At 42.3% G+C, this 112,982-nt stretch overlaps 1 protein-coding gene across 3 annotated transcripts; it reads right to left on the bottom strand.

The window, feature by feature from the left end:
- Positions 1-990: 990 nt before the first annotated feature.
- Positions 991-92,763, bottom strand: LOC129858455 (inactive phospholipase D5-like). Of its 3 annotated transcripts, none has more exons than XM_055927706.1 (10): positions 92,363-92,763; positions 33,886-34,022; positions 19,537-19,729; positions 9,354-9,462; positions 8,189-8,313; positions 7,072-7,269; positions 6,016-6,152; positions 5,664-5,829; positions 5,357-5,447; positions 991-5,157 (listed from the first exon to the last, which is right to left on the bottom strand). In XM_055927706.1, the coding sequence occupies exons 1-10, from the start codon at positions 92,519-92,521 to the stop codon at positions 4,883-4,885; spliced, it is 1,590 nt and encodes a 529-aa protein (XP_055783681.1). In that variant the 5' UTR covers positions 92,522-92,763; the 3' UTR covers positions 991-4,882. The 3 variants fall into 3 exon arrangements, with proteins under 3 accessions (XP_055783681.1, XP_055783698.1, XP_055783688.1); XM_055927723.1 differs by lacking the exon at positions 92,363-92,763 and adding an exon at positions 64,789-65,175; XM_055927713.1 differs by lacking the exon at positions 92,363-92,763 and adding an exon at positions 46,092-46,271.
- Between the last annotated feature and the right edge of the window lie 20,219 nt (positions 92,764-112,982).

Below are 112,982 nucleotides of genomic sequence, written 5' to 3'. Positions count from 1 at the left end.
GTCGCTGGGACACTTTCTTCAGCTATGAACCCAGCATGAACCGGCATAGTTCGCCCATTGGTTGTTGCGTGACGTCGCTTCACCTGAGCAGAGGGAGCGCCCCTAGCCTTGCAAGCCGCCTGAGCTCACTGAACTTACATGGATATCAGTGTAGCTCTAACAGAGATAGGGTGTGTTCCTCTGCCCAGGCATTGCTGACGCATGCCAGATCTTACAACACCTGGATAGACATTTTAAGTATCAGCTAGCCACATCATGTTATATGCCGTGTTCGCCTGCTAGTCAGAACTAGGAAACAATGGGAGTTGTTGTTGCAAAGGCGGAAAAGGCAGGTGGGAGGAGGTGGGAACATTCTAGCCAATGAGAGGCCAGATATGCATGTGAACCAACAACTCCGATATAAATTGTTTTTCTTGAAAAAAAGAAGGAAAAGTTGCCGAGATGCCATGTGCGTCTAACCTGGGTACCCGTCTCTTTACCTAATCCACTCCCTGTACTCCATGTCATGTGCCAAAGCAATAACAGGACTGGTATTCAGACTAACATGCATCCACTTATATCAGTATATTTGTAACAACCTAAACATTACGAAACTTCTATTTGATCAAATAACCCTCACTCAGCAAATTAGCAATACAAATTTCAGTTGACCAAATCCGGCACTCTCTCATAGACCTCCGTCCCCACTTGTTCTGCATAGGCAGATTTTGACGGGAGTGCAGCCTCTCACTTTGCCTCTTCCTCTCTGGCGGTAATCAGTCTGCTAATTACGAGGCTACTGAGCTCCCTCTATGCCTGAATAGGGTGATTGAGTCAGTATACTTAGCCTAGTTTCAGGATTGAGAGCCCTCACCATCCCCACTCTTGAGATAGGGTTAATTAGTGCATAGGTTAAACCCCCACAGTTTAAATCACAAGTAATCTGAAATGGATAGTCACTGAGGTTGGACTGAACAGTGACATGTACAGGCTCTGAATAAAACCACAATACAATGTCAGAACACTTTTTATTAAGAGTACAAATTAAAAGTATCAATTAGATACAGGCATCAACAAGGTTATACAATAAATATACATTCCTTTTGTATTTTGAAATTCTATCATTTTAAAAGAATGCTCTGTCTATTGTACTATACAGTTCATAAAGGCAGGGCATACAAGGAGTGAGTATGCCGAAATTGAGCAAATTAGATGCAAAACAGAAATAGCATAATGTACACTGATTGGACAAAATATTATGAACACCCGCTCTTTCCATGACAGACTGACTAGGTTAATCCAGGTGAAAGCTATGATCCCTTATTGATGTCACTTGTTAAATCCACTTCAATCGGTGTAGATGAAGGGGAGGAGACAGGTTAAAGAAGGATTTTTAAACCTTGAGACAATTGAGACAGGGATTGTGTATGTGTGCCATTCAGAGGCTGAATGGGCAAGATAAAATATTTAAGTGCATTTGAATGGGGTATGGTAGTAGGTGCCAGGCTCACCAGTTTGTGTCGAGAACTGCTACGCTGCTGGGTATTTCACGCACAACAGTTTCCCGTGTGTATCAAGAATGGTTCACCACCCAAAGGACATCCAGCCAACTTGACACAACTGTGGGAAGCATTGGAGTCAAAATGGCCCAGCATCCCTGCGGAACGCTTCGTGGGGCCGAGGTGTGCAAGTCAATATTAGGAAGGAGTTCTTAATATTTTGTACACTCAGTGTATAATCAATTGGTGGGACATATTGTCCTCCAGAGGGCAGTAATTGTACTTTAATAGACGGTAGTGAAATTAACGCCTTCAATGTTGTGATGTGATGCAATGTGCTTTTGAATGAACTGTGTGGTCACCTTGACCACAGTGGTATCCTTCCAATTATTAATTTAATATTACAATCATACCTTTAATGAACAGATTTACCATTCAGTAGTAGCCTATGACATGTTGGCCTACTGTGGATTTACCAATCTAATGTAACATCTTGAGAAAACAACACAGGAGACAAGTCTAATCAAATGTAGGATATCTGTCTAATCCACAATTGATTATTTCAGACATCTTTTGTGCCTGTTTGCAGGTAAGAGGAATAGCCTTTCCTCAAACTAACTCTAGGTGGCAACAGTTAGTCAGGGACAGTTTATAGATTGTATCTAGGACTCGCCCCAAATTTGGTTTGCTCTGATCTGTTCTTAATGGGTTCGATGTATAGGTTAGTAAATGTAAGTCACTGTGGATAAGGGCGTCTGTTAAATGACAAAATATGTAAATGTTAATCCCAGCATTGCTACATCAAGAGTAATACAGTGACTGAAGATTTGTCAGCAATAAGTGATAAAAAGTGACAAAGAGCACCCTAAACAGAGTCAATATTGAGGTACTCTTTAAACAATATTCAAAATAGCCCACTCTGTACTGTTGCACCAAAAGCAGCCAGATGCCTTTGACTCCCTCTTTTTGATAAGAGGACATAGTTAAAGGGTAAATTGTTGTACAGATATTTACTCTCAGATTAAACTATTTTAAGAACATTGTCTGGCACAAGTGCAGTGTACATCATAGACGTTTGTTAATGCTACATTTATGTTCTGGTTAACACTGACAAAATATTTTCAGGAAGTGCATTGTTATTTTGTCAGTCTACTATTAATATTTTTCCTGTATCAAAATAGGTACAGATATAAAAGAACCCCAATGAAAACAGAATATGTGCAAAGAGAACCATCTGTAACCATAGAGAAAGTGTTGTCCCATTATATTACTGTAAAAAGACAATGAAAATACAGATATAAGACATTACAATTAATATAAGTATAATGCCCATAAACCACCACAGATAGGCTATTACATACAGAATTTATTAATTGGCGTGACATAATCATAAAAAGATGTTAACAACTCCTGTAGTTGACCATCTTTGATGATCAGGTGCAAAGCTTGTATCATGCGGGTGATGTAAAGAGATGCTGTGGTTATTTTCTCTCAGTGTTAAGTTAAGCAATGCATGCTGTCTTATTTCAAAACATGTCCTTAGGGGAAACTGGAAATGGTGTCTAGCAGTCTTTAAAAATTCATGCTATTGATCTTACTGACTGAAATCCCCTCCAACAACTGTTTTTTCAATATCTGGTAAATAAGTCAACATCTGCTTCCAAAGAGAGCTACAGTTGTATCACTGGTTAGACACCTTTTTTTCCAGCTGAGTTATACCAGAAAGAAACCCAATTATCCATGAAGACCGTGGGAATCAATTTCCAATATTCCATTAGGTAAAATCATTGTCTAGTCTTGTAACTTGACCAAACGAATACCTTAGACCTTAAATGGCAGCTCAGCACCTTCCAACGTTAGTGTGCTATCGACCTCTGTTGCTGCATCTCTGTTTATCATATGACAGCATATGACAGTGGTATGGTAGCATATCCATTTACAAACTAAGTAAAGCCCAGGGAAGTTTTGTTTCTGTAGTGATGGTTTTCAATACTTTCCAATATAATCAAGGAAGCAAGACACCTTTTTCCAGAAATTTAAATTTCATGAAAAATTCAGTAATAGATCAATTTCTTGATCATGTTAAAACAACACAAGAGGCCTAAAGCTCTATTTAAAGTTGAATACATATCTAGTTCTACCCTTTTGAGTGTTTCCAACAAAGACAATATACAGAATAGAATAAAATATGCAATGTTTTTTTTAATCTTAAAATTGGTTAATGTATCATAATCCTGGAAATTTAGTTAAGATTAAGATTCCAAGATCAACCCCTGGCATGGTGATATTAAACATAATCAAGTATACATTCTAGTTGATACCAAAACAGGATTTTAGATGCAATACCAAAATATATTGATGCCAATTGAGCACAATTGTCTGTACTCTGCAACAATAAACACCCGAAAGATGTCAGTAGCTTATGAGTCAGATGAGATCAAGACATGCTTCTGGTAGTCTGTTATTTTCCCATTCGGTTCATTTGATCAGCTGTTGTCCAACTGACAAATGGCACCTGTTCATTTGGTCGAGGCTGAAGGAATTCTGCACTTTAAAACTGCTGGTCCAGTTTCAACTGTTCTGCCTGCGGCTATGGAACCCTGACCTGTCCACCGGACGTGCTACCTGTCCCAGACCTGCTGTTTTCAACTCTAGAGACCGCAGGAGCGGTAGAGATACTCTTAATGATCGGCTATGAAAAGCCAACTGACATTTACTCCTGATTATTATTTGACCATGCTGGTCATTTATGAACATTTGAACATCTTGGCCATGTTCTGTTATAATCTCCACCCGGCACAGCCAGAAGCGGACTGGCCACCCCTCATAGCCTGGTTCCTCTCTAGGTTTCTTCCTAGGTTTTGGCCTTTCTAGGGAGTTGTTCCTAGCCACCGTGCTTCTACACCTGCATTGCTTGCTGTTTGGGGTTTTAGGCTGGGTTTCTGTACAGCACTTCGAGATATTAGCTGATGTACGAAGGGCTATATAAAATAAACTTGATTTGATTTGAATATTGAAGACACAAGGTAAACATCCTTGGAGTATAGATTTGTATAGGATATACAGTATCTCCACACTACTGTCCATGCTGCTGCAACTGTGTTTTGGTCAGAGAGGGTTTTAAAGGGTTGTGATAAATTATGACATTATTGGTCAAATGGATTAAACAATTAACTATATTTAGGTTTGGCAATCAATAGAAAATATATTAATTTCATCAGTTCCCTGCCCATGTCTTATGTAAGAAACAGTCATAGAGGATGAAATAAACAGCAGACTTGATAGAAAAACAAATATGACCTAAAAACAATTTGTAAATTGTATCCGATTTCAGCATTCAAACAGTTATTTTTCTCTTAAAGCCTGCATAAAACAGTCTTGTAACACACCACATGTCTTTGGATTCAGAAGGAGCCATTGGGACTCTCCTGACTCCCACTGCTCTCTGGTGGTTGAGTGATTTTGAGATGTGCCAGTTGGTTGAGCTGGTGCTTGTTGCAGACTGGGATCTTGTTAGCCTGCAGGCTCATGGTGTGGCGTGAATACCAGTCCCGCTGGAACGCAGCCCTCACCTGTTCCACCAACGTTGAGTTCCTCTCCTTCAGCCCCTCTGTCTGACTGATCACCATGCCTGCTCCAGCGTTGAACATAAACTCATTCCCCACCCAGTCAAAGTTCCCTATGGGACAACAGACACCCGCCAAAGCATTAATCAGAAATATAGATGAAAAAATACTAGCCAAAGAGTTAACCCACCTCACAAGCAAACTAATCAACCCACCAACCAGTGACACACCAATAATTGAATAAACAAATCAATCATTCGTTCATTCGAAAAATACATATTAGTCATCTGAAATTCATGGAAGTAAACTCGCCTATGTACACAGCACTGTCTGTCACTATGAATCTGTTATGGTTGATTCCCTGTAGCGTGCCATCTCTCTGCTCCCTGGTGCTGAAGAACTTCTGCACAAAACACACAGAAGGACTGGCTTAGCAGTAGTGATGAATATGTTTTACATGATATACAGTACATAAGGTTTGCAGGTACTGTAGAGATTATAATATAGGTATGATGTGCCTGAAAACATATGCATGATGAGTGATGTTATACAATTTGTATCCAGTTAATGAGGATGTAGGTGTGTGGTGTCCAATAATGTATTGTAGGTGCACACTCACCGCCTCCAGTGAACAGTTAGGGAGCTCCATACACAAGGTCTTCAGGGACCACACAAAGTTAAAGGTCAGGGGGTGTGTCTGCTCCCAGCAGCTTACTAACAGACGCACTTTGATGTTTCTCAGGATCAAGGCCTCCCGAAGCATCCCATCTATACCTGACCAGTATCTGTCCCGGTAACAAAGAGTTACAAACACTTATCTGCTTGGTAATGACTGGTAATTATACACACAGTTACACAGTTTCATCCTATCAGTTTCATTCTATCAGTTATCATTGTGTTGTATAAATGGGCATGTGATACAATGCTAACAATAAGATTATCAGGTGCTGTCAGTATTAAAGATTGCTCACCTGTGAGAATTCCTGTTAGTGAGAGGCAGGTAGTCTGTAATGGATATATAGATGAACCTCTTGGCCTTTTGGATCACATAGGATATGGCGTCGAGGTCTCTGGTCCTGTCTTTAGGGCAGAAGACATCTGGAGAGCTCTGCCACAAAATGATAACAGACACTTATTAAAATCAGTGGAGAGTAGAGAACTGAAGCCCTCATGTCAATGCCAGGGCTATATACTGTAGATGCAATCAATCATTGTCATTGTCGTAATCATCATCACCACACCTCTTGGAGTATATCTTTGTCACAGCCTCTCTAAGAGTAAAATGATGATTTCTAAAGAGGTCATTAGTATTCGAACAGCAGCGTTACCTTCTCTCTACTTGTATCTCCCTAGAACTGATCCTGTCACGATTTTATTTATTTATTGATATGTCTCACCCCCCTCTCTGCGTGTAAGCAGAATGTGGGTGTGTGTGATGAGAACAATGACAGATCACGGTTCACATGGATTGCTATCAATAGCTCCAATGATTAACGCTTCCTCTGCATTTCAGAAATGTTAATCGACATGAAGGGATGGGCAAGCCTCATTTATAGCGAGCCAACCACATGTTTTCTGTTGGAAGCAATGCCATCTTTCATCCAGTCAGCATACATAAAAAATCGAACTGATGAGTTATAGCGAGCTGTATAAGAAATAACTTTTTTCACTTAACCGTCACCTCTCTTGAAAGTTATTACAACTGTGGGAGGACGTTGCAAATATTTACATCATATCAGGACTAATGAAAAGGTTGGAGCCAAGAAAAGTCTTCGCTAGGCATATAGTATCCATAAATATTGGCAATTTCTTATCCTAATCTCAGAACGGTATTAATTAATCGAATATAAAGATGAGCTTGTCTCTCAGAGTGATAAAAAAAAACATTGATACATTAGTAACGGCATGAGTTTTTCCCTGACTATATAACCAGACATGGAAAAACTCAAGGCCCTTGTTATAAGGTCACATCGTCAGGACAAACTCCTGGCCTTAAGTATAAAGCCATGGGTGAGAATGTCACTCACAGAGAGAAAGACCTCAGCCTTGGTGTTGTTGAAGAGAAGTGGGAGGTTTTCATCTTTGTTCCACAGGGCACTCAGCCTCTTGGACCAGATGGACGGTACAAAGTCCTTATACTGCAGCTGCCAGTAGAGGTTGAATACCCTGTGCAGGTCCAGTGCCAGACAACTACAGTTGTAGATGATGATCCCCAGTTCTTTCATCTAAGAGACAACAAAGCAACAACATAGATGTTGTAAGATGTTAGCACGTGCCCCCAGGAATTTCACCCACACCCAACTTTACCCTTTCTCCACCCATCTCCTCTTCTTCTTCCTTCCCCCTTCCTCCTTTACTTCCATTCCCACCTTGTCCTCTCCTTCCATCTCCTACTCCCCACACTTCCATTTACCCTTCTCCCTTGTTCTTGTCTACCCTCCACAGCTCAGTGCTTCTAGCCTCTTCAGCTCTGCCCACCCCCCCCCCCCCCCCCCCACCCCCCCATCCTCTCCTGCCCTCTTCTGGCCCTGGACAAGGCAAATAGTCCTCCAGGCACTTCCAATCACCAGGCCTCTCCTATCCCCTCTCACAGCTGGGTTTTTCAAGTGATGCCCTTTTCAAGCAAGGGTTTATTTCAGAGAAGTGCTAAAGATAGGCAGGCTAGGTACAGTGAATGGGGTCACACTTTAATGAACTGTTGTACTTTTCCAGCTTTGAGCAGCACATGAAAGAATGTCCACATTTCCTTTTTGTCCCTACTCAATTAATTCAGTTTTCTGCCAACTATAAGGTTGCATTTGTTTCCTATTCAGTATGTTTGTGCAAAATGAGCCAATTAATGTATGCTGTTCTCCTAGGGTAAATAGCAGTGTTTGAATAAATATTTATTGCTGACTCATTGGACAAATCACCAGAGAAGATGGCTGTACACAGTCGCCTCATCATACCTGTCAAATATCAGAACTAAAAATCTAACAGATTCTGTGTAGACAATTGGTTGGTAAAAGGGTTTACGTAATCAAGGTATGGAACGTAGTCAAGATGAGGTGACCTCACAGGTGGTCTCATTGAATTGGGTAAAAATGTTACAGAAATATACACAGGTACAGTAGGTGAAATAATGTAGTGAATATACTAAGATACCGTAGACAGTGATCGCCAGTCCATGGTGGCACTGCCGATGTAGATGTGCTTCCTGTCCACCACCCAGAAAGAAGAGTGCAGGAAGCCTTTGGTCAGGGCAGTCATGTTAATGTAGTGCACCTCACCTACACAGGTGGGAAAAGACACAGAAAACGACAGAGATAGAAATCTCAACATTTGATGTATGTTAGTATTGTGTGTAAGATGGGAGTCATGATGTAATGTCCCTCCTCGAGGGTAAGTGTCAAGACTATATGAATGCGCTGCAATAAAAGTAATTTCCACTACCAATAGTAATGATATACAGAGTATTTTCTATAAAAAGTGGCAATATACAGTACCAGTTAAAAGTTTGGACACACCTACTCATTCAAGTGTTTTTCTTTATTTTTTACTATTTTCTACATTGTAGAATAATAGTGAAGACATCAAAACTATGAAATAACACATTTGAATCATGCAGTAACCAAAAAAGTGTAAAACAAATCCAAATATATTGTAGCCACCATGTAGCCACCCTTTGCCTTGATAACAGCTTTGCACACTCTTGGGAATCTCTCAACCAGCTTCACATGGAATGCTTTTCCAACAGTCTTGAAGGAGTTCCCACATATGCTGAGCACTTGTTGGCTGCTTTTCCTTCATGCTGCGGTCCAACTCATCCAAAACCATCTCAATTGAGTTGAGGTTGGGTGATTGTGGAGGCCAGGTCATCTGATGCAGCACTCCATCACTCTCCTTCTTGGTCGAAAAGCCTTTACACAGCCTGAAACATTTATTTGGGCTGCACTTTCTGAGGTTGGTAACTCTAATGAACTTATCCTCTGCAGTAGAGGTAACTCTGGGTCTTCCTTTCCTGTGGCGGGCCTCATGAGTGCAAGTTTCATCATAGCGCTTGATGGTTTTTGCGACTGCACATTTATCTTTGCTTATTTGAGCTGTTCTTGCCATAATATGGACTTGGTCTCTTACCAAATAGGGCTATCTTCTGGATACCACCCCTACCTTGTCACAACACAACTGATTGGCTCAAACGAATTAAGAAAATAGTAAAAATAAAGAAAAATCCTGGAATGAGTTGGTTTGTCCAAACTTTTGACTGGTACTGTATATGGAAAGTAAATGTAGCTGTAACTCTGTTGTTGTGGGTTACAACATGACTCACTCAGACGAGAGAGGCTCTTGAGCTCTACAGAGTCGATCATTCCACTAGCTATCTTCAAATTGACTCCCTTCTTCTTCAGCCCCTGCAGTCTTTGCAGCAAAGCCTGACCCTGTAAGCAAGAACACAATCAATAGCATCACCATAGGTCAACACATTCTGGTGTGTACTGGATGTGTTTTATAGGGGATGTTTCGAAAATTCCTAACATGGTGGGAAAATTACATACGAGCAGTGTCCAATTCTCCGAATCATCATTCATGGATATACCCCTACACATGAGTATACACATTCAGGGATATAGCCCTCCACATGAGTATACACATTCAGGGATATACCCCTACACATGAGGATACACATTCAGGGATATACCCCTAAACATGAGGATACACATTCAGGGATATACCCCTAAACATGAGGATACACATTCAGGGATATACCCCTACACATGAGGATACACATTCAGGGATATACCGCTACACATGAGGATACACATTCAGGGATATACCCCTACACATGAGGATACACATTCAGGGATATACCCCTACACATGAGGATACACATTCAGGGATATACCCCTACACATGAGGATACACATTCAGGGATATACCCCTACACATGAGGATACACATTCAGGGATATACCCCTACACATGAGGATACACATTCAGGGATATACCCCTACACATGAGGATACACATTCAGGGATATACCACTACACATGAGGATACACATTCAGGGATATACCCCTACACATGAGGATACACATTCAGGGATATACCCCTACACATGAGGATACACATTCAGGGATATACCCCTACACATGAGGATACACATTCAGGGATATACCCCTACACATGAGGATACACATTCAGGGATATACCCCTACACATGAGGATACACATTCAGGGATATACCCCTACACATGAGGATACACATTCAGGGATATACCCCTACACATGAGGATACACATTCAGGGATATACCCCTACACATGAGGATACACATTCAGGGATATACCCCTACACATGAGGATACACATTCAGGGATATACCCCTACACATGAGTATACACATTCAGGGAGCATAAAGCATAGCCATGCTCTGAAATAACATGTTACACATTCAGGTCCCCTGTCCATTTTTAAACTGAGGTTTCATTTCAGTGGAGCACAGGAAACAATTGCTGCAGGCTAAAGCGATTCGTTTTGCATAGCCTGGAGGCACCTTTTCGGGTCAAACTGCCAAGGCGAGCAATTAGGCATGACACTAATTACACTGAACAAAAAATAAAAACGTAAAGTGTTGTTTCATGAGCTAAAGTAAAAGATCCCAGAAATGTTCTCTATGCACATAAAGCTTATTTCTTTCAAATGTTGTGCACAAATTTGTTTACATCCCTGTTAGTGAGCATTTCTCCTTTGCACCGATAATCCATTCTCCTGACAGGTGTGTCATATCAAGAAACTGATTAAAAGGCATAATCATTACACAGGTTAACTGTGTGCTGGGGACAATAAAAGGCCACTCTAAAATGTAGTTTCGTCACACAACACAATACCACAGGGAGCATGCAATTGACATGCTGACTGCAGGAATGTCCAGCAGAGCTGTTGACAGAGAATTGAATGTTCATTTGTCTACCATGAACTGCCTCCAACGTCGTTTCAGAGAATTTGGCAGTAAGTCCAACCGGCCTCACAACTGCAGACCACATGTAACTTCGCCAGCCCAGGACCTCCATAACCGGCTTCTACACCTGCGGGATTGTTTGAGACCAGCCACCCGGACAGCTGATGAAACTGTGAGTTTGCACAACTGAAGAATTTCAGCACAAACTGTCAGAAACTGTCTCAGGGAAGCTCATGTGTGTGCTCGTCGTCCTCACCAGGGTCTTGACTTGACTGCAGTTCGGAGTCGTAACCGACTTCAGTGGGCAAATGCTCACCTTCGATGGCCACTGGCACGCTGGAGAAGAGTGCTCTTCACAGAGGAATCTCGGTTTCAACTGTACCGGGCAGATGGCAGACAGCGTGTATGGGGTCGTGTGGGCCAGCGGTTTGCTGATGTCAATGTTGTGAGCAGATTGCCCCATGGTGGCGGTGGGGTTATGGTATGGGCAAGCTGAAGCTACAGACAAAAAAACACAATTACATTTTATCTATGGCAATTTGAATGCACAAAGATACAGTGGCGAGATCCTGAGGCCCATTGTCATACATCATAATGCATGGCCCCATGTCACAAGGATCTGTACACAATTCCTGGAAGCTGAAAATGTCCCATTTCTTCCATGGCATGCATACTCACCAGACATGTCATCCATTTAGCCTGTTTGGGATGCTCTGGATCGACATGTACAACAGCGTGTTCCAGTTTCCGCCAATATCCAACAACTTCACACAGCCATTGAAGAGGAGTGGGACAACTTTCCACAGGCCACAATCAACAGCGTGATCAACTCTATGCAAAGGAGATTTGTTGCGCTGCATGAGGCAAATTGTGGTTACACCAGATACTGACTGGATTTCTGATCCACGCTCCTACCTTTTTTAAAAGACATTGGTGACGAACAGATGCATATTCCCAATCATGTAAAATCCATAGATTAGGGCCTAATGCATTTATTTCAATTGACAGATGTCCTTCTATGAACTGTAACTCAGTAAAATCTTTGAAATTGTTGCATGTTGCATTTATATTTTTGTTCAGTTTAACTAAACACCAGTGGGTAGATACAAGGGGCTGTCCAAAACTCAAGGCTGCCATTTTAGCCAAACCCAAGTGTACGTTTAACCTCAGTATAAGCAGGGCTGTTTGGGTGCTAATGGCTGTCAGCTGTTTTGGAGTCTGCCTGTGTGCCAACACAGTGGATGGGCTCAGCTTTGCCTGCAACCTAGGACTACTAATGGCACATTCTGGCAGAAAGAGGACATACCTAGCCTGCATATGTCTATAAATACAATGTGTGAGGTATGGATAAGACTGGGCTTAAAGTAACTGTCCAGTGTTTCCAGATTTCTATGAAATAGAACCTCTACTTATTTACAATATGAGTGAAAATGTTTTCTTTCCCAATGTTTTTAATTAAGCATGTTAAAAATCAGTTTTCTGTGTTGGAATGGTGCTGCGTACCCCAAACAACAGAATGGTGTGGGCGTATACCGGTCATAAAAAATATTCACACGTGTAGACCGCTGATTGGCCAGCTTATCCTCCTCTAGACTGCTGATTGGCCAGTTCATCCCCCTCAGGAGGATGACATCATACAGCAAGCATTTTTTAAACAGTCTGTTTGAGATAAAAGATTGAGGTGGGGATATTTTAGAGTTTTTTTCTCCAATGTATGCATTGGCCACAAATACAGGTATAGGATGAGTCAACAACATTATTTGGGTATTAGTTAACAGAATATGAACGTTTATGTTAAGGCTGTCGCTTTCCTCATCCTCAGATGAGGTGAGGAGAGAAGGATCTTCTAACCAAAATGCGGGTTCAGGGAAATATGCCATCTTTATTATATATTTGACAGCAACACGAAACAAAACAAAACACTTTCAAAACTACAAAATAACAAAACGACGTAGAACGGAACCTGAACATAAACTCACATCACAAACGTAAACTCACGAACAGGAACGTTACATCAAAACACACGAACAGCCAAACAGCTCCGAAAGTGAATAACATCGACAACGACGAAGACATCACAGGAGACAATCACCCACAAACAAACAGTGAGAATGCCCTACCTAAATATGACTCTTGATTAGAGGAAAACGCAAACCACCTGCCTCTAATCAAGAGCCATACCAGGCAAACCAAAAACAACATAGAAACAGATAACATAGACTGCCCACCCAAAACTAACGCCCTGACCATAAACACATAAAAACTAACATAAATAGGTCAGGACTGTTACAGTACCCCCCCCTCAAGGTGCGAACGCCGGGCGCACCAGCACAAAGTCCAGGGGAGGGTCCGGGTGGGCAGTTGACCACGGTGGTGGTTCCGGCTCAGGACGCTGTCCCCACACCACCATAGTCACTCCCCTCTTCTGTCTACCCCCTCCACTGACCACCCTAAAACTACTTTCCCCAAAATAAACAGCCAGCACCGGGACAAGGGGCAGCACCGGGACAAGGGGTAGCACCGGGACAAGGGGCAGCACCGGAACAAGGGGCAGCACCGGGACAAGGGGCAGCACCGGGACAAGGGGCAGCACCGGGACAAGGGGCAACACCGGGACAAGGGGCAGCACCGGGACAAGGGGCAGCACCGGGACAAGGGGCAACACCGGGACAAGGGGCAGATCCCGGCTGAAGGACTCTGGCAGGTCCTGTTTGGACGGCTCTGGCAGGTCCTGGCTGGACGGCTCTGGCAGGTCCATGCAGGCTGACGGCTCTCGACACTCATGGCAGACTGACGGCTCTCTACGCTCATGGCAGGCTGACGGCTCTCGACGCTCATGGCAGGCTGACGGCTCTCGACGCTCATGGCAGGCTGACGGCTCTCGACGCTCATGGCAGGCTGACGGCTCTCGACGCTCATGGCAGGCTGACGGCTCTCGACGCTCATGGCAGGCTGACGGCTCTGGCTGCTCATGGCTCTCTGACGGCTCTGGCTGCTCATGGCTCTCTGACGGCTCTGGCTGCTCATGGCTCTCTGACGGCTCTGGCTGCTCATGGCTCTCTGACGGCTCTGGCTGCTCATGGCTCTCTGACGGCTCTGGCTGCTCATGGCTCTCTGACGGCTCTGGCTGCTCATGGCTCTCTGACGGCTCTGGCAGATCCTGTCTGGTTGGCGGCTCTGGCAGATCCTGTCTGGTTGGCGGCTCTGGCAGATCCTGTCTGGTTGGCGCCTCTGGCAGATCCTGTCTGGTTGGCGGCTCTGGCAGATCCTGTCTGGTTGGCGGCTCTAGCGGCTCCTGTCTGGCTGACGGCTCTAGCGGCTCCTGTCTGGCGGATGGCTCTGTAGGCTCATGGCAGACGGGCGGCTTTGCAGGCTCATGGCAGACGGGCGGCTTTGCAGGCTCATGGCAGACGGATGGCTCAGACGGCGCTGGAGAGACGGATGGCTCAGATGGCGCTGGGGAGACGGATGGCTCAGATGGCGCTGGGGAGACGGATGGCTCAGATGGCGCTGGGGAGACGGATGGCTCAGATGGCGCTGGGGAGACAGATAGCTCTGTAGGGAGGAGAAGGAGAGACAGCCTGGTGCGTGGTCTAGGCACCGGCTGCGCTGGAGAGGAGGAAACAGCAGGAGAGAGAACCCGGAGAGACAGCCTGGTACGGGGGGCTGCCACCGGAGGACTGGTACATGGAGGTGGCACCGGGTCTACCGGACCGTGAAGGAGGACACGTGCTCTTGAGCACCGAGCCTCCCCAACCCTACCAGGTTGAATGAACCCCGTAGCCCTGCCAGTGCGGCGAGGTGGAATAGCCCGCACTGGGCTATGCAGGCGAACCGGGGACACCACCTGTAAGGCTGGTGCCATGTACACCGGCCCGAGGAGACGTACTGGAGACCAGCTACGTTGGGCCGGCTTCATGGCACCCGGCTCGATGCCCAACCTAGCCCTCCCAGTGCGGCAAGGTGGAATAGCCCGCACTGGGCTAAGCACGCGTACTGGGGACACCGTGCGCTTTACCGCATAACACGGTGTCTTACCAGTACGACGCCTTCTACCTCCACGGTAAGCACGGGGAGTTTGCTCGGGTATCTTACCCGGCTTTGCCACACTCCTCGTGTGCCCCCCCCCCAAGAAATTTTTTGGTCTGACTCACAGGCTCCCAACCGCGTCGTCGCGCTGCCTCCTCATACCAGCGCCGCTCAGCCTTCGCTGCTTCCAATTCCTCCTTTGGACGGCGATATTCCCCTGGTTGAGCCCAAGGTCCTCTACCGTCCAAGATCTCCTCCCAAGTCCAGAAATTCTTGTTGCGCCGTCGAGCATTCCCATACCGCTTGGTCTCTGTTTGTTGGTGGGTGATTCTGTTAAGGCTGTCGCTTTCCTCATCCTCAGATGAGGTGAGGAGAGAAGGATCTTCTAACCAAAATGCGGGTTCAGGGAAATATGCCATCTTTATTATATATTTGACAGCAACACGAAACAAAACAAAACACTTTCAAAACTACAAAATAACAAAACGACGTAGAACGGAACCTGAACATAAACTCACATCACAAACGTAAACTCACGAACAGGAACGTTACATCAAAACACACGAACAGCCAAACAGCTCCGAAAGTGAATAACATCGACAACGACGAAGACATCACAGGAGACAATCACCCACAAACAAACAGTGAGAATGCCCTACCTAAATATGACTCTTGATTAGAGGAAAACGCAAACCACCTGCCTCTAATCAAGAGCCATACCAGGCAAACCAAAAACAACATAGAAACAGATAACATAGACTGCCCACCCAAAACTAACGCCCTGACCATAAACACATAAAAACTAACATAAATAGGTCAGGACTGTTACAGTACCCCCCCCTCAAGGTGCGAACGCCGGGCGCACCAGCACAAAGTCCAGGGGAGGGTCCGGGTGGGCAGTTGACCACGGTGGTGGTTCCGGCTCAGGACGCTGTCCCCACACCACCATAGTCACTCCCCTCTTCTGTCTACCCCCTCCACTGACCACCCTAAAACTACTTTCCCCAAAATAAACAGCCAGCACCGGGACAAGGGGCAGCACCGGGACAAGGGGTAGCACCGGGACAAGGGGCAGCACCGGAACAAGGGGCAGCACCGGGACAAGGGGCAGCACCGGGACAAGGGGCAGCACCGGGACAAGGGGCAACACCGGGACAAGGGGCAGCACCGGGACAAGGGGCAGCACCGGGACAAGGGGCAACACCGGGACAAGGGGCAGATCCCGGCTGAAGGACTCTGGCAGGTCCTGTTTGGACGGCTCTGGCAGGTCCTGGCTGGACGGCTCTGGCAGGTCCATGCAGGCTGACGGCTCTCGACACTCATGGCAGACTGACGGCTCTCTACGCTCATGGCAGGCTGACGGCTCTCGACGCTCATGGCAGGCTGACGGCTCTCGACGCTCATGGCAGGCTGACGGCTCTCGACGCTCATGGCAGGCTGACGGCTCTCGACGCTCATGGCAGGCTGACGGCTCTCGACGCTCATGGCTCTCTGACGGCTCTGGCTGCTCATGGCTCTCTGACAGCTCTGGCTGCTCATGGCTCTCTGACGGCTCTGGCTGCTCATGGCTCTCTGACGGCTCTGGCTGCTCATGGCTCTCTGACGGCTCTGGCTGCTCATGGCTCTCTGACGGCTCTGGCTGCTCATGGCTCTCTGACGGCTCTGGCAGATCCTGTCTGGTTGGCGGCTCTGGCAGATCCTGTCTGGTTGGCGGCTCTGGCAGATCCTGTCTGGTTGGCGCCTCTGGCAGATCCTGTCTGGTTGGCGGCTCTGGCAGATCCTGTCTGGTTGGCGGCTCTAGCGGCTCCTGTCTGGCTGACGGCTCTAGCGGCTCCTGTCTGGCGGATGGCTCTGTAGGCTCATGGCAGACGGGCGGCTTTGCAGGCTCATGGCAGACGGGCGGCTTTGCAGGCTCATGGCAGACGGATGGCTCAGACGGCGCTGGAGAGACGGATGGCTCAGATGGCGCTGGGGAGACGGATGGCTCAGATGGCGCTGGGGAGACGGATGGCTCAGATGGCGCTGGGGAGACGGATGGCTCAGATGGCGCTGGGGAGACAGATAGCTCTGTAGGGAGGAGAAGGAGAGACAGCCTGGTGCGTGGTCTAGGCACCGGCTGCGCTGGAGAGGAGGAAACAGCAGGAGAGAGAACCCGGAGAGACAGCCTGGTACGGGGGGCTGCCACCGGAGGACTGGTACATGGAGGTGGCACCGGGTCTACCGGACCGTGAAGGAGGACACGTGCTCTTGAGCACCGAGCCTCCCCAACCCTACCAGGTTGAATGAACCCCGTAGCCCTGCCAGTGCGGCGAGGTGGAATAGCCCGCACTGGGCTATGCAGGCGAACCGGGGACACCACCTGTAAGGCTGGTGCCATGTACACCGGCCCGAGGAGACGTACTGGAGACCAGCTACGTTGGGCCGGCTTCATGGCACCCGGCTCGATGCCCAACCTAGCCCTCCCAGTGCGGCAAGGTGGAATAGCCCGCACTGGGCTAAGCACGCGTACTGGGGACACCGTGCGCTTTACCGCATAACACGGTGTCTTACCAGTACGACGCCTTCTACCTCCACGGTAAGCACGGGGAGTTTGCTCGGGTATCTTACCCGGCTTTGCCACACTCCTCGTGTGCCCCCCCCCCAAGAAATTTTTTGGTCTGACTCACAGGCTCCCAACCGCGTCGTCGCGCTGCCTCCTCATACCAGCGCCGCTCAGCCTTCGCTGCTTCCAATTCCTCCTTTGGACGGCGATATTCCCCTGGTTGAGCCCAAGGTCCTCTACCGTCCAAGATCTCCTCCCAAGTCCAGAAGTTCTTGTTGCGCCGTCGAGCATTCCCATACCGCTTGGTCTCTGTTTGTTGGTGGGTGATTCTGTTAAGGCTGTCGCTTTCCTCATCCTCAGATGAGGTGAGGAGAGAAGGATCTTCTAACCAAAATGCGGGTTCAGGGAAATATGCCATCTTTATTATATATTTGACAGCAACACGAAACAAAACAAAACACTTTCAAAACTACAAAATAACAAAACGACGTAGAACGGAACCTGAACATAAACTCACATCACAAACGTAAACTCACGAACAGGAACGTTACATCAAAACACACGAACAGCCAAACAGCTCCGAAAGTGAATAACATCGACAACGACGAAGACATCACAGGAGACAATCACCCACAAACAAACAGTGAGAATGCCCTACCTAAATATGACTCTTGATTAGAGGAAAACGCAAACCACCTGCCTCTAATCAAGAGCCATACCAGGCAAACCAAAAACAACATAGAAACAGATAACATAGACTGCCCACCCAAAACTAACGCCCTGACCATAAACACATAAAAACTAACATAAATAGGTCAGGACTGTTACAGTTTAAAAGTGAGATTTTCACTGGCTGATCTTTGAAGCTTCTCATAGAAAGCAAGTCAAAGCAGGTGGAATAAGGTGAAAAATATGTCATTTGTATTCTAGGTCAAAGAACAGTTATGAGCACCTGGTTTTGCTGACAAGAAAAAGACCATTAGTAAAACTGCAACGTAAAGTAAGCATTATGGCTAGGTGTGATAACCCACGTACCAGTGAATGGCAAGACAACTGACAATTAGACTATAGTTGCTATATTTTAATGTGAAAATAGGAGGAAAAAAAGGTTCAGGTTCAATAGAGATTAATTACATACATCTTTATGTGCACTAACTAATATCATATGCAAATAAAACATGTGGTTCAACACATTAACTAGATCTCTAACTAAATATAAATATAATAGATAAATATAATACCCACTGCTAGTAGCCATGTATTCATCCAACAGTAAATGTAATGTCCTAAAAATGTTTTAGTCATGTAATCTTGGATGAAATCTTCATCAGCGCTCATTGACGAAGCATTGAGAAGAATGCTCAGTTGGGCATCAGTCCAAAACGATCGTTCAAAACAATATTGTGAGGAAACATGCAACCCATGAACAGCAGCAGGCCCCAGAGAGGGCACAGGCGCAGGGGCAGGGCAGACACCTTCATTGCAGGATTCATTCATGTTTGACCAAATCATGGTTTTAGACGGCCCAAAAATACAGTTTCTGAGTGAAATTACAATGTAGAATGTGCTCTTTCTACATTTATAGGCACCCTTTCCGTTTCCTACGATCCATGATCTTGGCTGTCTAACTGATGATGGGGTCGGAGTGGGTCTTTTTGCTGATGGCTCGTTTGACTTTGAATGTGCGTTTGTGTGACCTCAGCCAACTGTTCAGCCACAGGCTCATTATAGATTAGGATAACAGAGAAATTGTGCAAAAATCTTTATTTTTTTACTTAACAGGCCCATGGGCTGCCATGTCACCTTTTTCATTGTTTTATTTTTATACTGTTTATATAAACATATTTATTTTCAATTTTGACCAGTTTACCCAAGAAAAAAATGGTTCGGACATCTGGCACTTGCCAGAATTGCCAGATGGCCAATCGACCCCTTCTAATGACTCACTTGGCCTGGGGGGGCTACCTGATTGGTTGTTGTGCTTACCTGCCTAGAAGATGGTAGGAAGCTTGATTCAGTGTCAGAGGAGTTCAGGTTCCATTGTGGTGACACAATCTCCACAGAACGACCAGCCACGGCCAGGTCCAGTAGGCTGTGAAGCCCAGCAGAGAGGTTGAGGTGGGCCGTACCATTCTCAGAGAAGGTGACATCTTCTGGAATATTCTCCACAAGCACTACCCTGTGATTGTAAAAGAGTGAAAAACATCCCATGTAATAAAGACAAATGGCTGTTTTTCAGGTTTGTAATGAAAAAGACCTGAAAGCCAGAGAAGTTTCATTAAATAAGCCCCCAAAAGGTTCTTTCTAACAGATGAATTTACAGCACATTGATGTGTAGTTTGAGTCTTCAAGAGCCAATTATGTCCGTCTGTATTAGCCACAGAATCATCCGCAACTTGTGCAGCTGCCTTGGGATGTTGTAAAATTAGGTCATATTCATTGACTTTCACCTATGATTACCTCCTGCACTATGTTTGAGATTGAGAACACTTTCCGTCTGGGCATTATCACTGAGATAGATTTTAGGGGTGAATAGAAGAGTGGCTGAACTGCCTTCTAACAAGAACACCATGGCAGAGCTCTTACTGAACTTTAATACATTTTCAAGGGCATCATTCTCCCCACATGCTTTCAAGTAAAGTGAATTTTAGTATCATAAATGTAATGGAAATGAGACATTAATGGCAAAAAGATTTCTATACCCAGCCAGTGAAGTCCGAAGACCAATAGTCAGTCATCAAGCCTGGGTTCAAATAGAACTTGTTTTCTTTGAAATACTTCAAGCAGTAGATTCAGTCTGCTTGGATGGACAGGGTTTGCAGTTTTGGGATTATTCCATTAGTTCCATTGCACCAGTTAAGCTCAATTAATTACAGTGAAAGTATTTTAAAGAATTTGAACACAGGCCGTAGTTTTTCTTTACCCCACCGATACATTTCAGAAACACTTTATGTACTTGTTTCTATTGTGTCTCCAGTAATTTATCCAGGCCTTACTGAAACAGGCAACCTGACAACAAACACGCAACACAGTCCTAACCGACACCGAGGTATCTATTTTAATATGCATAGGCAGCACAATGCACGTCAAACTGTGTGATATGCCCAAAAAAACATCATAACTAATTGATCATAGCTAATTTAACGCAATCTTCCAAGAATGTGCCACATTTTCCAAGAAAGTTCAGTCCAGCTATCGTGTCATTTGGGTGACAAAGAATTGTTCCCTGCTGTCCTTAATGTTTAAAACCCCATTCTAGCCCGGCAGGTAAACATATTGGATTTAATGTGTCAGGATGAGTACTTCAGACACACTGCATGCTATATCAAGCCTGAATGGCTCCTGCTTTATCTTGCCAGGTCATTGATTCATACCGATCCAATGCTGAGCACACATTCTTCATGCTGGGAATTGGTTCAATATTGGAGGAAAACACAGTAAATCATATAAAGCAGTAATGGGGTGAACGCAGTGAATGGTGAACGCAGACAACAATTCATTTCCTGGCCCTGGTTGTTTCAGCAAGCTGATGGAACATTGTCAGTGCTGCACAACCGAACGGACAGGTGATGAGACAGAAACATTGACTTACTGACTAACCACTTTATTCAGGTCACGATGTTGGAGAAAGATGAAGAATATGGTAAGGTAAGGACACTGAGCTGTTCAAATGTTCCATAATGAAAGCACAACATATCCCAAAGAGCATGGTAGTCAAATAAATGTATGTGAAATGAACTTGGATTGATTTAGGTCAGGATCAACAAAGTATTGTAGATTATTCTGCTAGCTTTCAATCTCTAAAACATGTATTGCCAAATGCAATAACATGCAATAAACAAACACTGAAAATAGCATGCATTATCACTCCATGCATTATTTACCACTAGAATTAGAAATACGAAAGGGGCACCACAGCAAATAGGACAGATGGCTCATAATAACTATCACATAATGAAAAAAGCAGGGAAATGGAAAACCAGATAAGGGGAACACATAATCTTAATAAAAAACAATAAACACAACCCATTTCCCTCAGAAAATCATGCATGGGGATTCTATATGCCTGTGGACAGCAAGCACGTTAGTGTAAAATGAGAATAAGAAGAACATTTGATTCTGCACTAAGGCAGTCCATTGATTTATTCACAGTCAGTGCGAATTACCCCACACTCCCCATGTGCAGCCGTGTGTGTTATTTGGACTGCAGGTGGAGGATCCATAATTCACATACAGTGCATCTGGAAAGAATTCAGACCCATTGACTTTTTCAACATTTTATGTTAAAACCTTATTCTAAAATGGATACCCCATAGTCACAAACAAAAACAGTTTTTTAGAATTTGTTGCAAATTCATAAAAAATAACAAACTTAAAAACTACATTTACATAAGTATTCAGACCCTTTACTCAGTACTTTGTCGAAGCACCTTTGGCAGCGATTACAGCCTTGAGTCTTCTTGGGTATGATGCTACATGTTTGGCACACCTGTATTTGTTGAGTTGGTGCCACCACCATGCTTCACCGTAGGGATAGTGCCAGGTTTCCTCCAGACATGACACTTGGCATTCAGGCCAAAGAGTTCAATCTTGGTTTCATCAGACCAGAGAATCTTGTTTCTCATGGTCAGAGTCCTTTAGGTGCCTTTTGGCAAACTCCAAGTGGGCTGTCATGTGCCTTTTACTGAGGAGTGGCTTCCATCTGGCCACTCTACCATAAAGGCCTGGTTGGTGGAGTGCTGTAGAGATGGTTGTCCTTCTGGAAGGTTCTCCCATCTCCACAGTGGAACTCTGGAGCTCTGTCAGAGTGACCATCGGGTTCTTGGTCACCTCCTTAACCAAGGCCCTTCTACCCCGATTGGTCAGTTTGGCCAGCTCTAGGAAGTCTTGGTGGTGCCACACTTCTTCCATTTAAGAATGATGGAGGCCACTGTGTTCTTGGGGACCTTCAATGCTGCAGAAAGTTCAAAGTTCAATGCTGTAGAAAGTACCCTTCCCCAGATCTGTGCCTCGACCCAATCCTGTCTCGGAGCACTACGGACAATTCCTTCGACCTCATGGCTTGGTTTTTGCTCTGACATGCACCTTATATAGACAGTCGTGGGCCTTGCCAAATCATGTCCAATCAATTGAATTTACCACAGGTGGACTCCAGTGAAGTTGTAGAAACATCAAGGATGATCAATGGAAACAGGATGCGCCTGAGCTCAATTTTGAGTCTCATAGCAAAGTGTCTGAATACTTAGGTAAATAATGTCTAAAAACCTGTTTTTGCTGGAGCAGACTGGAGCAGACTGCCATGTTAAATGGTAGAAGCTATTTTGATAGCAGCATCCAAGGCTCTGTGAATGTTACCCATGTACAGTGCCTTCAGAAAGTATTCATAACGCTTGACTTATAACACATTTTGTTGTGTTACAGTGTGAAATCAAAATGGATTACATTTTTAAAAAATCCTACCCATCTACAGACAATACGTCATAATGACAAAGTGAAAGCATGTTTTTAGAAATACAGAAATATCTAGTTTACGTAAGTATTCACACCCCTGAGGGAATACATGTTAGAATCACCTTTGGCCACTATTACAGCTTTGAGTCTTGCTGGGAAAGTCACTAAGATTTTTGTACAATATTTGCACATTATTATTTAAAAAATTCTTCAAGCTCTGACAAGTTGGTTGTTGATCATTGCTAGACAGCCATTTTCATGTCTTCCCATAGATTTTCAATCTGATTTCAGTAAAAACTATAACTAGGCCACTCAGGGACATTCAATGTTGTCTTGGTAAGCAACTCCAGTGTATATTTGACCTTGTGTTTAAGGTCAATGTCCTGCTGAAAGGTGAATTTGTCTCCCTGTGTTTATTGGAAAGCAGACAATCAGATTTTGCCTGGTCTTAGCTCCATTCCGTTTCTTTTTATCCTAAAAAATTCCCTAGTTCTTGCCGATGACAAGCATACCCATAACATGATGCAGCCACCACCATGCTTGAAATTATGAAGAGTGGTACTCAGTAATGTGTTAGATTTACCCCAAACATAACACTTTGATTTCAGGAAAGAAAGTTAATTTCTTTGCCACATTTTTTGCAGTTTTACTTTAATGCCTTATTGCAAACAGGATGCATGTTTTGGAATATTTGTATTCTGTACAGGCTTCCTTCTTTTCACTCTGTCATTTAGGTTAGTATTATGGAGTAACTACAATGTTGTTGATCCATCCTCAGTTCTCTCTTATCACTGCAATTAAACTCTGGCCTCATGGTGAAATCCCTGAGTCGTTTCCTTCCTCTCCGGCAACTGAGTTTGGAAGGACACCTGTACCTTTGTAGTTGTTGTGACTGGGTGTATTGATCTACACCATCCAAAGTGTAATTAATAACTTCACCGTGCTCAAGGGAATATTCAATGTCTGCTTTCTTATTTTTTACCCATCCACCAATAGGTGCCCTTCTTTGCGAGGCATTGGAAAACATCCTTGGTCTTTGTAGTTGAATCTGTGTTTGAAATTCACTGCTCGACTGAGGGACCTTACAGATAATTTTATGTGTGGGGTACAGAGATTAGTCATTCAAAAATCATGTTAAACACTATTATTGCACACAGAGTGAGTCTAATTCATTATGTGACTTTTTAAGCACATGTTTACTCCTGAACTTACTTAGGCTTGAGATAACAAAGGGGTTGACTACTTATTGACTCAAGACATCTCAGCTTTTCATTTTTAATTCATACATTTCAAGATAAAAATAAACATAATTACACTTTGACGTTATGGGGCATTGTGTGTAGGCCAGTTACACAAAATCTCAATTTAATCCATTTTTAATTCAGGCTATAACACAAGAAAATGTGGAAAAAGTCAAGGGCTTTGAATACTTTCTGAAGGAACTGCATGATGAATGACTAGATATGCTTGTCATAAAAGTCAGAAAAAGGTATTGTTATTATGCATTATTGTAATGCAATTAGTAATGTCTCTGATATATTGTTGAGAAATAACTCAAATACAGAGAAATTAGGATAAATTTCCCAAATAAAATGTAAGAATATCATGGCCTGGGCCTGACCCTGGGGCTTCGTTGAGTTACAATACTGCTGTGGCTTAGACAATTCATTCATTCACACTCCAAATGCTGGCAGAACTTTGAGACTGTCTGGTTACTGTATAGTACATGACCAAGGTAGAGTGTCTTGGATGCTACCGACTGAAGGTCTGCCAGAAAAAATAAACAGATCGTTAATTTACAGGGCACTGGGTGCATAGACCGACTGCCTATGAGACTGATTGCACTGGTACTCAGTAGCCAAAAATACATGTTTGACAAACTGTGCTTATGCCCCTTGATTCATTATACACTATATGACATGAAAATAATATTTTTTGAGGGACTTACATGTATAATGTCACGTATGAAGTACATAAACATAGTGTAAGGCCAGTGATAAGAACGTTAACCAGGGACACTGCGACTTCAGCGTTAGACTCAATGTTTAATGTCGGAGTGCTACACAATTTATATGTGACAAGATCCCATGTGGCTCAGTTGGTAGAGCATGGTGCTTGCAACGCCAGGGTTGTGGGTTTGATTCCCACAGGGGAGCAGTATGCACTCCCCCACCACAAAAGAAATACTGGAAGTTGCTCTGGATAAGAGTGTCTGGTAAATGTAGAAAAATTAGGCAAGAGTGTGGTTCCTTCTCCCATGGAAGAAATACCCATGAACTTTTGCTCCTCTTCCAAGAGCCAGAATAACATTTCAAAATAAGATTCCCACACATGATGTTGTCACAATAAAGGTCCCATAGTACTCTTACCGTAGGAAAATAAACTTCCATGTTTCAGAACAGCAATGTAGAAAACTGTCAAATTTGGGAACAATGTAGCTTAATTTCTACAGTCACGTAACAACATAGAACATAAGTGCTTGTTTTGTCTTTCAGTCTTTTTGTACATTTGTATTTGTGTACTTCACACCAAAGTCTCTGAAATGGTTAGACAATGTAACCAGCCTGTGCCCCGGTAATGGGGACTGCCCAAAGTCCAGTGGGGGACAGCATGACTGTGTGGATCTGCACAGTAGCATTTGACATTGTTCGCTTTTTCGTTGATTGGCCACAGGACAGGCAGTTGAAGATCAGCTGTCATATCCAGCTACAGTTTGTTTACCTGTACCTTTGTGTCTGTAAAGTGTGTGTGCATGGCGTGTACACGATGGTGTTAGAGAGTGGTGTCTCGAAGTCTGCTCTCCTCTGTGACTTTGCCTGTCATATGTGCTGCAGCTGGGGAAACGCCCGCCATGGCTGTCGTACGGGCTAGGTGATGGCGGTCGTCTTCTCGGGTAGAACTTGTCGACTGGGTAAACCTCTTGGTGGCGATGGCTGTAGCACCTAGTGGAGGCTGCTGAGGGGAGAACGGCTCATAAGAATGGCTGGAGCATAGTGAATGGAATGGCATCAAACCATGTGTTTGATGTATTTGATACCATTCCACCTATTCCGCTCCAGCCATTACCACGAGCCCGTCCTCCCCAATTAAGTTGCAACCAACCTCCTGTTGTGGCACGTCCCGCAGCGGTCAGCTCTGGTACGCTCGCACAGGGGAGTTGTCCTGTATGAGGCAGATCTAGAGGGGTGCTCAAGGGAATGAACATTAGTGTTTCTTTTTAAGTCAGTGTGTGTCAGAAAGGCTACCGCTGACTGAAATTTGTCTACTACATGGGTGAGTACATCAAGTTGGGCTGCAGCCTTCACTTTCTACTTTTAAACTCGGACAAAACAGAGATGCTTGTTCTAATACCCAAGAAACAAAGAGATCTTCTGTTGAATCTGACAATTAATCTTGATGGTTGTAAAGTCGTCTCAAATAAAACTGTGAAGGACCTCGGCGTTACTCTGGACCCTGATCTCTCTTTGGACGAACATATCAAGACTGTTTCAAGGACAGCTTTTTTCCATCTACGTAACATTGCAAAAATCAGAAACTTTCGGTCCAAAAATGATGCAGAAAATTGTATCCATGCTTTTGTTACTTCTAGGTTAGACTACTGCAATGCTCTACGTCACAGGATGGTAAGTTGGTGGTTGAAGATATCCCTCTAGTGGTGTGGGGGCTGTGCTTTGGCAAAGTGGGTGGGGTTATATCCTTCCTGTTTGGCCCTGTCTGGGGGTATCATCGGAGGGGCCACAGTGTCTCCTGACCCCTCCTGTCTCAGCCCTGTCTCAGCCTCCAGTATTTATGCTGCATTAGTTTATTTGTCGGGGGGCTAGGGTCAGTTTGTTATATCTGGAGTACTTCTCCTGTCTTATCCGGTGTCCTGTGTGAATGTAAGTATGCTCTCTCTAATTCTCTCTTTCTCTCTTTCTTTCTGTCTCTCGGAGGACCTGAGCCCTAGGACCATGTCTCAGGACTACCTGGCATGATGACTCCTTGCTGTCCTCAGTCCACCTGGCCGTGCTGCTGCTCCAGTTTCAACTGTTCTGCCTGCGGCTTTGGAACCCTGACCTGTTCACCGGACGTGCTACCTGTCCCAGACCTGCTGTTATCAACTCTCTAGAGACCGCAGGAGCGGTAGAGATACTCTTAATGATCGGCTATGAAAAGCCAACTGACATTTACTCCTGAGGTGCTGACTTGCTGCACCCTCGACAACTACTGTGATTATTATTATTTGACCATGCTGGTCATTTATGAACATTTGAACATCTTGGCCATGTTCTGTTATAATCTCCACCCGGCACAGCCAGAAGAGGACTGGCCACCCCTCATAGCCTGGTTCCTCTCTAGGTTTCTTCCTAGGTTTTGGCCTTGCTAGGGAGTTTTTCCTAGCCACCGTCCTTCTACACCTGCATTGCTTGCTGTTTGGGGTTTTAGGCTGGGTTTCTGTACAGCACTTTGAGATATCAGCTGATGTAAGAAGGGCTATATAAATACATTTTATTTGATTTGATTGTACGTATAGGGCCTTGCCTTCAGAGAAATACCTTATTTTCTTGGTTTAGTCCCCCACCACCAAAAAAAGATAGCATCTGTTTGCATGTGTACCAAGTTACTTTTCACTACTGCTGACCATGATTACTTCAAGTTTAGATAGCTGGAGGGTTTGGCTGGCCGGGATGTCCTTGTCCCATTTGCGCTCTAGGGACTCCTGTGGAGGGCCGGGTGCATGCACGCGAACACGGTCGCCAGTTGTACGTGTTTCCTCCAATACATTGGTGTGGCTGGCTTCTGGGTTAAGTGAGCAGTGTGGCTTGGCAGGATTGTGTTTCAGAGAATGGATGGCTCTCAACCTTCGCCTCTCCTGAGTCCATAAGGGAGTTGCAGTGATTGGACAAGACTGTAACTACCAATTGGAAAAAGTATTGAGTGCATAAAGCATTGTCCATAGTACTCGCTAACTCACTGAGCTAGCTAGCTAATAAATTAAAATCCACAATTCAGCATGGAGTTTGTAAGCTCTCATTCTTCTTGGATGAATCACCAGCAGCCACTAATTTGTAAGGCAGATAACAATGTAAACTAGAGACTTTAGCCTGGCTGACGTGACCCAGGTGACTCACAGTGCAGGGAGAACTGTGAGTTGTGTGTGACACACTGGTCTGGAAAGAAGGCTGTTTGTTAATGCAATATTTTCTCAGAAATTGTGCGATGGGTTTGATTGGTTCTCTCAAATGTAGAAAAAAATCCTCAGGGGTTGAGTTCTCTCGTTGTTTGGATTTGAAAATCCAACCATTGTATGGAAGGGGGCAGTACTCTGGGGCTGTGTACTGTAGCTGTGTGTGTGGGTGTTTGAGTGAGAAAGACACAGGAGGGCCAACCAGCGCAGACCCCTTAATTATATATATACATTATGCTGACAACATCGAAGAGCCATTCCAGACTTTCAAAGTGAGGTGTTAGCCAGACTACTGTGACTTCAGTGTTTGATGTTTAATGTCAGAGTACTACACAACTTATACGGGACAAAATTATAACATGAGCCAAGAGCATGGCTCCTACTTTCACTCCAAACTCAAGCATTCATTATCCATGAACAATGTTCCCTCAAATCTTTTGGGGCACTGAGCAAATTTCAGGTCTGCTGAGCGCAAACTTGAACATTGTGAAAATTCGGTGGAACTTCTGGTGCACATTTACTGTGAAATTGAAGCTGTACATGCTTTAAGTTACAGTTATAACAGTGGCTGAGTAGGCTACTGTGGCTATTTGATCATAATGTAGGCCTATCAGAATGGCTTACCACCAAAAACAATGGAGAAAATGCATCTCATAACATTTTAACATGGAAATAGCTTTTAGCCTACAGTAGTGGCCAATGTGTGGTGTTCAATGTAGATCTACGTTCAATGAAACTTTTGGAAAAAACATGCATTAACCTGTTTATCCACTTGTCCTTCAGACAAGGAGGTGACTAAACATGTGTTTGATACAAGAAACCACTACGAAATACAATTTATTATTATCATCAGTGGTGGAAAAGGTACTCAATTGTCATTTTATCAGGTAAGTTGACTGAGAACACATTCTCATTTACAGCAACAACCTGGGGAATAGTTACAGGGGAGAGGAGGGGGATGAATGAGCCAATTATAAACTGGGGATTATTAGGTGACTGTGATGGTTTGAGGGCCAGATTGGGAATGTAGCCAGGACACCAGGGTTAACACCTATACTTTTACAATGAGTGCCATGGGATCTTTAATGACCTCCGAGAGTCAGGACACCTGTTTAACATCCCATCCAAAAGAAAGCACCCTACACAGGGCAGTGTCCCCAATCACTGCCCTGTGGATTTGGGGTATTTTTTAGACCAGAGGAAAGAGTGCCTCCTACTGGCCCTCCAACACTGCTTCCAGCAGCATCTGATCTCTCATTCAGGAACTGACCAGGACCAACCCTGCTTAGCTTCAGAAGCAAGCCAGCAGTGGTATGCAGAGTGGTATGCTGCTGGTACTTGAGTTAAAGTAAAGATACCTTAATAGAAAATGACTCAAGTAAAAGTGAAAGTCACCCAGTAAAATACTACTTGAATAAAAGTAATACAAATATTTGTTTTTAAATATACTTAAATGGAATTTCTCAAATGTACTTAAGTATCAAAAGTAAAAATAAAAGTATATACCAGTTCTAATTCCTTATATTAAGCAAAGCAGACGGCACCATTTTTTTACGGATAGCAAGGGGCACACTCAGACATAATTTACAAACAAAGCATTTGTGTTTAGTGAGTCCTCCAGATCAGAGGCAGTAGAGATGACCAGGGAAGTTCTCTTGATAAGTGTGTGAATTGGACCCTTTTCCTGTCAAAATGTAAAGAGTACTTTTGGGTGTCAGGGAAAATGTATGGAGTAAAAAGTACATTATTTTCTTTAGAAATATAGTGAAGTAAAAGTAAAAGTTGGCAAAAATATAAATAGTAAAGTACAGATACCCCCCAAAACTACTTAAGTAGCACATTAAAGTATTTTTACTTAATTACTTTACACCACTGCACACCTTTACTACAGAGAATCAAACAAATTGTGTTACCCTCTGCCTATTGGATACTTAGCTTATTCAAGACCGTCTCAAAATACAACACTGCCCCTTTAAGACAAAAAAAAGTTCTTTACCTGACTCGCTTTTCAAATATGGCTAGAAATGCACATATTTTGTGCTCTTGTAACAAGTAACCACTCCCCCATTGAGAAATTACCTATAACTGGGCTAATAACTCACCTACTAGAAAAGAATATGAACAAATGTGCTCATGTGGCTATACTTGCAGCCACTCATGCTGTAAACATAGTCAGGTTCAAAGTTAATGGCACAGATCCATATATGCCAAGGGTCTATTTGCAAATACTGTAGGTCTACTGCAGCTCTGATTGGTTATGCTTCTGCCTACAATAAAATCTCTCGCATAGTTAGTTTTGCATACTAAATCTTGCATCATTCGTTTTGTTTCGGGATGTTGCATTGAAAGTGGCTAATATTGTGTTGATTCGATCACAATTCCCACAGTATAGGGAAACGTTGATAGTGTTAACTAAAGGGGAAAACTAGAAAGTTGAGTAAAGTTCAACTGCACTTCTCTGCGCGGGTTGATGTGTCTTCTGCGCGGCAGTCCCGGGGAGCTATGTGCCCACGCACACACGCAGCTTAGAGGGAACATTGCCCATGAACCTTTGCTCCTCTCCCAACAGCCAGAATAACATTTTTAAATAAGATTCAAACACATTATGGTCCCACAACAGTATAGTTATCCAACTGCAGTATCAGGAGCAGTGAATTTCATAGATATATTCTCATCAAAGGTCTTCCAGTAAAATAATACCAGTGTAAGGGTTTTCTAGATCCATCACCATCCGGAAACTACAGTATTTGGTTTCAAGCCTGCCACTACACAGCCTTGGATCAATACGTACCTCGTCAACAGACATTCAATACCAGCAATTAGACATATAGAGGAATGCACAATAGGATCACATCTTAGTGGCTATCTATAATGTTGTCATCAAAGAAATCTTTAGATGAACCGAAAGTGGTAAGGTAGAATATCATCATTATAATGCATTAGTTGATGTTAGGCACAAATGGTTTGATACACCTTGTATTGTAGTGTGAACAGTTTGACAATTGGGTATAGGTTGACAATTTGACATTACTCATTCAAGCCATATTTTCTGGTATCGGGAAATAAAAGCGCTTAAACAGTATATGTATGAAAAGTATGAAATGTACATCAGCACATGCAAAAGTAGCTCTTACAAGAGAAGGAGATCTAGAGAGATGCTATCAGCCCCCATACTGCTTACAGTACATTACATTCACTAAGCTCTACCATGGCATAGCAACATTTCATTTTTAAGAGAACCCCAATCATTCTAAACATCATGCCATTCACAATCTCAGGCAATTGATGCTAAGACTGGAGCCAATGGGATCAGGCAATGCAAGACGTCCTAAATTAGCCCAAGTTGACAGCATGGAGATGTAGCCACGATCAACAGTGGCTCCAAATACTGACAGCTTGCAAAGAGTCATAAGGTCGAAAGCAACACTACAGTATGTTGATCATTCTGAGCTTCTCTCTGACACACTGCGGCCTGAGCTGTTAAAATGTCTGACGCAGCACAGTAGTTTGAGCTTTCTGATCTGCACACAAGATTTTCATTTGATAAAATATTCTGTTTACATGGCCTATGTACACTTGGCCTTTGATCCCTGCCTCACAAAGGTCTGTGAGGCCTATTGGCCTATGAGACATAAAAAATTACATATGCCGGATTTTGAGATAGAAGTCATTAATTTTATCTACACCTGACTGACTTAGCGGACTAAGCTAGGTCCACTCTAACTGAACAAGCACAGTGGATTTTCCTATTCCTCAAACAATCAAATCTATGGCTCAAGATAAATGATTCCTCATACAGTGCTTTCAGATGTGCCCTGTCATCGATGCAGTCCAATAGAATGCCATCTCGTTTTAGAAGTGCGTATTTGATTCATCCCACTCTAGAGAGCATACTGATTAAAGGAAATCTGCATAACAGAAACAAACACTGTGGTTTTGTGATTTAGGCACACTGCTAAGACGCATCAGCGCAGGAGGAGCATTTCTATTTGACTTAGTGGCGAGAAATGACTATACCACCCTGGCCCTTTGATGATGCCAGGACAATACATTTATATTTTTGGTGATGTGTGAAAAAATGCCTCTCTCTCTTGTCTCCAAGTCCCAGGGGCCCCACAGAGTAACAAGAATCAATTTCAACTTTAGAAGTTGGAATTACACTTTCTACTCTCATTGAGGAGAGAGATGTCAGACAGATTGCTCTTGAGGGCGCAGATAAATGTCTGGAGAGGGAGAGAGATTCTGGTAACAAGCAACCTGAGCCAGTGCTCACAGGCAGATGATTTACTAATGGTACAGAGAGTAGAGTCCAATAGAGTAATAACCAACCATGTGCCTGCCTGCCTCAAATTAATCTGCAGAGGAAGACATGGCTACATGCACCATGAAATTGGAGAATTTATTCCCTATACTCTTTTATCTGGCTGAAATACACACAAGCCTGATTGCCGGTATCGTGTTGATGGGCTAGCAATGGAATGCAATCAAAGGGAACAGTGTACAATACATGACCAAAAGTATATGGAAACCTGCTCGTCGAACATCTCATTCCAAAATCATGGTCATTACTTTGGAGCTGGTCCCCCCTTTGTTGCTATAACAGCCTCTAAGCTTCTGGGAAGGCTTTCCACTAAATGTTGGAACATTCCATTCAGCCACAAGAACATTAATGAGGTTGGGCGCTAATTTTGAGCGATTAGGCCTGGCACACAGTCGGCGATCCAATTGATCCCAAAGGTGTTCAATGGAGTTGAGGTCAGGGCTCTCTGCAGACCAGTCAAGTTCTTCCACACTGATCTTGACAAACCATTTCTGTATGGACCTCGCTTTGTGCACAGGGGCATTGTGCTTCTGAAACAACGATTTATCTTCACTGGAACTAAGTGGCCTAGCCCGAAAAACAGCCCCAGATCATTATTCCTGGGGCAGGAAGCGTGGGGGCAGGAAGCATCCGCCAAATCCAGATTTGTCCGACGGACTGCCAGATGGTGAAGTGTGATTAATCACTCCAGAGATTGCGTTCCCACTGCTCCAGAGTCCAATGGCGGCGAGTTTTACACCACTCCAGCCGACGCTTGGCATTGCGCATAGTGATCTTAGGCTTGTGTGTGCCTGCTCGGCCTTGGAAACCCATTTTATGAAACTGCCAACGAACAGTTATTGTGTTGACGTTGCTTTCAGAGGCAGTTTGGATCTCGATAGTAAGTCTTGCAACCGAGGACATACGATTTTTACGTGCTACGCACTTCAGCCCTCGGCGATCACGTTCTGTGAGCTTGTGTGGGCTACCACTTCGCGGCTGAGCCGTTGTTGCTTCTAGACGTTTCAAAATCACCATGACAGCACTTCCAGTTGACTGGGGCAGCACTAGCAGGGCAGAAATTTTATGAAATTACTTGTTGGAAAGGTGGCATCCTATGACGGTGCCACATTGAAATTTACGGAGCTCTTCAATAATGTCATTCTACTGCCAATGTTTGTCTGTGGAGATTGCATGGCTGTGTGCTCGATTTTATACACCTGTCAGCAACGGGTGTGGCTGAAACAGCCAAATCGACTGATTTGAAGAGGTGTCCACATACTTTTGTATGTATAGTGTATTTATGTATCCAGCTGAAATAACGTACTTGATTAACAGTGTTCTTATAGTGTATAGAGAGAGGCAAATTAATATAATCTCGAAATTGAGAGATTGTGATGGCTGGAAGATATCTCACCTGCAGTTCTTGTTACAGTTCTCTTCTGTTATACCGTCTTCATCCTCTCCCCAGACATCCACCGCCGAGAAGATCAAGGCCACCAGGACAGCGAAACAGCACACCAAAGCAAAGATTACGATGCATTTCTGCTGAGACTGCAAAAGACAAGAAACAAATTGACTGTTTGTTATTTTTATTTTCGCCTAGAGATGGTCAAAGTGCCCCAACCTTGCACTCACACAGCCTGATGTATTGCACCACACAGCAAATCATAAATGATAGCAGCGTGTTACCAGGGGAATTTTACACAAACATGTACATACTGTGCATGGCCACATGTTCAGGCTCCATCATATGGCTCTACCATATGGAGAAGAGAAGCCAACAGGGAACCCACTGAAGAGGCCTTTTAATATGGCTAGGGAACCCCTCGACAACATTCCGCTGAAAAGGCGAAATTCAAAAATATTTTTTTGAAATATGTAACTTTCATACATTCACAAGTGCAATACACCAAATTAAAGCTTAACTTCTTGTTAATCTACCCATCGTGTCCGATTTCAAAAAGACTTTACAGCGAAAGCACACCATATGATTATGTTAGGTCAGAGCCTAGTCACAAAAACACACACAGCCATTTTCCAGCCAAAGAAAGGAGTTACAAAAAGCGGAAATATAGATAAAATTAGTCATTACCCTTTGATGATCTTCATCAGATGGCACTCATAGGACTTCATGTTACACAATACATGTATGTTTTGTTCGATGAAGTTCATATTTATATAAAAAAAATCGCAGTTTACATTGACGCTTTATGGTCAGTAATGTTGTGCCTCGAAAACATCCGGCGAATTTTCAGAGAGCCACATCAATTTACAGAAAACTCATAATAAACTTTGATTAAAGATACAAGTATTGTGCACAGAATTATAGATATACTTTTCCTTAATGCAACCGCGGTGTCAGATTTCAAAAAAGCTTTACATAAAAAGCTAACCATGCAATAATCTGAGTACGGCGCTCAGACATAAAAACAAGCCATGCAGATACCCGCCATGTTGTGGAGTCAGTAAAAGTCAGAAATAGCGTTATAAATATTCACTCACCTTTGATGATCTTCATCAGAATGCACTCCCAGGAATCCCAGTTCCACAATACATGTTTGTTTTGTTCGATAAAGTTCATAATTTATGTCCAAATAGCTCCTTTTATTAGCGCGTTTGATAAACAAATCCAAACTCACGAGGCGCGGGCAAGTCCAGGCGAAAGTTCTGACGAAAAAGTTCGGAAAGTTATATTACAGTTCGTAGAAACATGTCAAACAATGTATAGAATCAATCTTTAGGATGTTTTTAACATAAATCTTCCATAATGTTCCAACCGGAGAATTCCTTTGTCTTTAGAATTGCAATGGAACGCAGTTCGCTCTCACGTGTGTGCTCGTGATCAGCTCATGGCACTCTGGCAGGCCTCTGGTTGATTCAGCTCTCATTCGCCCCCACTTCACAGTACAAGCCTCAAACAAGGTTCTAAAGACTGTTGACATCTAGTGGAAGCCTTAGGAAGTGCAATATGACCCCATAGACCACATATGTCAGAGTCAAGGCCCGCGGGCCACATCCGGCCCGCGAGAAGGTTTTTTACGGCCCCTGGGATGATCTTGATTTATTATTAGAACCGGCCCGCAGACCGCAGCAAGCCGGCAGCCCGCAGATCTTTTACACGCACCAATACTACATTTCCCACAATGCAACGGTGACGCACCGAGCAGTAGGCTGCTTCATTTCAATATTTATTGGCACAGCAGTCGTCAGCATCACAGTAAAATTAACTTTCAGATACCCATCAAAAATGGCAAAACAGAAGGTGGACACTGAGAACCGGGGGTTTCAAACAAGGTGGGAGTCGGAGTATATGTTCACGGAGGTAGCTGGAAAACCTGTGTGTCTTCTGTGTGGAGAAAGTGTGGCGGTACTGAAAGAGTATAATCTGAGACGACATTATGAAACGAAACACGCGGACAAAAACAAGAATATGGACATGGAACAAAGGCTACAAAAGGCAGAGGAATTAAAACGAGGCCTCAAATCTCGACAGGCTCTGTTCAAAAAAGCCAAATCACAAGGCCAGGCTGCTGTCAAGGCCAGTTTTATTTTGGCAGAAGAGATCGCTAAATCAGCCCGGCCATTTACGGAGGGGGATTTCATCAAAAACTGCATGATTAAAGTTTGTGACGAAGTTTGCCCAGAAAAAAGGCAACTCTTTTTAAATGTGAGTCTGAGCAGAAACACCATTGCCGAGAGAGTAGACCAGTTGTCCATCAATCTAAAAGAGCAGCTTGTGAAAAAGGGAAAAGATTTCATTGCATATTCCTTGGCTGTGGATGAGAGCACCGACATTTCTGACATTGCCCAGTTGTCAATTTTCATCCGCGGAGTGGACTCCAGCCTAAGCGTGACAGAGGAGTTTTTGGCTTTACGTCCTATGCATGGCACAACTACGGGGCATGATTTGTATGAAGAGGTGTCAAGATGTGTAAATGAGATGGAGCTGCCTTGGGAAAAACTCGTGGGTTTGACAACCGACGGAGCACCTGCGATGTGTGGACACAGGAGCGGACTGGTGGCGAAGATACGGGAAAAGATGCAAGAGGAAAACGCGACAGGTGAGCTGACAGCTTATCATTGTATCATACACCAGGAAGCGTTGTGCGGTAAAGCCTTGAAAATGGAGCATGTAATGAGCATCATCACGCGCACAGTTAACTTTATCAGAGCCAAAGGTTTGAATCACCGCCAGTTCAAGGCATTTCTGACGGAGTTAGAAACGGAGCATGGTGATTTGCCTTATCACACAGAGGTGCGATGGCTAAGCCAGGGAAAGGTGCTTCAAAGATGTTTCGAGCTTCGTGAGGAGATTTGTCTGTTCTTGGACAGCAAAGGGAAAGACACAACACAACTCCGAGACGAAATGTTTCTGTGTGAAATGGCTTTTCTGTGTGACATTACGAGTCATCTGAATGCAATGAACTTGCAGCTGCAGGGTCGGGATCATGTCATCTCTGATATGTATAGTACAGTGAAGGCATTTAAAACCAAACTGACTCTGTGGGAGACGCAGATGCGGAAAGAAAATTTGAGCCACTTTCCCAGCTGCCAGACCATGAAAGAGAAGCTCTCTACCAGTGCGTTCCCGAGCGCACAGTTGGCTGATAAAATAGGTATGCTTGCCGCTGACTTTCGACGCCGATTTGCTGACTTTGAAGCACAAAAAAGCAGGTTGAAACTGCTCGGTAACCCATTTGCTGTTGACGTGGAAAGCTCACCACCAAACCTCCAAATGGAGTTGATTGACCTCCAATGCAATGATGCACTGAGGGCAAAATATGCGGCAGTGGGTGCTGCGGAGTTCGCCCGTTTCCTCCCCGACACAATGCCCCAGCTGCGCATCCAGGCTGCTCAAACGTTGTCTATGTTTGGCAGCACATACCTGTGTGAACAACTGTTTTCTTTGATGAACCTGAACAAAACATCACACAGAAGTCGACTTACTGCTGAACACCTCCACTCAATTCTGAGGATTTCCTCAGCTCAGAGCCTTACCCCGAACATTGATGAACTTGTGGAAAAGATGGGACACCACCAAGTATCACCCTCAACCTCAAACAAGTGAACATTACTGTGCAATCACATATTTAGAGTTTTTACTCAGTTCAAGTTTAAAAGTTAAAGTTTAATATTTGTTTTCACTGCATGTTACTTCTCCTTAAACAAAGTGTTGTTTTTGATTAATAGATTTTTGCACTTTATTTTATTGTATTTCAATCCAATTATATTTTAAAAATATTTCAGTTGAGTGGATGATAGAAAATTGCTATTATTGTTTTTTTCTTTGAAGTAAATTTAGCCCACTTTTGCTAAAATAGAAAATATAGGCTACTGATGGTGCCTTGAATACCGGTTTCTTTCATTTAATGTTCATGTTATGGGGATTTTTATATAAAGGAAATTTGTCTTTTGTGTCTGTTGAAAATTAAAGATTACTGACAGAGCCATAAGAAAATATTGCTTTATTTATCTGATCATATTGGAATATATTTGTTAGGTTTTCAGTAGGTTCAATTAGGTTCACTAGACTATATGCGTCATTTAAAAATTTTTCAATGAACATTCGAACAGTCCGGCCCTCGGCTTGTAGCTAAATTTTTTATTTGGCCCTCCGTCCATTTGACTTTGACACCCCTGCCATAGACACTGTATATTCGATAGGCTGTATATTCGATAATGAGTTGAAAAACTACAAACCTCAGATTTCACACTTCCTGGTTGGATTTTTCTTAGGTTTTCGCCTGCCATATGAATTATGTTATACTCACAGACATCATTCAAACAGTCTTAGAAACTTCTGAGTGTTTTCTATCCAATACTACTAATAATATGAATATATTAGCTTCTGGGCCTGAGTAGCAGGAAGTTTACTCTGGGTAAGCTTTTCATCCGAATATGAAAATGCTGCCCCCTATCCCAAACAGGTTTTAATTCCAACCTGGTATTTATAGCCACTAACTTGACATATTTAGGCTGCATCCAAATGGATCCATATGGTGAAAAGGTGACCCTTGGTTGGAAGGATAATGATGGGAAAAGGGAGAACAAAGTAGTTACAGGGAGGGCAGGGCTGGTGGTAGAGTGATCTACTGAAAATAGTTTGATTTTGCCCTAAATCAATCATTTATGAGAAAGTACTGCTTTCCAAATCACATGGGACACTTGGACCTTGGATAAGCCTAAAAAAGTGATATTGTAAGAAAATCTGCATAGTATTCAGTATATCATCACAACACTGTATTTATTAGTCTCTCTCAGACAGATCATCTAATAAAATAATTGTGGGTATTTCAATAGCTATGTCTTGAGGTCTAATGTAGTCAAATGCAATTTTATTAAAGTAAATATGCCAGTGGAAACTGTGTGAACAATATTATGTATGCTAATGGTGCACCCTTGTTACTAATTACGCTTAGATGGCATGTTCAAAGTCAATGTTATCCCTAACATGTTTCAGCTCCTCTGTGCAACTGGGAATGATCTAATAGTGCTCTCAGTACATTTGCTCTGTTGACTGTATGTGGCTGACAGAGTCTGACGTCATCTATAATGTGCCTCTGATGATGTGAGAGTGCTAAGGTATATTCCCTCTGCTAATTATGATCCTCAAAGGGCACCAGCTGATGAGCAACATGTGCCCATAGAAAGATATGCTGACTTTGAACTGGGAAATGTACTGTTGATTTATAATTAATATCATTTATACATGAATTATAATCGCTGCTTAGGCTACTTGCATGTGGTTGCTCAGAATTTCAAATGTCCTTTACTGATCTATCAAGTTAATCATATGCTTCAATGCCATGGGGCTTAAAGAAAACTTGAAAACACACTTATGGTGACATGCATTTAGCGACTGATCCACTCAAACATAACAATCAACGGAAAGCAGCAAACGAATGTGGTTGCAGTAATTCATTTAATAGTTAATTACCAAGTTATTACAGAGACCGTCATCTACCCACCCACTAAAGGGTGTTTATCAAATCACATTTTATTTGTCACATGCGCCGATTACACCAGGTTTTTATTTTATTTAAAGATGGCCTAGGAACAGTGGGTTAACTGCCTTGTTCAGGGCCAGAACAACAGATTTGTACCTTGTCAGCTCGGGGATTTGAACTTGCAATCTTTCAAACACTAGTCCAACGCTCTAACCACTAGGCTACCCTGCCAATGTACTTTGCACAGTGGTAAATCATAACTCCAACCGAAACATTGTTTAATGTGTCATTGATTTACAACCATGACCTAATTAATCCAAAACATCAAGCCTGTAAATAAAACAATATCAAATGTGTCCCAATCTCTAACTGCTGTAAAGGGAACCAAACATAATTACCCTTGAACACAAAGTGCCATTAAATGGGTAGCATCACCAAGTTCAGTACTGAAAAGAACTTGATGTCATACAATAAAAAAACAGTTATAGTTGTAGGTACATATACATTTCTCTCACATGATCATATAGGACCCCTGTGGGCACATTAGGACATATATGTGAATTATGTTTGTGTTGCTGGGAGGGGTCATATTGTATGTGCAGACTCTTGAGACTCTGCCAGATATCTGTCTCTGGAAAGAGGCCAGAGTCAATAGACCCTCAATTACCAAAATCTTTCTCCCTTGCTGAAAAACAGCCGTGCCCTCCTCGGTGAACATCCTGTTAAACAATAACGCCCACTTTGGTAAGACTGAGCAAGAAACAGTAATCACCACCAACAAGAACACAGAGTAAAAACAGCACTGCCCACCTTATGACTACCAAGTATCACACAGCAATGTCCAGTAATATGAATATAAGTATAGAGGATTATATAGGGACTCTGAACACAAAAGGCTACTCCTAATGAAACAAGTATCCAATTGGCTATAGGAACCGGAACACAATACATTTCTACTTGGTTCATGCCTTCTAGGGGAGTTTCTTCTAGCCACTGTGCTTCTGCCTCTGCATTGTGTGCTCTTTGGGGTTTTAGGCTGGGTATCTGTAAAACACTTTTTGACAACTGCTGATATAAAAAGGGCTTTATAAAATATATTTGATTGATTGAGGCAACAGACCACATCTTCGACAAAGACATTAGACACCTCATTGGGTCTCACCCTCACTACCAAGAGGCTGGACTGACTTTGCGTGAAGCCCCAGGCCTGCTCAAAGTGGCTGCTGCTTTAAAAGCTTCAAAGTTATAGTCCCTGTGAAAAGGCTGACTGGTACATGTCAGCTGGCAGGGTGCCCATCAGTCACACACCCAATTGAAGGGAAGGTCAACCTGGATGTGCATTCACATTCAGGGATCTGAGGCATACTGTAGATGCGTGCTGAATAGAGAGGGTTTCTTCATCAAGGATTAAAACATTAGGCGAAAATGTTAGAGGTGAAGGATGGAGTGGAAAGTTGGCCCGTAATAGTTATTTTCCCAACTTGTGTGTATTCACTGCCATTATAGTCAACTCACTTTCAGAATGTTATGTAAGGTGAATTAAAACTATTTTACCATGGTAGTCATGGTTCTGTGGTGTAAGTTATTTAGAGCATTTTAACTAATTAGATTACTGTAATATTGAAAAGGGTAATGTAAATGTCTAGACAAGTCACAACTTATTTTCTGAGACACCCATAGTCAAATTTGTGTCTTACTGTACACAAGCAAAAGGCAGGCAAATGTCAGGGGCCCAAATAAGTCGATGATGATTACTCCTATTTTAGAGCTACCATGTCCTTATACTTCTCAAAGGAAAGGGGTATACCAAAGCACAGGTAGAGGGAAAACACTCAGACCTCATATAGTGTTATGTTTTTATATCCTGGAATAATTTGACTAAAGTGGACTTTAAACATTGGAGAACCTCTGTAGAGAATGAAGCCCCATGGCGTGGTCGCTTTGTTTCATGAACATTTGAACAGCCAGTCTTGTTTTCGAGGCAAGTCAAGTGTCTGTCAGGCACTGCTGTGACCAGAGATTGTTTTGAGGGCAAGCCCAGTATCTCTGTAAGCCACTGCTGTGACCAGAGATTGTTTTGAGGCAAGCCAAGTATCTGTAAGCCACTGCTGTGACCAGAGATTGTTTCGAGGCAAGCCAAGTATATGTAAGCCACTGCTGTGACCAGAGATTGTTTCGAGGCAAGCCAAGTATCTGTAAGTTATTTTCCATTCCATTTGTACTCGCTGAAAATTTGATTCCAGAATAGATGAACAGCTGGAGCGTTTGCCTGTTGACTTCAGCCATTGACTTCAGCCTACATGCAGTACAATAGTTGGAAAACGCTGTCCCTTAAACACTAGCATGTATCTAGCTATCCAGCCATACAGCTTATGCCCCCAACAAACCAGATTTGTCTTTCTTTCAGCATATACTTCAAGTGTTGAGTTGTACTGATCTAAACTGACTGTGCCTGACAATCAGGGATTTATGGTTGGTTTCATACAAGTTACAATATAAATGTGCTTCACTTGGGTCGGTCATATTTATAACAAGATAATTGCAATAACTAAAAAGCAGAAATACATGCTTTAATCCATACTTGGCTCTCAGCAGTGATTGACAGATGTCTGCACACCTCTTCTGTGCGAGTTCAGTAACCTACAACTTTCCTTCATCAAGTCCCAGAGATCTCTAAGCACTCAGTTTTAACCTCTACCCACTCACAAGTTTGGTCTACCACAGTCGCTGTACCAGAAGAACTGTCATCGCTCACCAGCCTCACCCTCAGAACACCTAGAAGCCAAATACACGCACATCCAGAGATACAACTTGTAACGGAAAGGGCAGGGGAAATTACATTATATAAATATTAAACTGTAAAAGAAAAAGTAGTTATACACTTGTGTTACACATAAGTGCTCAAGAAGGTTAAACAGGAAAAGCGATGACAACTGCCAACACTGACTTAGATTGGAAATATTACTCTGGGCTTTAGCTAGGTCAGGTTTTTCAATCGTGACTTCTTTGTAAACACACCTTACTTTCCCATTAAAAAAAGACAATGATTGATCTTTTTCTGAGGAACGTCTAATCGAAGAGGAGGATTTCTTATCAAACTTGGCATGTTGTACAGACAAGCAAGAAGCAGAGTATAACTATATACTACACTCAATTTCCCATCTGTACTCTTGTGAGAGGATCTTCCCTCCTAATTTAGTAGGAAAAGTTGAGGCCTACAGCACTTCTTGACATCTAACAGCTTGGTACTTGTTAAAGAACAGGGCCCGGTTTCCCGATAGCGATGGAATTTAGGCTGACAAGTATTTTAAAGATGCATCGTTCCTACAATGTCACATGCGTTTCCCAAAACACCATGCAGAGATAATTGCGTCGTTGGAGCATATGCTGATACTAATAGGATCGAAAGATAGGGAGTAACTGCTCTCGGATCAACTTTCTCCGTTCAAATCTTTCCTTAACATTATAATTATTTCACAATACTGATGACGGATCGGCTCCAAATAAGCCCAATATGGCCCAATATGGCTGCAAATATTGAGGCGGATTATTCTATTGCTTACCCAATAAAAACACACTAAAATCACAGATTTGGCACACCAAAAAATGTTGCCTGCGCTACAGAAGTCTATATACTGTAGATCTGCTAATACAAGATTAGTAAAGTCGCAGTACACTACTATTTTTATGAATATATTTTCATGGGGTTCCCTGCTGTGTTCGACCAAAGCACCGATTGCTACCAGGTCCTCCATGATAAAAATGCTGCATGGAGATACATTGCCAATACAATTCCCTTGCGAATTTTTTTTTCAGTCAGAGTGTAGTATAACTGCAGCACACTGTAGTATAACTGTAGTTAGAATGCTGTATAACTGAACATTTACTGGCATTGATTTTTGGCCTAAAATATCAGCCATCGACCTCCTTGACCTCTAAAAATTGGTATCGGCTATAAGAAATCCATATCAGTCGTTCTGTAGTTAATATTTAAATGCAGTCATCTTGGTTTCCATTTTAAGCATGTTTTTATAGCCAATGTCACTTGTTTTTATCAATTGCAAAGACACTGGCAACTTTGTGTCTGTAGTCAACTTTGTTCTGTAGTTATCAGCGGTGATACAGATACTATAAACCTTGTGATTCTATGTTTAGTGAAGATCTTCTGTGTTTAAAGTGACGCGGGAGGGCAAAAAAAGAGTCTAACGATGCACTTAGCTGTTCTACGAGTGATCTGAGGCAGGTGATAAATTACAAGCGTTTGTAATGATGGTTTTGGGAAACAGCTCAGATTTAACGCTGCTCCTATCTTTTTGATTCTTTCTTTTTGTATTTCTTAACCCCTTTTTCTCCCCAACATCGTGGTATCCAATTGGTAGTTACAGTCTTGTCTCATCGCTACAACTCCCGTACGGACTCGGGAGAGGCGAAGGTTGAGAGGCGTGCGTCCTCCGCAACAGAACCCAACCAAACCGCACTGCTTCTTGACACAATGCCCACTTAACCCAGAAGCCAGCCACACCAATGTGTCGGAGGAAACGCCGTACACCTGCCGACCGTGTCAACGTGCACTGTGCCTGGCCCGCTACAGGAGTCGCTAGTGAGCGATGGGACAAGGACATCGCTGCCGGCCAAATTCTCCCCTAACCCGGACGACACTGGGCCAATTGTGCACCGCCCCGTGGGTCTCCCGGTCACGGCCGGCTGCGTCAGAGCCTGGACTTGAATCCAGAATCTCTAGTGGCACAGCTAGCACTGCAATGCAGTACCTTAGACCACTGCGCCACTCGGGAGGCCCAATGCTGCTCCTATCTAACAATGAACTTAGCCGTAAGATGATTTTAGGAAAAAGGGCACTGATGATGTCTCTGGTAGACTGCTGTGGGTGCTGTGACTCATGATGAACACTGACAAAGGCACCAGGGTGAAAGAATTGGAATGGATTTTGAATAATTGTTTGACACATTTCCTAAACAACAGACACTTAATGCATATTGGTGTAAGAACTGTTTACCATTTACATATAGACACTTTACACACAGGGGACTTACAGTAGTGTGGAGAATGTGTAAAATCCAGTTAAGACACACCAAAACAGTGTAATCAGTTAGATTGATTTGATAAGAAAACTTCAAGTTCTTTGGAGTACCAGATTTTTGAAAGAAAGATATCTGATTGATGGCACTGTATGTGCAATCTTAGAGATGTTCTTCCTTGAATTATAAATAAATACCTCTGAGTTTCTTTATGTCTCTGAAGGTTGGTGCTAAATCCTCTTCCTGAATAATGTTTAAAAGATATCACATTTTTCAAGATTTTCCCTTTAACAAGGACAAATGGCTTCTACCCAACATTAACAGTGAAATCTTCAGATCTTGCACCTCTCCAAAGGTGTAACTAAAACAAAGAGAAGTGGAATAAGTTAAAGGAAAAGCAATTAGAGTAGCTTTACTTCACCTAAGGTAGAAGGATAGCTACAGTAAGAAATAGTGAGGTGTACTGTATATCTATCAAACAATGGATATTGCAGTATATGGCTTTATTTGATATACTACTTAAAAGTTATTACATTAAGAAGAGTAATTAAATTATCCAGTGGATATTACATTATGTTGTACCAAGAACAAAGGGAGGGCCCTCCGTTGGGTGAGCCCACAGGAAAATCTTCATATATGTTCTTGTATACATGTTATGTAATTGTCAATGGTGTGCGTACTGGGAGCGGAGTCAGGTGCAGGAGAGCAGAGAGTTGTGAACAGGGCACACTTTATTGAGGCAGGAGAAACCAACAGACGGACGCCCCTATGTCGAAACCTCCAGCTGAATAGCAAAAGTGCAAAACGCACAAACAGTCACAATAATTATGTTCAAACAAATAAACATACTTCGTGACAAAACACGGAATAAACGAACACCAGTCTAGCGCGTCAAAATTGACAAGTAACACAAAACTATTTCACACAAAGACATGAGGGGGAACAGAGGAATAAATACATGTAGTGTGATTGGGGAATAAAAACCAGGTGTGCAGGGAACAAGACAAAACAAATGGATAAATGAAAAATGGAGCGGCGATGGCTAGACGCCGCCCGAACAAGTAGAGGAGCCGACTTCGGCGGAAGTCGTGACAGTAATGCACCAACATACAGTACATACACGTTGTTTCAAAGCAACACATAAGAGATCATACCCTAGGGGCATCATTTGAAAGATCAAAACAACTTCCTAATACACCGAAACATGGTATATGCTGAGGTCTGTAACAGTTTTGCTAAGGTTGACTGTACATCAACAATATAGGCAGTAATCGACCACTTTTAAATCAGCCTCATTTATTCATCAAGTGGAATCAATTTATTGGTACACTAATTCAGAGTGAAATTGATCGAACTTAAGCAAACGATCTGTATTCATGATATTGAATTGATAGATTAGGATTGCCCCTAAAATGGAGTTCAAGGACTTTTAAATTGATTCAGTTTAGTTCCATAGAACGGCTGCAGCCATTGGAACAAACAAAACATACCTAAAATAAATTAATGAAACAATTTTCAATAATTAATAATTATATAACATACTTATTTACAAGCACAACGATTTACAACATTTGTGTCATTGAACTATTCCCCAGAGCACAACAATATATATATATATATAAAATATCTCTCATCACCTGATGTTGCACTGTGTCTTCGGTGTGCATATCTCTGACACCTGCAACAAAGTGCTGGCAAACGTACCACCTAGTCCAAACAGTGTCTGGTTCCTCAGTCTCCTGTCTTCTTATTCACTGTCTTTCTACCGCTATGCCCATCCACACACACAGTGTTGTTCACTACAGTACTGTGCCTCCTCTTTGAATGACAGTGTGTAGGTCCCCTGAGCCAGTGAGTCAGGCCAGGACAGTGTGTCCTGTCAGCCGGATGAGTCTCTGCACATACTCAGCACATCAAGGCTAAGCACTCTGGGATGTATGGTCTTTCGCTGGACACGCTCACTCCTTTTCCATTTCCAGAGTGAAGGACAGACTGTATTCATGTTGGCTGATGGCCCAGACAAGATACTTACAGTGAAAATGGTACCATTTTTCCATGGCCCTGATATTTCCATCTAGAAGTGCGGAGATGCTCAAGTTGGGTTGGTTTAGAATTAATAATTTGTTATACTTGTTTGGTTTTGTCCAGAGGCTGGTTAAAAGCCTCTCAGATGAATATGTGACACCATGAGACAACAGTGGGACACAACAGTGCGACTTCAGAAATGTTGCAGATCCCCAGGTACCCCAGGACCAAGATTAACATGGAAATTCAACTAAGGAACAACATTCATATAGCCTACATACAGTATAGGCTACTGCAAACTGATCCTCACATTAACATAGTGCCCATAACTCTTTTGACACATTTGATCCTGTAAAGTCAGAACTGTGAATTAATGATAACGAGTTGGGCTTAGAGCTTGGCAAACAAGTCCAGCCAGCTTTATGATAGCTGTATTGGTGCGGAGGCTGTCTGGCTATATGCCAGATATTTCAGTTTCAATCCGACGGCCAGTCACATAGCTGAACCAATCAATGGAACCTGGATCTCATCTGTCATGAAGGCAAGCAGATAGGAGGTGACGGGATGGAATATCAAGGGGAAGTTTGGTTTCAAGGAAAAGTAACCTAATCAGCACTGACACAAATGATAGTAACAGCTTAGTTGAAGAGGGCTGATTTGGAGGGAGAAAACCCACTTAAAGAAAAATCCTATACTTGAAATCAATGCTGGGCTGCTAATTGCTATGTGCTAAGCTAATATAACGATTTATTGTGTTTTCGCTGTAAGACACTTAGAAAATCTGAAATATTGTCTGTATTCACAGGATCTGTGTCTTTCGATTCGTGTATGCTGTGTATTTTTACGAAATGTTTGATGATTAGTAGTTAGGTAAACACGTTGCTCATTGTAATTATTCTAGTCCATTTGTGATGGTGGGTGCAATTGTAAACTATGCCATATACCTGAAATATGCACTTTTTTCTAACAAAACCTATCCCATACCATAAATATGTTATCAGACTGTCATCTAATGAGTTTTTTTGTTGGTTAGGGGCTATAAATATCTTAGTTTAGCCGAATTGGTGATGGCTACTGGTGTTGGTGGACAAATAAAAGATGGTGGATTATGCTAATGTGTTTTTAGGTAATAGATGTACATCTTTACATATTGTGTCTTCCCTGTAAAACATTTTAAAAATCGGAAATGTTGACTGGATTCACAAGATCTGTGTCTTTCATTAGCTGTATTGGACTTTAATGTGTGAAAGTTAAATATTTTAAAAAAATATTTTTTTAGAATTTCGCGGCACTGGTTTTTCAGTGGGGGGGGGGGGGGGTGTGCCGCTAGCGCCACGCTGATCCTAGACAGGTTAAAGTGGTCCTATGGACAGATACTCCAATCTCCGCTGTGGAGCTTTGCAGGGTTATCCTTGGTCTCTTTGTTGCCTCTCTGATCAATGCCCTCCTTGCATGGTCTGTGAGTTTTGTTGGGCGGCCCTCTCTTGGCAGGTTTGTTGCAGTGCCCTATTCTTTCCATTTTTTAATAATGGATTTAATGGTGCTCCGTGGGATGTTCAAAGTTACTTGAACTCAGTGAAGCACTTATTTGGGCTGCAATCTGAGGTGCAGTTAACTCGAATTAACTTATCCTCTGCAGCAGAGATAACTCTGGGTCTTTCCTGTGGCGGTACTCATGAGAGCCAGTTTCATTATAGCGCTTGATGGTTTTTGTGACTGCAGTTTAAGAAACTTTCAAAGTTCTTGTCTTAAATTAAAGTAATGATGGACTGTTGTTTCTCTTTGCTTATTTGAATTGTTCTTGCCATAATATGGACTTGGTCTTTTACCAAATAGGGCTATCTTCTGTATACCACCCCTACCTTTGTCTGATTGGCTCAAACGCATTATGAAGGAAAGAAATTCCACAAATTAACTTTAACAAGGCACACCTGTTAATTGAAATGCATTCCAGGTGATTACCTCATGAAGCTGGTTAAGAGAATGCCAAGAGTGTGCAAAGCTGTCATCATGGCAAAGGGTGGCTACTTTGAAGAATCTCAAATTTAAAAACACTTTTTTGGTGTGTTATTTCATAGTTTTGATGTCTTAACTATTATTCTGCAATGTAGAAAACAGTACAAATAAAGAAAAACCTTAGAATGAGTACCTGTGTCCAGACTTTTGACTGGTATTGTATGTCTGCGCTCGGAGGTAGACAGGCGTGAGCTAGCTACATGCCAGTGACTGACATCTGTTTTCTAGGTTTTATTTATTCGCACCAAAGAAAAGAAGTGGAAGCCAAACAGTATAGATCAAAAACTGGTAAAAAAAGTGTGGAGTTGAAAGTCCAAAAGGTCTTAAATGAAAACCACAGCAGAAATATAAGCGCAAAGAATCTGTTAAACAAAACACATTAATGATACTTGTACATGAGATACTCAGTAAGAAAAGTGTGCTGCATGGGTTCCAACAGGTAGAGCTCTGCTGTCTGTGATTGGTTATTGGCACCCATGTCACCCACTGACTAATGCTGCTGCCAACCACACAATGGAGTGATGGGTGTTTAAATGGTATAGAGTTTAGCTCTAATGGTTCCTTGACTTTAGCATGTTCAATTGCACCAACCTGAGTTATCACCAGAGTGGATCTTTATGTGGAATCTCCTAAAGGAACTTCAACATTGGAAATGTGAGGTGAAGACGCTAATGATTGTGATCAACAATCAATAGTAACTATTCAATATCAATGTTCTCCTTTTCAATGCCAGTCAAGCAGTCAAGTTTATCATTGACGAGGTCCTCTTCCCTGTTCTTACCTCCATCACACAGAAAGGTCAGAATACAAACGCTGCTGTTTGCCTTGGAACTCGGCTGACCTCCCCACTATTAAAGGCCCAGTGCACTACTTTTGTCATTATATATATATTTTAAATTCATATTTATTATTCATATTTTTCATGGGGTGCAGCAACACCCGTAGCACCTCTACTTCCAGCGGCTATGCTCCTCTCTCCTCTGTCTCTCAGAGTGGAAGCTGGTAAAGATTGCGTCTACTATAGTCTGAAGGACTGGGAACCGCTCCCTGCCTTGCATGGCAGCTCAGCCCATTAATTACAGCCAGGGCCCTCCTGATCAATAAGTCAATTAAGCCCCCATTAGAGCGACATGAGAGCTGAGACATCCAGACACCTACTAATACCAGATGGAAGCAAACTTCCCCACAGTCCTGTGAAGCATCAGCCTGGGACTTTAATGACCAGAGGACAGCTGGTGCAGAACGAAGACCATGATGATAGGAAAATTGCGATGGGAATTCCAGAACTGCTGCACTGACAGAAAAACAGCCATTCTCCTCAAGACAAGGGATCAATTAAATACTATTTGTGTCAGAGGACTCTGCTGCCTGTTAGAATAGAAAAGCCTTGAACACTTCAAATACAATAGTAGGCAAAACAAACGAATGCATGCTGGTGCAGAAACATCAGTTTTAGCAGCTGCAATAGGCTACCACTGTTCTCCATTTACAGTAGAAGTAGTATATTTTTTGCAGACTCCTCCGGTTCTTCTAATGTTGCTTCTTGCTTCCTGCCTCAGCCCTCTCTGCATATCTATTGAGTATCATATTGCCATGGGCAGGTCACTATCCACTATCAACCTCTCTCCGTAGGGACCATCTTTACTGTGGAATCAGCACAATTTACAATGGCAGTGCCAGGATTGATCTGTGTCTGGTTTAGAGGGGGTGTAAACTCCCATCAGGACTGATCTGTGTCTGGTTTAGAGGAGGTGTAAACTCCCATCAGGACTGATCTGTGTCTGGTTTAGAGGGGGTGTAAACTCCCATCAGGACTGATCTGTGTCTGGTTTAGAGGGGGTGTAAACTCCCATCAGGACTGATCTGTGTCTGGTTTAGAGGAGGTGTAAACTCCCATCAGGACTGATCTGTGTCTGGTTTAGAGGGGGTGTAAACTCCCATCAGGACTGATCTGTGTCTGGTTTAGAGGGGGTGTAAACTCCCATCAGGACTGATCTGTGTCTGGTTTAGAGGGGGTGTAAACTCCCATCAGGACTGATCTGTGTCTGGTTTAGAGGAGGTGTAAACTCCTATCAGGACTGATCTGTGTCTGGTTTAGAGGGGGTGTAAACTCCCATCAGGACTGATCTGTGTCTGGTTTAGAGGAGGTGTAAACTCCCATCAGGACTGTTCTAAGCCGCATACTTAAAAGCCAGACTCCGCCAGACTCCGCCAGACTCTGCAAGCTAAATAACTCATTAAAGCTTTCCCAATAGGAACAAGTGTGCTTATCTCTTGACAAGCCACAGGCAAAAATTAATCATTAAGGAGGAGGTAAAAACAATGAGCAAATGTTTTGACTTCAGGGGAGATTCCAGGACATGACGGGGTTGAATTATTTGGTCTTTGTTTCAAGCAGGGTTTTTGTCGGTAAAGAACATAATCAGCGGATCGTGTAACCGGAGGTATTGTTATTAATCAAAGGAGGATTATCAAAAATATAAACGTAACATGTTGGTCCCATGTTTCATGAACCAAATTTTTTTTTTTCAGAAACGTTCCATATGCACAAAAGCTTATTTCTCACAAATGTTGTTTACATCCCTGTTAGTGAACATTTCTCCTTTGCCAAGATAATCCATCCATCTGACAGGTGTGGCATATTAGGAAGGTGATTAAACAGCATGATCATTACACAGGTGTAAACAACACAATGCCATAGATGTCTCAAGTTCTGAGAGAGCGTGCAATTACTCATGTCAATGTTGGGAACAGAGTGCCCCATGGTGGCATTGGGGTTATGGTATGGGCAGGCATATGCTAGAAACATCGAACACAATTGCATTTTATTGTTGGCAATTTGAATGCACAGTGATACCGTGACGAGTTCCTGAGGCCCATTATCATGCCATTCTTTCGCCGCCATCACCTCATGTTTCAGCATGATAATGCACGGCCTCTTGTCGCAAGGATCTGTACACAATTCCTGGAAGCTGAAAATGTCACAGTTCTCCCATGGCATGCATACTCACCAGACATGTAACCCATTGAGCATGTTTGGGATGCTCTAGATTGACGTGTGAGACAGCGTGTTCCAGTTCCCGCCAATATCCAGCAACTTCGAACAGCCATTGAAGAGGAATGAGACAGCATTCCACAGGCCACAATCAACAGCCTGATAAACTATGCGAAGGAGATGATACTGACTGTTTTTCTGATCCATGCCCCTACCTTGTTTTAAGATATCTGTGACCAACAGATGCATATATGTATTCCCAGTAATGTGAAATCCATAGATTAGGGCCTAATTAGTTATTTCAATTTCCTTATATGAACTGTAACTCAGTAGAATCTTAGAAATTGTTGCATTTTGCATTCCTATTTTTGTTCAGTGTATAACTGCAGTATTGTGTTTCATGGGGAAAGCCTCAGCATAGGGCAAATAAAAAGGACCTCACCACTGGAGGACTCCACCGCAGACATGAACATTATATATTGATGAAGACCATAAACCAATTTGGAAGTTACCAACAGGGGAGAATTCAGAGAGAAAAAGACATCTCATAACAGGAACAAGGACATTATTATGGTCCTAACATTATAATAATTGCATTACATCAAAGCAAATATTTGTCAAGGGCAACTTTGAGAGATGAAGCAGCATTGCTAGAATAAAAAAGAACACCAACACTTTGTAGTGAGAGTTCAGATAGCTGTTTTTCATCAGGAGAACTGATTGAGTGTGTGATGACGCGACAATGCATCTCTAAGCCATCAAGGCTGCGACAATGACAAGACTGCAGCGGCCACACTAATATGACATGTCTCCGGCAGCTTAATGAGCTGCCTGGGAGGCAGACAAGGAGACAGGGTAGACGTAGAAAACACTGTTACCTGAGAATACTCCTCAATGCAACACATACTGGCGATAGCTAGCTAACCACTGGTGTTGACATCAAAATGGGTTACACTAGTTAGCTATTAGCAATGGATTATCTTTAAGATGATAGGTATGCATACTGTGTGTATATATACTGCTCAAAAAAATAAAAGGAACACTTAAACAACACAATGTAACTCCAAGTCAATCACACTTCTGTGAAATCAAACTGTCCACTTAGGAAGCAACACTGATTGACAATAAATTTCACATGCTGTTGTGCAAATGGTATAGACAAAAGGTGGAAATTATAGGCAATTAGCAAGACACCCCCCAAAACAGGAGTGATTCTGCAGGTGGGGACCACAGACCACTTCTCAGTTCCTATGCTTCCTGGCTGATGTTTTGGTCACTTTTGAATGCTGGCGGTGCTCTCACTCTAGTGGTAGCATGAGACGGAGTCTACAACCCACACAAGTGGCTCAGGTAGTGCAGTTCATCCAGGATGGCACATCAATGCGAGTTGTGGCAAAAAGGTTTGCTGTGTCTGTCAGCGTAGTGTCCAGAGCATGGAGGCGCTACCAGGAGACAGGCCAGTACATCAGGAGACGTGGAGGAGGCCGTAGGAGGGCAACAACCCAGCAGCAGGACCGCTACCTCCGCCTTTGTGCAAGGAGGTGCACTGCCAGAGCCCTGCAAAATGACCTCCAGCAGGCCACAAATGATTGATGAAATTTATAATTGATGAAAGTGTTTTAGAATTAGTTGCTTATTATCCTGCACAGTGAGGGAAAAAAGTATTTGATCCCCTGCTGATTTTGTACGTTTGCCCACTGACAAAGAAATGATCAGTCTATAATTTTAATGGTAGGTTTATTTGAACAGTGAGAGACAGAATATCAACAAAAAAAATCCAGAAAAACACATGTCAAAAATGTTATGAATTGATTTGCATTTTAATGAGGGAAATAAGTATTTGACCCCTCTGCAAAACATGACTTAGTACTTGGTTGGAAAACCCTTGTTGGCAATCACAGAGGTCAGACGTTTCTTGTAGGTGGCCACCAGCTTTGCACACATCTCAGGAGGGATTTTGTCCCACTCCTCTTTGCAGATCTTCTTTAAGTCATTAAGGTTTCGAGGCTGACGTTTGGCAACTCGAACCTTCAACTCCCTCCACAGATTTTCTATGGGATTAAGGTCTGGAGACTGGCTAGGCCACTCCAGGACCTTAATGTGCTTCTTCTTGAGCCACTCCTTTGTTGCCTTGGCCGTGTGTTTTGGGTCATTGTCATGCTGGAATACTCATCCACGACCCATTTTCAATACCCTGGCTGAGGGAAGGAGGTTTTCACCCAAGATTTGACGGTACATGGCCTCGTCCATCGTCCCTTTGATGCGGTGAAGTTGTCCTGTCCCCTTAGCAGAAAAATACCCCCAAAGCATAATGTTTCCACCTCCATGATTGACGGTGGGGATGGTTTCTTGGGGTCATAGGCAGCATTCCTCCTCCTCCAAACACGGCAAGTTGAGTTGATGCCAAAGAGCTCCATTTTGGTCTCATCTGACCACAACACTTTCATCCAGTTGTCCTCTGAATCATTCAGATGTTCATTGGCAAACTTCAGACGGGCGTGTATATGTGCTTTCTCGAGCAGGGGGACCTTGCGGGCGCTGCAGGATTTCAGTCCTTCACGGCGTAGTGTGTTACCAATTGTTTTCTTGGTGACTATGGTCCCAGCTGCCTTGAGATCATTGACAAGATCCTCCCGTGTAGTTCTGGGCTGATTCCTCACCGTTCTCATGATCATTGCAACTCCACGAGGTGAGATCTTGCATGGAGCCCCAGGCTGAGGGAGATTGACAGTTCTTTTGTGTTTCTTCCATTTGCGAATAATCACAGAAACTGTTGTCACCTTCTCACCAAGCTGCTTGGCGATGGTCTTGTAGCCCATTCCAGCCTTGTGTAGGTCTACAATCTTGTCCCTGACATCCTTGGAGAGCTCTTTGGTCTTGGCCATGGTGGAGAGTTTGGAATCTGATTGATTGATTGCTTCTGTGGACAGGTATCTTTTATACAGGTAAGACCTGAGATTAGGAGCACTCCCTTTAAGAGTGTGCTCCTAATCTCAGTTCGTTACCTGTATGAAAGACACCTGGGAGCCAGAAATCTTTCTGATTGAGAAGGGGTCAAATACTTATTTCCCTCATTAAAATGCAAATCAATTTATAACATTTTTGACATGGGTTTTTCTGGATATTTTGTTGTTATTCTGTCTCTCACTGTTCAAATGAACCTACCATTAAAATTATAGACTGATCATTTCTTTGTCAGTGGGCAAACATACAAAATCAGCAGGGGATCAAATACTTTTTTCCTTCACTGTATGTGACTCGTTTCAGGAAGCTAGGCGTATGTCGCTACTTCATAGGAGCGGCATTTGAATGTAAACATTTTGTTTTTTTTCAAAATGTGTTTTTTCGCAGAAATGCCTTCTGGAACATTTGATGTGCCATAATAAAAATGTGGTATTCCATTCATAAATACAAGTAAAAGTGTTAAATTACGAGCCTAGTTGGTTTAGCCACGGAAAAAGACAAGAACCCTCCCGCTAGCCGTAATTGGTTGAGATAATGGATGGGCTGGACATGACAGGAGATGAGTTTGGATTGGTCTGCCATGTAGTCTGCTTCTGTCTATAATGTGAGCTTTTCAGTATGTGTTGACAGTCCTTTCTACCGTGCCGTTTTGAAAGATATAACATTAGCCATCGAGAACTACAAAAGTTTTGCTACTTTTCTCAACAACATTGATTCCCTGAAGTTAGCAGGCGCTATCGACAGATCAGTTGGAAAAAGTGATGGGCTACTTTGTGCACACGCCACGGTCAGTGTGAAACGGAGTGACTTGACACAACACTGGCCAAACAAGACATAGCTACAAACAAGTTAAATGAGTTAAATGGTCCCAGTCTGCCATGAAGCATTCATCCATGTATGCCGGTAAGAGTCCAACTACATTTTCAGATATAAGTTTCACATTTAGTCAGAAAGTCGTTTTTATTGCAAGTTAAAGCATACTGTTAGTTAGCTACTTTGGTTTTAGAAGTGGGGGGGACATAATATTTATTTATATATATTTTTATCCAGTCGGATAAACACTCCAAACAGCCTATCCGACCACTCAGAGGCATCCACATGGTCCTAAAGCACACCGTTGCCTCATTTGGTATCACATTCCAATGTTACAACTGGGGGGGACAAAAATGCAACTTCAGAATGTGGAGGGGACATGTCCACCCCCCCCGTCCCCGTCCCCGTCCCCGGTGAATGTTGCGCCACTGCGTGTATGATCTGTGTAGCGTCTAAACAAAAGACTCCACTTCGACCGGATTATTACATGACCCATCAAATTAGCCGGGTGTGTCTGGGGGTGATTACGGCCATCTATTGTATTTCATGAACATGTGTACATGTCTAGACAATAGCAACCCATCCACTTAACTAGATGTAGCTGGGGGTTGGTTATAGCATTTCCTTCACATGACCCATCAATTTAGACAAGTGTGTCGGTAAGAGTCATCTAATCATTCTAAAATATTTATGAATTATATTTTATCTGGACACTTTCTGTTTTTGATATTGAACTATGCAAGTAACCACTTCACTTTACCGTTTACATCTTCTGTATCCTGTGCATGTGACCAATACATTATTGCTCCCAGACTGGGACAATTTTATTTGATGTAGGGTGTGTTTACCACATTGCCTCACATGCGAATCCTTAAAGAGATGGGTGGGGCTAAGGCTTATGAGGGTATGAATGATGCTGAATGGGTGAAGACAAAGAAGCACTCTCCAGTAGGTGTACCCAAACATTCAAGGACCATTTTCTCAAAAGTGAGGTTACCTAGTTTAGCAACTTTCAAAGCAGAATTACTTTCCCATTGTACCTCAACTGCAGTGCATTATATACAATGTTCTAGCTCTGAGTCTCTACTTTTATCCAATGTAATAAACACCATTTCAAATGTTGCTACATAAGACCGAATCAAGGCGGGCGGTCACATATATTGATGCCCCTCAGCTCTGATTATCCACTGTGCATGCAATATCAAGTGTGCTTATAGGCTATTTAGTGTGGTCTCAATCAAATGATCCATAGCCTATAGGCTACAAAGTACATGTTCGGAGAAGGACAGACCAAAGTTATATTTCTAAGATAGCTGCTTGGATTGTGTAAATTAAACTAGCCTACATTACACACTGCAATGGATATTCCAGCCCTGAGTCCCGGCTGCCTAACCAATGGCTGTGCTGTGTAGGTCTACGGTGGCAGTTCAGGAGGAGAGTCAAAGGCTTCTTTTAAAATCTTTTTTGAGTAGACCTAGTCCAACAAATGCACCATCTTGTGGAAAGACTAGCCTATATCCTATGTTCTGTTCAGTTTGAGAAGGAGAGCGCGAAGGTGAGGACCGGAGGTCAACTTTAATAGCTTGCTTACTATAATTGATTTTAAAAACAATATATTTATTGCCAATGATGTACTGTATTTATCAGAGTTATTGACCTCACAATAAGCCAGATTCAAGTAACTTACATTGTGGTGCTGAAGCTTGAAGCAGCAGCCACAGCACAATCAATCGGAACTGGACAGCTCATGGTGCTGAAAGTAGGCAAATTCGAGTAAACATAATTAATTTTCAACATCTTAATTTTAATTAGACATAATTACTAACAACAAGAGGGTTTTGTGTTGGAGCCTATTTCTTCCTAATTAAGAAATAAGACAGACAATATTAGGCTATAGACTGCTATATCCATATATTTCTTGGGCAATTCCTCCACCCACCATGCACTCTTTAAATAGCCTAACAAGACTCGAATTGAGGGGGTATGAGAGGGTATGCCATAGGTCTACCTTTTATTAACCGAAAGTAACCGAAAGGTTGCAAGATCGAATCCCCGAGTTGACAAGGTAAAAATCTGTCATTCTGCCGCTGAACAAGGCAGTTAACCCACTGTTCCTAGGCCGTCATTGAAAATAAGAATTTGTTCTTAACTGACTTGCCTAATTAAATAAAGAAAATGGCTAAAAAAGATTTTGAAGAAAATAAAAAGGATCAGATTATATAAAGTGATCTAAAACAGCACTTTGGTCCGCGATGCCTTATGCTCGAATCAAGCAGTAAAATACCCGGGAAAGATGTGACTCCGATGCATATGGGAATATAATTATTTTCTTTCTTTGATATTCAGAGGCTGAGCTACAACCTTCTTTAGCCGAGGAGACAAAAAATGTACTTTGTTTGGGAAGTAATCTAATCTTCTGTCAATATCAATTGATTAAGTTATTCGCTTTCTGTTCAATAGAAGATGTTAAAACCCAGACAGCTTTCAGGAAAACACTTGTGACCTTCTCTCGTTGGGTTAAGGCATGGAAGAAGAGTAGCCAACAGTATATTTTTCTGCATTGGTAGGTGAAAAGTTAGGCCTAAAATTTGAAAATACCATGCTCAGATTCCTAATGAAGTCTCAGATTTAATTATTTTCAAATAGTGAGTTTTGTTGCAAACAAGACACACTGATGTGGCATTGGGCAAATATGATAAGATAAACACATAGGCTTATCTCTCTGTCCATTCTTAGCTAGTCATTTCAGAAATTTGTGTGGTATTACTAAAGAGGTAACACTTTACTTGACACCCAGTGTCATAACAAATTATAACAGGGTCATAACCATGTCATAATATGTCATAACAACTGACATAACTTGTCATAACCTGTGATAATATGGTCATAACACTGTCATGGCACATATATTTACACCTGCTGTGACATATTAGTTATTTTATGGCTGGTTATGACACCTACATAAGAGTGTCAAAACCCACATTTATTCTAATTCGTTTATTCCCTGACAATAAGTTTGCTTTCACGTGAATGTTTTTTTCTAAAATCCTTTGTTGTGGTAATGAACTATTTAAAGTCAGATGTGTTTCATCATATTTTAAATAACTTGTAGAAAATACCCTTTATGACACTGTCATGAAGCATTATGACCATTCTGTGTCACTTCACTTGGACTAAGAAAATACACTTTATGACACTGTCAAGAAGCATTATGACCATCATAATGCCAGATAGGCCAATCACGTACATACCCTGATATCAGTCATCATAAAGAAGAGCATTGGGGTAGGTGCATGTCTGACATCAATGTGTGTGCAATTACAATGATAATTTAACATGGTCAATAAAAAAAAAATATATACAGTTGAAGTCGTTTACATTGTTTTTCAACTACTCCACAAATTTCCTGTTTAACAAACTATATTTTTGGGAAGTCGGTTAGGACATCTACTGTGTGCATGACACAAGTAATCTTTCCAACAATTGTTTACAGACAGATTATTTCTCTTATAATTCACTGTATCACAATTCCAGTGGATCAGAAGTTTACATACACTAAGTTGACTGTGCCTTTAAACAGCTTGGAAAATTCCAGAAAAATATGTCTTGGCTTTAGAAGCTTCTGAACTAATTGACATCATTTGAGTCAATTGGAGGTGTATCTGTGCATGTATTTCAAGGTTACCTTCAAACTCAGTGCCTCTTTGCTTGACATCATGGGAAAATCAAAAGAAAGCAGCCAAGACCTCAGGAAAAAATTGTAGAACTACACAAGTCTGGTTCATCCTTGGGAGCAATTTCCAAACGCCTGAAGGTACCACGTTCATCTGTACAAACAATGGTACGCAAGTATAAACACCATGGGACCACGCAGCCGTTATACCGCTCAGGAAGGAGACGCATTCTGTCTCCTAGAGATGAACGTGCGAAAAGTGCAAATCAATCCCAGAACAACAGCAAAGGACCTTGTCAAGATGAAGGAGGAAACAGGTACAAAAAGTATCTATATCCACAGTAAAACGAGTCCTATATTGACATAACCTGAAAGGCCTCTCAGCAAGGAAGACGCCACTGCTCCAAAACCGCCATAAAAAAGCCAGACTATGGATTGCAACTGCACATGGGGACAAAGATCATACTTCTTGGAGAAACGTACTCTGGTCTGATGAAACAAAATATAACTGTTTGGCCATAATGACCATCGTTATGTTTGGAGGAAAAAGGGGATGGCTTGCAAGCCGAAGAACACCATCCCAACCATGAAGCACGGGGGTGGCAGCATCATGTTGTGGGGGTGCTTTGCTGCAGGAAGGACTGGTGCACTTCACAAAATAGATAGCATCATGAAAGAAAATGATGTGAATATATTGAAGCAACATCTCAAGACATCAGTCAGGAAGTTAAAGCTTGGTTTCAAATGGGTCTTCCAAACGGACAATGACCCCAAGCATACTTCCAAAGTTGTGGCAAAATGGCTTAAGGACAACAAAGTCAAGGTATTGGAGTGGCCTGCACAAAGCCCTGACTTCAATCCTATAGAAAATTTGTGGGCAGAACTAAAAAAGTGTGTGCGAGCATGGAGGCCTACAAACCTGACTCAGTTACACCAGCTCTGTCAGGAGGAATGGGCCAAAATTCACCCAACTTATTGTGGGAAGCTTGGGGAAGGCTACCCGAAACGTTTGACCCAAGTTAAACAATTTAAAAGCAATGCTACCAAATACTAATTGAGCGTATGTTAACTTCTGACCCACTGGGAATGTGATGAAAGAAATAAAAGCTGAAATAAATCATTCACTCTACTATTATTCTGGCATTTCACATTCTTAAAATAAAGTGGTGATCCTAACTGACCTAAAACAGGGACTTTTTACTAGGATTAAATATCAGGAATTGTGAAAAACTGAGTTTAAATGTATTTGGCTAAGGTGTATGTAAACTTCTGACTTCAACTGTAACATAACAATGCTGTTGACACGTAGATTAGGGTGTAATGGAATGTTTTGCCTTGCTTGGTAGGTTTTGTGGGTTTTGACACTCTTTTGTAGGTGTCATAACCAGCCATAAAATAAGTCAATATATGTCATAACAGGTCTAAATATATGTCAAGCGTTCAGGGAGGGTTTAGTTCAAATATATTTTCTTGAAGGGAGGGCCATCCATTTTCATTTCAGAGAGGTCAGATTTTCTCCGTGTAACCCTCATTATAAATATAAGTTCACTTATTGTGGGGAATGGACATAGTATATGCAAATGCAATAATGTAGTATTTACTATAGTTAGAAATGTGTGTTTTTGTTGACATTACTGTAGTATTAAGTGAAGTGTTTTTTTGTGGATAATACTGTAGTATTTACTGTAGAATTCTACAGTGTACTACAACATTCTATAGTAAGCACTACATTTGATTGAGGGATACTACAGTGTGTAGGATAGTATTCTACTGTATATCACAGTTTACTATAGTAAGTACTGTAGTTTTCTGTAGTAAACTGAAGTATTTTTTCATGTGAGTTGGTAGAAGAATAGAGAGAAGGTAGAATATCTGATAAAATAATCACTTCAAGCATCAACCAAGCTATCTCAAAGACAATTCAAAAGCATTTCCCTCTCCCTTTGTATCTAATCATGTTTTTTTTTTAATTGGACAGTGCACACACTCCTTAGATCTCATTATCTCTGGAGGGGCACCATTTGTTTTCTCCAGTTAAGGGCCAATTCGGAGAGGGATGATCAATGATGTGTCTCCCCATGCTGCAGTATCAGTGAACCTGCCAGGAATGGTAGCACTGTTTCTGTCCCAGTCCCTCCCTCCTGGAGCCTCTATAGGCTGCAGCCTGCAGCACTGTCTGGGTCATTACAGTCTCACAGAGACCTCAGAGCTCCTGAGACCTGACCATGACGGATCTGTGGTCAGCCCATCCGCTCATCCATCCGCTCATGCAATCCAGAAAAAGTTCTCAAGAGCTCTGTGTGACCTAATGCACTTGGGAAGTGGAGGGGTACAGTAGGGTCTATTCCCCTGTGTTAGTTTAGGGAAGTGACATGAGCAATAAAGTAAGATTTTTTAAAAGCGGCTCTTATGTTGCTGTTGTGATTTTCCCCAAACTATGAAAGGTTATTTGCCGCAATTAAAGTTCCTTAAATAGAATACAAGTGTATATACATTGCATTCATAAAGTATTCCAACCCCTTGACTTTGGCCAGTCAACGACATTCAGAGACTTGTCCCGAAGCCACTCCTGCATTGTCTTGGCTGTGTGCTTATGTTCGTTGTCCTGTTGGAAGGTAAACCTTCACCCCAGTCTGAGATCCTGAGCGCTCTGGAGCAGGTTTTCATCAACGATCTCTCCGTACTTTTTTCTGTTCATCTTTCCCTCGATCTACTAGTCTTCCAGTCCCTGCTGCTGAAAAACCTCCCCACAGCATGATGCTGCCACCACCATGCTTCAGTGTAGGGATGGTGCCAGGTTTCCTCCAGATGTGACGCTTGGCATTCAGGCCAAAGAGTTCAATCTTGGTTTCATCAGACCAGAGAATCTTTTTTCTCATGGTCTGAGAGTCTTTTAGGTGCCTTTTGGCAAACTCCAAGTGGGCTGTCATATGCCTTTTACTGAGGAGTGGCTTCCGTCTGGCCACTCGACCATAAAGGCCTGATTGGTGGAGTACTGCAGAGATGGTTGTCCTTCTGGAAGGTTCTCCCATCTCCACAGAGTAACTCTGGAGCTCTGTCAAAGTGACCATTGGGTTCTTGGTCACCTCCCTGACCAAGGTCCTTCTCCCATGATTGCTCAGTTTGGCCAGGCGGCCAGTTCTAGGAAGTGATTTGATGTTTCCAAACGGCTTCCATTTAAGAATGATGAAGTCCACTGTGTTCTTGGGGACCTTCAATGTTGGTAAAATTTTTTGGTAGCCTTCCCCAGATCTGCTACTCTCGGTGCGCTACAGACAATTCCTTCGACATCATGGCTTGGTTTTTGCACTGACATGCACTGTCAACTGTGAGACCGTAAAAAGACAGGTGTGTGCCTTTCCAAATCATGTCCAATATAAGTGGATGCATGTTAGTCTGAGTACCAGTCTCTTAAGCTAACATTCCACTCCTTGTTATTGCTTTGGTACATGACATGGAGTACATGGAGTGGATTAGCTAAAGAGACTGGAACCCAGGTTAGGCACACGTGGCATCTCGGCAACTTTGAGAAAAAAAACATTATATCCGAGTTGTGCCTGTTATCACACTCGTATCTGCCCTCTCATTGGCTAGAAAGGTCTCACCTGCCTCCTCCCGACTGCCTTCCATTTTTGAAGACGTTTATTTTCATTGTTAGAGCAGCCAATGGAGAATCTGGTCAATATAATGGATAATCTGGTTTCACACATCCCCATGTCTTACATTCCCCCCTCAAACTTACTCAACAGTGACCCAAGCGTTGAGCTGAGCACAACTGTAGATCCGGGTCACGGCACCACTGTAAAGAACGGCACGCTTAGTGAGTAAGGGTAAGGATGCTGAGGAGTAAGTTTCCCACATCCCCATGTGCTACACTTCCATATTTTACCAGTCGGCAGTATGTGTTATTTCTGAAATAAGATTTAGCAAATGGTACAGAATTCTGTCCAGGGAACCGTCTCACAGCATGAGGTCTGAGAGAACGATATTAGAATGTCAGTACGCTTCCCACACGCACGCACGCACGCACGCACACACACACACACACACACACACACACACACACACGTGTACAAAACAAACACTGAAACATACCATAAACGAACACGGTCTGCCAATGTGTGGGACTAAGATAGAATTCTCTTAGATACAATGTTACTCATACCGTCATTAGAGACTGTAAGTCATAAGTAGCAATGTTATCCTCAAATGATCCCACCAACTCTGTTGCATAAGATGACTCTGTTGCATTAGATGGAGCTACCTGAGGAGACAGTGATTATGTTTCTATGGGTACCACTCCAAGTGCTTTTGTCTCCTCTCTCCTATGGGCTTTCTGCTGGATGAGTTCTGTAAGCTCAATGTGTGTGTGTGTGTGTGTGTGTGTGTGTGTGTGTGTGTGTGTGTGTGTGTGTGTGTGTGTGTGTGTGTGTGTGTGTGTGTGTGTGTGTGTGTGTGTGTGTGTGTGTGTGTGTGTGTGTGTGTGTGTGTGTGTGTGTGTGTGTGTGTGTGTGTGTGTGCGTGAATGTGAGTGTGAATGTTGGCACGTTCTGTGCATAGAGATCCTGTCTGTGAGTGAAATTCAGAGAGAACCCCCCCCCTTCCACTCATCTCCCCACACACCAGTAGAATAGCAGGACAGTCAGTGTCATATTGGCTGCCTGCTTTAGTTGTTAGACTTTGTTTTGTGCAGCGGGGCTGAAAGAGTGACGAGCGACGCGAAGGACAGTTGCTGAAATTTGCGCCTTCCCTAACCACTAAGTGAGCTGTGATACCGCCAAAGAGGATCCCAGGCAAAACATTGTCAGCCTCACAATCTTCAGCATCTCAGAGGTGTCAACCGCAATGTGACAACAATATGACAGATGAAAAAATTACTTGAAGCACACAAAATTACAAAAACATTTGCCAAATATGCAAATGAACAGCAATTCCAAATCCTCATGAAAGTTTTCACTCACTAACTGTATAAACATTTTAAATCTATTTCATGTCATAACTGCAGTATGTCATTAATTTAGTGATAGACGCCTTCACAAACTTTCTTTAGTCTTCATCCTCAAACAAATAACATGGCACCACAGCACACCAGCAGCATCTTAAGCAACTCTCTGCTTTCCCCTCAACCATGTACTGTACATCCCAGCCCCCACTCTACCGAAGAGCCCAAATCCCTCACCCATGATCATTGTCTTCATCGTCTTCAACTACAACCAATTGTAAAGGACGTCACACTGCTTGCTTAGTGAGGGCCGCTTCCTCCTGATCCGGCTCTTATGAGGCTGGAACGCAGGACATCTGCCTCGCAAACACACGTGACCACCCTCCCGAAGCGTCTTACCTAGGCAGCGCAAGTGGAGACACTTCAGGATGAGGAGTGAGTTCAACAGATCCCCCATCTGCTACACCAGCACATTCACCCAAACAACACAAAGCCTCCCTCACTCTGGTTCATATAATTACTGCAGACATTGTGCACTGGCAGACCGCCAATTAACCACCTGGATGTGAAGTAGTTCAAGGCAAGCAAAACATACATTTATAACTTTTTGAAACAATCAGACGACTCTCCGCTAAGCAGATCGTATATACTGTAGCATTAGGATCTCAGCGAACAAGATTGTTCACAGGGCAAAAACACATTCACCTGTTCTGAATTTCAAAGTCTCATTGAGAGCTACAACACAGCCACACACTGTCCCATGTAAATGGACACAAATCAAATCAAATCAAATGATGACAAGGCAGCTGGCAATGTGCCCAGTGAAACAGTACAGTAGCTGCTGACATACAGTAAAGTGTTGACTTCCCCTCAAACTATATGTCACTCTGGGTGAGTAGAGCTCACCTTCATGGTGCATCCCTGTGTTCTTCGCAGCACACGTGCGAGTGTGTGTGTAGTTTGTGTGTGTGTCCTGGGCAGGAGCCGCACTCTGTTTCCCACAGGGGAGGGAAAGCCGTCCCCTCACAAGCTGATACTCCTGTTTCCTGTACAGCGTCCAAATGAAAGGTATAATGTAGAGTGAAGAAACAGGACGCTACTGAGTCCTGACATGATGCTATCAATCTCCCCCCTCTCCATTTCTCCCTCTCCTTCTTCCTCCCTCTCTCTCACGTTCTCCCTCTCCTCTCTTTCTATACCTCTACTCCTCACACTTCTCCACCCTTTAGTTGGAAACACAGATCGAGAGAGAGATTGGGAAAGATAGATGGTCCATTCTCCTCACCCCTCCTACCCTTTATGATCCAACCCCTCTTCTATTCCATCCAATACAAATCCTCTCCAGCCCTCTTCCCCTCCCTCTGTTCGAGCCATACTGAGTGAGAGTCTCAGCCAGTGGCAGACTGGAGAAAATAACACCCCCTGTAGCTTCTCAGTTCTTTTCACACAAAATCAGACACAGGCATTGACACACTGTATAAATTGATACATGCATATGCATGATTAATATTAAGGAGCTCACATGAATCCAAAGGAAATTGTAGTTGACAGGTCTGTACCAGACAAATGATAAAACCCCAGCGAGTATTATCCATTATAAACTGTGTGGTTCAAGCCCTGAATCGTGATTGGCTGACAGCCGTGGTATATCAGACCGTATACCATGGGTATGACAAAACATTTAACTTACTGCTCTAATTACATTGGTAACCAATTTATAATAGCAATAAGGCACCTCGGGGGGTTGTGGTATATGGTCAATATACCCTGGAAAAGGGCTGTATCCAGCCACTCTACTTTGCGTTGTGCCCAAGAACAGCCCTTAGCTGTGGTATATTGGCCATATACCACACCAACCTCGGGACTTATTGCTTAATTATACAGTTGAAGTCGGAAGTTTACATACACTTAGGTTGGAGTCATTAAAACAAGTTTTTAAACCACTCCACAAACTTCTTGTTAACAATTATAGTTTTGGCAAGTCGGTTAGGACATCTACTTTGTGGATGACAAGTAATTTCTCCAATAATTGTTTACAGACAGATTATTTCACTTAAAATTCACTGTATCACAATTCCAGTGGGTCAGAAGTTTACATACACTAAGCTAACTGTGCCTTTAAACAGCTTGGAAAATTCCAGAAAATGATGTCATGGCATTAGAAGCTTCTGATAGGCTAATGGACATAATTTGAGTCAATTGAAGGTGTACCTGTGGATGAATTTCAAGGCCTACCTTCAAACTCATTGCCTCTTTGCTTGACATCATGGGAAAATCAAAAGAAATCAGCCAAGACCTCAGAAGAAAAGTGTAGACCTCCACAAGTCTGGTTCAGTCTTGGGAGCAATTTCCAAACGCCTGAAGGTACCACGTTCATCTGTACAAACAATAGTACGCAAGTATAAACACCATGGGACCACGCAGCCGTTATACCGCTCAGGAAGGAGACGCATTCTGTCTCCTAGAGATGAACGTGCGAAAAGTGCAAATCAATCCCAGAACAACAGCAAAGGACCTTGTCAAGATGAAGGAGGAAACAGGTACAAAAAGTATCTATATCCACAGTAAAACGAGTCCTATATCGACATAACCTGAAAGGCCTCTCAGCAAGGAAGAAGTCACTGCTCCAAAACTGCCATAAAAAAGACAGACTACGGTTTGCAACTGCACATGGGGACAAAGATCATACTTCTTGGAGAAACGTACTCTGGTCTGATGAAACAAAATATAACTGTTTGGCCATAATGACCATTGTTATGTTTGGAGGAAAAAAGGGGAGGCTTGCAAACCGAAGAACACCATCCCAACCGTGAAGCACGGGGGTGGCAGCATCATGTTGTGGGGGTGTTTTGCTGCAGGAGGGACTGGTGCACTTCACAAAATAGATGGCATCATGAGGGAGGAAAATGATGTGGATATATTGAAGCAACATCTCAAGACATCAGTCAGGAAGTTAAAGCTTGGTCGCAAATGGGTCTTCCAAATGAACAATGACCCCAAACATACTTCCAAAGTTGTGGCAAAATGGCTTAAGGACAACAAAGTCAAGGTATTGGAGTGGCCATCACAAAGCCCTGACCTCAATCCTACAGAAAATGTGTGGGCAGAACTGAAAAAGCGTGTGCGTGCAAGGCCTACAAACCTGATTCAGTTACACCAGCTCTGTCAGGAGGAATGGGCCAAAATTCACCCAACTTATTGTGGGAAGCTTGTGGAAGGCTACCCGAAACGTTTGACCCAAGTTAAACAATTTAAAAGCAATGCTACCAAATACTAATTGAGTGTATGTAAACTTCTGACCCACTGGGAATGTGATGAAAGAAATAAAAGCTGAAATAAATTATTATCTCTACTATTATTCTGACATTTCACATTCTTAAAATAAAGTGGTGATGCTAACTGACCTAAGACAGGGAATTTTACCAGGATTAAATGTCAGGAATTGTGAAGCGCTGAGTTTAAATGTATTTGGCTCAGGTGTATGTAAACTTCCGACTTCAACTGTACATACAATGCAAATGTGTAGATTCTTAACAAGTGGCCAACAGCAAAGGAAAGACATGACGAACACTGTTGGTGGCGTGGAGTGGCGAACTGTCAGCTATGTCCTTAAATCTCATGTGAATTACATCCAAATTTTACCAACAGGCTAAGAACCCACACAGAAATGTATTGTATAGATGAAGATTTAAAGCCACAATGATGACAAAAGAGTGACCTTTTTTAATATTACAGGTGTCATGATGTGGCCCTTTCTGGGTGTAAGTCGTGGCTTCCGCCTCTCTGACCCTCTCCTACATCCAGGTTCTGTTTTCTCAGGTCGTAAATTCCCGGTGGAGAACAAAGGATTTCACTTGGCCGAACTCCTAAATCCCCAAAATGGGGAAATGAAACTATATGTCCACTTGTGAGAATGTGGGAAGGGTCCGTGGACCATTAAGGGACAGTTATGTTGAGTGTGTTTCATTTGGTCACAAAGAACAGGAAACACACATAACTATATCTCTGAATGTTTAGATTTCTCAATGATGGTATTTGCATCTAATTCTTGTATAAAATTAATGAGTAAAGATGAAACTATTTGTGAAATGATGTAATGTGATGTTAAACCTTTAATATGAGAGAATTGTATTCCCTTTAAAGTTTAACTAAGTCATTGGCCCGCCCCCGTGAGCACAGACATGATCAGGCGTCATGGAACCGCCCTCTTCTACTGTTACAAATAAAAGCCCCTCCTAAAAAAATCCTTTTCAAACTAAGCAAACCCACAGCGTGAGCTGGGATTGCGAATAGTTATTGAATTCCTAACCATACCACGTGGAGCGGAGCATTGGCTACACGGCTGTAAATGGTTAAACTCTGAGACTATCGATCCCTACAGAATAAGAGCAAATCTTAGATACTAATTACTAGTCTGTAGCTAGAAATTATGTAAACCTGGGATGCGAATACCGACAACCGCCGAACCATCTATCCTATGAGAACATTTTTGAATGGTACTCTGAAGTATTCATTCTAACCACGAAAGACTGATCTTCAGGGAAACAGAAAGAGAGAGAGAGAGAGACTCGGCAGACGGACCGGATTCCAACAGAGAAGACAACAATGACATACACTGTAAATATGTACTTGCAATTATTCTCGAATGAGCGGCCATTCATGTGCGAAGGATTAGCATTTCAATGTATATAATTATAGACTGTGTAATGAATCCATTTTGTTTTTCCCGCTCTCTCTCAGTCCACACCCCCTTCCCTTTGTCCACCAAGCCGTCATATCGGTTTAGCCCACTAGGGAATCTTCCCTATCATTGTTAGTAACCAATATCTACTGTTGGTTTGTTTATGCATTTCTGTGATTATTTAGTTAGTTAGTAAATAATTGGTTAAGCCAACTGGTGTATGGATGATTTATAGTAGAGGCTGGGTTCGTGCAGATAACCATCAATTTACGACGTTCAGATGAGACTGACCTGAGGTAAAGAATAATTAATTAATAGAAGACTAATTGATCAGATATTAAAATATCTGAAGAGCTATATTCAGAAAATTATAACAGTGTAATCTGAAGATTTTCCGTGGTGCCCTGACTTACTAGTTAATTAAATTTACGTGATTAGTTTAATCACGTAATAATAATTTCAGAGAATTGATTTGATAAAATAACAGTCTTCACCTTTAATGACGCCAAAGACACGACATAGGATTAACTTAATGATCTATTGAAACTAATCAATTAGATTAATATGTCACAATTCTAAGTAGATATACACAATGTCTCCCATTGTGATAGTGGCACTGCAGTGTGTTTGTGCAGTCAGGGAAGGAGATGCTGTCTCTACTTTGTGTGCCAAGAGAGAGCGTTAGAAAGAGAGAGGGCAGCTCGCAACACAAGTCTCCCCACACTGTGCACTGACTGAAAATTGTTTAAGCAACAATTACCAAGCTATTGCAAAGTACATACACAAAAACACTTTGTATTATGACTCATGGTATTTCCACAGTCTGATTTAAATTATGATCCTGTCTTGGCTGTCAAGAAACCTTGATCAGAATGTAATGTTTTGTAGACTCATGAACACCCTATCAGAGCATCAACCTTCCCTGCAGCACTATCATAACAAACAGCCACCAATAGAGGACAGTCTCATCACACCGTTTTCCTATAACACAGGCAGATCTGCCATTGACTTCCATCACCAAACAGAAGTAAATCATTTGTGAGGGTGTCATTGTGAGCATCTGGTCAAATCCATAGGTGTCTAATCTGTTTTCTGTCTAGTCTTTTGGGATTGCTGTGTGTTTACCCCTCCGTCTGTCTGTGATAGTCCATCTTCTCTAACCTGCCAGATCTGATTTGTTAGTTTCGGTAGATCTATCAGAGCACCCTAGCTGAATTATCGGATCCATCTTTGTCTTTGCTCATCTGTCTGCTATGTCTATCTAGCTAACGGCTGATCTGCTTTGCTGCTGTTCTATCGGATCTATCGCTGCTATTCAACCTTAGTGTGCTTTACAGTATTTATTACTGACTGTACAGTTTTATCTCACACATCTCTATTCTAATTGGTCAGTGCTATCTGATCTACAGAGTGCATCTGTGTTGTGCTGTGTTAGACAGTGAGTGTGTGTGCAGTTCTGGACAATGAAGCACCCAGCTGACTCACGATCAAATAGGGAACAATAAACATTTCACAGACCCAAATCCAGGAAAGCCATAAATCAGATCATTGGAAATGAGAGGGGGGATAAAGACATGCTGTATACTACTTGAGAGGGGTAAAGGGACTGGGCTGGCAAGCATATTCCCCACAGATGACAGCTAGCAGAGACAAAAGCAGACTACCGCACCATCGTGCCTACCAAATTACAGTATCTTATACAATACAATAGAGCCCTCTATGAGTACGTAATGAAGCAAAAACAAAGCCATTGATATTACAACGCATGGTTCAAAATCACAGACGACAGCTTGAAAAACAAAGAATTAACAAACAATGATGCCAGCTGTTTGATCAAACTGACAGATAAACACAGCTAACTATCTCGGAATGTGTTCACATGGAAAAACTACACCAGATGGCAGTTGTTCCTGAAAACTCATCCATCCACTCAGTAAAGTTCCTCTTCAGGAGATGAAAAGATTGTATTGCAGAAGAAAATTAAGCTCTGATCTTCAGTCACTCTTCAGTCACTCTACTGAAAAGTTTTCCCCACTCACTTATTTACAAACCGTACCTTTCAGAGACTACAGTTATAAACACCCAGTGAAAATATGATGCTGACCATAAAAAGCTTTATCAATTATCAAATCAGGATGACACAATCAAAAGTGGTGATTCACATTAATGTAATGTCGTGAAATATCAATTCCAGTTCCAAATGTTGACGATAATGATTTTTTCATTAACAATCACGTATTTCCACTGACGTCTAATTATCACAGTTGCATTAAATTGCATTTGATGCAATATATCAGGGATGTGAAAATATATAATGGGAATGGGGGTAGAGGGGTTGGGGTGTGGTGGGATGGCAGAGAAAGAAATGTACTAATGTACGAGTGATATATGTTGCAATTGCCCTTGGCATATACTTTGTGCAATTTAATTAGATTTGCATTGAATTATGCTCACTTCGAGGCAAGCAACACTGAAGCATGCATGAGAGCACCAGCTGTTATGGACGACTGTGTGATCACGCTCTCCGTAGCCGATATGAGCAAGACCTTTAAACAGGTCAACATTCACAAAGCTGCAAGGCCAGATGGATTACCAGGACGTGTTCTCAAAGCATTCGCGGACCAACTGGCAAGTGTCTTCACTGACATTTTCAACCTCTCCCTGACTGAGTCTGTAATACCTACATGTTTCAAACAGACTACCATAGTCCCTGTGCCCAAGAAAGCGAAGGTAACCTGCCTAAATGATTACCGCCCCGTAGCACTCACGTCGGTAGCCATGAAGGGCTTTGAAAGGCTTGTCATGGCTCACATCAACACCATCATGCCGGAAACACTACACAACTGACAGACCCATTAATAATATACACTGGAAGGCCACTCCCTGTCCCTAAGCTTCTCCATATGTTCCTATTTATGATCTCAAATGTATCTGTGAAGAAAAGGAATGAAAAGTGCATAAATAATGTTGCAATGGCCATGCAGTGAAGCGATGATAATACGGTCACTAGTCAGGATTTAAGGTGGTGTTATCCAGCAGCAGCTCTTTAAAGATATATCCAGTCATTCAATTGCTTTATGAATGAGTAAGAGGGAGAATCAGTGATGAAATAACATTCAAGTACATGTTATTTTATTTTTACTGTCAATACAGTGTACAAACCAAATTAACCAACAATATTCACGTCTGATAAACAAAAGAATAACATCAACTCTTGTCTCTCTCCATTGTCACGGCCTGATCTTTTCTGGACTCCATTCCCGCCTGCCTGACCATTCTGCCTGCCCTGACCTCGAGCCTGCCTGCCATTCTTTACCTCTGGAACTCTGAACTGGTTTTGACCTTTTGCCTGTCCACGAGCATTCTCTTGCCTACCCCCTTTGGATTGTTAATAAACATCTTGGACTCTAACCATCTGCCTCCTGCATCTGGGTCTCGCCTTGTGCCCGTATCCATTTAGACTTTGCCAAACAGGAGATGCCCGGGAGGCTTCTGAGAACAAGATTCTGTTCACTTCAACAATGCTGATTACAGTAGTGATAACTTCAACAATACTGAAGACTGTAGCATGCAGTAGAAATGCAATTTTCTGAAAGCTATGATTAATAATAGACCAACTCAGTGGCCTTGTGGTTAGAGTGTCTGCCCTGAGATTGGAAAGTTGTGAATTCAATAGCAGGTCGAGTCATACCAAACTATCAAAATGGCACCTGATTTGTACTGTCCAGAGGGGTGAAATTGTATATCAAGCTGCCTCATGCTACAGAAACAGGAAATAGGCTCTTGCCCTATGAGCTGTTCTGTCTTGTGCAAGGCTACTTTAATTACTATGATTAATAATGCTATTATAAAACAATGGGAAATGTGTGATGCATTGCTGAGATCCATTTATCTCTACTGATCTCGCATATGGTCAATTCAAAGGATTTCAACAGCTATCTAGTAAGGCATGGAAGTTTAATGCAAAACACTTTACCAAAAGTGCAGAGGGGATTTGAGTTAACTGGGGATATTAGGCTAATGTGGCTGATATTAGGCTAATGTGGTGTGTAGAGGGTAAAGTTCTTGTGCGTGTCTGGGATTTGGGAACATCTGGTACTTGATCAGGTCTTGAGGGTTGGGGCTGAACTGTAACTGAAGCATGTTACCCTATGATTGTTTACCGGGTCAGACCTAACATTTGAGATGAGATGAATAAAAAGCAATTGTAGTCGGATGCATGTGAAGAATACACAACTAACTGCTGTATTAACCTGACATACAGTATCATAGAAGTTGGGTAAGAGGATAGTTTACTATTCCAATTGATTTAATCCAAAATAGCTGTTCAATAGATTTTTAAATCTACTGTAGCTTTACATGAGTTGTTTTAATGATAGTGATGCACCTTACCATTTCAAAAATACGTACAGTTGAAGTCGGAAGTTTACATACACCTTAGCCAAATACATTTAAACTCAGCTCTTCACAATTCCTGACATTTAATCCTAGTAAATATTCCCTGTTTTAGGTCAGTTAGGATCACCACTTTATTTTAAGAATGTGAAATGTCAGAATAGTAGTAGAGAGAATGATTTATTTCAGCTTTTATTTCTTTCATCACATTCCCAGTGGGTCAGAAGTTTACATACACTCAATTAGTATTTGGTAGCATTGCCTTTAAATTGTTTAACTTGGGTCAAACGTTTCGGGTAGCCTTCCACAAGCTTCCCACAATAAGTTGGGTGAATTTTGGCCCATTCCTCCTGACAGAGCTGGTGTAACTGAATCAGGTTTGTAGGCCTCCTTGCTCGCACATGCTTTTTCAGTTCTGTCCACACATTTTCTATAGGCTGGAGGTCAGGGCTTTGTGATGGCCACTCCAATACCTTAACTGTTGTCCTTAAGCCATTTTGCCACAACTTTGGAAGTATGCTTGGGGTCATTGTCTATTTAGAAGACCCATTTGCGACCAAGCTTTAACTGCCTGACTGATGTCTTGAGATGTTGCTTCAATATATCCACATCATTTTCCTGCCTCATGATGCCATCTATTTTGTGAAGTGCACCAGTCCCTCGTGCAGCAAAGCACCCCCACAACGTGATACCTCTACTCCTGTGCTTCACGGTTGGGATGGTGTCCTTCGGCTTGCAAGCCTCCCCCTTTTCCATCCAAACATAACGATGGTCATTATGGCCAAACAGTTCTATTTTTGTTTCATCAGACCAGAGGACATTTCTCCAAAAAGTTCGATCTTTGTCCCCATGTGCAGTTGCAAACCATAGTCTGGCTTTTTTATGGTGGTTTTGGAGCAGTGGCTTCTTCCTTGCTGAGCGGCCTTTCAGGTTTTAACGATATAGGACTCGTTTTACTGTGGATATAGATACTTTTGTACCTGTTTCCTTCAGCATCTTCACAAGGTCCTTTGCTGTTGTTCTGGGATTGATTTGCACTTTTCGCACCAACTGAATGTCTAAAGTATCCATTACATTCTTTTGAAATATGAACACAGAAATACTGGACATTTTGAACTCTTGAATCGGTCTTTGTCTCAACTCGGACACGATTCGCTCCGGTCTTGGTCTTGAATCGGTCTCGCTTTAGGTGGTTTCGAACACAACACTGCTCTTATTATTTGTTCACACCCTCCCCTTACCAAGTAGGTCTATGTCATTACGGAAAGAGTTGGTGCGTGTGAAAACGTTTGATCTAGGAGCCTCAGTGACAAACATTCCATTATTATAATTCATTACACCCGCACTTCCATCCAAACCTCTTTAAATCCCGTACAAGTACCCGCCTCTGCCAGTAATGAACTTGGCCTCAGATCTTATGTTCAAATGTATTATATATAAATAAAACACCCATATTTCATTATATCAGAAGCCATCATGATATATAGAAAATCAATATACCACTGTACAGAACAATATATTCTGACACCAAGAAAGACAGCATAGGAACAACAAATAAACAAATTTGAAGTCATTTCAGGACATCTAATCCACATATTCATTGATTTTGAATGCGTTCCCATTTCCATATATCTCAGTGTTAGACTTCACAGCTGTGCTAAGTAGTGCTATTGAAAGCTTCACTATGGTGTTGATGCAGTTAGTGCCCTCTGTCACAGACAGACAGTAAGCTTTTAACTTCCCACGGGAAGCTAATTAAAAAGCAGACATTCTCACACATTGTTATGGAGCCATCATGTAAAGTGAGGCTCTGCACACTGCACATCATCCCTTTCATGAGGCCATAATGTTGTGATCCTTAGATCTTTTTGACTTGGCAATAGCACCCTCTGCTGTATCTGTGGTTATAGTGACCAATGTGCGCTGACAAATACTGGACAGTAAGGCTCTAGTGTTTGGTTTATTCTTGTTCTATAATATCAAAACCAATGCCGGCCAAGCTAAACTAAAACTTCCTTTTCTCTTTCATCTCCATGTTCTCCCTCTTCTGGAATATTCCCCAGGCTTATGGTTTTATTTGCCTGTACATTTAGTTGGAATTCTGTCTTGCCACTGTCAACTCAGATGTAAGGCAAGCTCAATCTCAGTGCATAAAATATCAAATAAACCCAACATTTGTGGATGACATGTTTGAATTAAACTATGATGACGACATGATGATGAAACAGCAGTTTCACCCATGCCCTTGGTAGAGGACGAAGTTTGAAAGTTAAAGCTTAATTGGCAAGTCTACAAGTTGATGTAATGTTTCTTGTCATTTCAGGTCATAACTATACTACTAACTTATTCTACTGAGCCATTTACTTTCTTCGTATTCTTATATATATTCTTACAAAAATTGTTGTTGTCGAGAAGGAACCTGCAGGTAAGCATTTCATTGGACGGTGTATACCATACGTATTCTGTACATACAACTAATAAAACTTTAAACTAACACTCAGACGATCGGGGATTGAATGTGTGGCATCAGCAGAGAAAAGGTGGTGACTGAACTGTCCCTTTTCTTTAACTCTAACAGACATTGTGGAAATGGGTGAGAAGGCAGCCAGCCAGACATGGCAGCTGATCCCATTAGTTTTACTGTCACAGCTAGGGCTTCTCCAATCTCTCCCTGAGAAGAAAACAGCTCTGGGAACAGAAATACTTCATTATCCAGACACCCTGCCCCCCGTTGGGAGACTGACATTTGCCTCAGTAAAAAGGTTCTCTTGCATCAATACACTCAACCTGTAAAGTTCAAAGGCACTTTAACTAAGGCAATGAGTCTTACATCTTTAGATCAAAAATGTCTTCACATATAGCTCTGCTTCATATTGAACTACATTATGCCTCACCAGTGAGATGATTTGCCTAGCTGCTAGTCTGTTTTGTTATAAACAAAGCAAAGATAGGCTACTGATTTGTTTATTTAGAACCCCAATTAGCTTTTACTAATTGCAACAGCTAGGCTACTCTTCCTGTAATTCAACATATCAAACACTAGATGAGTGGCACAGTGGTCTAAGGCACTGCATCGCAGTGCTAGATGTGCTACTAGAGATTCTGGGTTCGAGTCCAGACTCTGTCACAGCTGGGCCGTGACCGGGAGACCCATGGGGCGGTGCACAATTGGTCCGGGTTAGGGGAGGGTTTGGCCGGCAGGGATGTCCTTGTCCCGTCGCGCAATAGTGACTCCTGTGGCGAGCCGGGCACAGTGCACGCTGACATGGTCGTAAGGTGTTTCCTCCGACACATTGGTATGGCTGGCTTCCAGTTTAAGTGGGCATTGTGTCAAGCAGCAGTGCGGCTTGGCTGGGTTGTGTTTCGGAGGATGCACGGCTTTCGCCTTTCCTGAGTTTGTATGGGAGTTGCAGGGATGAGACCAGACTGTAACGACAAATTGGGGTAAAAAAAATAAACAAAAAACACTAGCTGAGTTATGTGAATGATTATCTTCCTGCCTCATGTCCATAGATATACAGTTGAAGTTGGAAGTTTACATCTTCCATAACCCTAAACCATAACCATACACAAAATAAATCTAAACTCAGTTTTGCACAATTCCTGACATTTAATCCTAGTAAAAGGATTAGGTCAGTTAGGATCACCACTTTATTTTAAGAATGCGAAATGTCAGAATAATAGCAGAAAGAATTATTTATTTCAGCTTTTATTTCTATCATCACATTCCCAGTGGGTCAGAAGTTTACATACACTCAATTAGTATTTGGTAGCATTGTCTTTAAATTGTTTAACTTGGGTCAAACGTTTCGGGTAGCCTTCCACAAACTTCCCACAATAAATTGGGTGAATTTTGGCCCATTCCTCCTGACAGACCTGGTGTAACTGAATCAGGTTTGTAGGCCTCTTTGCTCGCACACGCTTTTTCAGTTCTGTCCACACATTTTCTATAGGTTGGAGGTCAGGGCTTTGTGATGGCCACTCCAATACCTTAACTGTTGTACTTAAGCCATTTTGCCACAACTTTGGAAGTATGCTTGGGGTCATTGTCTATTTGGAAGACCCATTTGCGACTAAGCTTTAACTGCCTGACTGATGTCTTGAGATGTTGCTTCAATATATCCACATCATTTTCCTGCCTCATGATGCCATCTATTTTGTGAAGTGCACCAGTCCCTCCTGCAGCAAAGCACCCCCACAACATGATGCTGCCACCCCCGTGCTTCACGATTGGGATGGTGTTCTTCGGCTTGGAAGCCTCCCCCTTTTCCATCCAAACATAACGATGGTCATTTTGGCCAAACAGTTCTATTTTTGTTTCATCAGACCAGAGGACATTTCTCCAAAAAGTACGATCTTTGTCCCCATGTGCAGTTGCAAACCGTAGTCTGTATTTTTTATGGTGGCTTTGGAGCAGTGGCTTCTTCCTTGTGGAGCGGCCTTTCAGCTTATGTCAATATTGGACTTGTTTAAGTGTGAATGTAGATACTTTTGTACCTGTTTCCTCCAGCATCTTCACAAGCTCCTTTACTGTTGTTCTGGGAATGATTTGCACTTTTCGCACCAAAGTACGTTCATCTCTAGGAGACAGAACGCGTCTCCTTCCTGAGTGGTATGACGGCTGCGTGGTCCCATGGTGTTTATACTTGTGTACTATTGTTTGTACAGATGAACGTGGTACCTTCAGGCGTTTGGAAATTGCTCCCAAGGATGAACCAGACTTGTGGAGGTCTACAATGTTTTTCTGAGGTCTTGGCTGATTTCTTTTGATTTTACCATGATGTCAAGCAAAGAGGCACTGAGTTTGAAGGTAGGCCTTGAAATACATCCACAGGTACACCACCAATTGACTCAAATTATGTCAATTAGACTATCAGAAGCTTCGAAAGCCATGACATAATTTTCCAGCTTGGAATTTTCCAAGCTGTTTAAAGCCACAGTCAATTTTAATGTATGTAAATTTCTGACCCACTGGAATTGTTATACAGTTATATATATGTTATGTTATAAAGCTTACTGTCTGTCTGTGACAGAGGGCACTAACTGCATCAACACCATAGTGAAGCTTTCAATAGCACTACTTAGCACAGCTGTGAAGTCTAACACTGAGATATATGGAAATGGGAACGCATATATGTTATATAAGTTAAATAATCTGTCTGTAAACAATTGTTGGAAAAATTACTTGTGTCATGCACAAAGTAGATGTCCTAACCAACTTGACAAAACTATAGTTTGTTCACAAGAAATTTGTTGAGGTGTTGAAAAACGAGTTTTAATGACTCCAACAGAAGTGTATGTACACTTCCGACTTCAACTATATGATGATTAAGTGATAATTCCCTCGAAGCCGGTGTTTGGAGGATATATTTTCACGTGCCGATATGCTCCAAACACATTATCACTGTTATACAACGTGTTACCAACATATTCAAATAATGATTGACATATTTTAATTCAAAATATTATTATGATTAATTTATTCATACTCTTTCTACCTTCCAGAAGATATAGTCCCGAAACAAATCTAGGGTTGCTAGCAAAGCCGGCTGATCGTTCCTTCTTGTGGTTCGGTTGTCAGAGACGCGACCCAGTCGTTCAGTCTTTTTGTTCTATATCTATGGATGCGACCCAGTCATTCGTTCTAAATGTTGCATTGCCATACTGGCTGGCAACTTTCTTATTATTGCTTGCTAGCTAGCCAACTACGGCTAACTTACAGTCACGCAAAACAGTGCAGAAATAATAACAGCAGTAGCTGCATTTGTTTAAGCTGTTTTCTAGTGACATTTATTTGGATGCATCCATAACAATGAGCTAATGAGGTGTAGCAGTGTGATGTTGTTCCCCTAGATTACGCACCAAATTGCACACAAGGACCAATTCAAATAGGCCAGGTCAAGAGGGGATGTTAATAATCTGATAATAATAATAATAATTCAGTGTATTTTTTTATTTAATTACAGCTGCATAGCTAATGTTTTTATTTGGTGTACAAACACTTTTTCATACCAATATTGTACATACAAGTGATTGTAAAAGTTTTGTATATTTTGGTTTGGCCCATCGCGGGTTATCTGTATCCCCATACCACTTTATCATTCTCTTTTGCCTGACCCTCGGCTAGCAAGGTATGTTGTCCTTGGCTCCGAAACTGTTTAATATAAAACCGTCATAAGGTTATACAATGTACTGTTTTGCAACCATACGTTTGTTATAGTGTGGACAGTGTAGGAATTTATGTTAACAAGTTTCACAGAGCTCACTGACTGGGGTATCTGTTGTAACTTCTAAGTACTTGTGACAGTGGTTGAGTGAGTGTACATGTGCTCGCGCAGGTGCCGGATAGCTGTGACTGCACCAAGGGTAACGTGTGTGTTGTCTCTTCGTGTGCAGGTATGTCTTTTATTTTGTCAGAATTATGTTCTGTATAGTTTTACTTGTATATGCTGTTGTGCAGCGAGTGTGTGCACGCAGCACCTGTTAATTCCTTTTGGCGCTCTTTTGCCTGACCCTCGGCTAGCAAGGTGCCGGATAGCTGTGACTGCACCAAGGGTAACGTGTGTGTTGTCTCTTCGTGTGCAGGGCAAATAAAAAGATTTCAACGAGCAGACCATCAGTTGTGGCAGCGTCTTCATTAAGAATTACACAACGCAGAACGAACCACGCTACAAACTGGTGCCGCGACCTGCCGACTGGTTAGCTCAAGCTGACCACCGGAGCTGTGCATGTGGAGGAGATGTGCGACCCGCGCATGCGCACTTGTTGATGGTTTGCTATAAGTGAATGTATACTGTAAATAGTGAAGGTGAATGTAGCATATTCACTAGATAATTGTATTGGCGTTTATTTGCATGTTTTGAGGGAATTTGTTTATTGCATTTTTTTTTTGTATTTGTATGCAGTAAATTACATTGTAGTTTAGTTCTCTATTGAGCCATGGAAGACTCAAGTCCATAAGATGAGTTATGCTGGGGATTTTGGTGTGGTTAGTGTGGGTAGAGGGAGGGGTGTCCATGCATTTACACCATTGGTACAGTCAGCTCCTGGGAGTAGAGTGGCTGCTAGTCCTGAGTTTACAAGCACTGGGAGGGGTAGGCTGTTTACTCCACCTGACCAGGGTATCCCACCTCTGTCTCTTGATGTACCATTGTCCCCAGTCCTCAGTAATAATGGGACACCGAGTCAGCTTAGTGACCTTATAAAGCAGATTGGTTCAGAGATAGGAGAATCTATCAGGGCGAGTTTACTGCAGCCTGGGGCTTCAAGTCTTTCTCCTGCCCATTCCCCTGACCAATCACAGCAGTTTCCCCGGCCTGAACAATGTGGGTCAACTTTTATTGATGCGTCCAAGCTGAATCTGGTTGTGAAGTCAGAGGTTAGTGCTCCACCTTTCTTCAGGGGTGATGGCTCAGATAAGTACTCTGTCCTGGAGTGGGAGGAGCTAATGGGAGTCTACCTAGAGAAGAGGGGTTACACTGGGTCTGAGAATGTTGGGGAGGTGATGTCTAGGCTCATGGGGAGGGCACGGGATGTGACCAAAGTCTGGATGCGTAACAACCCTGTTGTCACAGATGTTAAGGCAGTGTTCAGTGTTCTCAAGCAACACTTTGGGGATACTGTCTACTCAGGTATGCCATTAGCTGACTTCTATTCAATGAGACCATATGCTAATGAGGGTCCACTAGATTTCTGGATTAGGCTTAACAAAGCTGCAGAAGCAGCTGAACAGTACCTTGTAAGTGAGGGTAGAACCTTGCCCAATCAGTGCTCAGAGTTGGCAGTCATGTTTGTACGTAACTGTCCTGATAAAGAGTTGGCCCAAGTGTTCAAATGCAAACCCCTTCGTGACTGGACAGCCAGTGAGGTACAGGATCGTTTGGATGAACTGTTAAGGGAGCGTAAAGCATGTAGAACACAACTTTCACAGCAGGTGGCTGCTGTCTTCGACTCCCCCCAGGAGGAAGTGGATCCTGAGAGCAGACCTAATGTGTCATCTTTTTCTCGATGTGGCCGTGAACCAGAACAGGCCCAGTCTGTATCTGAGGGTGGGACATTAGAGAAGGTTTTGATTATGCTAGAGAAGGCTCTTGTCAGCAATACTCAGTCTGTGAACAGAGGGCCCCGTAAACAGTTCCCCAAACGTGAGCGTGAGTGCGCTGTCTGTGGAAGCACTAATCACTGGACCAAAGCTCACTGTCAGATGCACCAGCTGTGTTTCAAGTGCTTCTCTCCTGGCCACATGAGCTTTGACTGTAGTGAGACTGGGAAGCGAAAGAGCCCTGTATGTGGGCAGACTGGCAGGTCTCAGGAAAACTAGAAAGCCTCCATTCTGAGGAGGGCAATGTGAGGCAGTCTAATTTTTCCTCCACTGATGATGATATCCAATCTGTTTATTCTTATTTTTGTGAGTCAGTACCCAAGAACAACACAGTAATTTTTCAGAACACAATGAGAATTTCTCAGAATGACAGTTTGTTTTACACCACCGTGCTAGTACAGGATAAAGTTGAGCTGAAGGGGATGTTAGATAGTGGGTCCATGGCTACTACTCTGCGCGCAGATATTGTACCTCGGTTGAGGGAGGCAGGAGTGGTAGAGGGGAACTTTCTAGCTCCTTCAGACATCATACTGGTGGGTTGTGGTGGGACGCAAACTAGCCCAGTGGGCATGTGTGACTTGAAACTACAGCTTTATGGCTTCAGTTATGTAGTCCCAGTGCTGATTGTAGATGGGCAGGTTGATGAACTCATTGTTGGCACTAACGTGTTGAAGTCTCTGATTAGACAGTTCAAATCAAATGACAGCTACTGGCAGGTGGTGGGTACGCCAGGTCCCTCTGGACAGTGTGAGGACAGCCAGTTCCTGCGTCTCCTATCAAATCTGGAGAGATGGAGAGGAGACTCCATCCCAGATAAAGTGGGCACCATTAAGTTGAAGAGGGCAGTAACGCTCCAACCCATGAGTGAGCATCTTGTGTGGGGCCGCTTACCCCCAAAGACAAAACTCTCTGTGGGCAGTACTGTTGTTGTCGAACCCAGCACGTCTCGTTGTGTGAATCGACACATACTAGTAGGGAGAGTAGTTACGCCTCTGTGGGGGGATGGATGGCTCCCTGTGAAGATTGTGAATCCAACAACTTCGCCAGTTACCCTGAGACGAAATGCTAAAGTGGCAGATGTGTACCCTTGTATTGCATTGGAGGATTTTGATGATGTCAAGCAGAAAGCTGCTTACCAGAACGTGGCAAAAGCACAATGTGACAGCTCACATGGCAGTCTTACAGCCAAGAGTTCAGTTGATGGCAGTGTAGTTAATGGAAACAGTACACTGAGCAATCTTGGACTTCAAGGCCTGTCGGTTGAGGAGTGTCCAGTCTCACAGTTCTGGAAAGACAAACTTGTCGGTTTAATTGAGAAGTATGACACGGTGTTCTCTAGACATAGCCTGGATTGTGGAGAGGCAAAAGAGTTCTGCCATCGCATACGGCTGACTGATGACCGCCCATTTCGATTACCTTATCGTAGGCTTTCTCCAGCTGATTACCAAAAACTCAGGGAAACACTGGATGATATGGAGGAAAAGGAAATCGTCAGAAAATCCAGCAGCGAGTATGCCTCACCATTGGTGCTGGTATGGAAAAAGAATGGGGACTTGCGTCTATGTACTGACTTTAGGTGGTTAAACGCCCGCACAGTGAAGGATGCTCATCCCCTGCCTCATCAGGCTGATGTACTGGCGGCGCTGGGAGGTAATGCCTTCTTCAGCACAATGGACTTGACATCAGGGTACTACAATGTGCCACTGCATGAAGAGGATAAGAAATACACTGCCTTTTCCTCTCCTTTAGGTCTGCACGAGTACAATCGTTTGCCTCAGGGCCTTTGCAACAGCCCGGCTACGTTTATGAGAATGATGCTGACCATCTTTGGGGACCAAAACTTTCTAAGTCTCCTTTGCTATTTGGATGATCTGATGGTTTTTGCTAAGACGGAGGAAGAGAGTCTGCAGAGACTTGAGATGGTTTTCCAGCGGTTGCAGGAGCACAATCTTAAACTGTCTCCGTCTAAGTGCAAGTTTTTGAGGAGGTCTGTTAAGTTTTTGGGCCACATCATTTCTCAGGAGGGCGTAGCCACTGATCCTGCTAAGATTCAAACCATTTTGAATGTGACTGAGAGTGAGATGATGGAAGCTGATGGTGTCACTCCGTCTCCTAGCAAAATCCGTTCTTTCCTTGGTATGGTAGTATACTATCAACACTACATTGAGAATTGTTCCATGGTTGCTAGGCCATTGTTTCAGCTGACTACAGGTCAGAAGAAGCCTAGGAGAGGCAAGGGCAGAAAGAGGCCTGGTCCCTCTCGCAGGCTCACTGCTGCAGACTGGACTGCCGAGTGTCAACTCGCTTTTGAAGCTTTGAAAGCAGCACTAGTTGACCAGGCACTGCTGGCTCATCCAGATTTTTCTCAGCCATTTTTGCTTTCTGTTGATGCATCTACTAGTGGTTTGGGAGCGGTACTATCCCAAGTGCAAGATGGGAAGGCCATAGCCAGGCCAATAGCTTTTGCTAGTAAATCTCTTAATCATGCACAATCCAAGTATCCTGCTCACCGGCTGGAATTTCTAGCCATGAAATGGGCCATTCATGATAAGTTCAGCCATTGGCTGCGAGGGCATAAGTTTACGGTGTGGACCGACAACAATCCACTCAAATATATTCTTACAAAGCCGAGACTTGATGCATGTGAGCAGAGATGGGTTGCAAAGCTGGCACCTTTTGATTTTGATATCCAGTACATACCAGGGCCCAAGAATGTCGTTGCTGATGCTTTGAGCAGAGAGCCATTTGTCCGCCCCAAAGTTCTGCACCGACTGACAAGAATTCCATATGATGTCCTGCTGGAGGAAGCCAGAGGTCTTCGACTGGATGATGTACAAGACATGTTCCGTCTCTCCTGTGAGCAGCCCGAGGCTGGCTGTGGAACGTCTATGGCTCCTGGGAGTGAGTTGAGTAGAGCTGGAGACGATGTCAGTGGGTTGGTTTCCTGTGAAGAGGTGTCTGCTGTCCTCCAAGCCCATCGCCGATGGGATGATGGTGCCACAGTGAGGTCCGTTTCACATGTGCAGCACCTTGAGAAGTTGATGTCCATGGGTCAGAGCCCTTTACCTGTCCTTACACACAAGGAGCTGTATGATAACCAGTCACTGGATCCTATCATCAGCAGAGTAATGTTCTTTGTAGATAGAGGCCGGCGCCCATCTAGGAGAGAGCGAGTCTTTGAAGCTAAAGAAACAGTTTATACTCTAAGACAGTGGGGGAAACTCACCACGCGGTTAGGGATTCTGTATCGTGTCTCAAAACACCCAGTGAGTAAGAAAAAAATATTCCAGTATGTCGTACCTGTGTCTTTGAGAGGCCTTGTGTTGAAGGGAGTTCATGATGATGCTGGTCATCAGGGTCAGCAGCGCACATTGTGGCTCACGAGACAGCGGTTTTACTGGGAATCTATGGAGAAGGATGTCAAGGAATATGTGGCCCACTGTAAGAGATGTGTGTTGAGTAAAGCACCTGAGCCTGAAGCAAGAGCCCCACTTGTCTCCATTGTGACAACGGCACCTTTAGAACTTGTGTGTATTGATTTCTGGACTGCCGAAGATTCAAACAACAAGTCTATTGATGTGTTAGTAGTGACTGATCACTTTACTAAGCTGGCCTGTGCGTATCCATGTCCAAACCAGTCTGCTAAGACTGTTGCTCGTGTTCTCTGGAATAATTTCTTCTGCATTTATGGGTTCGCTGATTGCATCCATTCTGACAGGGGTGCAAACTTCGAGAGTTTACTTATTGCAAAATTACTTCAGTTATCTGGTGTTGAAAAGTCCCACACCACACCTTATCATCCCATGGGTAACGGTCAAGCAGAACGTCTGAATCGCACACTGGGTGGGATGATTAGAGCTCTGCCAGCTAGGTCTAAGGCTAAATGGCCTCAGATGTTGAACACATTGACATTCTCCTATAACTGCACTGTTCATGAGACTACTGGGTTTCCACCCTTCTTCTTGATGTTCGGACGCACCCCTAGGTTGCCGGTAGATGTTATGTTTGAAAGTGTGCTGTTGGATGGGGACACAGTAGATGTGGATAAGTATGTCCAGTCTCTGGGTGAGGATCTGAGAGAGGCCATGACATTGGCCCAGCAGCATGCCAGTAAGCAACAAAAGAGACAAGCCGAGGTCTACAACAGACGGTCTAAGGGTCACTCGGTGCAGAAGGGAGATAGAGTTCTACTTGCTAACAAGGGGGAGAGGGGCAAGAAGAAACTGGCTGATCGCTGGGAGAGTGTGGTGTACATAGTGGTTGCAAAGAACAGCTCACTGAACACATATCGTATCCAACACCCTACCACTGGACGCATCAAAACTGTGCATAGGAACCTGATTATGCCAGTCAACTTTCTGCCTTTACCTTCGTGGGAGGAACCTGAGGGTCACGGATCTCTATCGAGTGGTGACGTGATCTCTGAGATGTCTGCAATGTCCAGCCAAATGGATGGGAGTGACGCCAGGACTGTCCACTGGGTAGCAGGCCTTCCTGAGTCTTCTGGGAGGATACTCCAAGAGGATGGTGAAGTCCCGGCTGATGGAAGTGAGGTGGAACAACCGTATGAAGTCCCCTTAAGTGAGGTGTGCTCAGCAGAAGTGGACCAGAGAGATATCCCCGAAGCCTACAAGAGTTCTGATTGCGAAACTCCATTCAGTGTGGATGATGTTACCTTGGTTGAAGATGCTTCGTCAGTGTGGTCTGTGACAATCTACCAGGATTCTGATCAGTCGTCTGACACTACTAGTGTTGAGTCGGTAACTGAAAGTGTGCTGGCTCCGGAGATGCGGATCTGTAGTACTCCCCATCCTGAGGTTGGACCTCTTAGCAGGGTTAGTGCTGTCTGTGACATTCCTGCTAGGTTTGTGGGTGAGGGTGTTCGGACTAGACTGGGTAGACTTATTAAGCCAGTGGATAGGTTAATCCAAACTATGTCTACACAGGAAATGAAACAGTTCTTGGTTTCTCAGTGATGGTAGGATATTGCCTACCTTTTCTTTTGTAGGAATGTAGGAAATCTAAGCATGTCTTAGAATGATTTGTGGGTTTGTCTAATATATTTGACAATTCATGTAACTTTGTGTGTAGTCCATCGGCATAAAATGTATATGGCATTTTTCGTATACGGTTGAATAAGGGATTAGCTACCCCTTATTTTTCCTAATCCTTCGCGGGATAGCTTTTCAGCTGATCGACCATTTGTGGGTCTAGAATTAAGGGACTACACTGGGTTACTCTGTCGCCCTGTGGGTGTGAATTTTTTTTTTTCTCTTTCTTTGCTTTGTTACCTTTGAGGTAATGTGTTTTGTTTTGGGTCTATAATCTAGTGTAAAACAGTGGGGGTGAATGTAGCAGTGTGATGTTGTTCCCCTAGATTACGCACCAAATTGCACACAAGGACCAATTCAAATAGGCCAGGTCAAGAGGGGATGTTAATAATCTGATAATAATAATAATAATTCAGTGTATTTTTTTATTTAATTACAGCTGCATAGCTAATGTTTTTATTTGGTGTACAAACACTTTTTCATACCAATATTGTACATACAAGTGATTGTAAAAGTTTTGTATATTTTGGTTTGGCCCATCGCGGGTTATCTGTATCCCCATACCACTTTATCATTCTCTTTTGCCTGACCCTCGGCTAGCAAGGTATGTTGTCCTTGGCTCCGAAACTGTTTAATATAAAACCGTCATAAGGTTATACAATGTACTGTTTTGCAACCATACGTTTGTTATAGTGTGGACAGTGTAGGAATTTATGTTAACAAGTTTCACAGAGCTCACTGACTGGGGTATCTGTTGTAACTTCTAAGTACTTGTGACAGTGGTTGAGTGAGTGTACATGTGCTCGCGCAGGTGCCGGATAGCTGTGACTGCACCAAGGGTAACGTGTGTGTTGTCTCTTCGTGTGCAGGTATGTCTTTTATTTTGTCAGAATTATGTTCTGTATAGTTTTACTTGTATATGCTGTTGTGCAGCGAGTGTGTGCACGCAGCACCTGTTAATTCCTTTTGGCGCTCTTTTGCCTGACCCTCGGCTAGCAAGGTGCCGGATAGCTGTGACTGCACCAAGGGTAACGTGTGTGTTGTCTCTTCGTGTGCAGGGCAAATAAAAAGATTTCAACGAGCAGACCATCAGTTGTGGCAGCGTCTTCATTAAGAATTACACAACGCAGAACGAACCACGCTACAGAGGCACGATTTCGCCTGGCATAAAAAGTGCTCTCTCTTTAGGACACTGTTGTTCAGAGGAGCTAGCCAACAACACAGCTAACAAAATAACTTCAAACTGAAGCTGGGAAGACTGTAAACTAGCTGCACTTCATTTAATTTCACCTTTTTTCAATTTACATTTCTTTGTATATATCCATAAAAATTATGCCAGCTGATTCGACTTGCTGAGAAACGCTGCCTGCCTCACTCTCTCATCCCGACTCCCGACCCCTACACGTGTGCATTACTATCGAATTTGGATATCGAATTTGAATTTTGAAACAATGTTGCAAATGTCGGATGGACAGACAGTGTGCAGATGCTCTTCTCTAACAGTATCCCGTGGGTTGTGTGGGTGAACCCCTGCTGAACCTATCATATCACACCTCACAGTTTACAACGGGTGGGTCTAATCCTGAATGCTGATTGGTTAAAAGCACATTCTACCCGGTGTCAATTCCACAAGTTACCACCGGCTAAATCTATGACGTAAAAATGCCTATTTACTCCATTCCACTTGACTGCGCAATCCACTGTTTCATCAGCCCAGGCAGGGAAGTTATAAACTTGATCTCCACTATAAAAAGCATCGAGACATTATCTCACATTTCTTTTAGACTAACATTTCGTTTTCAACAGCGGAGATTTGTATAAACCTTCAACACCATTCCATTTACAATCTTCACTGCTTTTAACAGCAAGCATAATACCTATGCTGCTTCATGCCGCAGCACGACGCTCCCAAACAATTTCCCTAGGCCTCTCTGCGCTCGCGGTTTATGAGTTTGAGTTCTCAGAGCAAAACAAAGATTATGCCCTATTCACAGTTGATTTAAGGTGGGTGACTGTTAAATAAAGGTGAAATAAAAAAATGTGCACTTATATTGCCCTGTTCCGAATTCAATGAAGTTGCAGACTTTTTCAAGACTTAATTGTTGCAACAAATTTCACAGAGTGAAACTCAGAAAGGAACTAGCTTCCTTTCTGGGGGGGTTGTAAGAGCTGGCTAACTGCATGGTGTGACAGGATGAGCAGCCAGGAGGGGGGTTAAGCACGTTTGAAGAGGCTGCAGCTGCAGACTCTCCTCTCCTCCTCTTTGGATATGCAGACAGAGCAGAGAAAGCTAGGTTGGTAAAGCATCACTGATAACGCTTACATTTAAGTTGCCCCTATAACTATGTAACTAACACAGTAATAACTGTTAACAGTAGTTACATAGATTTTACTACATACTACATGATAATAGTGGTTGTTGCGAAAGAAATTATTACACAATTGGAAGGTTGCTGAAGGTTATTCCACATGTGTAACTACAGATGCTACTACACATTTTCTTGTTCCACTATGTAACTGTTTTGTAATTACATGTTTGAAAGTCACCTGTGAATTACCATGTTAATAACTCAAACCATAATCTGATCTTGTTACATGTAGCAACAAGGTGCCACTACCATCTAATCCACATGTAATACCAGGGTTGATAAATAGGCTAGGACCTGGTAACAACAATTGTAACAATTTCACTTTGATTGGCTGAGTTTCATGAAGTGATTTAAATAATGCAGGTGATTGGACAACACACAGTAGTATGGAGCGCTGTCTGGGTCCTTCCCAGCGCAGTATGTGTACATTGAAAAAAAAGGGTGACCGTAAACAAAAAGATGAGCTGTGTGAAAAGTCACATACCAATGTCACGTACAACAACAGCAAGAAAGAGTGAAATAATAACAGAGGATGTATTAACACAGCTTGATGAAGCTATTCGGAGTGCACCCTGCATAGCATTAGTTGTTGATGAATCTACTGATGTGAAAGATAGTGCCCAGCTTCTCTGGTGTATGTTAGATTTTACCACACAGAGAAGAATAAATTCTGTGAAGACCTGTTAGGTGTAACACCACTCGAGACACATACAAGAGAAAAGGGCATAGACATGGCCATAAAGGAGATGCTGAGAAAGAGGGGGATAGATCTAAAATAAGTGGTGTCTATCACCTCAGATGGGGCCCCTGTCATGATAGGAAGAGAGAGAGGAGCTGTGGCACGGCTGAAAGAGGACAACCCTGATCTCACAGCTTACCACTGCATCATTCATCAGTCTGTCCTGTGCGCCAATCTGTCAGAAGAGTATGCTGAAGTGATGAATACAATGATGAAACTCATCAACTTCCTCAGGGCATTCCTGAAAGATTCCTGAAAGAAGTTGAGGCAAATGCAAATTACCTACTGGTGCACAACAACGTAAGATGGCTCAATAAAGGCAGGGTGTTGGAACGCTTTTGGTCCATTCATAAGGAAATAACAGTTTTCCTAGAACAGCTCAAGAGTCAGAAGGCAACCCAGTTTTCACTTTTCTTGCAAGACAATTGCAAAATGGATATTGCTGCTTTTTTTGGTAGACATCACATCACACCTTAATGAGCTCAATGTGAAACTACAGGGTAAGAACAATTCAGTTTGTGATTTGATATCTGTCCGCTCCTTCCACAGGAAACTGGAAGTGTTCAAGGAAGATCTTCAATGAGACTTTGCACACTTCCCAAACGTGCAGGAACAGATTCAGGCTGAGAGATATTTCTCTCTTCATAGATAAGCTGATAGGAAACTTCAGAAATCGCTTTGACAGCTTCAGCCTTCCACAGCAGCTCCTTCTTCCAATTGAGAATCCATTCCTCATCACAGATGTCAGGGGATTTTCAACGGAGGTGACACAGACCTTCAAGTGGGCACATGCTGGATCTCTACAGATGGAACTGATTGATCTGCAAGCAAATGTTGCGCTAAGAGAGCACTTTCAACTAACTGATCATGACACTTTCTGGCTGCAGGCAGAAAACAGTTCTGAGACTGTTTCCCCTGGTCTAACCAAAGTAGCACTACATACCTTGACCATGTTTGGCTCCACATACAGCTGAGAATCTTCTTTCTACACTATGAACATCATTAAAAATAAGTACCGTTCTAGACTCACCAATGAGCACCTACATTTGTGCATGAGAATGGCACTGACTCCATTCCAGCCAAGGTTCAAATGACTGGCAGGACAAGAAACAGCCCATTTCTCTCACTAAAGAAGAGAGATGGAGAAGTAAAGTGGGAGAGAGTAGGAAAGGTAAATATTAATCCTGTGGTTTCTTATCTGTTCAAAAATCATAGCACTTTTTTCAGAAACAGGCACTTTTGTTATTTTTTTGTGAAGATGCAGTCTTGTTTTGCTTGAAATGAAAACATTTGTGATAGGCCTACTTTTATTTATGGTTAGTCTGCATATTTATTTTACCTCGTGTTTAATGTGTCTGCATTGAAAATGTGCAATAAATATTGTTGAAATGTTATTGAAATGTAGTACTTTGTTTATTAGCTATACATATACAAGAACTACATATGCACGTTAGACATTTTAATGGTTTGGACCTTTGGGGGGAGAAAATGTTAGTCACTGGACCTCTTTGAATTCGAATTGTGCACCCCTGCACTAGATGAACAATCCACTGGACTGTATCTACATGTACATTTGCATTTTTATAGATGCCTTGATAGAATATGAATATAAGCCTTTCACTTTGAAGACACTGACTGTAAGAAAGCCAAAAAACAAAGCTTTTCTCTAAGTCTGACTCATATTAACTTCCTTCAATAAGAAGAGCACATTGAAACATTACTTATAACAGCACATGAATAAATCGTTGTGAGTCATAGTACAGCTACGAGGAGCAAATCGTTAAACAATGCCAGAACCTCTCTACATCAGGCTCAGGCTCCATTAACAGCATCAACTGAGCACTGGGAGAATTAACACATTTATTTAATTTTTTAATGTTTTATTTAACCTTTATTTAACTAGGCAAGTCATTTAAGAAAAAAATATTATTCACAGTGACGGCCTACCAAAAGGCAAAAGGCTTGCTGCGAGGTTGGTGGCTGGGATTAAAAATATAAATACATTAAATAAAAATATAGGACAAAACACCCATCACGACAAGAGAGACAACACAACACTACATAAAGAGAGACCTAAGACAACAACACAGCATGGCAGCAACACATGACAACACAGCACGGTAGCAATACAACATGACAAAACATGGTAGCAACACAACATGGCAGCAACACAACGTGGTAGCAGCACAAAACAGGGTACAAACATTATTGGGCACCGACAACAGCACAAATGGCAAGGTAGAGACAACAACACATCATGCTAAGCAGCCACAACTGTCAGTAAGAGTGTCCATGATTGAGTCTTTGAATGAAGAGATTGAGATAAAACTGTCCAGTTTGAGTGTTTGTTGCAGCTCGTTCCAGTCGCAACCCAGGGATGTGTGTGTTTTGGGGATCTTTAACAGAATGTGACTGGCAGAACGAGTGTTGTATATGGAGGACGAGGGCTGCGGTAGATATCTCAGATAGGGGGGAGTGAGGCCTAAGAGGGTTTTATAAATAAGCATCAACCAGTGGGTCTTGCGACGGGTATAGATAGATGACCCGTTTACAGAGGAGTATAGGGTGCAGTGATGTGTCCTATAAGGAGCATTGGTGGCAGATCTGATGGCAGAACGGTAAAGTACATCTAGCTGCTCAAGAGCACCCTTACCTGCCGTTCTATAAATTACGTCTCCGTAATCTAGCATAGGTAGGATGGTCATCTGAATCAGGGTTAGTTTGGCAACTGGGGTGAAAGGAGCGATTTCGATAGAGGAAACCAAGTCTAGATTTAACTTTAACCTGCAGCTTTGATATGTGCTGAGAGAAGGACAGTGTAACATACAGTGCAGTCTGAACCCAACTTCTACACTGATAAGGAGAGCAATTAATAATGCAATAGCTGTCTGCAGCAATAAAGTCAAACTGTATAATTTATGTCAGACAATGCAGTCGCTACTGAAGCAGATAAGATCATGCAGCAGCCAGTGAATACATATAACAAAGAAGCACTGGAACTGCTAACCCAAAACAATCAACTATAGAAACAACCAGATAGAAAATACCTAACACCAACACCAACTTACAAATAACGATAGACCCACAATGCTGTTCTATAGATTTCACAAGTACAGTACATCAGACAAACATCTGAAAGCTTACATGCTCCAGTTTTTTCTCTTTCCTGCGGAGCCATACGCCTGCAGAGTAGTCCTGCTGCTGGACGGTGCTGTAGATGGTTTTCGCCGGGACCACCAGGGGACCACCCCCCTTCAGCTGGAGCTCCATAAAGCCCACTGACGGCAGCCCGGCTGAGCGCATCTCCTTCCCCTCATGTCAGGCTAGGCTGGAGAAGCCCTCTGCTCAGACCCCTGGCTTGGGGCTCACGGATCCCATGTGTTGTGCTGAAGGAGGAAGAAGAAACTGACGGAGGAAGAAGAGACCCGCCTGGATCAGACCCCAGTAGAGACAGCAACACTGCCTGTCGGTGCTGGCAGAGTTAGGGAGGCAGGCTGCTCCACCCTACCCTGTCTCTCTCTCTCTGGCACTTTTATCCCCCTCCCTCCCTGCTTCTCCTGGTTTCTAGGTCTTTCTATCTCCTCTGTCTCTACCTTCACCACTCTCCACCTCAAGCAGTGATATCCCTGGTTGTCTGGAGGGAGCCTTCACAGACTAATCAAAAAGATATGCACACACGCAAACATAAACAACTGAATGTGTACACACAGTTACACACACACTGTTTTATCATGCTTTTGCTCACATTTTGCCATGAGGCTAAAATAATTTTTTCATATGCCATCTGGGATGCACTGCGCGCACGTTCGGTAATCCGGCCCTGGGTATGACATCATTTTGTATGATCTGTGGAGACACACAGGTATGACATCATGTATGATCTGGAGTAACCTCTGTTTTCCTCAGCCCATCAAATGCCACACAGGCAATAGAGTTTGATGTCTAATTGCCCAGACAGAATCTGCTTTCCCAGAGCTACAGTCAGAGCTCCTTAATTTGGACACATTGTAGCATGAAAGGCTGCCTTCCTGACAAATAATGAGATAACAATGGCTTATTTTCACCTATGCTACCCTTTTGTTTGTTGGGAGTTTGTTGGGACCCACACATTTGTAGGTGGATACCTCAGCTTGATTCTTCAACTTTCACCATTGTTATAGCTACTGTAGGTGTTACGTAACTTGAAGAAATTACTTTGTAAAAAAGGCAGGTTATGGGAGATTGCTCATCCAGCCTATCAATGATAGCTGTGTCTAGCTGCTTTAAATAAATTCCATCTTTCTGTCTTGGATAATCCACGTGTATGTTCAAATTTAGCAATGAGTTTGGAGATGTCGATTTAGCCCTCCCAAATGTAACACAACTGTATAGCTATGTCAGAAGATTGACAATAGCGATGTTTTTCAAAATATATCATTTATTTAGGATCAATAGCAGTGTCTGATTCTTATTTACCTGAGTATCTTAAAGGACAATTCTGCCACTTTATGCGGTTAGTATATGTGCACTATTGTAAGATTTGATACACATTGATTTTATTGTTTTTATTAGTCATACTGCACGATTCCTTGTTTGTCATTTTGAAGCTTCTGTATTGCCCTCGTCTACAGAATACTACGATTCCCAGGGTGCATTTTGTCTCCGATGATGCAATGCTCCGCATAGTTAGCCTGCATTTAGCTTAGCCAGAGATACTTTTCAAGACACGGGGAAACTCGATTGGGATCGGATTGCGTATTGCTTTTTTGTTTTTACATTTACTGATAGTTTCAAAATAATATTTAAATTCTATCTTAAATAATGTGAAAAGGGGTTTGTTTTCTGCGCACTTCATTTTATGGATAAAGAATCTTCCATGAAAGATAAACAAATTAAAAATGGAAGTTAAATCAGGGTCCATATCATTTGGATCAAAATAAAACATAATATCAGAGTCTCTCAGATGAACATTAATAGTCATTTCTTTTAAAATAAAATCTTCTAACTCACTCCAACATCTTCTGATGTAAGAACAGTCCCAAAATAAATGGTCAAGAGTTTCTGGGTCACAACCACAAAATACACATTTGTTATCAATAGCTATTTTAAATCTGTGTATAATTAAGGTCTTTACAGGATAGATTCTATGAATGAGTTTGTATGATACTTCTTTCAGCTTATTAGATATACAATATTTACAAGATAACAATGAAACTTTGTTCCAGTTCACTTGTCCTACGGCTGCATTCCAGTACATCTTAGCAGAGGGAATAGTAACATATTGACATAGTTTCCTTATATACATGTTATTACATATATATCGTTTAAAATGTAAATTCCTTCTAGTTGTATTGAGGTTACAAAATCCTCAACAGTTGCACTTGGAGTATTGTTATATTCTCCTAAAAGAAGAATAGCACCTTTAGGGACAGCTCTAACAGCAATTTGATACTCTTCAGGAGTGAATGTAGCATTGTGTGTTCTAATAAATTCTGGATAATCATATAATTGTCCATCATTATTCAATAATTGTTTAACCCAAATAATGTTGTTGTCAAACGAGTTCTGGAAAAATAAAGACTTGTTTTTGTATTTTATGTCTTTATTATTCCAGATTGTATACCTATGTGGGGAAAATTTGTGTTTGTACATGAGGTTCCAAGTTAGAAGTACTTGTTTATGAAAGTTTGCAAGCTTAATAGGGATTTTACCCATATCTAAGTTGCATTTGTGTAAGAATTCTAGACCACCAATCTGTTGGCATTTTAAATTAGGGATGATATTCCAAATGCAATCCTTATTTCTTAAATAGTTTTGTATCCATTTAATCTTAAATATTATATTAGAGGTTTTAAAATCCAGAGCATTCAACCCTCCCTCACCTTGGGTGCTACATATTACCGCTTTTCTTAAACAATGAGGTTTATTCCTCCATACGAAGTTAAATAATTTAATATCAACCATTTTAGTTACTGACAGAGGAACATCTAAAGAAAGGAACGTATAAACTAATCTGGACAGACCTTCAGATTTTGATAAAAGTACACATCCAGATAAAGAGAGATCTCTTAATAACCAGGAGATAAATCTCTTTCCAATTTTCTCGACAATAGGAGAGAAATTTAAGTTGTCCCTTTCTTTCTGAACTTTGCTAACTTTAATACCAAGATATGTGATCATATCTTTTACAGGGATATTACATACTGAGTTTGAGTCATATCTTTTCAACACAAATAATTCACATTTCCTAATATTCAGAGACAAACCTGATACATGTGAGAAGGCATTAATACACTCAATAGCTTTCCTGACTTCATTATGATCTTTAAAAAAATGGTGGTGTCGTCAGCCAATTGTGAACATTTTATCTCTTTCTCTTGTATCTGAATACCCCTAAAACTATCCTTATTTATATGAAGTGCCATAACTTGTGTGACCAATAAAAATAAGAAAGGAGAAATTGGGCATCCTTGTTTAATTCCCTGTCTAATGTCGAATCTCTGTGAAGTTCCATGGGATAATTTAACAGAGCTGTTACTATTATTGTAAAGTGTCTTAATTACACCTTGAAAATATTGACCTAAACCAATAAATCGAAGAGTCTTAAAAATAAAATAATGTTCAACTGTATCAAATGCCTTGTAAAAGTCTACAAATGAAAGCTATCCATCATTGTTCATTAATGTGATTGGTCTCCAATTTTCTAACATCATAGAATCTTTGTTAGGTTTGGGTATTACATAAATGAGGCCTTGTGTCATAGAAACAGATAGGACCCCTAAATCAATTGCCTCCTTAAAAACATGAAATATAAATTCAATAATGTCCTCCTGAAAATATTTATAGAATTCACTAATAATGCCATCATTCCCTGGAGATTTGTTTATTTTAACTTGCTGATACATTTTTTTATTTCATTGATAGAAATCATTTCATCACAAGACTTTTGAAAGTCTTCATCTATGAATTTTGCACAGTCTTTGACAGAGTCTAGAAAGGCAGATATGTCACTAGTAGGACAGGCATTACTGGTTTAAAGGTTACCATAGAATTCTGAAACATATTTTGAAATATATTTGGGGTTTTCATTTTCTTTGCCATCTATATTAAGCTTATGAAACTATATTAAGCTTTTTCTTTCTAAATTGTAAAAGTATTTTGTATTTTTTTCAACTTCCTCCAACCTCCTCTCTCTTTATACATTCGGCCCATTTATAGTTGTAAAGAGAATAACTGACCCTTTCCTTCTTCATCAAGGTCCTCTATGGAGATTAGAGAAAGTATTTCCTTAACAAGTTTATCTTCCCTCATTCTTTTAAGTTCAGCAATTTCTTTACCTCTCTTCATGGCTGTTTGTCTTATTTCATACTTCATTAATTCCCAATATTTCCCATAAGACTTAAATAGTTGTGCTTTCGTCCAATTGTCTTGTATAACATCTTTGGCATCCATCTTGAAATTATCCTCTTCCAACAGTCTACTATTGAGTTTCCAATAACTCCGATTCGGTTTAACTTAAGATCCCTGAATATTTAAAGATAAGAATATAACTTTATGATCTGTAAGAATTGATTGTTCAATTGATACCTTGACTACAGAAATATCTAATGAATTAGAAATCAATTCTTGACTGTCTGGACATGTCCTTGTTACTCCAAGTGAAGTCCTTTTTATCAGGATATTTAGATCTCCAAATATTGACTAATCCAAGACCAAGACATAGGTTATTAAACTCAGGATTAACAATGCTGGATCTGTTAGGAGGGGGATATCTGTCAATCATCACATTAGATACAAAACTAAAATCTCCACCTAAGATAATTTGATATCCTGAAATACACCTCTAATTGTATTAATTTCTTCTTCAAATTCTTGAAATAATATCCTGTTGTTTTGTTTGTTGTTGGATGCATAAATATTCACTAATAAAAACATTTCACTGTTGAAATTCACTGTTAAAATAAATTAACCAACGTCCAGAGTGGTGAGTCTTACTACTGATGACCTTCCATTTAAATGCACCTCTTAAAACTGCTACACCTGCAGAGAGGTTGTTGCCATATAATAACCAAATATCGTTACCCCATTGATTTTTCCAAAAAGATAGATTGGAAGAACAAGCAAGTCTCTTGTAGAAAGTAAAAGTCTACATTAAACCGTTTGCAATACAGGAAAATAGCCTTACATTTGAATAAATTACGAATACCCCTGACATTAATTGAACAAAGAGATAAAGACATAAACTTCAACCAACAACCTTATGCTAATATAAGCTTTTCCAAGAATATGTAATTCAAAAGGATTTCCATCCCATTATTAACCTCTCCAACCAAAAAAACTAAGAAATATTGGTCATAAAGTTACCAAATTATTCTTATTCCCACAAGGGGGAGACATTGTGTAGACTTTACAATAAGCAGTTATTCACCTATAGTTAGTGTTTAGTTGACCAATTCTCAGGTCAGCCTTTTCTCATTCAAGTGTTTGTGTACATTTTTTATAATAAAAGGCTGCTTTTCACCTGGCAATCAGTTTTTTGGCCTGACAGTTCTGTCCTATTTAGACCCTGGCTCTCTCTCAAATGTTCTGATTTGACCGCATTTCTTTCCCATCGATGATCACTCTTGCACCGATAAAAAATGCAGTTTTCCCTGCCTTTCGAGCTGCAGCCACCATCGGCCACAGTTTCTCTCTTGTCACTTTGTCTGCTGAGGTCAGATCCTCCGTGAACCTCAATTTTTGCTTGATGAGGAATTCACAATTCTTCGCTCGCCTCCAGAGAAGATCCTGTGTAGATCTGTTGGTGAACAAGATGATGGTTGTCCTCTGTCTCTTGTCTTGATCCTTGAGTCTTCCAAAACGATGAACGATGTCTACATTTTCCTGAAGTTTGGATCTTGATTCGGGAATGACAGCTCCACAGATGTCAACAACTCTGCATTTGATGTCCTCACCCGCGTGCTCTGGAATTCCATGGAGCCTCAGGTTTCACCTGCCTTGTTATCTCTCCGCCTCATTCACCTTTTGCTCGAGTTCAGACACGTTTTTTTTCATTTTCCTGGCAGATAACTTCCACTTTCTTCATGTCACTTTTGAGGGTTTTCACTTCTCCAAAGATAAAGTCAACAGATTTTTTCATGGCCTTAATTTTCATTGTATTCTCCCTAAACATGTCCTCCAAGCCATTTGCCCTTTCATCTATCTTTGCTGTCAAAAGCATTACAATATTGTTTTGCATCTCAGGAAGTGACATACCCTCTTGGCCTCTCATCTTTTTCCCATGGGGCTTGACTGGAGTGCCGGAGTCGTAAGGTAACGGCCTGAGCTGGGGACTGGAGGCGCGCAAGTTGTGAGCATTGTTGTCCACATTTTCATCACCCATTGCAGTATTTCCCCCCACAGTTGCATTCTGAAGAGGAGTACCCAAAATCATAATTTTGTGGATAATTGTCCATCTGACGATCTCTCCATTTCTTTCCTTTTGGTTCTGGTCGTGGAAGTTTCCATGTACGTTCGACAAGCTAGTTTTCGAGCTAGCTAGCTTATCTGGCTATCTAGTGTTGTCGCAAACTTAGTTTTAGAGGTGAATAACTTGCAGAAAGTAATCAATTACTTTGGTAAACAAACTAAACCATATTCATATGGGGTTTTATGATCGTAGAAATGACCCAATGGTCATATTGGGCGGCAGGGTAGCCTAGTGGTTAGAGCGCTGGACTAGTAACTGCAAGGTTGCAAGATCGAATCCCCGAGCTGACATGGTACAAATCTGTCATTCTGCCCCTGAACAAGGCAGTTAACCCACTGTTCCTAGGCTGTCATTGAAAATAGGAATTTGTTCTTAACTGACTTGCCTAGTTAAATAAAGGTAAAATAAATAAAAAAAATATTTGGGTAAGGAAATCTAATAATTCCTTCAGCTACCAAAACAGATTTTCTGCACTGACCGCCATCTTGCATGCGCTCAACCATAACTCAGTTACCACAGAGTTTCTAAACCATACTGTACTGTCTTTGGAGTTACTGTATCTAGCTGCATACTAGCTAGCACGACTGCTAATTTTGCATCCGAAATAATGTTTGCCACAATGACAGCCGAGCTTCCTCTAAGCAACTGTCTTAAACAACAGTCCAAACAAGTAGGCCTGTTAAAAGTACACAACACTTATTAGGAAATTTACAGACAAATTATTACAAAATCGTAGGCTAAACCTGTATCTTTGTTGCTAACGTTAGCAATGCTAGCTAAGTAGCTTAACCTGCTGCATCTGAAATAAGGGAGCGGTTGAAATGTGCATCATTGTTATCTGGAGGAAAATAGGTTTAGGTCATGCTTTTCAATTTCAGCCATGGAGAGGGTTTAGTATTATTTTATTTAGTCCAGGGGAGGGTTATATATATCTAATCAATTAAATGTCATGTTGCTTAGTGTTTGAGAGTAAGTTGCTTAAAATGGACTACATGTTCACCCATTAGATGGTTCTCCAATCGAACGTGTTCCCGAATATAAATACTTAGGCTTTTGGATTGATATAGATTTTTTTACCCCCTTTTTCTCCCCAATTTCATGATAACCAATTGCGATCTTGTCTCATCGCTGCAACTCCCCAACAGGCTCCGGAGAGGTGAAGGTCGAATCATGTGTCCTCCAAAACATGACCTGCCAAGCTGATTCTTAACACCCGCTCGCTTAACCCGGAAGCCAGCCACACCAATGTGTCGGAGGAAACACCGTTCAACTGAGTCAGCTTGCAGGCACCCGGCCAGCCACAAGGAGTCGCTAGACCGCAATCCCTCCACTAACGACACTGGGCCAATTGTGCGCCGCCCTATAGGACTCCCAGTCACAGCCAGTTGTGACACAGCTGGGATATAACCCAAGACTGTAGTGCGATGAATTGCCTTCGACTGCTGCACCACTCAGGAGGGATCCATATCAATTTGACATTTAAAAAACATAGATGAGCTGGTTAGGAAGCTAAGATTTAAAGTTTGCTTTTTCTACTGAAACAGATCCACATGCCTTTCTCTAACTAGTAGGAAGGAGATTATTCAGTCAACCTTTTTTATTTGTTCTTGACTATAGTGATGTTATTTATCAAAGTGCAGCTGCTACTCTTAAACCTTTGGATGCCATCTACCAAAGTGCCCTTCGTTTTGTTACAGGTGACAGTTTTGATACTCATCACTGCATCCTGTATCAAAAGGTTGGCTGGACTTAAAGATGTATATTTATGTTGTATTATACAGGGCGCATTTGTAAAAGAGACCTAGGTCTCAATGTCTTCCCTGTTAAAATAAAGGTTAAATATATATTTTTTAATAATCTCTCGATGTCTGCTGGGCACGCAATATCAAGTGTGCCTAGTGTGGGCTCAATCAAATGATCCATTGCCTATACTATAGGCTATAGGCCTAGGCTATATAAAGAGCATGCTCGGAAAGCACAGAGCAAAGTTATATTTTGAAGAAAATGTACTTCCTTCCCGAGTTTTTGCACTTCTGGGATGGTGTATATAAAACTAGGTTACTCTGCATTACACACTGAAATTGATAGGCTATCTCAATCATGAGCCCTGGCCTGCCCTGCTCTTGCTGATGTAAACTATTTTGTGCTAACTAAGAAGGCCAGTCAAAGGCTTCTTCCGGAAAAATGTTTTATTCCTTTAACGCTCATCTATTTTCAAACTTTTGCGAAAGGTTTGGTAATTTACCTGTTCTATATCAGCTCTCTTGCGCTCAGATGGGAGAGGTGGAAATTTGAGGGGTGTCCTTAAAAACATGATCCTAAGTGCTCATTTCAAGCAGCACTGGTATGGATATTTAAGTCCAAAAGCTGGTTTTAGCAGTAAAGTGGTTGGCTATGGTATGACTTTAGGCAGCATAAACACAGCCTATCCAGCCCCTGCCCATATGTGCATGGAACAAGAGTGATGTGCTTTTGGTGACTGTATACTTTGTATTTCAAAACATAAACTCATGTTTTTTATTATAATTTAAAAAATTTAAAACCAAGCAATGAAGGCTGTTTTCTTTTTTCCTGCCCAATGCAATCTAGTAGTCAATACCGTCGATAAATGGTTTGGCTCTTGAGACCACTTGGAAATAAATCTTAATCACCAAAGCTTTATTAAAAGTTTGAGGCGAGCAAAACAGTAAGCTGACGTTACCTTTTTTTTGTATTGTAGGCAGGCCTACATTATTTTTGCCATGCAGCAGCTCCCGTTTTGGACATGGGTAAAAGCCCTCCATGATGTATGCTAGATGTGTCCATGCCCATCATGAAACGAGAGAAGAACACCTCGTGAATACCGGTGAACCTTGCATTTAGAAGTTATTGTCCTGTAAGAATTGCTTGATTTCCGTTTCATATGTTTAAAACCCAAGCCCCCAATAGGCTACTCATACCCTATGCAGTGGCGACCCGTCATTCAGGGCAGGTGGGGCTCAAAACAGGTGTCGCACTGCCCCACCTGCCCTGAATGACGGGTCGCCACTGCATAGGGTATGAGTGCCTATTGGGGGCTTGGGTTTTAAACATATGAAACGTAAATCAAGCAAATGTTTAGCAAATCAAATAATATATATATATATACAGTATATTTTTTATGTTAATTGGGCAATGATACTTGTCACATATCAGTTTGCAAACAATGTAAAAAAATAAATAATTTAGTTAATAAAGCTGCATACAAACATGGTCTTTTTTTTGCTTTCTTGGGTAAGGTAGCTCCAAAATGCAGGTGTGTCAGCCTATTTCAGTGCTTTCTGTGGTGGTGGGGCAGCCAGCGGAAAGAACAGAGTGTAGTGGTTGGAAATGTTCTCTAGTTGCGCCGTGATTGTATCACTGTTCTGTCATTCATGGGGACACTAAGTCACTGCAAAATCTATAGGGAGAGCTTGAAAAATTCAAGCCCCTTGGGCGCTGCCATAGATTTACATTAGAAGTGCCCATCCAAGAAGGCTCAAGGTCATTGGCCACAGATAAAATGATGTCAAATCACGTTATATCTACCATAGCTTTGATTTGACTGATCATGTCAACATCATACTTTCAAAATCTTAGCTAGCAAGCTAGCAGTCATCAATCAAGTCGACAATCTACTGCCAAATAATTTTCAATTCTTGTCATATGAAGATAATTTATAGATAAAACGTATCGGTACTCATCGGCAATTGGAAGTCGAAGTTTACATACACTTAGGTTGGAGTCATTAAAACTCATTTTTCAACCGCTCCACAAATTTCTTGTGAACAAACTATAGTTTTGGGAAGTCGGTTAGGACATCTACTGTGTGCATGACACAAGTAACTTTTCCAACAATTGTTTACAGACAGATTATTTCACTTATAATTCGCTGTATCACAATTCCAGTGGGTCAGGAGTTCACATACACTAAGTTGACTGTGCCTTTAAACAGCTTGGAAATTCCAGAAAATGGTGTCATGGCTTTAGAAGCTTCTGATAGGCTAATTGACATCATTTGAGTCAATTGGAGGTGTACCTGTGGATGTATTTCAAGGCCTACCTTCAAACTCGTACTTTGGTGAGAAAAGTGCAAATCAATCCCAGACCATCAACAAAAGACATTGTGAAGATGCTGGAGGAAAAAGGTACAAAAGTATCTATATCCACAGTAAAACGAGTCCTATATTGACATAACCTGAAAGGCTGCTCAGCAAGGAAGAAGACACTGCTCCAAAACCACCATAAAAAAAGCCAGACTACGGTTTGCAACTGCACATGGGGACAAAGATCATACTTTTTGGAGAAATGTCCTCTGGTCTGATGAAACAAAAATAGAACTGTTTGGCCATAATGACCATCGTTATGTTTGGAGGAAAAGGGGAGGCATGCAAGCCGAAGAACACCATCCCAACCGTGAAGCACGGGGTGGCAGCATCATGTTGTGGGGGTACTTTGCTGCAGGAGGGACAGGTGCACTTCACAAAATAGATGGCAACATGAGGAAAGAAAATTATGTGGATATATTGAAGCAACATCTCAAGACATCAGTCAGGAAGTTAAAGCTTGGTCGCAAATGGGTCTTCCAAATGGACAATGACCCCAAGCATACTTATATAGTTGTGGAAATATGGCTTAAGGACAACAAAGTCAAGGTATTGGAGTGGCCATCACAAAGCCCTGACCTCAATCCCAATGAAAATGTGTGGGCAGAACTGAAAAAGTGTGTGCGAGCAAGGACAACAAACCTGACTCAGTTACACCAGCTCTGTCAGGAGGAATGGGCCAAAATTCACCCAACTTGTTGTGGGAAGCTTGTGGAAGGCTACCGGAAACATTTGACCCAAGTTAAACAATTTAAAGGCAATGCTACCAAATATTAATTGAGTGTATGTTAACTTCTGACCCACTGGGAATGTGATGAAAGAAATCACTCTCTCCTATTATTCTGACATTTCACATTCTTAAAATAAAGTGGTGATCCTAACTTACCTAAAACAGGTCATTTTTACAAGAATTAAATGTCAGGAATTGTGAAAAACTGAGTTTAAATGTATTTGGCTAAGGTGTATGGAAACTTCAGACTTCAACTGTAAATAGTTAGAAATCGTAAATTCCGCAATGAGTGGTTTGGAAGGAATCAGTGGCTAACTGCAAGCGTTGCAAAGCAATCACTAGCCTGCTATTCAGTGGCGAGGGTGTGTTCTCCAAGTCTGGGTTTAAGGGTCTCATTTACAAGCTTAAAATGATAAACATTCCCTTGCAACACCATGGGCCAGAAAAGGTTGAATACATTGGCAATGCTGTCAATCCAGCAAGACTTCTGCCGTGTTCAAAATAACTGGAAACTCAGAACTGGGAAATCTCAGACTTCTGTAAGTTCAAGACATGTTGTTACATATAAATTATTCATGCACTTCACATGGTACTTTTATACATGGTTAGCCTTCGGGCTCGGGGACCACGCCTAACCCCGCACGATCGGGAGTCTGTGTATGTTTCACTCCAGCGGGCTTTCAGTTCTCCCCGGAGAGTGAGTCATGTTATTAGGCACACCATGCTTATCTCTCACAGGGTGCAGCCATACTGCCTAGACTCTTGTGTGTTCCTCGGGGAATGAGCTATGCAGTAGCTAGCTTAACGAGAGCAGACCACTGCAGGACTAAGCACACTCCTTACATCCTACCAACACCCCCACGTATAGTAGAATCAACTATAACGTGGCGTGAGTTACAGCTGACCAAGACATATTAACTAAGATTGAGCTAAAGTGTGTGAGTTTGTGTGCTCTGCCCCTCCCCCCACGATCAGACAGTTCACACCACACTGTTGGCTTCACTTCCACAGAGAAACTACTTAACTATTATGGTGTTTCATTGTGAGAGATGCGGGGTACCCCTGCCTACGGGCCTGCCTACGGGGGATGCACACTGCCTGCATGAGCTGTCTTGGGTTAGATCACGCACGGAGAGCGGTTAGAGAACCCAATAGTTGCTTGGCCACAGTACCATCTGTAGCTGGGAGCGCCGCTATAGAGGCAACCCCGGTAATGACGGAAGCAACAGAGGAGCTTTTAGCGAGAATGGCTACCGCCATTGATATCAAGCTGTAAAAAACTAAATCTAAGCAGCTCCTTATTCCCATCTGCCCCAAGTTTGCTTTTGCTTTCTGTGAATACTGGAGCAAAATGGGAGGGTGCTTCCGTTGCGACAACCAGAACAGGCTGTGGACTCTCCTAATGGATACAGAGTCCTTGGGGGCAGACCACTATCCGGTGATGCTTTGGCTTCAGTGGTGACTTCACGCCACAATCTTTGGCTGGCACAGTCTAAACTGCCACTGCCATTTCAGAAAACATTCTTGGTGTTCCCCTTCACGCCAGGTTCCACCTTTGGACCAAGGGTCGACAACATCATACAGCAGACTACAAAACTGCGCAAAGACAGAGACTTTGCAGGAGTTCTTGGCAACTTCCCGCTCTACCGCCACCCCTCGGAGGAGGCCAAAGACAGGGCAGGATGTTTCGAGGGTGCTCCAGCAACATCTTGGCCCCCCTCCTCCCCTGAAGAGACACCAGGAGCAGGGAAACGGGAACTGGCATTTTACACCCCAACAGCACAAGGAAGGGTGTTGTGACCACCCTTACAAGCCGCGGCATACGGCTAAGAACGATGGGCCCAGCAGTCCTCCTGAGTTGCTTGCGTTCGGCTTCTGCCATCTCTCCCAGGCCCAAAGGGCAAACTGGGAGAGGCAGGTGGAGTCTCCCTGGGTACTAGGCAATGTCCTGGGTGGGATACAAACTCCAATTCCGATGTCGACCACCATCCTACAGGGGCATCTGGGTCATCTCAGTGGCAGATGGGGTGAGGAAGGAGGCTTTCCAGTTGGGGGTAGCCTCGCTCCTTAGCAAGGACGCAATCAGGAAGGTGGAGCTGCTAGAACAGCTAACTGGGTTCTACTCCACATATTTCATAGTTCCGAAAAAGGACGGCAGCTTTCAGACGATCCTGGAGCTGCCACTGAGACCCGACCTGCTCTCTCAGGCTCGTGGGACACTTTGGCATCCGGACCCATGCCTCCTCCAGCTTTGGGCTTTGCCCCTGAGATGTGTAAATGGGCAAGTCTAGGCATTCAGGACAATGTGGTGAACCTATTGCAGAACTCCATGGCTTTCTCCACCAACACGTCATATCAAATGCAGTGGGACATATTTTGTACTTGAGGGTCATAATGTTGCCCCCGAATCGTGTGATGTACAAACGGTTTTACACTTTTTACAGTCACTGTTTGAGGCAGGCCGAGCGGCATCTACTTTGAGAGTGTATTTGGCCACATTTTCGGCGTCCCATGATGATGCCCTGGAGGGACCCATGGGTGGCCAGCCATTGCTCTCCAAGTTTATGAAGGGAGATTGACGTCTGCATCCAGCGAAGGCCCGTTTGGTGCCAAACTGGGACCTTAACGTGGTGCTGTCAGTACCTATCCATGAAGGTGACATTTCTGTTGGCTATAACTTCCGCTAAGAGGGTTATTGAACTTCATGTTCTTTCAGTGAGTGCTGAATGTTTCTGAATGGGTGCAGACAAGGGGAGTGTTATCCTCCGGCCTAACCCCTCTTTCTTGCCAAAGGTCCTGTCTGACAGACATGTGAACCGGCCCTTACATTTGTCCTCATATGCACATCCCATGGCTAAGAGTGTGCTGTGCACTAGACACCTAAGTTATACGGACTAAGACATTATGACAGTCGGACAGTCATTCTCATATTGGATTGTGGACACTATTACTAAAGCATAATCAGCTGGCCAGCCGGTCTTTGCTGTGGTGGTGCATTTTACTAGAGGAGTAGCTACATCGTGGGTCCTGCTCCGAGGAGTTCCCCTCGATTAAATTTGCGCCTTGCCCAGTTGGGCATCGTCTAGCACTTTGCTAGGTACTATCGAGTCAATGTTACTGCCGCCAACCCGGTCTGGACGGCCATGTTGGATGTTGCCTCCACTTCCCTGGAGGGGGATGGAGTGACACAGCAACCATGATTGCCCTTAGCTCAGTCCTATGGAATTTTGCTCTTGTCTGGCCAAGCCTAGTTCACCGATTAATCTGGTATTGTGATACCATATTGAAGTGATCCAATATAGTGCTACATAACGAAGGTTACATATGTAACCACGGTTATGTGAGCTATTGGATCACTCCAATCCTCTTGTCTGTGATCTACGGCGCCTCGAAAAGTACACAAGGCGGGAGTAGTGTGGCGACAGCTATTTAATATGGTCAGCCGCAGCACTACCCAGTACATGGGACTAATGACTTTGTGGCTGTGGTAACTAGTGATGACTGCGCTGCAACTTCGGTCAGGGATGGTGGGATGGTTTTGCTGAATGAAATCATGGGAGTTTCTGTATAGAATTCTATAGGTTTTTGAGAGTCTATTTCAAATATTTACAGATGTTATTAGACAAAGTCAACCAGAGCAACATATAGCAGGGAGTTCCAATATGATCAGAAAACTACAGGCGGTTTATGTAGATCGCTGAAAATGGTTGTCCATAATTGATTGTATTAGTCATCCCAGGGATCCTGCTTTGAAAACGTCACAGAGAAGCAATTTCTGATTTTGCTCATCACTTTATCACTAGACATGAAATCATACAATTGCGCTAAAAACATCACTAAATACTTCAAAATAACAACCCAAATGTTAAAAGTGGCAGAGTTGTCCTTTAACATTTCAGACAACCATTTACACAGTGTACAAAACATTCCTAATATTGAGTTGCACCCCCTTTTGCCCTCAATTCATCGGGGCATGGCCCTTACATGGTGTCAAAAGTGTTCCATAGGGATGCTGGACCATGTTGACTCCAATGCATCCCACAGTTGTGTCAAGTTGACTCGATGTACTTTAGGTGGTGGACCATACATTTCGTGGCAATTTCTTGTATTACCAAATGAGGAGAGTTACAAACCACACACCAGTCAGAGTTATACTTAAACTTCATCTTTAATAATATGAGCTTTACCACAGCCCTGTTACTTTCAACAATTCACTATCTATAATGAATTATTGAGAGTCCCAACATAATGGCAACTGAGATCTTTTATAGCAAAGATACACCCCCCTAGTCGACATGACAAACCACAGATAATAGGAACTGTTCACAAAGAAAGACTTTTACTTGAGAGAGGAGTATCCCTTAGCCAGATTCCATTTGCTATAAATTATTGCTCAGTTTGGTCTCTAAAACTAGGTTTTAATCTTGTTCCTGATACTTCATAGTACAAAAACATTACCTCACTATCTGGAATGCTCTTTAGGCTTTATTGGCCAAAGACATCGTAAATCTCCTCTGTCAGTTCTATCTCATAGAGGCCCATCCTCAGTGGAACACACACACACAATAGTCGACAGATTCTATTCTGTCGAATAAAACAACCATTCTACTGCAATACAAAGATTATAATATAATCTTACAAGCACTATAACATAATCTCGCAATTTTCCACGACAACACATGGGAAACTGTTGAGTGTGAAAAACCCAGTAGCATTGCGGTTCTTGTCACAGACCGGTGCGCCTGGCACCTACTACCATACCATGTTCAAAGGCACTTACATTTTATGTCATGTCCATTCACCTTCTGAATGCCACAAATACACAATCCATGTCTCAATTGTCTTCTTTAACCTGTCTCCTCCCCTTCATCTACACTGATTGAAGTGGATTTTACAACAATAAGTGATCATAGCTTTCACCTGGATTAATCTGGTCATTCTATGTCATGGGAAGAGTAGGTTTTCCTAATGTTTTGTACACTCAGTGTATATTCTGACTGAAGCGTCCACATTACTCTATCAATATATGTACTGCATTAAACATCAAGTGAAGCCGAGTCATGTCTGTATCTTTGCAAGGAGAGGGGGGTGTTGTACCCTCCTGCTGGTTCTTGGTTGCAAGGAGAGGTGGGTTGCTGTCCATCCCATTATATTCCAATCACATTCTCTATCAGAAAGCCTATCAGAGAAGCATCAGGAGTCCATCCAGCATAGAGAATATTGAACTCTGGCCAACACTATAACTCTACCTCAAGGCCAACATTCTGGCTCTAGTTCAGAGACTAAAATGTAATTGATGTTGATCTGACAGAGTATTATGCTATAAACTTAAAAAATAGAATTTAAAATACTTGGGTTCACTGCCATTTTACTATGTGGCAATTAATTATTAAAACTAATGCCAGTATGACTGAAATGTTTCCAAAGCGGTTTTCCCTCTGAACAAATAAAGGAGAATGTGTGGAATAAGTCATTAAAACAGTTATGTGGATGACATTATCCAATCTTATTGTCCAATCTTACCCAGCAGCATTTAAATGAGCCATGAAATGACATAGTAACCTCATCAGTGGGACTGAAACCAATCTAGCCGCGTATAGGTTACAAAATATGTGCAAAAATAAAAGTGCAAAAATGGTCAATGCAGATAGTTAAGTAGTCTGGGTAGCTATTGATTAGCTATTTAGCAGTCTTATGGCTTGGGGGTAGAAGCTGTTCAGGGTCCTGTTGGTTCCAAACTTGGTGCATCGGTACCGCTTGCCATGCGGTAGCAGAGAGAACAGTCTATGACTTGAGTGACTGATCTTTAACAATTTTTAGGGCCTTCCTCTAACACCGCCTGGTATAGAGGTCCTGGATTGCAGGGAACTCAGCCCCAGTGATGCACTGGAACGTACACACTACCCTCTGTAGCGCCTTGTGGTCATATGCCATGCAGTTGCCATACCAACCAATGACGCAGCCAGTCAAGATGCTCTCAATGGTGCAGCTGTAGAACGTTTTGAGGATCTGCTGGCCCATGCTGAATATTTTCAGGCTCCTGAAAATATTAAAGCCTATGGCATTTTGTCCTCTGTCCCTGGAATTGGGCCTGAATTGTAATTGCCTTTGTGACAATCACTGTATAAACCAGATTATAATTAGTATTCACTGTGCATGAAATTGAGGATAACGTTTGTTAATTCGTTGAGTCTGTCGACTGCTTAAAATGTACAGCCTAGAAAGGGAAAGGGAAAAGGGGAGACCTAGTCAGTTGTACAACTGAATGCCTTCAACTGAAATGTGTCTTCCCGCGTTTAACCCAACCCCTCTGAATCAGAGAGGTGCAGGGGGCTGCCTTAATCGACACATACCATTATATTGTTTGAGCTAAGAAAACATATAACTTGCAGTGAATAAACTCAGCAATGTCATATGCATTGCACCTAATGATTACTCAGCATATGCCTCAGACAAAGTTTATCTCAAAAAACGATTTAGTTGAGAAGTTTAACAGGACATTATCTGCATGCATCTTTTTCAAATGCCAGTCTCTTTGTTTTGGGATTCATTAGTTTTAACATTGGCTGCATTTACACTGGCAGACCAATTACATTTTAGTCATTTAGCAGACACTTACCCACAGCAACTTACAGTAGTGAGTGCATAAATTGTCATACTTTTTTGTACTGGTCCCCCGTGGGAATCAAACCCACATCTCTGGTATTGCAAGCGCCATGCTCTAAAAACGGATCCACACAAGACCCCAATTTTTATATATTTTTCTCCGCTATTGGTCACAGATTTTTTCACAAATCCTTTTCAAAGCTGATTGGTCAAAAAATATCAGAATTGGGCTGCCTGTGTAAACTCAGCCAAAGTGTCCCATACAGTACCTTCAGTAACTATTCATACCCCTTGGTTTATTCCACATTTTGTTGCGTTGCAGCCTGATTTAAAAATTCATTAAATTATTTATTTTTCCTCACCCATCTACACACAGTACTCCATTATGGCAAAGTGAAAACATGTTCAGAAATGTTAGCAAATTTATTGAAAATGAAATACAGAAATATTTAGTTTACATAAGTATATACATGTTAGAATCAAAATTGTGAATCTTTCTGGGTAAGTCTATAAGAGCTTTACGCACTTGGAACTCTTGGAGCTCTGTCAAGTTGGTGGTTGATCATTGCTAGACAGCCATTTTAAAGTCAAAACTGTAACTAGGCCACTCAGGAACTTTCAATGTTGTCTTGGTAAGCAACTCCAGTGTATATTTGGCCTTTTAGGTGTTCTAGGTTATTGTCTTGCTGAAAGGTGAATTTGTCTCCCAATGTCTGTTGGAAAGCAGACAAGCAAGTTTTCCTCTAGGATTTTGCCTGTGCTTAGCTCTATTCCATTTATTTTAATTTAAAAAAATCACTAGTCCTTGTCGATGACAAGCATACCCATAACATGATGCATCCAAAATATGAGGAGTGGTACTTTGAAAATATGAAGAGTGGTACTCGGTAATGTGTTGGATTTGCCCCAAACATAACACTTTGTATTCAGGACAAAGTCTATTTCTTTGCCAATTTTTTTGAAGTTTTACTTTAGTGCCTTATTGCAAACAGGATGCCTGTTTTGGAATATTTTTATTCTGTACAGGCTTCCTAGTTTTCACTCTGTCATTTAGGTTAGTATTGTGGAGTAACTACATTGTTTATCTATCCGCAGTTCTCCTATCACAGCCATTAAACTCTGTAAGTGTTTTAAAGTCACCATTGGCCTCATGGTTAAATCCCTGAGCTGTTTCCTTCATTACCGGCAATTGAGTTAGGAAGGACTCTTGTATCTTTGTAGTGACTAGGTGTATTGATACACCATACAAAGTGCAATGAATAGCTTCAGCATGCTGAATGGGATATTCAATTTCTGCTTTTTTGTTTTACCCATCTACCAATAGGTACCCTTCTTTTACGAGGCATTGGAAAACCTCCCTGGACTTTGTGGTTGAATCTGTTTGATATTCACTGCTCAACTGAGGGACCTTACAGATACTGTAATTGTACTCTATGTGTGGGGTACATAGATGAGGTAGTCATTCAGAAATCATGTTAAACACTATTATTGCACATTTGCTCAACAAGTCACATAAGTCCATGCAACTTATGTGACTTGTTGAGCAAATTTTTCCTCCTGATCTTATTTAGGCTTGCCATAACAAAACAGGTTAAATACTTAGATTCAAGACATTTCATTTTTAAATTTTTAATACATTTGTAAAAATGTCTAAAAACATACACTTTGACATTATGGGGTATTGTGTGTAGGCCAGTGACAATCTCAATTTAATAAATTTTAAATTCAGGCTGGTCAGCCCAATGCTAACCCTGAATTAAAGGTTAATTAACATTGTGCTTTGCAGAAATGCTTAACAGACTCATGTCCTCGGTGGACAATAAGGAGAGTAATATAGCGGAAAAGTTTATAAAGTCGATTGATGTTACGGTTGCCCTTTCCATGTCATTTAAAGTGAATATACTATTTGTTTGCTACCATTTTGGGGGATGGTCAGACATTTACCCATGACCCTTTGAGGCGTCAGATACTTTATTTTGTCATTCCATGCACTTAAGTTTTCTTCTGCGGATTTGGTGTGATTGTTGGAAGATGACTGTTTGAGTTCAGCACAATGAATAATGAATGTGATTCAGTTCCTGTGTGTTGTCTGTGCTTCTCCTATAAAGTCCACTGGACCATGGAAAGCACCTCATGCCTTTAAAGCCCACTGCGGATAGACTGTGCAGCTCTGACTATCAAGGAAAGGAAACAATAGCTTCTGATACTTCATTAACTGGGTTCTTCTGAGACACCCTGTGCCAATAGAGTGAAATTATTCATGTTACTTACCCTGTCTAAAAGTGTGTCATTGTGTTACATTTTGGACATGGTCACCTTGACAACATTACCCAGACTTACAATAGAAAATGACTGTCAGCATCAAAAGATTATCATATTTTCTCTCTTGTATTTCCTGCGATTCTTATAAATCATAGCAACTTCTATTCTACATGGCTTCATAGCAGTACTGTTCTGGTGATTTAAGATGGCCAGTTACTGTAGGTGTTTTAATAGGGCACGTCTCAGACGCCCACCAAAGTTCTCAAATAACCTCTAATGAGAGCAGCTGAGACCCAGGAGACTGATGAAGAAGCAGTGGTGGAAAAAGTACCCAATTGTCATACCTGAGTAAAAGTAAAAATACCTTAATAGAAAATGACTCAAGTAAAAGTGAAAGTCACCCAGTAAATTACTACTTGAGTAAAAGTGCAAAAGTATTTGGTTTTAAATATACTTAAGTATCAAAAGTAAGAGTATGAATAATTTAAAATACCTAATATTGAGGAAACCAGACGGCAAAATGTTCTTGTTTTTTAAAGTTACGGATAGCCAGGGGCACACTCCAATAGTCAGACATTATTTACAAATGATGCATTTGTATTTAGTGAGTCCGCC

This window comes from Salvelinus fontinalis, chromosome 1 (assembly GCF_029448725.1).
Source record: "Salvelinus fontinalis isolate EN_2023a chromosome 1, ASM2944872v1, whole genome shotgun sequence".
In the NCBI taxonomy this organism is placed as follows: Eukaryota; Metazoa; Chordata; class Actinopteri; order Salmoniformes; family Salmonidae; genus Salvelinus; species Salvelinus fontinalis.
This window is presented reverse-complemented; position numbering and strand designations above follow the sequence as displayed.

Excerpts from the sequence above, each read along its gene's own strand:
- LOC129858455 (XM_055927706.1), bottom strand. The coding sequence starts at position 92,521 with ATGCGCTCAGCCGGGCTGCCGTCAGTGGGCTTTATGGAGCTCCAGCTG. Across the intron at positions 6,153-7,071 it reads AGGCTGAGGTCTTTCTCTCT|AGCTCTCCAGATGTCTTCTG; the intron begins GTGAGTGACATT and ends ATTTTGTGGCAG. Across the intron at positions 5,448-5,663 it reads CTAACTGTTCACTGGAGGCG|AAGTTCTTCAGCACCAGGGA; the intron begins GTGAGTGTGCAC and ends TGTTTTGTGCAG.